Source organism: Elaeis guineensis, chromosome 4 (assembly GCF_000442705.2).
Source record: "Elaeis guineensis isolate ETL-2024a chromosome 4, EG11, whole genome shotgun sequence".
NCBI lineage: Eukaryota > Viridiplantae > Streptophyta > Magnoliopsida > Arecales > Arecaceae > Elaeis > Elaeis guineensis.
Window position 1 is genome coordinate 59,261,994 of NC_025996.2, and position 144,179 is coordinate 59,406,172.

Here is a 144,179-nt window from a genome sequence, read left to right on the forward strand (position 1 = left end):
TTCCTATACTTGAGTCTGAGATCGGCCGAGGTAAGGATCCCTTTACAAAATTACCTATATGTATGTATATGTTTTTGTTTCATGTAAAGGGATCCTAGAAAAAAAAAAGATTTTAGAGAATGAAGGTGTTGGAATAGGTATGCTAGATGTTTGTATTTGGTAGAAGGGTGGTTGTATATTTATAGAAGAGAGACAAGAGAGATGTAGAGAAGTTTATGAAGAGAAAGCTTGTATTACAAGTCATGCCTTTGGCTATACCTTCAAATGAATGGGAGGAGGCATATTTATTAGCTCTAAAAGAGAATTTTAGATGCAAGATATTCTAGCATATTTCAAGCATATTCTAGAGAAAGTTCTAGATACCGAATATTTTAAGCATATTCTAGAGACATTTTTTAAAAATGAATCTTCTAGAATTTATGCTTTTATTAGCCTAATTAAAGATTAATTAAGCTTAATTTTTTTACGGCTTTTGTGATCCAAAATCAAATTTATTTTCCAACACCCCCTTTAAACTTGATTTTGTGATGCCAAGCAAACTTCTCAACATCACAAGCACTTCCTGCTTGAGTGGCTTTGTGAGAACATCGACAACTTGATCTTGATGTCGTATATACTTCACTTGAACCTCCTTTCATTCAATACTTTCTCGAATGAAATGATGGCATGTGTCAATATAGTTGCTTTGATCATGAAAAACTGGATTCTTTGCAAGAGCAATAGCAAACTTGTTCTCTACAAAACATGACCTGACTTAATATCAAGGCACCGATACCCCATATGATAGGCACCATAGCTAAGGAAAATACAATAAGAGGACTTAAATTCCCACTTATAAGATCCGTAAGGGCAAAGACAAGGATAGCATAGATATCTAAAATGCTTTAAAATGGGTGTAGTCTGGTGACTTTTTAAATAAAATTTCATAAAGTAATATGTAAGGTATAGAAAAAATGGGAAGCCCATTAATAAGATATGTAGCAATTAAAAAAACTTTGAGCCAATAGTTTAAGGATAAATTGGAGTGGGCCAATAAGCTTAGGCTAATTTCAGTAATATGATGATATTTTTATTTAGAAACACCATTTTGTTCAAACATATATGATAGGTCAACTGAGGATAATACCATGAGGTTTAAGAAAATCAGTGAATACATGTCTCATGAATCTTTCCCACCATCTAAAAATAAAATTTTGATTTTTGTTTCATAAAGATTTTTAACTTGTTATTTAAAGTGAACAAATATGGTAAACACATCAAACTTGTGTTTAAGTAGAAATAACCATGTATAACGACTATAATCATCAATAAAATAAGATAATAGTTGAAATCTAAAATCTAAGCAATAAGACTAGGGCCCCACACATCATAATATATTAGTTTCAAAGGTTTAGAACACAAGAAACTAGAAAAAGAAAAAGGAGTACTTTTATGACTTTTTCTAAGTTGACAAGATGGGCAAATGCTATGGGAAGACTTTAGTGAAGGAGAAACTTTAGACAAAGCTAAATATGTAGAAAAAAAGATAGATACCTGATGGTGTCATATCTTATCTGAGACCCGATGCTTAATGAATAATGTTGGAGAGATCTCCTTATTTAATGGTTGGAGTGGATGAAAGATGTAAACTCCATTCTCAAGTAACTATTAGTGGATGTATTCTCTATGGTCTTGTCTTGTACTATAGAATCAATAGTATTAAATGTGAAGGAACAATTATTATCAAAGCAAATTTGTTAAGTGAAAGTCGATTGGTTGATGCATTTGGATAATGGATGATATCATTTAATATAAATGACTAGGATGAAATGATGACATGAGAAGATCCGATGTTTTTTTTTTTTTTTTTGTAAAGAGAAGATCCAATGTGTTTGATGACTAAACCTTCACCATTTTCAACTTGCACATCATTTGAGCCTTGATAAGGAGAGTTGATAGTTAGGTTTTCAAGATGGGTAGTAATATGATGAATAGCTCTGGTATTCATATACTATGTAGTGTCATTCATGGGATGTGGTGTAGTAATCATTGTAGCTAGGCATTGAGAAAGTTAACCTTAGAAAGTAAGATCAAGATGATGATAGCAATCCAAAATTATACATCTAGCTTTGTTACATATTTGATAGATAGGTTGTACAGCATTTTGTTAGACTAGTGATGCATAATTGTTAGCCTAATTGTTAGGTCATTTATGATATTGTTGAGATCTGAATGCCAAATGTGTGTTGTTGCCATTAATAGTTGTTGGAGCATTGCTATTGCTAGTTGTTAAATAGACAATGATCACTATTCTATTTGTTGGATCCATTATAGTTTGCAGAAAATGCAGTAGCATTGAGTTGTGTGGGATTGGACAGCTCGCCAAGACTTAACTATTTTAAAAAAAGATTGAGTTATTCTACATTGACTAGTGCATATATATTTTGCACATATTCTAATAGCAGTTTGGAATGGTTTATAAGATTTTGGAAGATCTTTTAGGATGTATATAAGAATATCCATATCACTTACAGGTTCTCTTGCAGCAGCTAGTTAGTCCTTAGTTTGTTTAATTGTATATAAATACTCATACATTGAGAGTGGATCTTTCTTGATTTTATCCAATTGTTGCTTCAGATGAATGACATGAGACTGAATAATGGTCTCAAAGTATCTCTCAAATATTTTTCATGCCTTTCTAGTAGATTTGATATCGACGGTGTATAAATGGTTGTTTGAAAAATGATAACATTAATCTAGTATAGCACTATTTGATCTTTTTCATATAACTTATCAAAGGCAATATTCACTATTTTTTTATCATCTTCTAAGATGATTTTTAGAGGAGCAGGAGTGCTCCCATTATGATACTCATTAGTTTATGAACTCTTAGGATTAGGAGAAAAAGAGAACTCTGCATAAGATAATTGTTGGAATCAAGCTTAATAGGAATTGACTGGTGATGCTAGCAATTTATCAGAGGAGTTGATGAAGTTTCTGACATGATGGCTAAAGATGATCCTTCCATGACCTTCATACATTTAATCCCAAGCATAGGTGACGATGAGTCCTATATGGCTCTAATACCAAGAAAGAAGAGAATATTTTGGAGAATGAAAGTAGTGGTCACATATTGCCACTACTGTATTGTATTGTATTTATAGATTCATGATTATATAAGAATATAAATGAAAAGTTTGGCCCAATTGATTTGGATTTCAATTATAATTTTTAATTGAAATTTAAATTATAGCAAAAATATTCATCATATTGATATATCTCGTGATTGCATGAAATAAGGCTGCTATCAATGACCAATGTTTGAAATCCAAATTCAAATTTAAAATGCACCGAAAATGATCATCATATTAGCATATTTTATGATTACATTAATCAAACCTATTATCAATGACTGATGTTTGAAATTAAAATAAAAATTTAAAATATATTAGAAATGACAATCATATTGGCATGTCTTCTGATTGAGATTGATATGAATCAAGTATGCTATCAATCCTACATTTATCTTCTTTATCAGTGGAATCGAAAACAAAAACACTCATGCGCCAAAACTCAATATCTCCCAAAAGAAAATAACGAATTTAGTTTCCTTTAGATTCAAAATCTTGGACTTCTTCAAGTGGAGAGGGATGAAAACCAAATGAGAAAAAGCTACTTGGCATTGCTTGGTTTATTTGAAATCCAACATCCAGCACTTTCTTGCTGAATCCCTTGTATCAAATATGATGATTTTACAATAAACTTGAACAATCAATAGAAAGTCATCGAGAACAAGTGGAAAAAGAACTAGATTAAACATGAGATTCCTCCACCCAACTCTCAATAAATAAATAACATCTTATTTAGTAGGATGTGATCTACAAACATAGGAAATTGTAACTGCTTATGTATGTATATTGCATTTGCAAACTAAGTTAAAATCTTAAATATAGCATTATATATCTAAATTCCCATGTTTACACTGAAACTACCTTTTATGATTTTTTTTTTTGAGGGAAAGCTTCTATGACCATGTAATAATAGACTTAAAATAAATCAAACTATTGTTGCTCCTCCTCGAGGTCGGCCAATGTGGCAGGACAGCTCAGACTCTCCGTGCGGCACTGGAGCGATCAAGTACTGGCCAAGGCCTTTGGGATCTACAAAAGAAATCCTCACATGCCAGAGAAGAAGGTAGGAGGTTCTCCGATGGGGCATCCTCCGATGGCTGAGTTAGCAGAATCTTGAGGAGGAGAGAACAGAGGAGGAAGAGGATAGTGAGAGTTGGAATCAAAAATGGGTTTATCTAAAGGGGGATCCCTTATGGCATCGATCTGGGCCCCCTTTATGAGGAGAGGCCCGTGAGCTGATTGATCATCACCTGTCAGAGAGGTGGCCGTCAGAGGGGCCAGAGTAGTGGGTGTCAGCCAATTTTGACGGGACTAACTTTTTATGAGTGGGAGAAAGTTACCAACACCATCGGCTGTCAGATCGAAATATCTTGTGTGCCAGAGGCTTTCCAGAGCCTCGATGTGGCCCGTGGAGGACTGGAGTGAAGACCAAGTGAGATCGGTGGTTGCCCCGACAATGTGGAGCTCACCGAGCTGCCGACCTCCCTTGAGTGGTCGGATGAGAGTCGAGGTCCATTGAGATTTTTGAGATTCCTCATGACATTGTTTAGGTCACATAGTCTGGGTTGCTAGGTCACGATGCCCCATACTCATTGCATCTCCGTATGTCAGACACATCATCAGGCGAATAAAAGACGGTCCAACACTTGCCTCCCACTTTTTAGTTCGAAGTATTTCGTAATGAAAAGTAGATCATTGAAAGGATCTTAAGGACTTATGCCGAAGCAAGCTTCTTTGCCATCGTGAGACTTCATCGACAAGCTACGTCGGATGGTTGCTGAGAGGGCTCTATGGCCGACAATCATAGTTGTTGGACTCTCACGAGTTTAAAAGCTCGTCAGAGCTAAGCTTGCAATGGTGCAAACTTTTGATGTTGAGTTGTCGCTTGTCATGCCTCATTCGCCGATATCGCCATCCAACGAGCTTTGGCTCTCTTATCTTCGGGATGAGGCTTCAAGGTCGATAGGCGCCCTTCTGAACTTCGAGATGTTGGCCCCTGGAGGTCCTTTGATGTAGGTTACTACTGCTTCAACTAGTATCCGCTCGATCCAAAGACTTCAATTGGATGAACCTAAGGTCTTTTTTAGATATTCTGAGGAGTTTAAGTGGTAGGCGTTGTCTTGGTTAGTGTGTCTGTTTGTTGGGATCCTAATCGTTCATCCATGAGGCATCTCATAACCTTATCCGCTATAATGGCGAGTGGGATTTTTCGAGGGAATAAACTAGGGATTTGTCCCAAGCCAATCCCGAGTTGCCATGTGATGAATTGAGGTGGGTCACGAAGCATTTTGCTGGTTGCTCCTTGATAATGAAAGGGCACAATTAATCGCTTCTGATGATTGGTGCTTCTGAATTAGACACATGGCATGATTCGATTGCTGGTGGGTTGGGTGTGCATTGTTTGAAACCTATATAAATAGGTCATTCCCCCCAGCATTGGATGCATTCATTGGGAAAATCTTCCTTGCTCTCTTTCCCCTTGTTACGATGGAGCCAATGCCATAATTGGTGAAGGAAGCAGCAAAGAAAAAGGTGGCCCTCCTAAGGGGTAAGCCCCGGCCCAAGAGGGCAAGGACTGCATCTCTGGGGCCCTCCATCATCGGCCAGGTACTATCTCCTCTTAAGGCATTGAGCGAGTCTGGGTGAGCTAAGGAGGGTTCCATCTGCCCCAATGGGGCGATCAGCCAAGGGACCTCCACGGAGGCCTTCATCGAGGTCAAACTCCATTGCATAGTGGAGTATAAGGTTTTGGAGGCCTTTAAAGAGGAGCTCCTCGATGCCTCCACCATCGACTTCATTTAGGGCTTTGAGAACTGCAAGACCCATGATGTTGCAGTTGGACCGGCACCGCCTCCATCCCGAGAACAGTGATGAGGAGGTAGGAGTCTTCTCTTCGGATGAGGATTAGATTTTTGTCCGATTATCCTCCTTTCTTCTTCTTCTTCCCTCTTTTTTTTTGTTCGGTGCCTTTCTGGCACCATCTTTTGTAAATATGTAAGGAATGAAAAGGGAACTTTTGTCATGCATACCCTTTTCATGGTTGTATTCTGACTCTTTTTCATTTCATTGCCACATTGTAGGATATGCACTGTTATTTTGCAGGTTTTGGTAGACGTCCGATCTCTATCACCAAATAGACCTTTAAGGTAATTAGGTCTTCCTTAGAAAATCATAGATTTAGGACTTCAGTGCGAATCTGATCTCTGTCTTTGGACAAACCTTTTAAGAATTAGGCTCCTCTAGAAAATCATAGATTTGGGCTTCGGTGCATGTCTAATCCCTATTTTCAGATGAATCTTTTAAGAATTAGGCTCCCTTAAAAAATCATAGATTTGGGCTTCGGTGCATGTCTAATCCGCACCTTCGACACTCTGCCAACCTATGTCCAGAGGTTGTGGTACTTAAACTTGGGTGGCTTCGAGGAGTTAGTCCATCGATCCAGCTGTTGGTGTTCATGTGAGTGTCCGAGTACTCTGTTTTATTTGAAGTTGCATCGAACATCTTCCTTCCACTCTCTTTTTACCTTTTCTTTCTTATCCTTTTTCTATTGGAACCAGATTTGTATGCTGACAGGCTGTGCCCCCCAGACATTTAATATTGGGTGCCTTTATGATGGCAATGATGCATCAAAAAAGGAATGTCTGGTACCTTGACCTTTAATGGCACGATCTTTGGGGTATCCCCCCGATGACACATGTTCCATGGCTAGTGAGATAGTTAGAGATGTAGGGCATAACTCCTCTATAAGTGGAGTCCTTTGTCGCTTGAAGCCAAAACCATCCAATCGCTTTCTCAAGATGTCGCTCTCATGGTTGCCAGAGCACTGTTGTCGCTTGCCTCTGCTTGGTGTGACTTTTTGCATCCTTGCATAGCCAGGATCTATCCAAAGGAAGTGTGCCAGAGGGAAATGCATCGGGTCACTCCCTCGTCTGGTATGGGGATGTTGGAAATCTTTGCCACCATATCTATCGGGCCGCAGTGGCGGTCGTCAAGGTTGGCTTAAGATACCACTCTGTGGGAGGGTCTTGGACCTTTCCAAAAGCTGTTTAGGCTTCTCCAATGGTCACGCTATCTTTCATCCCTCCGAAAAGTGCATCATGAAGGCGAGCAATCCCAATGGGTCATGAGGCTGACATGGTCGAGTCCAACAATTTTTGTGACTCTAACTTGATGGAAGGCCTCGACGACGGTAGAGCTCATGCTTTTTTTTCTTTCATTATAATAGACTCCGTTCGGTCGAAGTCATCTAATAATGAGACTCTTTCTCCTTAATAAAATGCTTATTTCATTGTTTGTACCTTGTGTGTTTGTTCCTGTATCGTCATGAAGGTCTATTTTAGGGTGTCATCCGAATCCATCTTCAACCTCCATCCAATCTGCTAATGGTGGATGGTCACGTGAGGCTCATGGTCTTCAATATCGTTTCGATAACTGCATGGTCTGACTAGATCTATGGTCGAATTTCCTACTAGGAGGAATGATCTCACCATGTGAGTGTACAGGGTCCGTATCGCCCACTTATGATGTACTCAAGGTCTTTCGATGTGTCGGGCCTGTGGGAACTAGATGTCATCAAGGATTGTAAATGTGCAAGCTCTAAGTCCATCCACTTCCATCTACTGACTCGATATCCCTTGGCTTGGGGTTCGCTCATTGTGTTTGATGGACTTTGGTGCTTTGGTTCATGCGAGTATAAGATTTTTAGGTTGAGAGATGCCAGGGACATTGGCCCTCAATGCGAGCTCTATAGTGATCGATTGTTCGTGGCCGGTGTGATGCCGTTTTATCCTGAGCTCTCATCTTAACGGTCTATGGCAGGAGCTGGATCCCAATTCATTCAGACAGCCATAGTTGGGAGTGCCCTTTGTCCGATCATTGTCAGGGATGTCTGTGCTCAGTGAATGGAGCTTTTCGCACTCTTCCATACTGAACAAAAGGTGGCTTTGGAAGCTCGCTACTCGGCCTTCCACTCTCTCAGTTTTACTTCATGCTGGTGGGTCTCAAGGTTGCGCTCACAGTATCTGAATGCATAAGCCAAAGAGAAGGATGCAGCAATGGAAACATTAAGAGAAATTCTTTGTTCCCCACTCTTTTCACAGTTGTTTGAGGCGATTCTCTCCTTCTTATCTTGAAACTCTGCGGTAATCACTGTGGGATTTTCTTTTGTCGCCATTCTTCCTCCCTTCTTCTTTCTGAAGTTGGATTTCATCATCCTCAACCCAATCATCTCTCTGCACTCAAGTTATGAGGTCTGCATTATCCTTTGAGAAGTTTTCATTGAGGAAGAAAACTAGGCACTCACCCCTGAGTCCTTGCTTCATTGCCCACATGGTGGCAGATTCGTTGAGGGCATAGATTTTTGGGGTGGTAGTGTCAAAGCATGCTGGATATTCTTCTCAGTGACATTTTTTCTCTCTTGACGATGGGGGAGGTACTATTGTTGTTCTTTGTTTGTCGCCTCGGGCTGGCGAGGAACATCACTAGCCGACTTTTCGATCATTTGAGAGAGCAGATCAACCCCTGTGGGAGGCCACGGGATTGGATTTTTGTATTCTTCTTGAGGGTCGTCAGGGAGAATATGCGAAAGGGGGTGTCATGAAAATCTCTTGGCCCTTCAAAGGAGAACCAATGAGTCTGCCTTGCCATTGTCAGTGAGTTCGATCTGCCTGGCACTCGAAGGGTCCCTTTCATAAAATTCCAAGGGCATCATGCATTCGGTATGGCACGCTCTAGGCAATGATGGTGCTGCTGGGGTAGGTGGCCTGGATCTCTGACCGTCGATTTGGACAATTTTCGAGATCACTCATTCGATGACACCTATCTCCTAGCCAGTGGGAGTAGTTAGGAGAGTCCAACCTTGACCTCCCTTATAAAGGACTCCCCCTCGCCCTTAAGCCAAGGTTCTCGGGAGATGGTGGGTGTCTCTTTCACGATAGGAGAAGTCTGTATCTCCAATCGGATAGCCATTAGGTGCTCGGGTGAGAGTCCTTATAGAGGAAGCTCTGGCTTGGCATGGGATGTATTGAAATTCTTCCGTCACTCCGACGAGGGAGTCGGCATGATGGTCATTAGGGTTCCTTCCGAGTAGCACCCAACTAAGAGGTCTTCAACCTCTCCATGGGGCTACTCCTCTCTCCTTACTGAGATGGCTTCTTCCATAGTCTCTAGTGGGGCATCTGGGAGGTGGACATATCTATGATAAGGGCGCCCATTGTGCTACCTAAGTGCCCTTCGAGGAGGCTATGACCTTCGCTAACGTAGCACCTCATGCAAATATCTCCGGTAACCTTGGGGTGTAGCTTGAGCCTGATCTTATAGCGGGCGGCTAATGTAACTCCTATTTTGTAGTTCTCCTTTGTTATTGTTGTCTTTATAATGATGATGTAGCTTTCAAGGAATGAATGTTCTCTTTTTCTTTCTCTTTAGTGCTCTGGATGGTTGTCATTGTAACATTTTGTATGGCGTCAGGGGATCTCTGCCTCACCCCCTGTGGGTCCATAATATTTGTGCGGTGCAGGGATGAGGATTCTCCCCATTCTTTCTTGTGGGTGTGGAGGTCAATGATGCACTCACTATCTTTGCCCGTGGGCAAGGAGAGATATCAGACCGAAGCTGGCGGTGATCTTTCCAATTCTTTCTACAGGTGGAGGTCGATGATGTGCTCACTATCATTGCTCGTAGGCATGGAGGGGCATCAGACTGAAGCTGATGGTGATCTTTTGGATCCTTCTCATGGGTGGAGGTCGACGATACGCTCATTATTCTTGCTCGTAAGTGAGGAGGGCAATCAGACGGAAGCTATCGGTAATCTTTTTGATCCTTCCTGTTGGTGGAGGTCGAAGATACGCTCACTATCTTTACTCGTGGGCAAGGAGGGGCATTGGACAAAAGCTAGTAGTGATTTTTTTGATCCTTTCCGCTGGTGGAGGTCGACGATGCATTCACTATCCTTGCTCATGAATGAGGAGGAGCATCGGATCCAAGTTGACGGTGATCTTTTCAATCCTTTTTGTAGGTGGAGGTCGACAATGCATTCACTATCCTTACTCGTGGGCAAGGAGGGGCATTGGACCGAAGCTGGTGATGATCTTCTCGATCCTTCCCGCTGGTAGAGGTCAATGATGCACTCACTATCCTTGCTCATGGATAAAGAGAGGCATCGGCCTTGGAATATTGCTGCCATAACGAAACTATTAGGGTGTTGACATGGGCTTCGAGTCTCGAGTGCCTCCATGGTCAGGAGGAATTCATTCCAATAGGGGCCACACGTGCATGTTCTCGTGCACTCCCGTATCCACCAAAGAGGCCCAACCCTTTTCCATCGGCATGCCATTCTACCTGCTTCGATCCTCCTAATCGTCTAAGAGGTCAATTGGCATGTCGAACGGCTCGCTCAATGGGATCTTGAATTAGTATAGAGCTTATCCACTCTAAATCTCTCCGAAGGATAGTGGTAGAGTTCTGGGGCTATGGCCATCATCCTGCTGATGGCTAGCCCCATCCAGAGTCCATTGATTCAATGTTTCGATTCTTGAACTCTACCCTTGAGTCCTCCATTCACTGGGAGTGGCGTCGGCACCGATCCATGATGGAGCCGACGGTTGTTGCAGTCGACCGTCTCTTCTCGAGCTCCGGATGGAGGCTGAGACAGAATGTGTAAAGCTTTTTCCACCACTCATGACCGTAGATAGAAGGCTCGAGTCACGTTCAAATGTCAATACCTCCACTTCGTCCCGTCTGCACGAACCCGCTTTGTCCTTGTTCCCTTAAGGAAGGCTGATCCTTACCACCTCATACATAAAGTGCACTACGCCGAAGGGACCGCCAGTGTGATGTGGTGGGACGATTCTACCACTAGGCTCTCATTGCCTTCTCCCAAAAAATGGGGCACATGCTCCCTTCTTCTAGCGCGAAATCTATTGCTGCTCCTCCTCGAGGTTGGCCGATGTGGCGAGATAGCTCTGACTCTCTGCACCATGCTAGAGCAATCGGGTGCTGGCAAAGGCCTCTGGGACTTGCAAAAGAAGTCCTCACATATCGGAGAAGAAGGTAGGGGGTTCTCAGAATCTCGAAGAGGAGAGAACAGAGGAGGAAGAGGGTAGTGAGAGTTTGAATCAAAACCAAGATTATCCAGAGGGGAACACCCTATGGCGTCGATCCAGGCCTCCTTATTGAGGGGAGGCTCGTCAGCTAATTGGTCGTTGCCCGTCGGAGAGGTGGCCGTTAGAGGGGCCAGAGTAGTGGGTGTCAGCTGGTTTTGATGGGACCAGCCTCCCACGAGTAGGAGAAAGCTACCAACGCCGTCGATTATTAGATCGGAACGTCCCGTGTACTAGAGACCTTCTGGAGCCTCAATGTGGCCCATGGAGGACTGGAGCGAAGACCAAGTGAAATCGATGGTTGCCCGATGATGTGAAGCTCACCGAGCTGCTGACCTCCCTTGAGTGGTCGGATGAGACCCGAGGTCTATGAAACTTTCTGAGATTCCGTGTGACATCGTTTAGGTCATATGATCTGGGTTGCCAGGTCATATGATCTGGGTTGCCAGGTCACGATGCCACATGCTCGCTACATCTCCATATGCCAGATACATCATCAAGTGGATAAAAAATAGTCCAACACAAACCAATGTCATCAACAAAAGGAAAAGGAAGAACCAAAGAAGTGCTAAATAACATGATGTGATTTTCTTCAACAATGACAGGGTATGATCCACAAATAGGACAAGAAAATTAGAATCACATTCTAACATAAAGTTTTGGAAAGTAAAGAGGAAATGTAAAGAAAAGATTAGTATCGAGAAATCATGAATGTACTAAGAGTTGCAAGAGAATCCTCCAAGACTAAGAAAGAATAACAAAATAGGATAGACGCCTTAACATCATCTGGGAGGCGGAGTTCAGAGAGACGCCTCAAGGGAATGGCAGATGGAGGAAAAGAGAAGCGAAGAGGACTAATTCGTTCCTTTCTGTCTTCCGCGAGGAAGCTGCAGGCTCCATGATTCTTTGTATTTATTTGTGGAGGAAATATAACTGGACAATTCCATTTGGAAACCAGAATTCCTCCGGACCAATGTAGACACGTTTCTGACCATTACGAAGGAATATTTGAAACGGGTGCAGCTTTAAAGTTCGTGTACTCCCACAGACATGGATTATCGGGCTAGACGTTAAAATCTTGATGTTTCAAGGAGCATCAAATCCTGTATGAAAACGAGCATTAAATCTTAAAGCCCCGAAGTGTCTAGATCAAGCGACTTTTGTTTTGACTTGAGTGGAGGCTTCCTTTTTTTTTTTTTTGCCTTTGGGGTTCAAAGTTGCGGATATCGTGCAAAAGAATGAATCACCTTCTTTTACGATATGAATCATTAAATCATGCAATAGCCGATATGCAATCACCTTCTTTTCTGTGCGAAGGATGAAATCTGAACTTTTTTCATTTGCTTAACATAGAAGTATCATTTAAAAAGTCACTTAGCTAGAATATTGCGGTTCTGTGGTTTCTTTAGAATTGTCTTCTATAAAAAATATGCCATACATTGAACCAAGCTGAAAGATCCAAGTCAGCTGAGTGAGACTTTTGAGTGAGATTGCTGAGATATTGGGTTGGAACCTTTTGGACATAGAGACTATGATAATATTAACCAACACAACTCCGGATGCTGCATGGCATCGACTTAGGCCGTGTACAGTAAAATTTTTAGAGTGCAGATCAGAAAGTATTTTAAGATGGTACAATGATATTTAATAAAAAATAAAAAAAAATATTTTGATTTTATTAGAAAACTAAAAAAATTTATTTGAAAAAAAAATTATTTTAAATTTTTTTTCAAAAATACTTCCTGATTAATGTTGGAGAACTATTTTGATTTAAATAAATTTTTTCAATGATAGAAATATCCACTAATAAATTTCATAATTATATCATATTATATTATTATACTATCAATATAATATAATAATAAATTAATATTATGATATATTATAGATATATAATATAATCTATTATAGTATTATTATATTATTAAAATATAATTTAATATAATAATATTTATTAATAATATAATATTATTATATTATAATAATATAATATAATATGTTATATTATAATTTATTATTATAATAGATTATAATCCATTATATTATATTACATTATATATTACATCATAATTATAGTAATATTATATTATAGTATATATTATATTATATTATATTATCACTAGAATATTATTATGTTATATCATATTATTATAATATTATAATAGATTATATTATATGTGTATAACATAAATATTATTATATTTTAAAATATTATTTTCAACCCCTCCCGCATTCTTCTTGAAACAAAAAAGCTTTCTTCGTTACTCGTCTCTTTCCCGCAGGTATCGAATCAGTTCTCCACAACCAGTCACTTCAGGCCACCTTCTTCTATAAACCCAGCCTTCCCCTCACCAATCCTAAACCCAGGTGACAACGCTTCTCTTCTTCACTCTCCTCATCAGTCATCGAAGAATTCCTCGAGGGAGGAGATGGGTACAGTCTTCGGCAAGGAAGAAGCAGCGCGTGAAAGAAACGATGGAGGTAATTATCCTACCAGGCCACTGAACCAGCGTTTCTCACCGGCGACTGAAGCTTATCCATCGCGCGAAGCTTCTGCTCCAAGTCGTCTTCCATCTTCTAGCTCTGTGGTTCATACACAATTATCTTCTCTTTCAGAGAAGAACCCGCCGATCTCGGCAGAACGAAGGACGAGATCACCGGAAAAGCCTCAGGAAAGTTTGTCGTCGTTTAGAGTTTCTCCAGCTTCTCCTGCTCCGTCTTCCTGCTCTGCTGCTGCTGATTCCGGATATCGTATGAAATCATCCTCCACAATTACTTCTCCTTCCGTGAAAAAGTTGTCGATCTCGACAGAATCCAGCAAAAGATTTCTCGAAGAGTTTGGTGAAACTTCTCCACCGCCGATCTTTTCTTCATCCCCTTCTCTTCCCTCGCCACAGACTTCGTCCCCGTCTTCTCCTCTGCCATCAAAGTTTTCTCGATCACATCTGCCGTCAAAAATTGTAAACGTTGTTCGATTGGAGGCTTCTTCGGGTCTTTATCCATTATCAAAGGCTTCTCCACGTCCTTCCCCATTCAAGTTTCCGGAACCTGACGAAGAATTAGCAGAACCAGTAAAGATTGAGCAGAGGAGCAGATATGAGATCCCGAAGCATCTGAAGGAGCTGATCGAGAAGGATATGGTGCCGCCAGTGCTCAGAAAGCCATTGTCTCCGTCAACTTACGCAGACTTTTTTGCTACTTTACTCTATTCCGAGGACTTTTACCTTGAGGTAACATGATTATATTTGTCTCTCTGTTTTTTTCTCCTCTTGTTTTGGCACTACTTGTCGCACCCCCGACCTAAAATCAGACGCCGAGGGATGTGGCAACTCGCCGCACACACATACAGCTGGTCCCCACGAGCATGACAGCCGATCACCTGCCAAAGAAAAACAAATAAAATCAATCTAATAAAAATCCAACCACACACAGAATCATAAATTGCTCAGTGAATGCATTTACATAAGAAACTTTGGTTTTGGTAGTAAGTTGTAAAATTTTTCCTTGGAATAATATATGGAATACTAATTGGAAAATTCCTTGCATACAAGTTCTTGAGATTTTATGTGCATATGTATTATGTCAATCTATCTTTTTCTAAATAAGGTATCTTGTATCATGCACCCAAAAATTGTTCAAAGTTCATTTTGTTATACTTGCTTGATCCTTTTGGCTATAATTGTTGGTTATGGACTCGGCTTTTGGCTTACCCTTCTTCATTCTCTCTTTTTCAAGGCCTGCAGTATAGAAGGTAAGGTATAGAGGTTGAAAAATGAGCTTGGAGCAAGGTCCTAGACAAGTTAGATGTATCTTGTCTTCATAGTTTGGTTCAAAACCCTGTTTGATATTATGATTTTTTAGAACTAGTTGCGTCTTTCAAAAATTTTGAGAAGTGGTTATGTTGAGTAAATTGTGGTTCTACCTTGATTTTAACGTGTGGTTGATTTGGGATTTTGGCATGTGGTGAATTTAATTTTGAAAACATAGTTATTCAGAAAATTGCTATCTTATCTATGTTGTTGGATTTTTGTTAGGTTGGTTTTATTAGTTCTTTTGGGGCTGCTTTTAAAGAGGGCTATGCAGCCAGTGATCAGACTCAAATTTCATTATTTGGACTTTCAAACCGACGAGTCAAACCAAAAATTTTATTTTTAGGAAAGACTTTAATTAGATATGTCTTCAAATCCAAAAAGAATCAGGCAAAGCATGTTGGGGATGTCTGGCTAAGACACCACCACCACAGGATCTTCTCGATACTACTCGCATTGTACTTGATCAGTAAGAGAAAGAAAAAAAAGAAAAAAATAAATATAAGACAAGAGAAAAAAATCAAGTATATGGATCAGTCCAAGGTTTACCTCCACGGGCCAAACAAAGCTTCACGATGAAAAAGAATAAGTACAAGAGGAGATCTTTACACTCTCAACCCTTATACACAATCTCTCTCAACTAAAAGCTACCTTTACAAAGCTCTTACTAGAACCCAAAAAGATCCCTAAACCTCTAGAACGACCACTTTGTGACAATCTGCCCGAGGTATCCTATACCTCTGCTCTCTACCGGACCACCACACGGTCTGCAGCTGCTGCCTGCTACCGCCTCTCTCAGATTTCTATCGAACACCAAAGCCACGCCGCAGCTCTCTGCTATGGCCATAGGGTTTTAAAGGCTTAAGACCGAGTTCCACATGGAAACAAAGTTGAATCAAGACTCAAATCAGCCCCTAAACCATTCGATCAAGACTGTGTGTGCCGCCAGCCATTCGATTGCACTCCCGCACCAAAACTGCACCTGTAGACCGCCCGTAGACCACAAGAAATGCGGGAAAATGCTGCCCAATCCATCGTGGACCATAAGAAACCAGCGGTAAACGGCCTGCCGGTCCATGCGACGCCCCTATGGACCGCCGGTCTACGCATCGCTCGTGGACCGTATGAGAACTCCGTGCGGGCCGCGCCTGTGCGCATGCCTGCCTAGGCACAGGCCGCGCTCATGCGTCCACGCTGTCGGGCCTCGCTGCTGGGTCTGACTGCGTCGCTGCCAGCCTCCACCGCTTCGTGGATCGTGCCATCTTCTTTTGCGCGTATCTCCTTTATTTGGACTCCGTTTGGGTTGTTCTTGGGCTCGTTAGATTTCGTTCGTCATCTTGGATCTCGTTCTGGACTTATTATGAACTGAATCTCAAGGTATCAAATCCTAACAATCTTCACCTTTACTCAACATTTGGCCTCCACAATAACTCTGAGAGCTCATCTCTCGCCTCCATATCCTGGGATAATCGTCTGCTGCTCATGGATGAGCAAATATGGGAGTCGAGCAAGGCTGCTCGATCCCATCTCCGTCATGTGTTATGTCCTTTCTAACCTGAGATTTGCTCAGGATAGTCTCCTGCGATAATAAAAACTTCTCCTTGCGATGTCGCCTTTTGTCCTCTCAAGTCTCCCGTCTTGTGTCCGATCCATCTGCTCTTGGAGTTCCACCTCGCACTGGGCTCTCTGCCAAGAGGTAGTGTGCTCCATACTCCTTTTCCTTCATCACGATCCTATTGGCGCACATGACCTTTAGAATTCCTCCATCAGTTCTCCATTTGTAGCTGCTTGAATCTAGTTTGCTGAGAAAAATTAGATTTCTTTTGAAGCTGGTTATGTATTAAACCTCACCCAACTTCTTCACTGCTCTATTATGTGTCTCCACGCTGACCATCCCAATATCTTTGATTGCATAGCTCGATCCATCCGATAAGTAAATAATGTCCTCATTACTCTCTAGAAACTCAAATAGCTCCTCTCTGTAACAGATATAATGGGAACAAGTAGAATTTAAAATCTACTACTAGAAAAGAGTAAATACCTCATCTGAGACCATAAGCACATCAATGATCTCAGTGTCGCTACTAGTCACCACCATAGTAGCTATCATCTGATTCTTGAGTTGAGGGTCATCTCTGACATGATATCCTAATTCGTTACATTGGTGGCATCTGATCTTGTTATAGTCCCTCGTCCTGGACTTGGACCACCCACATTGCGATCCTTTGTCGCTTCATCTTCGGCCACCACATCCTCCAGTCACCGCCATAGCTGAGTCACCGTCTAAACTCAAAGTCTGATTCTCCTGTCTGAGAATCTTGTTCTGGAGGAATATAGAAGTCACCTCTTCCATCTTGATAGTGCATTTCTCCACTAAAAAAGTAGTCACTAAAGACTCGAAAGAGAGATAAAGGGATGATAGCAAGACCAACGTCCTAGTCTTCTCCTCAACTTTCTCACCAACGTTGAGGAGGTCAGTGAGGATATTCTGAAAATTGCTTAGATGCTCCTGCATGCTCTGTCCTTCGATCATCCATAGCTGGTAGAACTACCTCTAAAGAAAAAGAGTGTTGGTGAGGGACTTCGTCATATACAACTCTTCGAGCTTTAACCATATTACCATTGGAAAAGTCTCATCAAGCACATGAATCACCACATCATCCGCTAGGCACAAGCGGATCGTACTCATCGCTTGTATCTGGAGCTGCTTCCAAACCATCACCTCCATGATAGTTGGTTTCTCCTCGCACAAGAGAGCATCGATCAACCCCTACTGGATGAGCACATCCTTTACCCTCGACTACGAGAGGAAGAAATTGCTCTTTCCATCAAACCTGCTGATCTCCACCTTGATTGAACTTATCTTCTTCATCTTCTTCAATCTCGATCAACACCGTCACAATCTGGGCAACCATTCACTGATACCGTCTGAACTCTGATATCAGTTATTGGAGATATCTGGCCAGAACACCACCACTATAAGATCTTCTCGATACCACTCGTGTTGCACTCGATCAGCAAGAGAAAGAAAGAAGAAAAAAATAAATACAAGATAAGAGAAAAAAATTGAGTACATGGATCAGCCCAAGGCATACCTCCACAGGGCATGCAAAGCTTCACTATAAAAAAAATAAGTACAAGAGGAGATCCTCACACTCTCAATCCATATACACAATCTCTCTCAACTATAAGCTATCCTTATAAAGCTCTCATTAGAACCCAAGAAGATCCCTGAACTTCTGGAATGACCGCTGTGTGATAGTCTGCCCGAGGTACCCTATACCCTTACTCTCTGCCGAACCACCAGACGGTCTGCAGCTACTGTCGCCTCTCTCAGGTTTCTGCCAAACACCAAAGCCATGCCACAGCTTTCTATTACGGCCACAGGGTTTTAAAGTCCTAAGACCGACTCCCACATGGAAATAGAGTTGAATCAGGACTCAAATCAACCCCTAAACCATTTAATTAAGACCGCGTGCACCGCCAGACGTTCGATCACGCTCCCGCACCAAAACTACACCCATAGACTGCAAGAAACGTGGGGAAATGCCGCCCGATCCATCGTGGACCATGAGACCGATGGAAAATGGCCTGCCAGTCCATGCGACGCCCCCATGGACCACCGGTCCATGCACCGCATGTGGACCACATGAGAACTCCAAGCGGGCCGTGCCTGCGTGAGCATCCGCCTAGGCTCGGGCTGGGCTCGCGCATCTGTGCACTGGGCTACATTGCCGGGCCTGGCTGCACCGCCATCGGCCTCCGTCGCTCCGTGGGTCGTGCCACCTTCTTTTGCGCATATCTCCGCTGTCTGGACTTCGTTTGGACTGTTCTTGGACTCGTTGGACTCCATTCATCTCCTGGATCTGTTGTGGGCTTATTGAGGACCGAATCTCGAAGCGTCAAATCCTAACAGAGTGACATTAAGCAAAATTGATGGAGTCGACATTTATTTTGAATGGATTTTTAGCTTTTTTTGTTTATTTTTACTAGTCATATTTATTTTTTAAAAGCATGTACTTTTCGAACTAGGAGAACAATATAACCCAAATTGTGCAAGGGCGAATCTCACTATTATAAATAGGAGCTATATACCTCGATTTTTGAATCATCAGTAAAAGAAAAGGAGATCAAATCCTACTTTTATCAAATTTTTTATCTTTTTCTAAATTTCTTTTAAGAGATTCAAGTTGAGTAGGTTAAGAAAACTCTTTATTTCGCTCAATTATATTAAGATTGTATTAGAGCTTTGATCTTCTACATCTGTAAAGGGCTTCATTTATGGTCCAGATGTACAAGTAGTACAAGCAGTTAGGAGAAAAGTAATTAGGAGAAGAGCTATTGGTACTTTTAAGTATATCAAAAGGCAAAAATGAGTATACTACTAGTTATATCTTGATGGATAATGAGATGAAGGGACATCTTACATAACTGGAGAAGAAGATTGCCAAGTCAGCGAGTTCATATCTTGATAAGTAATGCCTTCAGTATAAGCACCAGCAACTCCTATACCAGAGCTGTCTCCCACATTTTCATATGAGGATCATTTTCTAGCAAGGATGATGATAAACCTATAGGAACTCAAAATTTTCCTCTTTAGCCTTTCAAAGTTGAAGCTCGAATCGAGGTCTCTATATATGATGAAGCTATTGATGCAGATAAGCTAGATAACAAGCTAGAGCAGTTAGAGACCTACTTCGTCATCTATGGATATACAAGTGTCCGAAATATAGCTTTTGTCCATCTCAAGCTTTACAGCCATATCCTTACCTGGTGGAATTAGTACATGAGCAACAACAACATATGTAGTCTGATGTGGAGTAAATTCAAGGGCCTACTTGTTGCAGCCAATCCCTGAGTGCACCTGTCGTCGGTGAAAAGCTACCTGCAAAAGGAAGTCTACTGGCCGGAGTTGGTGGAGACCCTTTGATGCTTAAGTTAGTGGGGAGTAGTCGAACAGAAAGTTGAATGTAAAGTGTGGCAAAGTATCAGCTCAGAAGTGTCTTACCATCGCTGTTCCTTTACCTCTCTTTTATAGACAAATTATTGGTAACCGTCTATAACGGTTAAGCACGTGGAGTTCTACTTATTGTGGCATGAATGGATATTTAACCCCCATTATCGGGCCATTATGATCGAGTTAGTGGGTAGTTTATGCTCACTAACGGGCGTGGCATGTATTTATTATCCACGATTATAGTATCATGATTGTAGATTAGGCAGTCGGCCATGTCAGTCGGCAGTTGACCATGGCAATCAGTAGTTGGTCATGTTAGTCGGCAGTCGGCCATGACAGTCGGTAGTCGGGCATGGCAGTCGGTCACGATGACTCTGCTTCGGCTTGAAACCATAAAGGAGCTCCAGTGCGAAGAAATATATAAAGATCCATAGGGCCCGCACTGGCACTTCATTTTGGGACATTACTGCAACAACACGATATCTGAGGGAGATTTGTATGCCTTGGATAAAATATCCCACATGGTGACATAGAAGTTGTTGTAGCTAACTTGTTCCTCTTCTCTCCCATTTATTTGTTGCATGTTACCGCTTCATTTTGAAGAAAAGTCCCAAATTGCTAAGAGGGATCAATAGCCGAAGTAAGGTATGCTAAAGTCCAATGTGGGGTCGGCAAGTGATAGGAGAGATCAATGGGCAAGAGAGACCATCCTTTTTTATGTCAACTAGAGTTTGCTTGATGGTTTATGTGGGGTTAGCAACTTACAGGAGATGCTAATAGTTGACAAGACATCAGTGGTTATCAGTGAAGGCTGAAACTGACAGCAGGGTGGCAAATACCAATGAAGGGTGGGGAATTGTTCGAAGGTGTTGGCGATGAATCAATGCAGTACTGTTAGACCATCAGTCCGCAAGGAAAATAGTTATTCATGGAAAGATCAGATGACATCAAAAAAGGGTCGGTTGTCGATGGCAAGTCGGCAACGGATATTTTAAATGTCACAACAGCTTTCGGGTGAGATTCGTTACATCTGAAGTCTTGGGGTCTTGGACAAGAACGATTTTATCCTCAACACCTTCCCTATTTAACTGCTTTGCTTCTTTTCTTGGGTTATGTAGAATCTGACATCTATTGCCATCGTGGAGTTGGGAGAGCCGACCTTGAATCGGGCAGCCGACATAAAATTGGGGGGAGCAGATCCAATTGTTCCAATAGTTGCCCCCCACTCCCAAGTCTAAGATGACTTGACGCATCGGACGATGGGAGTTAGTATATCCTCTGCCATGATTTCGAGCTCCGATTCTGTGATCATTTTGCTTGCAGACATTAATGATTCTCCTGAACTTGGTTTGCGGAGTAGCTGAATAGCTTTTTGTAGTTTTGTTGTGTGAAGGCCAATTATCAACTGACAAATATCAACTGACTAGTCGGCATGGAAGGTTGGGTGTCGTCCTTCAGGCAAGTGGCCAGAGTCCTTTCAAATATGATCATCATTCATCCTAGATGACTGTTGCTAATTTAGTTGAATAGCAATCGAATAATCTTTGAGTCCAGTTGGCATGTCGCTCCGTCCAATCGAAGTCGAGTCGACATATTGTTCCGCCCGACCGTAGCCGAATCGACATGTTGTTCCATCCGATCGTAGTCGAGTCGGCATATTGTTCCGTCCGATCGTAGTCGAGTCGACATATTTTTTATCCGACCGTAGTCGAGTCGGCATATTCTTCCATCTAATCGTAGTCAAGTCGGCATTTTGGTCCATCCGACCATAGTCGAGTCGGTATTTTCTTCTGTCCGACCATAGTCGAGTCGGTATTTTGGTCCTTTGGGATTCATCTCAATCCGAAGATCAAAATTTTTCTGCTTTTGCCCCTTGGGGCTTGAGTCGGAGCTTGTAATTATCGTCGAATTGCATAATCGTCGAATGAGCTGTTGACTCATTATTTTTTTTCGGGATAGGGATCTTTTAGTCAATCGAATAAGAGCTGACTAAATAATTAAAAATATTTATAGATTGTCGACATTCCATGTCCGAGGGACAATCATTCCGTCATAGAAGAATATTGTCGTACATTGCGCCATTCAATCGGAACATTGTCGTAGGTCGTTCCATTATAGAGGAACATAGTCGGTATTTGGAAAGAGCTTTCCGAATCATAGATCATAATCGATTCATCGTTTGGAGAAGCTTTTCGAATCGTAGATTATGATCGATTTGTCATTTGGAGAAGCTTTTCGAATCATAGATCATGATCGATTCGTTGTTTAGAGAAGCTTTCTGAATCGTCTGCCCCTCAAAGTTTTATCATTAGTCATTTTGTAGCCATTTAATTTGGTAATCTAGCTCCTGGAGCTTCTGCTCGTAGTTGTCCATATGCTGGGAATCCTCTCGAAGAGAGCACCCAAGAGTAGAATTTTTGTTGGATGAGAGGAAAAAGAACATCGTCGTTTCCCCTTATTAGCTTTATGGAGGGAAAATAGGTGGCGATCGGTGCATTGAGAGTGATGGACTGAGTGACGTGGCCCATCCCATCGATAAGACTGTTGTCGAGGTTGCGCTACCATCGATTGTTGGCTATATTTGCTGGAGGCTATAAACTACCTCCGTCAATGTTCCTACTGCACTAAGGCAGCGAATCGCTGAGCGTCCGTGATGATGACCGGATGTGAGGATCTGGATTCTGCTGGTGGAGGTGGAAGATCTTTCCGACAGGAAGATTGCCGGACGAAGCCGATGGAAACATTCTAGGCTCTCATTTTTGCCATGATGATTGGATTTTCTCCCTCTACCTGATGTGTCAATTTGTTGCGGTCAATCCCCAAGTGCGCCTGTCGTCGGTGAAAAGCTACCTACAAAAGAAAGTCCACTGGTCAGAGTTTTATCCAGCGGGATCCTCCGATGCTTAAGTTAGTGGGGAGTAGTCAAACAGGAAGTTGAATGTAAAGTGTGACAGAGTATCAGCTCAGAAGTATCTTACCATCACTATTTCTTTACCTCTCTTTTATAGACAAACTGTTGGTAACCGTCTATAACGGTTAAACACATGGAGTCCCACTTATTGTGGCACGAATGGATAGTTAACCCTCATTATCGGGCCATTATCATGGAGTTAATGGGTAGTTTATGCCCACTAACAGTTGTGGCATGTAGTTATTATCTACGATTGTAGTATCGTGATTGTAGATTAGGCAATCGGCTATATCAGTCGGCCATGTTAGTCGGCAGTCGGCCATGTTAGTATGCAGTCGGCCATGTCAGTCGACAATCGGCCATGGCAGTCGGCAGTCGGCCATGGCAGTTGGCAGTCGGTCATGGCAGTCGATAGTCGGCCATGGCAATCAGTCACGACGACTCTACTTCGGCCTAAAACCGTAAAGGAGCTCCAGTGCGAAGAAATATATAAAGATCCATAAAGCCCGCACTGGCACTTTATTTTGGGACATTACTGCAACGACATGACATCTGAGGGAGATTCGTATGCCTTGGATAAAATGTCCCACATGGTGACATAAAAGTTGTTGTAGCTGACTTGATCCTCTTCTCTCCCATTTATTTGTTGCATGTTACCGCTTCGTTTTGAAGAAGATTCCCGAATTGCTAAGAGAGATCAATAGCCGAAGCAAGGTCAGCTAAAAGTCCAATATGGGGTCGGCAATTGACAGGAGAGATCAATGGGCAAGAGAGACCATCCTTTTTTATGTCAGCTAAAGTTTGCTTGATGGCTTATGTGGGGTCAATAACTTACAAGAGATGCTAATAGCTGACCAGATGTCAGTGGTTATTAGTGAAGGCTGAAACTGACAGCAGGACGGCATATACCGATGAAGGGTGGGGAATTGTCCAAAGGTGTTGGCGATGAATCAATGTAGTGCTATCAAACCATTGGTCCACAAGGGAAATAGTTATTCGTGGAAAGATCGGATGACATCGAAAAAGGGTCGATCGTCGATGTCAGGTTGGCAACAGATATTTCAGATGTCATAACAGCTTTCGGATGTTACATCTGAAGTCTTGGGGTCTTGGACAAGGATGATTTTATCCTCAACACCTTCCCTATTTAACAGCTTTGCTTCCTTTCTTAGGTTCTGTAGAATCCGACATCTGTTGCCGTCGTGGAGTTGGAAGAGCCGACCTTGAATCGGGCAGCCAACATAGAATCGGGGGGAGTAGATCCAATTGTTCCAACACTACTCATAAGCAATTTTACTTAATCAGTTATGAGGGGGATTAATGGATCAAGTAGCATTGCCTATGGCAAAAGTATGATTATTCTGTCCAAGATTATATCATCGAGTTTCACGAGCCATCTCAGCCAAGATCTTCATATCGATAATCATGAAGTGATCATCAAGTAGTTGGAGGTCCACATTAGTGCATCTAGAAAGAGCTAAAGCTCTTCAAAGTTAAAGACATTGGCAAATCTAGCATGAAAGTCATGGAGATTGAGGAGAAGAATCAGCCTGAGAAAGACAACAATGGTGGTAAGTTTAAGCAAAGTAGTGGAAAACCTAAACAAAAGGGGGAGCATAGTAAAAAGTAGGTCAACATAACTTAGAAAAATTATTGTGATCAATGAAACATCAATAGACACATTAAGAAGAAGTGTTAGAAGCTTCAACCTAAGTTGCAGCTGAAGAGGAAGAAGTAGAAGGAGTGGGATCCTAAGAAAAAAAGAAAGATGGTCCTCAATTTGACTGAGGTTGAGAAGCTGCTTGAGCTTGAACAAATAAATGTAAAATTGAGGCTACTGGCAAGAAAACCGAAGAGAACTGAGACAAAACTAGAGATGTGAGAGAAACTCTTTTACTTGACGATCCAGGTGAAGCAGAGTATCATTGGGGCTATTGTAGATCTTGGAAGTCGAAAGAACCTCATATATATAAGTCTAGTTCAAAAGCTAAGGCTATAGACCAAGCCTCACCTATGTTTCTACTTCTTGGGTGCATTAAGAAAAATATTGTGGAAAATCACTACATAATGTATCTTCAAATTTGCAATAACTAAGAGGTACATGGATGAGGTAACATGTGAAGTCATTTCTCTGGATGTCTACCATGTCCTACTTTGAAGTCTATACTTTTGGGATTGAGATGCTATTTTCTATAGATGACAGAGAGGAAGTATCTTCTTATAAAGGGTAGGAAGGAGTTCATGATTAATTCTTCAAGAATACAGAAAAATGTACATTCTGCAGCTGCTATCCAAATGAAGCGACTTATTAATGTCTGCAGCAAGGTCATGTCAATGGTCATACAAGAAGCCAATATCCTCACGAGAGGCCAAGTTCTTACCCTTTGATTCGATAAGTCGATCGAGACCAAGATAGAGGAAAAGTCTCCATCATTGTCATTAACGAGAAAGGATGGCAAGGAGCGGTCCTACCATGGAGTCCAAATGCAGAAGTGATGTGACTGGTTTGCTGAGGTCAGAGAGCAAAGAAGACTAAGATTAGGAAATTTCATTGGATGAGGACTGCATCATCGAGAGGAAGATCATAGAAGCCAGGCACAAAATGATTGAATCTTTTCAGATCGGTCGAAAAGGTCAACTTCTAAGCAAAGTCAAGTGGTTTAGCTATGAGATGGGGAAGTAAGTGTTTCCTCGCTTACAGTTCTTGATTTAATAGGAGCCAAATCTCTTAAACAAGGAGAGTTCTGATGTAAAAGGATCATTAGACTCGATGTGGACTATTTCACCATAATATGTACAGATGGATAGGGTCCATGAGCGAAATTTGCCCATGTTGGAAGCCCAATCATGCACTAAACTTCCGAAGACTATTATAATTTGGTCATAAGATGCCCCTTTAAGATGATCTTTTTTAATCGGATAACTTTTTAAGACCTACAATATGACGTTGCTCCCTAAAAGAGGCTACTACTCGAGCAGGATCAGAGATCTATTGCAATAGATCGAATGGCATTCGATCTGTATTAAGCAGGATCAGAGTATCTGTACCTGCCTGATTAACCTTTATACAGATCGAATTATTTGAATACCAGACCTGCTTGATCAATTCAAATATCATATAAATTAGAATCTAAAAGCAATGTGATACACTACATCACAAAGTTATTAAATTATCAACCAATTTAAATATAAATGTGAACTATGGCTTAGTGGTTGAGGTAATGGTTAGGCCTTCTAAAGGTATGGAGTTCAAATATTCTCACCCTCAAATCCTATAGGGCATTACTAAATGGGTCCTATTAGGAATAGAGATAGGTCGGGTCTTTGAAAAAATCCACCCAACTGCCATACTTAGATGGCAATAGGATGGGAGGTGCTGGTAGATGGCTATATGGTGGTAGTGACACTCCATGAGAAGGTAAGTAGTAGTAGAAGAAATAGGATGGGAGGTGCCAGTAGATGGCTATATATAGTGGTACTGTGCTCGGTGAGAAGGGAAGTAATAATAGAAGAAGGAGGAAAGAAGAAAAGAGGAGGCGATAGTGCATGGGATGCATACGTTGGGAGGAAAGAAAAGGGGCATGGGGAGCTGGGTTACTTGGGCCTAGGGCCCCAAATTTGTTTGGGCCAGGTTCATGGACCTAAGGTGGTGTAGGACATTGCAATCTCTAATTAGTGGAATTCCATTATATCTTCTAGAAGTATTACAATGCGAAACCATCTAAAAATGGAAGTTTTCTAGTGGAAAATTCTATGTTATTGCTCTGGAAGCTAGTCCATTCACTATAAAACAAGAACATGTAAGGAGTTTTTGACTACACATGGTGCGCAAGTCTTCCCTTTATTTTGCATGTCATAATCATGGGCACATATATAGGCCATGATATTATGCTGTATCTGATGTTCCATGGTAAGCCATATGGCCTAACAGCTACTCTATAGCAATTGTATTTTGAGCTAAGTATGCTTCATGCATGAATCTCACAATGATGCATATAAGGGATGTGATCCTTCTAGTAACTATCACCAGCACACTGGAAATCATCTTTATGAATTGATGTAGAAAAGCAACTTCATGTTTTGTGGTGGAGCTAAAATTGTCACCGTAGATCATTTTAAATTTCTATTCATTAATTCATAGGAAACTTCTTTGCAGTTCACATTCAGAGGCAAATCCAACATTTGTCCTAGTAGAAATCTTGTAGTGGTTGGCTCTAAATAGGATGAGAATGTAATAAATTGGAGATATGTCACTGGGATTTGGACAACTAGAAGATTAGTTTGGGTGCAATGGACTTTGTATATAAGCTTTGGATAGTTGAAATCTGTCTATTATTTTGAACTGACATTCCTCTTAGAAATTTTTGAGTTGTTCAAATTCTTTACCACTTAAAACTTTGTTAATTTCTTTTGTTCCCACACAGGAGGCCTTCTCTGCCTCCCTCTCAATCATTGAAGTCCAAACAGTGCCCAAACCGTGCTAAACCAAGCAAAACTAGGTCAGAACCAACCGGTTCAAGCACTATTCCAAGCTGATCAGCCATACCATCCCAGTATGGGTGATACTAATCAGTCATACCGTCCCAATACAAGGGTGATGCAGTTCTATATGCATCGAACCGGGTGGCTCAGGATAGTACCACAAACTTTGCTTGCGAATCTTTTGTTTTTTATTTTTTATTTTTGCTTTTCCTTATTTAACTACAGTCATGTGTAATTTATGATCAGTAAGCTCCATTCTCATCATTAACAAAATTTTTGTAAGCTTTCCAAATAATTACATGTCATACATTTCAAACCAAAAAACATTTTTATCTTGCTTCTTAAGATAAAAATAAATACTACAGGATTTTAAAGGGTTTAATGATTGCTATGAGTAAATATGCTTCATAAGCAGTAGCTTGACAAATTTTGGTTCCTTGGAAAGAGTCTTGATGGACTGCATGTATTCATTTAAACATACTGGTGTTCAACAACATGCTTAATTGGCCCCGTAGGGATACCATAGGATGTGTGAGTACGATACACCAGAACGGCTACTACTTTTTAATGCCAACATATTGATTTTTCCATCTCCACTCTTTGTTTCAAATACTTGTTATTCCATCTACTTTGGTTTGTCTAATAGTTACACTTTGCCATTTTTTATAAAAAGTCATTCCCTTCTTTCTATTATTGGTTTTATATTTCATTCATTTTGATACATAAATATTTATATGATTTTTTCAATCAGAAATGGAGTAATTATTTATTGTCAGAAGTCACACTAGAGTTGCGGCATGATGTGGCCTTTCAGACTCAAAATTCACGAGAGGGCAAGAAAATCAACGTGAATACTCATGTAGAAAGAAAAGATTTTGTAGCTTTTGAGATCGATTCGGTTCCTGAAAAACGACCGTATCTTTTATCAAGAGATTTTGTCTATGTAAAACCTTCAGGAACGGAAGCCGGACCTTTCAAGGTAAATCTCCTCTCCTCTATTAGATAAGTGTCATTTAAGTCATTTTATCAATGTCAATATGATGCATGTTACATGGATCTGGCCAACACATATTTGCTCCAATGCTTGTCAAAGATTGTCTAAAGGATTAATCATGGGACATTTTCTTTGGACTGAGATTGGTTTTAGAAGGCTGCTGTAGATTAGGAAAATAATATCATGCCCCAAGACTCTAACTTCTTCAAATGTGAAGATGTGACTACCATAGCCCATCAAAATATCACTAATATCTATCATCCTTGGGAAAAAATACATAAGATCAAATATACCTGCTAAAACTATATTGTTGTCCAATTTCTTAAGTAAAAAATCCAATTACGAACTTAAACATAGCTTAACATACCTGATACTATATTTTCAAAAATAGTGATAACTGAACAAAACTGAAAATTTGTCAATGCCACATCCATGACCACTAAGTCAAATATGGCAACCTCAAAATATTGAGTCTTCTATTAAGTCTACCATATCTCTCATAATCACTCTAAAATATTTTGTAATAAATGGAGTGGGCTATAAAGTTCATTAAGTGAATTCCTGCCATGATCAAACTTGCGCTTGGACAAGAAAACAAATGGTTTTAAAATGAATGATATGATCAAATTATCAATGAAAAGCTTGACTAGAGTTTCAGTAAAATTATTTTGTATCAAATTTCAAAGGCAAAGTTTTAAATAAGAAATAAGATGTCACTAAAGGTTCCAGCTAGAGTTTATAAAAAGGACCAAATAATTTATATTAGATTACAATTCAAATCAAAGGGCATCCTAGCAGACAAGGCTGCCACCACTATGGGTTTGGGAAGGTTAAGATGTGCGGCATTGCATCCAAATGTAGAGAGGTTATTTTTATGTTTTGAAATTGTGACACCAAGGTCACAATAGGGCAACCTTACCATTACCTTAAGGCCCAGTCTCATATAAAATCGCAAGTCAAATTCTTATCCAAACTAAAATGGCTAAAATGCAATTTCTATTTCAAAAACTTATATTTTACATGGTGTCATATTTTCTTATAAAGTTTCACTTATCCTTGAGGCAACATAAATCTTCTCAATAGGCGAGGCCATATAAAATCCCCACCAGTAAATTGGATGAGGCTACATAAATCTCACCTATGGATTGGTAGCCAGACAAGGCCATGTAAATCCACCCTGCTAATACAAATGAGGCCATATTAAATTCCCAAGATCCACATATATTACTTGGCCAAGGGTCCACATAGATCCTCATCAATAATTTGAATGAAGCCAATATGTCGCCAGGGGTCTGTGTAAATCTTTCACTTTTATTATATTTTCAGTTTATAAGCTTCATAAACCCTTATATAGCACCTAGGATATGTTCCGGTGGTTATAGATTGTTATTGGTGTTCAAAACCAGCTAAAGTTTCATTCATGATGCAATGAACATTTCAAAATATAAATTTGAAAACTGATACAGATTCATAATTTCCATACTAAAACCCAAAACAACTTTAAATTAAAATGACATTGAATTTTCAAAGAAGAAATAAGTCATAAATCTTTACGAAAACTCATAGTTTCCAAAGTTCTGAAACAAATTCAAAGAGGAAGCTAACTACAGAATCCAAAATATTAAAAGAAGGAGTTAGTATTGAAAACCTTGATATAACATACAGGCTTCAAATGGTACAGAATTCAGAAACACAAATTAAACCTCATGCTTTGAAAAGTGACTAGGGTTTTGTAGTTTTATAACATTATGTAGGTTGAAATTAACTTATTCAAAAAATAATCTTGTATTTCAAATGATGAAACTGAGTTTGGAATCAAAGGATAATAAGGTTACTTACAAGTCACAGATTTTGGAGAAGATCATGTACCTTGTGAACCTTCCTTTCCTTCGGCTCCCTTAGTTGGTCCTTCTTGACTCTATTATAGGCAAGGTAGGTCAGTCACAAGTGGAGCCCACTGTTTAGTTCGCCTAGCTAGTTCAATTGCCTAAGTAGATAGGCACCACTTTGGTTGGTTGCAAGTGGGCCAAGTTGATTGAGTAAGGAGGTTCAATGAGTTGTGACTCAACATGCAAATAAACATAGGAATAGACAATCAAAGTTTTATTTAGATGTAATATCATTTAAATAAATGTCACTCAAGATTAAATGAAATTAAGGATGCACCACATCTTTGGATCCAATAAAAATACTTAAACTTCAATTGTTTAAGAATAAAATGTTGATTTCCCAAATTTAGTTTAAAATCTCAGTTTTCGGCTTCATATCAAAATTTCAACTTGCAAATGCAGAGATCTAACTATAATCTTGAGGTTTTATAAATCCAATTCTACCTAAAGATTGTGAAAATCTAAAAGTTATGTTGGAAAAATTTTATAAATTAGTCTCCAAAGCAAGGTTGGCGGAACCGATACCGGTGGCCGGATCGGCCGGCCGGCCGGCGGTACGGTACGGCACGCCTCTGTTCCGTTCCGAACTGAGGCGAACCGACAAAGGAAAACACGGACGAATCGGGGAAGAAAAAGAGAGAAAGAGAGAGAAATAGAGAAAGAGAGAGGGAGGAAGAAAAGAGGGAGAAAAATTCACCGGAGGGCAGCCGTGGCCGTCGGGCGGCGGAAAGCGCTCCCACGACTCCGCGCGGGGAACAGGGGCGATCCACCCCTGTTTCTCGGAGTTTTTTTTAAAAAAATCCTTTTCAAAGTGAAGTCGGCAAAACCCATGCCGGCTTCACTTAAGTGAAGCCGGCAAAATCCTTGCCGACTTCACTTTAAAAAGGCTTTTTTAAAAAAAAGCCCCGAGAAACAAGGGCGGATTGCCCCTGTTCCCCGTGCGGAGCCGCGGGAGCACTTTCTGCCGCCCGACGACCACGGCTGCCCTCCGGCGGCCCTCCGACGGTCCCTCCGGCGGATTCCCCTTCCTCTTTTTCTTCCTCCCTCCCTCTCTCTATTTTTCTCTCTTTTTCTCTTTTTCTCCGGCACCGGCATGTGCCGTTTTGCATGCCGGAACCGTCTCGGTTCTCTGCCAGGATGGTTCGGCACGCCCCATACCGGGCGGTTCAACCCGGTACGGCAATCCTTGCTCCAAAGCATATCATCTAAATCATTGCTTGACAGCACTTAGTTCACTTTTAAGGGTTACACACACATATAGATGTAAATGGATATTTATTGATTCTGTTGTTACAAATAATCCTAAAGATTTGACTAAACATGATTGATACCAAATCTAGGCAAATTTGGTTCAATCAAAGATATTATCAAATCCTATCCAATCACTTGGAGATTATTTTTAATTTCTACAACTACTTTTCACATCTGTATCAATTCAATCATAGCAGATTGCGAGAATTATTCTTTTCTTGGTTATTTTCCTTATTTGTGAAAATCTCGTATCTTGTTAGCAGGAAATGAATGTGAACACATTCATGGGTAGGTTCAAAGAGTTCTGAAACTTCAAGTAAGGGTGCTTGGCCATTGTAAAAGTAATCTTTAGTTGAACTAATTCTACTTCTCTTTTCCATTGTTTTTGAGTTTGAGAGTTATTTTATTGTTGCTTTTTCCTCCTATCTTGTTACTTCATTATTAGGTAGATATTCTTGCTTTAAGGAGAAAGATTACCGTGTGCACTTATATAACATAATGAATTATATGTACAAAGTGCAGATTATGAAATGCATGAAGTTTCATATTTTTTTATTACATGGTCAGGGTGCACAAGTACATGAAACAGGTTTTCAAAGCACTCTAGTTTATATTTTGGATACAAATCATGAGGCAGTTTTTCTCAATGAGTTAATTGACATCTAATATGTGGTTGGATTTGCATCTTAGATGATTCACAAATGACCGAGGGTTATAGATAGATGGAAACATTCCTAGGAGTTAAGCAATTCATCTAAAATATAACATATGATAAATGATTGCAGGCGCAATATTTTATTCCATAGCCTTTTGCATAACTATTATGTTTCATTTTTATAAATTTGAAAAGAAAACTTTATGTTTTGGTTGAAAACAATAATGTTTAGCCAACCCCAAATAGTCAGGAAAAGGCTAGATGATTATGGTTATAGCACAAAAGCAATATTGTTTTGGCCAAAACGAACGCATTGTGGCTAAGACTAAGATATATCATATCATACCAAATCGGGTGGTTTGGGGCATACTATAATATACCAGTTCATATACCAATATGGTATTTCTTTTTCTTTTTTTTATTTGGGGGGGGGGGGTGGGTGTATCGATGTTTGGTACATCAAACCGGTCTCTACACCGAACGTACCAACATAGTAATAGAGTGGCACTCATGTAGGTTTTGGTAGTGAGATGGCATTTGATTGAGACCAATCCAAAGCTGACCCTAAGCATCTACTTTCAACCAGAACTCACCAAATCAAATCCAATATCAGTGGTTTTAGCTATTTTTGGCTAAAACTAACTAGAACAAGACATTCATACTATTTGAAGTTTTATTTTGCTGTGTTGTTGGGGTTATTTCCGTAGCTCCATAAGCACACGGGCTATATGGTGTCAATTTGCAGTAGGTGACTTTTTAGTGGATTTAAAAGAGGGGATAGATGATAAACATCCCTTGATGGCCCAAGACATTCAAGAAGGCCGCTGTTACAGTACTTTATGGAGACTAATGGTCACAATTAAGTAGGACACTGTATTGCATTGTAATGATATGTTTTTGTACAAAATAAAGGTAACATTCTAAAATACATATTTAATTAGCTAGTCATTTAACCTTAAGAATGGAGAAAGAAATGTCCAGTGATGATAAAAGGAATATTCAACTCCATTAGGCACCAAAAAGCTTCATAGTTTTTAAATAAGATAAATTTTCTCACGGCTAAATTTTGAGAAGTAAATAACATATATTTTCACCATACAAAGTACCAGTTAATTTTATGAAATTTTCTTCTGCAAGTATTGACTTCAGTCTATGGCTGTTGCAACAATGTAAGCAAAGAGCCTATGTATTACAAACATTCCACGATGTTGTGTAATTACTTTTTTTAGATCCTTTTTATTTTGCTTCTATATTCTCTAATTTTTCTGATTTTTATAACGGAAACTCCAAAACTTAGCGTGAAACTATTGTAACTGCTGAAATTGTCAAAACCGAAATTCCGCAAGCCCCACCAAAACCGAAACTAAAGTTGAGTTTTCAAATATTCAAAAAAAACTGAAAAAAAAAGAAAAAGAAATGGAGTTTTAAACATTGCTTCTGTCAGCTGACAGTTTAGAAGGAAGGTTTAGAATGAGGAAATCAAACAACTTTTCCCCATTACATAGTGGAGACAAATATGACTAATCCTAGGCTCTGAACTTGTATGCTGCTAGTGGAATAATATCTATCTAAGGGCTTCAGGGTCTGTTTGATTTACTGTATTGGATCTAGAAGCTCAGCTTGCAGAAATGATATACGATTGTCAATGGCAACCAAATGGCTTTACCTAATAGACATTTTTAAAGGACTGTGTTTCATTTCGTTATTTGGCTTATTTGTGCCTTAAGGGCAGCTCCTCTATTTCAAGTTACCATCCTTCTCCTTCATCTACTCTTTCCTAATCTATGGGAATTCCAGAGGTGGTTCTTTAGTCATATGAGCTTAAGTTATGACTGATAATGTAGATCTTCGGACCTGCCAACTGGGCTTACTTATTTCATGGCAAGCCCCTCTCTTGCTTAAATTTGCCTTGACCAGAAGCTCAACGCAATTTATGGATGGTGATTTCAGCACCTAGTTGCTACAGTAGCTTTTTCCTCTGAGAAATGTTGCTACTATAGCTTATACCTGAATTTGGAGTTGGGCTCTGTGCATTTACTTCATCAGACTGTATTTTGATTGAGGGGCGCTGCATACTCATGGAAAACTTTGGGTGCAAGTTTTCTTTAAATTCAGTATCCTCTCTCTCTCTCTCTCATCCATCTTACCTTGTGCGAGTTTTTCCCTCACTTCATTCATAATATTGTTAAATGTTATTAACCTTTATCATCTTGGCGTCATGATGAGAAAACTCATGCAGTTTTTAATGCACATTACAGACAAGTTTATTTTTTAATGAGCCAGGGGATCCTCTTCCGGGTGGTAAAGAGCACAACTGTTTTAGTAGAATTTGGAGATGATTTCCACAAACAGCATTCACCAACAGAGAAGTATGATGTTAGCTTCTCCTTCAACAGAGTTTGCCTTAAGCGATTTCACCAAGCAGTCTCTGCTGCGATGGATCCTATATTGCGTCAAATCCTCTTCCCTGATCCAAGCTCCAGAAGCAGTTCCTTGAACTTGCCATCTTCCGAAGTTCCAGCCTGCAGAAGCTCAAGTCATCATCAACTACATGTAGCAAATCAAATTCTAAGTCTCAAGGGTCCTCTGCCTTATCTCCTTGAAGGGCCACTGTCAGAAACCCGAGAAGGAACCCTCTCTAGTACTGGGGCTATCATTCGGGAAGCAGTTCTCCAACTTTATAAAACTTGTGCCCAATGCCGAATCCTTGTGTGTGCTCCTAGGAACAGGACATGCGATGCACTTATGGAAAAGTGGATGTTGGAGATTCCAAAGTCAAAGCTATTTCGTGCCAATGCTGCCTTTCGCGAGTATCATCTTGTGCCAGATGACATTATTCCAGCTTGCTTTTACGAAGGAGAGTGTTTCACTTGCCCCCCACTTTCCGAGCTCCAGCAGTTCAAGGTCATAACATCTACTTTTGTGAGTAGCTTTAGGCTTCATGCTGCTGGAATTGAAGCTAACCATTTTACTCACATCTTCTTGGTTGATGCTTCTTCTGCTACGGAGCCCGAAACAATAGTGGCTCTCGCTAATCTGGTAAGCAACAAGACAGTCATTGTGATCACAGGTTCATCAAATGATATGCCAGCTTGGGTACGATCAGATATAGCAAGGTGGAAGGGACTGAAGAAATCACTTTTTCATAGGCTTCTTCAGATGGAACCATACTCGAAGAAGGACCCTATGTTCATGACACATTGTTGAAAGAATTTGAACCAGATGACAGGGTGTACCTTTGGTGTTGTGAAAACTACCGAAGTGGACGCTACAGTTCTGTTTCAGACTCAAGACTGTGTTGGACACATCAAGTTCATGCTCAGCATTAACGAACGTCGAAACGTACGGTGACAAGACATGATCCATTAGGTTGTGTTGGTCCAAGAGTTTTGGACCAGAATCTGAATCAGACAACCTAGATGATATGCCCGGTTGTCCCTATCACAATCACATGAAGACTCTTGATGATCTATTTTGTTATCTAGTTTACTGTTTGGCCGTTTCCTGAATGTTTTAGATCTGGATCATTGTTAAATGTTATTGCAACTAGTCAGATTGTTCATCATGTTAAAATTTGTAGAGCCTTGTGGTTGCTTTGTTGATTAAGGCCTCTGTCATAATGCTTCCCATATTTCTGAGTTCTTATATGGTTTTTGAAGAAAATATTCTGGAGACAAGAGGAGGGGAGATCCTCTCTCTCTCTCTCTCTCTCTCTTGCTGTACTTATAAGAATGGCTTAGTCTACGAGACAAGCATATAGTTACTGGAGGAGTCAACAAGATAACCGTCAAATGAACTATATCTGGACTGATGAATAATTTGCATATTACTGTTTGAATTCTGTTGTACTTACATGCACTCGTTAGGAAAGATCTTTTTATCAATTGATGAAGGATTTTGTCCACATAATCTTGCAGTTTAAGTCTACAATGCTGTGGTGTTTATAACAGGCATGCTAAAGCTAGATCAAGCTTGAATCTGGTCGACATTGGTTTGAAATCAAAATCCGACATCAAAATTTTATTTGTTTACATTATCTTGGCTTAGTTTTGAAGCAAGTTGTATTCTAGCCTAACAATCGGTTTGATAATTCTAAATTAAGTTAAAATCAGTTGGAATTTGAGTCAAGTTCAAATCAAGCTTGAATTACTATGTAATTGAGTTTCCTTTTTTGATAAGAATATTTAATCGATTCAATGAACAAAAAAATACAAAGCCTGTTCTTAGATCCATTATCTATAATTTGTAAAATATGTGATATGCGTAACTAAATATATTTGAGCCTTGCTGGGCAGAGCTTGATCAAGCATAGTCAAATTTTCTCTTGGCTTGGAATTAGTTTCAAGCAAGATTTGCTGGTTCAAGATTTAGTCCATTCGGCTTCAAACCAAGCTTGACTTGAGTTGTTTCAGGCTCCACTCAATAAAAGGTAAGCACACGTGCACCTCTACATCCGTTTGGATTCTGGAAGATTTGATCGATCTTTTCACCGTAGATTATATTGTTGACAACAATCGTCACAACAAAACTTGTGACAACTTTTCAAAGAATGCATGAGGGTTTGAACGCTTGTCATGCCCTCGATCCAAAACCATGAGTCAAATACATGGCAATTACAGTATTCTTATAGAGCATTAACCCACAAGCATTTAGGCATCCAACATGATTTCATAACAGAGAAAATAAGACGGCGAAATAAATTGGAGCAACTAAAATTTCAATTTAACAATTAACAATCCAGAAAAAAAAAAAAAAACTAATAAGTGACTTCAAAAATTTTGTTCACAGAAATCTAATCTTAATTGCTCTCCAAATATTAAATCAAAGAAAGAAACCTATAAAAATATTTTCAATATTTTTATTGAGAAAAAAAATATAAATTCCAGGCTACGCTGAAGATTTTACTCTAGCATTTAATAATATTAGTATAAGTATTCTATTAGCAATTAATTCTCTGGATCTGTAAAGAAAGAAGAGACATAAGCTCAATGAACTAGTAAGGAATCAATATCTTTTTAATTCAAATAATAAATTAAATAATTTTTCTTGCTAATGCTAAGCATATAAGAAAAATTATTATATTTTCATAAATCAATTTATGGAATTGAGAATTCATGTTTGTTTAAGTATTCATATTTGTACTCAAAAAAATAATTTAAAATGTCATATCTCAACCAATGATAAGGTCAGATAATAGCACTTATACCCTACGAAGTTGATTGATTATTGTAGTTAAGCTTGGCAAAATATGATCTGACCCGTGTTTAACTTGTCATAAGTAAGTTTAAGTTTAGACTAAATTAGTTTGGATCATAAATAGATTAACCCATTTAACCTATTGAATATTTGGATCAGATTTAGGTTTCAGACATTCAATATATTTAATCCATTTAACCGATTTAATATTCAAATCAGATTGAGCCAAGTAATCATTTTATCCCATTTAATCTATTTAAAATTTATTTAACCTATTTAAAACTGCTTAACATATTTCTGATCTATTTAACACGATCTGTTTAACTTGTTTAACTCTTTTAACCCATTTAACATATTTATCCTAACTAGATCTATTTAATAAATGGGTTAAATAGGTTGGATCGAATGTCAGATGTATGTCTAGAAGCTAATCAGACTGACACATTAATTCTTTGTAGGATATAATTCATACTTGATCAAATTATTTAGGATAGTTAATTACCATTCGTGTAGTGTATATGTCCATGAATCATCCAATAAATTAACAAGATGATGACATATTCTTAAAAATTAAAAATTTGAGGTATGTGTCATTGGTGGTTAATTCATAAACTGCTTTCGACCGTAGTATCATCATGGAGACGATAATTGATCCAGATAGATTGGTGCACAGATCGCTTTCTTATGGATAGACAAGTCTCGAGTCTACAGTGTGGGGATATTGGAGTGAGAGTGCAGATGTTTATTAAAGAATAAAAGTACCGAGTATGACCAACATGAAAAGTCACTTGAATGTCTATTCACTCGTCAGTGACATTCTCGATGCTATAGTAATGTGAATGGTTCTTTGACTTATGGTGCTTCGGTTGTTCACAATAAGATTGCTGTAGTTTGACTATACTATAAATCGATCTCTTAGCTATATAGAGCCTTGAGACATATGTTGACTGCAGTAGGTTCATTGTAGAAATATGGTGTGCATCTAGATGAGATCTATCGATCTTAGTAGAAAAAAAATCCTATGCGATTCGTGAGATCGAGTTCAGAAAGTCTTGGATCAAAGTAAGTGTGAATACTAAAAAAGAGTTTTCACTGAAATTACAAGTGAACTCGAGTCGAGCCAATCTTGCATATGATCGATGATAAGATTTGATGAATTTTTTATAACCTTCGTCTAGTCGAAACTTACGATAGAAGAATTAAATCACACAACAACTACACCTACATATTCATTACTTTCATTTTGTTAGATTGTCACTACATATTGCTAGATATCACTAGTGGATCATGAAACTCGTCGAGCGTAGTCTTGATGATCGATGATCCTTGATGGACAGAGTTGAAATTGTTCCAATCCATTGAAAGGAGTTTCAATGATAGTTTGATGGAGATTAAAATATATCCACTATCAGATAGAATAGAACCAACGAGGTCATATATAAAAGAGATCTTGACTGATCGAAATATCGAATAGCGATTTTGAATTGCAATAAGATTTAATTATCAATTTGATTGATGATTGGACTAATATATAAAAGATACATGAAGAACTTACTAAGAGTTAGTAAGTTATAGGAGGACTAATTTATAAATATTAATAATTATTTGATTTGATCAAATATAGATTGAATTAAATCAGATCTAATCTGATTGGATTTGGTTTAATTTAGATTTTCTAGTCCAAATAGGATTTGAACTTAATTTTTAATTGAGTTTGACTCAACTTAGATTCAAATCGGATTCGAATCGAATTAAAATTTTGTTAGAAAACTAGAGTCACACCAGACTGGGACTCTCTCTCTTTATCCACACTTCCATGGGATGCCCAACTAGGTTTGTATCTAGAGAAAGAAGTGGCGCAAGAGAAAGTGGGGTGCAAAATAAGATGGGGTGATGGAAAGAGAAGTCCTCTTTTAAGGACTCTAACCAACTCCATCTAAACCCTAACTAATCTCTATTTAAATCTTAATTGTTCTCCAAATATTAAATCAAAGAAAGAAACCTATAAAAATATTTTCAATATTTTTATTGAGAAAAGAAATATAAATTCTAGGCTATGTTGAAGATTTTACTCTAGCATTTAATAATATTAGTATAAGTATTCTATTAGCAATTGATTCTCTAGATTGCGAAGAAAGAAGAGACAAAATAATAAGCTCAACAAACTAGTAAGGAATCAATATCTTTTTAATTCAAGTAATAAATTAAATAATTTTTCTTGCTAATGCTAAGCATATAAAAAAATTATTATATTTTATAAAATAATTTATAGAATTGAGAATTCATGTTTGTTTAAGTATTCATATTCGTACTCAAAAGAAAAATTTAAAATGTCATATCTCAACCAATGATCAGGTCAGATAATTGCACTTATACCCTACGAAGTTGATTGATTATTGTAGTTAAGGTTGGCAAAATATGATCCGATCCGTGTTCAACCTACCATAAATAAGTTTAGGTTTAGACTAAATCGGTTTGGATCATAAACAGATTAACTCATTTAATCTATTTAATATTTGGATCAGATTTAGGTTTCAGACATCTAACCAATTTAATCTATTTAATATTCAAATCAAGTTGAGTCAAATAATCTGTTTATCCCATTTAATCTATTTAAGATATATTTAACCTATTTAAAACTTGCTTAATATGTTTCTGATCTATTTAACGTGATCCGTTTAACCTATTGAACTCTTTTAACCCATTTAACATGTTTATCCTAACTAGATCTATTTAATAAACGGGTTAAATGGGTTGGATCGAATGTTAGATGTATGTCCTAGAAGTCGATTGGACTGACATATTAATTCTTTCTAAGACATAATTTCGTACTTCATCTAATTATTTAGAACAGTTAATTACCATTTATGTAGTGTATATGTCCATGAATTATCCAATGACTTAACAAGATGATGATATATATTCTCAAGAGTTAAGAATTTGAGGATGTGTCATATATGGTTAATTCATAAACTGCTTCTGACCGTAAGATCATCACTGAGATGGTGATCGATCCAGATAGATTGGTGCACGGATCACTTCTTTATGAATAGATGAGTCTTGAGTCTATAGTGTGGAGACACTGGAGTGAGAATACAGGTGTTTGTTAGAAAATAATGATACCGAACATGACCAACACGAGAAGTCACTTGGATGTCTACTCACTCATCAGTGATATTCTCGATGCTTTAGTAATGTGAATAATTTCTTGACCTGCGGTGCCTCGGCTATTCACAACGAGATTACTATAGTTTGACTATACCATAACTCGATCTCCTAGTCATACGGAGCCTTGAGATATATATTAGCTGTAGTAGATTCATTGTAGGAATATGATGTACACCTAGATGGGATCTATCAATCTTAATAGAAAAAGAAAAGTCCTATATGATTCACGAGATCGAGTTCAGAAAATTTTGGCCAAAGCAAGTGTGAATATTGAAAAAAATTTATATCGAAATTCATAAGTGAACTCAAATCGAGCCAATCTTGTATATGATAGAAGATGGGGTTTGATGAGTTTTTCATAACCTCCGTCTAGTCAGAACTCATGATAGAAGAACTAAATCATATGACAACTATATCTAGAGATTTATTACTTTTATTCTACTGGATTATCACTACATATTGCTAGGTGTCACTGATAGATTGTGAGACTCGTCGAGCATCGTCTTGATGATTGACGATCCTAGATGGACAGAGTTGGAACTATTTCAATCGTTTGAAAGGAGTTTCAATAATAGTTTGATGGAGATCAAAATATATCTCACTATCAGATAGAATAGAATTTATGGGATCATATATAAAAGAAATTCTGACTGATCAAAATGTCGAATAGTGATTTTGAATCATAATAGAATTTAATTATTAATTTGATTGATGATTAGATTAATATGTAAAAGTTACATGAAGGACTTATTAAGAGTTAGTAAGTTATAGAAGCACTAATTTATAAATATTACTAATTATTTGATTTAATCAAATATGGATCGAATTAAATAAGATCTAATCTGATTGGATTTGATTTAATTTAGATTTTTTAGTCTAAATAGAATTTGGACTTAATTTTTAATTGAGTTTGACTCAATTTATATTCGAATCATATTCGAATTGAATTGAAATGTTGTTAGAAAATTAGAATCCCATTAGATTGGAACTCTCTCTTCTTATCCATGCTTCCATGGGACACCCAACCAGGTTTATGCATGGAGAAAAAAGTGGTGCAAGAGAAAGGAGGGTGCAAAATAAGATGGGGTGGTGGAAAGAGAAGAGTCCTCTTTTAAGGACTCTAACCAACTCCATCAAAACCCTAACTAATCCCTATTTAAAAGGGGATAAAGGGGGTGCCTACACATGAGATTATATGGTGAATTAGAAAGCTTTGGGGCATGTAAGAAAGAAGAAAAAGAGGGATGGTGTGCTGGTTTGGTGAGGTGCACAAAAAGAAAAAGAAAAAGGAGAGGCACTCCATGTGATGGATATCTCACCCTCTCCCTCTTCCTACGTCTATGAGATGGATATAGTTCTTCTCTTTTTCTCTCTTCTTATGTCCATGAGATGGATGGCTTCCTCTCTATCATCTGGTCCAAGAGTTGGACACAGTAATCTCTCTTCTTCTCCTCCATGATCAGTCTAAGAGTTGAACGAGAAGAAAAGAAAAGAGATTAGATCTCTTGTTCTTCTTCTTCAGATCTTCTTCTTTCTCTTGAGAAGAGAAAGAAAAAAAAAGTTAGATTAGATATGATTTTTTGATCCTCCTATGGATCTCTTTGATTTTCTTGAGAAAAGAATTAAAAGATATCAAAGATTCGATAATCCAAAGAGCGATCTTTGCAAGAAAACTAGCACCTCGATAAGATCGAAATTTCTTGATCAGATCAGTCTTATGTGGATATTTGTAGAGGTTGGATATTTATGCGACTTCAAAAGGATCTTAAAAATATCTACAGATTATCAGATCATGGATTCAACGGACTATGAAGATTATCATTGGATTGCGGTGAAGATCTATCCGTACAAAGATAAAAATCAGATTTTTATTCTTGTATAAATCTTAATCTTATACATATAATGATTCCTAGCTTATATTGAGATATGATCTCTATATGCATGCTTGATTAGATTAGATCTAATTAGAGATTTATTTTAATATCGTTCTGACATAAAATTATCCTGGTATAACGTTGATATGTTATATTGTATGGTTGTCCTAGAATGATATTGAAAAAAATTTTAAATTCTCTTATGCTACATATTTAAAATTTTTTAAAATTTTTGCATGCATATCGAATTACCATGTGATGGTATTTTTTGACAGTAGTATCAGAGCCATCTTATTATTGCAAGATTAAGATTAGATTTCAGATCTGAAAATTATTGTCAAATCTAAAAATAAATGATTATGGAAAGGAGATGGAGTTTAAGATCTAAAAATTATTTTTAAAATTTAAAAGTTTGAATAATTGAAATTCATATGATGGATTTTATAATCTAAAAATTTATTTTTAGATCTGAAATTTAGATTATTTTATGTTCATGCATTGATTTCAAGATCTAAAAATTATTTTTAAGATTTAAAAATTTGATTTCTTATGTTCATACATCCATAAATTCGGTATCTAATTTTTATGCGTTGTGAATCCTATTAGATCTAAATTTATCTTTATTATATACTCATGCATGACATGATGTTCATAGATAGAGATTCATCTTAATGTGATCTTTCATGATATGGATATTTTTCAAGTTAGAGTAATTTCATTGAACATAGATTTTATAAATCAATCTTAGATTATCCTGATATAAGGTTGTCTTGGTATAAAGAGAGTCATTATATAGTATAGTTATCCTAAGATGAAAAGAGATTGATACATAAAATATCATAAGAAATTAGCATGAATATAAGGACTATGTGATAGTCACCTATGTGTTTTTCTTGGATACATGCGACGATCTCCATGAATCACTGCAAATCTTAGGAGTATGATTGTATCATGAATATACTTTAGATGGATGCAATCTCAATTTATGGTGAGAAACCAAAAGTTAAGTTCAATTTGGAATAGGTTGATCTATTGGTGTCTAAGGAATGAGACTTACTAAGAGTTAGTAAGTTATAGGAGGATGAAAAAGAGTTCTACTGGACTGGAACTCTGTCAAATAGTAATTATTGCCATGTTTATTTAATTTGATCAAATAATTGAGGTTCTAATCCTAATCAGATTAAATCTGATTTAATTTGATTGGAGTTAGTTTAATTTGAGTTAAATTGGGTTTGTTCTGATTCGAATCGAATAGGATTCAAAATCGGATTAGGATTTAGACTCATTTTAATTTAGGATTGGATCCTAATCAAATTAAATCAGATTTAATTTGATTAGATTTGGTTTGAGTTTGACTCAAATTGAATTTAATAAATCTAATAGGATTAGATTTAATAAATGCTTGACCTAAATCTATTTAGATTGGGTTTGACATAATCTTATCCAATTATTTGACTTGGACTAAGATGGGATCCAAGTCCAATGAGTCCACGCCCCATATGGTTTTTACATCTATATTTTCACGTAGAAAAGAGAGAGGGTGTGGGATTTGTTTGGCATGGAGAAATTAAGGGATGAGAGAGAGATGGGCTGCAATAAGGAGATAGACTCCAAGTATATCTCCAATAAATCCAACTAACCCTAACTCTTTAGTTTAAATAGGGATAAAGGGGTGCCTCCCATGAGATAAGATCTATCTTTGATGCCCCCCATGAGAGAAAAATTCATGAAAGAGGAGAGATGCCCAAGGTTGTTTGGCATGAGAAAATTAAGGGTCTTCAAGGTGGTTGACATCCTCTTCTCTTAATCCTTTCTTTCTTACAACCAATAGTTGATTGTTGAAGGTAACTGCTCTCCCACTTTCTTTATCCAAAAGTTGGACATACCTCCTTCTTCTTCTCCTCCAAAGATGTCTAAGAGTTAGACATGATTAAAAATTAGATTAAATTTGATCTTTTCTCTCCCTCTTAGTCCATGAGATGGACACAAAGGTCTCCTCTCCCTTTTCTAGATCTAGTCCAAGGGTTGAACAAGAAAGAAAAAAGAAAGAGATTAGATCTCTTATCTTTTTTAGTAGATCTTTGATTTTTTTTTGAGAAGAGAAAAGTGAAAAAGAAATCAAATCATTTTCCTATAGATTTATTTGATTTTCTTGAGAAGAGAATTAAAAGATCAAACCGATTCAACAATCCAGGAAGCGATCTTTGCAAGGAAGCTAGCACCCTAATGAGATCGAAATCTCTTGATCAGATCAGCCTCGGTGGATATCTGTAGAGGTTGAATACTTATGCGGCTACGACAGGACCTCGAAGACATCCATGGACTATCTGATCGTGGTGAAGATCTACCCACGCAAAGGTATGAAATTTAGATTCTTTTTTAGATCTTTAATCTTATATTTATTTTGATGCCTGGTGTTTTATTTGATCTCTTTATACATGCTAGTTAGATTAGATCTAATTATTGATCTGAATTTTTAAATCATTCTGATATAAGGTTACTTTGGTATAATGGTTAATAGTTATACTGAATGGTTGTCCTAGAACGATATTGAGAATTCAGATATAAAATTTTTATTCCACTACGTTCTTTGTTAGATTAAATTTTTGAAATTTCTACATGCATACCTATCATCATGTGATATCGATATCCAACATTTCAACCATTAATCAATCCACCAACTGTTGTATTTGTATTTACAGTATTGCATTTATCAAGCCAAGGGTCGCATGTCAATGATATCACTCTATTGTTTGCATTATCCAAGTTGGTTTCTTGTAGGCAAATTATTTCACATTTCGATTGAGAAAGCAAATTGTAGATGAGCTGATATTTCTTTTTTCTATTAATGCCTCTATATTCCAAGATAATATTCTCATTGTTGGGTAAAGCAAGATAACTCCAAAGTCCAAAATGAACAAAGGTGAAGATATATTATTCTCAAAATAATTTCAAGGTGTTCCATTACTACTAGATCAAAAAATGGATACAGCACAACTTCAACACAAAGGTAAAAATGATGAGTTTGCACCTGCTATAGTGCAATGGATAAAATGATAAAGATAATAGTTATCAATCGACAATTTAGCTTTGAGCTTCTTTATGTTCATCTTGGACAAAATTCTTTGGCGCATTAGTGTTTCTACCACTCTTTTTAGTCAACACTCGAGGGTACTAACTTTCCATAGTGATGATATTCTATTCTTTTACGTTATACCGTAGCATGATCTTCCTCACCTATATAGATAAGGCTACACTTATTTCTAAGTTTTTTGATTTTCCTAGGAATAAGGGAGTTTAAGTAAAGAATATCTTCTTGCTTCCACTTAGATTCTTCGAGTCCCAATATCTTAAGCTTTCTTGCACACTATTGTGTGATTCTCTTTGTGCTTGTGGTAAGTGGATGATCTTTGGAGCTGATTTCATTAAAGTGACTCCCAAAATTTGAGTCTGTGTTATCTTTTAGTGGGAGTGCTAAAAGATAGTCTAAAAAAATCTACTTAATTGTTATTGTAGATAAGTAGGTTGGGGTGTTATTGAGCTGCACAAGAGGCTTAGGGTTTGAACTAGTCAACTCCAAAGAGGAAGTGAAAGGGAGTTCAAATTTAAATTCAAATTTGATTTTGAAAGAAAGGTTGTGAGGACCAAACTAAGAGTGTCAATGATCAATGTTGGCACAGTGATTGTGAGCAATGAGTCAAGTGGGTTTTTGGTCAGGACAAGATGGTCGAAACAAATTTTCAGAGAGTGGTCTAGCTCGATCGACTTGATTGAATAGAAAAGTTATAAATTTGCATATTATTTTTCTCCTTTACTAAGGTTTCTCCTAGTAGAGGAGGTCTTGTTCTCATTATGCCAAGTTGGACACACCAAGAGTTATTGGAGGGAGATTTGCTTGGCATTCCATTCCAAAATTTCTATTCATTAGACCTCCCCCATCATTTGATCATCTTGAGAATCTGAAGAGGAATCATCGAATTGACGAGCCTATTCCCTAACAAAGTAAATAACTTGAGTAGTATATGTAAATGGCCCAACTGTAATGTTGACTTGCTCAGGGATGCTTTCTAGGCGTTTGGAGAAGAAAACAATGCTGAAATTGTATGGTTCTTCCTATTGAAAGCTTGATCTACTTTAATAGGGACACCAAAAATTAGCACTATCATTGTGATTGGATCCATTGCCCAACAAATAAGAGGAAGGTTATGGATGGATACACCTAGACTAATTCCAGTGGTGAAGGGTGAAACTATCACCTCTAATATAGCCCCTCAACATTAACTTATGGATAATTTGATTGTCAGAAAAGGATATGAAGAACTCTCTTGAAGTAGTTTATCTAGTTGTTTATGATCCATATTTTTTGGCTTTATGGGGAAGGGTTGTGCAGACATCATCAATTTTAATGGGTTGTTCAAAAGATTTGACATGCACCACTCCATCCAAAAAGGCAAAGATTTCAGCCATTTTACTGGAGAAAGGGAGAAACGCTTTAGTGGAGGGATGGCGATTAGGGATGTGGGGTGGGTGTTTGGCGATATTAGGGCTTTGCAGGTTTCTTTACAACTTTTGCTGGTGTGCCTGAACTAAAAGAGTAGAAGAATCGGATAGACTTTTTTGCAATTGGCCTTCCAATGCTCAGTGCTTCTGCAACAGAAGCAAGCACCAGATCTTTTCTGTATTTGATTGCATTAGCATGAGTTATAGTTTTAAGAAGAGTGGTCATCTTTTTATCGCTATCCATATCGGATCACTTCAACTTCTGAAGTGGGACACCACCACCAACTTTTAGGAATGATTCTTCTTTCTTGTTAGAGCAACATGTAGAACTCAGTATGGGGTGATAATGACAAATGTGGGTCCAAGCTCTGTTAGCTACTGGCCGAGGTGATTTGTAGGAGCAAACTTTTCTCTAGCTTGAGATAAGAAGTGAAGGATGGGATGTGGGAAGGTTCAAAGGAGTAGCTTGTTGGAAAGAAGGATGAGAGGGTGTTGATCTCATTGATGGTTGGGAAGGTGGTTAGGAAGGTGATTAAAATAGAGTGCTTGATGTTCCACTAAGCCTCTCCTTCACTTAAGGACGGCTACACACTAACCAATGAAGAAATCAACGTTGGACTCCTCCAAAGCTCATAGCAATGCCCACCAATGTTGATTAGGGTCCAAACTAGGGTGGAGTGGAAGAAAATGGCAATGGCGGATAAAAGAATTAAGTCAGAATTGCTATATTTTAATCTCTAAAATTATAAAGAGAATCATAGCCCCTTTGAAGGATTATGGAAAATCTAATTGGCACACAAAATAAATTTTGAGGGTTAATTAAAACTTTTTAAGGCTTATTTTGATAGTTGGGCCCAAAATCCAATAGGATTTGTGGACTGGGAGGATGTTTTTTCTCCCTATGAAATTCAGATTAGCCCACTTCGGAGGCATTCTGGATTTCTATAAATAGCCTAGTCTAGTCTGATTTAGATAGTTGTATTGGTCTAGTCCATAATCCTATAGGATTTTTGATCCCACAATCCAAACGGGCCTTTAAAATTTTGGGTTCAATGTGTTTGTCACCCAAACTTAAAGTGGTGTTGTTATATATTTTTTCATCCCCAAAGGATTGAGGGTGTTGTAGTTTGTTTAGCTAGTCCATTAATGGTATTAAGGGCTGGATAGATGGTGAGGCCAAATTGATACAAAAAATAATCTTTTGATGTTAATTAAAACTTTTGAAACTTTTGGATGCTTGTGTTTTTGCTCAAAATTGAAGGAGTGTCATTATATTTTTCCCTCTATTTGGCATATTGACCTTATATCTAAATCTTGTAAGGGCTTTAACAAAACCAGTGCACTTGTCGAATGAACACCTGATGGTATTTCGGAGGTAGCGTAACTTTGGAATATCAAGTAATGTCAGCATATTGATCGAAACCATCCATTTGCCCTGGGACAACCAAATTAAGAGTCTAAACCATCCAAGACTAATCACCATAATAAACGAAGAACACCCGAAAAACTATTGGGCAAATCTCTGGCCTGAGATATCCGGCATATATTACATCTTCATGAGACTCTCAAGAGGAGAACCGACAAGTAGATCATCCAACAGCGGAAACTAGAGCTTAGCTAAGGATCTAGGAGCATATCCTAGCTAGCAATAGAAGTACAAATGGGTCCAAGAATACATCCCAAAAAGCTACCCCCAATTCTTTGCTCTCTATCTTCACACCGTGCCTTTCATCTAAATTGTTTCATTGCCGAGGGTCCGGACTTTGGAATCAAAACAGTGAGACTTGTCGGTAGAATCACCGTCACCTTAAAGTGAAAACCAAGCCGATTGCGCATCGGTCGAGACATCGGTCATCGTATGGCGGTGTGCTGACCAACATGTAACCCTTAACCCCGGGATCGGGCTGTGTCTTTCATTATTACGTGAAAGAATGATGGACCTTTTTAACATCAGCCACTCGATCACTCCATGCAAAAGCTCTACGAACTCAAATCTGTGCAGCTCTCGAAGCGATCCTTGCGCGATCCAACGGTGAGTTGCGTGGAAGACACGGCGGTCCGTCCTTTCCGTCGCAGCAGGAGGGCGGGAAATCACTGTGGCGTCAATAAATTCCTTCCACTGGAAGAAAAGCGACCGCTCGAGGAGTCTCTCAATCGAAATTAAAAGGCGTCCTCCGTTGCTCGCGTCTTTCCCCCGGGAATCAGCCACCTACGTATCGAATCAGTCAACTCCAAGCCGATCGGCGTCTTCCTCTTCTCTTCTCTTCTTCGCTCTCAGTCATCGGAATATTCGCCAAGGGAGGAGATGTGTGTTCTCAAGTGCCTCTGGGAGATCTTCTTCGGCAGAGAAGAAGAAAGCCATGGAAGAAACGATGGAGATTATTATCTGACGAGGCCACTGAACCAGCGTTTCTCACCGGCGACTGAAGCTTCTGCTTCAATTCCTCTTCCATCTTCTAGCTCTGTAGTCCATACAAAGTTATCTTCTCTTTCGGAGAAGAAACCGCCGATCTCGGCAGAACCAAGCACGAGATCACCGGCAAAGCCTCATGAAAGTTGTTCGTCGTTTAGAGTTTCTCCAGATCCTTCTATTCCCTTGTCGAAGGCTTCCCCATCTCCTCCTGCTCCACCGATGAAGACTTCTCCGTCCCCTTTTCCGTCTTCTTGCTCTGCTGCTGCTTTCGGATATCGTGTGAAATCATCCTTTACAATTACTTCTCCTTCGGAGAAAAAGCCGCCGATCTCGACAGAATCCAGCAAAAGATCTCTGGAAAAGCCTGGTGAAACTTCTCCACCATCGATCTTTTCTCCATCTCCTTCTCTTCCCTCGCCGCAGGTTTCTTCCCCGTCTCCTCCTCTGCCATTAAAGGCTTCTCGATCACCGCTGCCACCTAAGAAGGGATATGTTGCTCGGTTCGAAGCGCCTTCGTCAAAGATAGGAAATGTTGCCCAATGGAAGGTTTCTTCGGGTTCAAAGACGCTAAATGTTGCTCAATTGAAGGATTCAAGGATGGTAAATGTTTCTCAATCGTTGGATTCCTCGGGTCTTTCTCCATTATCAAAGGCTTCTCCACCTCCTCCCCCACTCAAGCTTCCTGAATCTGACGAAGGATTACCGGAACCACCAAAGATTGAGCAGAGGAGCAGATATGAGATCCCGAAGCATCTGAAGGAGCTGATCGAGAAGGACATGGTGCCGCCAGTGCTCAGAAGGCCATTGTCTCCATCAAGTTATGCTGACTATTTTGGTACTTTACTTTATTCCGAGGACTTTTACTTAGAGGTAACATGATTATATTTCTCTCTTATCTCTTGTTTCAGCACTGCTTGTCACACTCCTGAATTAAAAGCATATGCCGAGAGATGTGCATGCACATAGAGCTGGGCCCTACGAGCATGGGAGCCAATAACCTGCCAGAAAAACGAATATAACCGATCTAACAAAAATTCAACGACAAAGATACGATTACAAAAATTTTGAGACTTGAATTTGCCACATGCCAAAACCCCAAATCAACCATAAGTTTAGCAGCAAGGTAGGACTACAATTTAGTCAACATAACCTCTTCTCAAAATTTTTAAAAGGTGCAACTAGTTCTGTAAAACAATGATTACAAAGAGGGTTTTAAACAAAACTATGAATAAATGATCCATCTAACCAGTCTAGGACTTTGTTCCAAGCTCAATTTTCAACCTCTCTCCCTCACCTTCTATGCTTTGGGCTTTGAAAAAGAGTGAATGAAGAAAGATGAGCTAAAAGCCAAGCAAATAACCAACAATCATAAACAAAGGATCAAGTAAGTATAACAAAATGAACTTTGAAAAATTTTTCGATGCATGATACAAAAATTACTTATTTAAAAATGATAGGATAGCCATAATACATTCGCACATATATCTTCAAGGAGTTATATTTAAAGCATTTTCCAACAAGTATTCCATACATTATTCCAAGTTGTATTTTCTAATTTATTACCACAATTAGAGTTTCTTGTGTACATGCTTTCAATGAACAATTTATGATTATTTTCTAGAGGAGTTTCTCAACCATCCTTGTGAGAGGGTCCAAAGTATTGCATTTAATCCATGTAGAGTAGGGCCAAGTACTGCATTCTTATACAGTAGGCCCAAAGTACTGTATGTACCCCTACAAAGTAGGTCTAAAGTATCGCATTGAACTCCTGTAGAGCTGGTGCAAAGTGATCAAGTTCCAGAACAATCAGAATACCAGTACATAACCTTTATTGGCAAAATGCAATCAAATTTAGTGTCCGAAGCAAACACACAAGATTCAATTATTTCACCAATACCATTTCATCCTATTTTCTAATTTACAAAAATAGATTAAGCAGTTTATGAAATCCTTAATCATACATGGGTATCCGAAAAGTTTCAAACATTTGGTATGTAATTATATGCATGGTTTTCATAGAAGTATTCAAATACTTTCAAAAATACAAGATTCGTAGTATCAAGCAAATCTTTCTAATGATTTTAATATTTTCCTGCAAACATGACAATAGTCCATAATTATAAATTCACATGAATGTCAAAAGTATCCAAGAGTTTCAATGTTATGATAGCCTCATTTTGATCCAATTTATATCATACAATAAATATTAGGCAAGAACGAAGATTGACATTTTGGTTTTAATGTAATGCGATGGCTAATATTACCATGTCATATGATATTGAGCATGACACATGCCAATAATAGTGTGATGACATGGATGTGTGCCAGTGGTGGAACACATCTTGTGCCAACTTGCAACGGACACTCCACTTCATTATCCATTCACGTGTTAAGGTAACTCAATAAGGTAGTTAAAAGAATAAAGAAGATGAAAACCTTGCTTGGATAAATGCAACAACCATTCCATTCCGTTCTATTGCCCACGCTTACTTACGCTTAGCTACTGTGACTCGGGGATCAAGGCAGGCAGCTAAGGGACTACTTGACCATAGTTCCAAACTAGGAGCTAAAACTCAAGGAGATATTCTCTATAGAACTCAGTTCCCTGGTTACTTGCTCTCCAAACCCCCTGAACAATAGGTCCCACCCGCGCTGCTTGCCTGCTTGTTTTGCCCTCGCTTCTTTCAATGCGTTGCACCGACATTGTATCATCTTGGCACAATATTGACCAATATAGTCCAAATTTCTAATCATTTAATAGAGAAACATGCAATCTATTTCAAAAAAGTATCTTACAAAGTGGATTATACAAGTTTCCAGGCATTTATAATAATTATCATAACTATTTTAGAGATATGTAGTTAAAAATACTCTAGTTAGGTTGAGGTTACTTACAAAGCATGCTGAATCCAACAAGAGAGCCATTGTACTCAAACACAATCTTCTTTAAAACCTAACAAATATAAATAATCTAGACATCAACATATAGCCCCAACAGCCCTTTAGTAGGTCTAAGTATCATATCAAAATCTATATTATTCTCTTAATCCAACTAATCTACAAAATTTTATGCAAGACATAAATATAACAATTATTGAAATAAAGCTCCAAAAATTATGAATTTAGTAAAAAATATTTTAAATAAATAGGAGAGCCAATTTTATGCTTACGTTGGCCAAATTGAGCAGTCCTAATGGATCCCTTCAATTTTAGGCCTAGACTTTCTGTTAAATAAGATCGATCCATATTAACAAATTTTAAAACTAAAAAGCATAGTATTATTACCATTGGAGTCCATAGAGCATGGTGGTTCTATACAAGGTTCGTTGAACTAGTAGCGTGACCTGTATTGATCAACTATTGGCGCGGCATAGTATGGATCCATACCATGCCAGAGGGTAACAAAAAAGGGTGAGGGAGGGAGGGGGGAGAGAGAGAGGGAGGGACAAGAAAGGGAGAGAGAATCGTAACCCTAATCTTATAGGGGGTTAAAGAGATAAAGAAGGGGAGAAAGAGGGGCAAGGAGAGAGGGGAGAGAGAGATTGAGAGTCGTTCCTCGATATCTTCACTGAAAAATCATGGCCACAGTTGGAGATAAAGGAGGTGGCCGAGAAGGCCAGCATGGGGAGATCGAGCATGGGGACTATATAAGGGGCTCGAGATCATCAACGAAGGCTTCCATTGCCCTCATCTTGAGATCTATTGCCATTTGAGTAGGAAGAGAGAGCACTGGAACGAGAGAATGAGGGAGAGAAATGACACGGGGGAGAGATGGACCATGGGATCTTGAGACATAGATCATGTGAGATCAATCAAGGAGACCGTGGGGAGGGGAGGTGCGCTTAAGATTTTATTAGGCATCGAACCATCCTAATTTTCTAAACCATTCTGGTTCTTGACCGGTTTGATTTGATACATCCCAAACTGCCCGATTTGAGAAGGTTTGTCTAACCTTGGTTCTATAAGTATAGGCTATATCACTGGACTCTTGCCATAGGTGACTGGAAACATAAAACTAGAGTTAGATTTTTCTTTAAATCTACTACCAAACAATAATATTTATCCATTTATGAGCAATAAAGTTTTCTCGATTAGGCCTCTAGCTAAAAGCCGGGGCCTTGAATCTAACTTCCTTTATCCAAAGTGGTGGTCTCTTCTCCCTACACCAAAAAACCCACATTAGATTCTGTTGGGTATAAAATACCCCCCAGCCGAAGTTCGTACCAGGAGTGATCCTCCCGGGACTCTACCGACGTCCAACCTTGGGCGACATCTTTCCGAACCTCTCCAGCGGCCGAGCTTCCGCAATATTCTCAAGTTCTGCCGACGGATAAACTCCCACAGCTTCTTCCACAAGTGTCGACCGGGTTCCTCCGACGGATGAACTCCTGCCGCATCTCTCGGGCTTCTCCAGCGATAAGCTTCTTCGGTTGTCCATCAGGCTGCTCCAAGTGCTCTCTGGATTCTACTATCGGCCGATCTCCTACAAGGGTCAACCGTTCTCCGGACCCCTTCCAGATCTTTTCTGACAGGATTCGATCGACTCCAATCCGAATTTCTTCCAGAACTACGTCAGTTCGTCAGTGGTCGAACTTTTCCAACAGCAGATCTCCACGACGGACGGACTCCATCCAAGTTTCTACGGCGGTCGACCGCCTTCTGGGTTTCATCCGGGCTCCTATGGGAGCCGGATTTCTTCCCCGAACTCCTACTGCAGGTAGACTTTGTCCGAGCTCCTACGGGAGCCGGACTTCAGCCCTGAGCTCCCATTGCAGGTAGACCTCATCCGAATTCTTACAAGGACCGGACTCCGAGCCTTCACCGCAAGCGATCTACTCCGAGCTTCTGCTACAAGCGATCTACTCCGAGCTACTACTACAAGCGGACTACTTCAAATCTCTACTACGAGCGGTCCGCGTCGGATTTCTACTGTGAGCCCCCACCCGAGCTTCCATTGTGAACGAATTCCTTCCGGACTTCTATTGCAGGCAGGCTTCGGCCGAGCTTCCTCAACAAATGATCCCCATCCGGACTTCTACGGGAACCAGAATCCGACCGAACTTCTGTAGCGGACAGATTCCGGACGAACTCCTACGATGCACGGGCTCCAGCAGCCGAACCCCTCCAGCGGGTGAACCTCTCCAGCGCCATCCGACATCCACTGCCGGTCGACCTTCTGCTGGATTCTGCGTGAAACTGAACTTCGTCCGCAGAAAGCCCTTGACCGAGGTTCGGCTGACAGGCCTGGACTCCCTGGCAAGCCACAGTAATGGCCGCGACTCTGCTCCACTTCCTATAACGGATCTCACGTGGCTCCATCATGCTCTGGCAAGTCACGACAACGGACATCACTCTACTCTCCACAACAGGCTCCACGTGGCAGGCCACGACGATGGCCACGACTCCACTCCACTACTCTCCGTAATAAACTCTTCATGGCCCCGAACGGCCCACTACCAGACGGTTACAGACGTCGCTGTCAATCTGTTACGCCCTCCGCCTATAAAAAGGGGGATCCCCAGATATGTTATTCTCTAAGCTCTAATCTCTATCTAAAAACTCTGCTAAAATTTTCGTTTGAGCACTCCATTCTTGTTGAGGCAGAGAACTGACTTGAGCATCGGAGGGTCTTGCCGGAGCACCCCCAACTCCGGTTTAGACTTCCTTTGCAGGTCCCGGCGGCGACCACGACTCCCTCGACTCCAACTTCTTCGACGCCGGCAGATTTCTGCATCAACAGGATTGGCGTTAGAGGAAGGGCACTGTGTCTTCGCAGTACCCTTGTTCTTAAAGGAGCGCTCAACGGGACCACCTCCGGTCATCTTCTCCGACATCTCCTCCTCCGGTTGCCTGCCTGATCTCCACCTGATGCCTCCCCGAAGGGCATCCACCAGGCGGTCAACGGCCTCCGCGGCCAGATGTCAGTGAGCTCCGCAAGCCCCGGTCTCATCTTCGATTTTCCAGGCTCCTTCGACGACGACGGCAGTCGGCATGGAGCAGTTTGACCTGCTGGTTCAACAGGTCAGAGGCCTCACCGAAGCAGTGCAGGCCATGCAGCAGCAGCCGCAGGCATCGGTGCGGCTGGAAAGAGCGTCGTCGGAGTTCCAAAATCTGACGACCGGGCGGGCCATATGGGCCAGCCGCCCTGTCTTTCCCAGAAAAGAAAAATAGAAGGCGGAGAGTCCTCCGTCCGATCATGATTCAACCCCCGGAGAGTCCCTGCCTCCGCTCCACCAGAAGACCCTCGAGGCCCGTAATCGAGAGGATCTCCTGGATCAGAGATTTCAGGAGATGAACTGACGGATCGAAGAGCTCCGCCGCGCTCCCACTGCTTACGGTGAGGACATCTACACTGACCCTCCTTTCTCTCAAATGATCATGCAGGAACCAATCCCGTCGAACTTCAAGCTCTCCCAATTCGAGAGCTACGACGGGACCTCAGATCCGGTCGATCACCTGGAGGCCTTCCGGACCATGATGCTGCTCCATGGCGCGCCAGACGCCATCTTGTGTCGAGCTTTTCCGTCTACCTTAAAGGGAACAGCAAGGAATTGATATTCGGCACTGAAGTCGGGTACAATCTTCTCCTTTGACCAGATGAGTCACCAGTTCGTGGCTCATTTCGTCAGCAGCCGGCGTCCCCGACGAGGTTTGGAGTCCCTCATCAACATCAAGCAAAAGGAGGGAGAATCCATCCGAGCTTACGTCAACCACTTCAACGCCGCCGCCCTGGAGGTCCGGAACCTGGACCAATCGGTTGCAATGGCCGCCTTAAAGAGTGACCTTCAAAAGAATGACCTCCTCTTCTCCCTGGAAAAGAAGTATCTCAGAGACTTTGCCGATCTGCTGGCTCGGGCCGAAGGATATGCCCGAGCGGAGGAAGCCTTCAAGCTGAAGGACGAGGAAGCCTCGAAGGAGCGGCAGGCGGGCGACTCCAGCAAGCCCGCAGTTGAAAGAGGGCCGAGTGAAGCTCGGCCACGTTCTCGGACTCCTCTCGGGCACAAGCGCGCCCAGACTCCTCCCCGAGCACGCAGGCAGAGAAGCCCGGACCGCAGGGTTCGGCGGGGCTCTCCCCCAGGAAAATTCCGCAGCTATGCCCCTCTCAACGCATCGAAAATCCAGGTGCTGATGGAGGTCAGGGAGCAGCTTCCAAGGCCAGAAAGGATGTGCACACACCCCGGAAAGCGCAATCCTAACAAGTTCTGCCTCTACCATCGTGACCACGGCCACGACACAGAGGAATGCATTCAACTCCGAGACGAGATCAAGGAGCTCATCAGACGAGGTTGGCTCGACAGGTTCATTCGACACCGGCCTGAGGGTAGAGAGGATCGGCCAAGGGTCCTGCCACAACCTGAGCCGCCGAGAAGGGAAGAGCAGTCCGGAGATCGGCCTCCAATTGGGATCATCAACTCCATCTCTGGAGGACCTCGACGGGGAGCAGGCCTTCTACGACCACGGGATTTGAAAAACCTGTAAATGTATTACTAACGATTTTGCTTTAAATCAAGATTCCTTTCAGATTTGCATATCTTTTCCTTTTGGCATGGACTCGTAACGACAGGGGATAACCCCTTCAGACAACGAAAACAAAGCCATGTTAGGAACAGGAGGAGAACCTTGTCCTAACATGGGCAAAGTTGAAAGTCCGGTTATTTTAAGATCGGACGGGGGGAGAGGCCCATATAACGGCCCTTATGTGCCCTTATGGCCATGTTAAGAACAGGAGGAGAACCTTGTCCTAACATGGGCAAAGTTGAAAGTCCGGTTATTTTAAGATCGGACGGGGGGAGAGGCCCATATAACGGCCCTTATGTGCCCCCACAGCCCTGCTAGAGACAGGAGGAGAACCTCGCCCTAACATGAGCAAAGTCGAAGGTCCGGTTACTTTTAGACCGGATGGGGGGAGAGGCTCTACAACGCCCTTATGTGCCCCCACAGTCCTGTTAGGGACAGGAGGAGAACCTCGCCCTAACATGAGCAAAGTCGAAGGCCCGGTTACTTTTAGACCGGATGGAGGGAGAGGCCCTACAACGTCCTTATGTGCCCCCACAGTCCTGTTAGGGACAGGAGGAGAACTTCGCCCTAACATGAGCAAAGTCGAAGGCCCGGTTACTTTTAGACCGGATGGGGGGAGAGGTCCTACAACGCCCTTATGTGCCCCCACAGTCCTGTTAGGGACAGGAGGAGAACCTCGCCCTAACATGAGTAAAGTCGAAGGCTCGGTTCTTCTTAGACCGGATGGGGGGAGAGGCCCTGCAACACCCATATGTGCCCCCACAGCCTTGTTAGGGACAGGAGGAGAACCTCGCCCTAACATGAGCAAAGTCGAAGGCCCGGTTACTTTTAGACCGGATGGGGGGAGAGGTCCTGCAATGCCCATATGTGCCCCCACAGCTCTGTTAGGAACAGGAGGAGAACCTCGTCCTAACCTAAGCTGAAATCGACTACATCAGGGATAGGAGGAGAACCTCGTCCTGACGCCAACTAAGATCCGATTATTCAAGATCTGATAAGAAAAAAGAGAACCTTCTCGACGGCCCCTCTACGCTCCCGCGATCCCGTAAAAAGTTGGGGAGAATCCTTCTTAAAAAGAGAAGAAGGAGAAAGAGAAAGAGAGATCTATGGTCATGAACGAAAAGGCAAATCAACACGACAACGGCTGGGAACCTTCAAACGATGTCGACGTCGAACAAATCAAAAGACAAAAGAAATTCGATAACGACGACCTAATACAAAAATGAACAAAGAACCTTCGGACAACATCGACATCGAACGAGACAAAAAATGAAAGAAGTCTGGCGGACGACAATTCAACACAACACGCGGACAAGGTAACAAAAAATATCCTTTTCATTTCGTTAACAAGGTATACGTTACAGAGCCCAGAAGGCCCAAAAAAAGAAAAACGACAAGAACAGAAAAAGAGGACACATAGAAGGACGGAAGGCAAAAAGAGCCCTAAGGGGGCCCGGCTTCTTCCGACTTCGAACTTTCGGCTTCGACCCTCATCAGAGAGTGCCTTAAGCTTTCGACTTCTTTCAATTCTTTCTCCCTTATTAGTATCTCCAGATACATCCGATGAAACCGTTGGCTTTCGTTCTTCGCCTCTCGGAGCCTTTTTCTCAGGACCTCGGACTCCGCCTCCGCGTCCTTGACCACCTGCTGCTCGTATATCAGCTGGATCTTCAACTGCTGCAGCTCGGTCCTTCCCTCTCCAAGGGCGACGGATAGCTCTTCTATGGTTCCTCTAGGGATTGGAGTTCGTCGGGGTCCCGAACAGGGACGAACTGGGCTCCTTCAGATAACTGCCTTTGAAGGCGGGCAACCTCGTCGGTCGCCATCCTGAGCTTCCTCCTGTAGTCATCCACCTGCTTGCACCAACCGGCCCGGTATGCATTGTAGTTCGCCTCGACGTCCTGGAGCTGTTGCTGAAGGTCGTAGAACTTCTTCGACCATTCTCGATCGTGGTCGGCCCGAGTCGAAAGCCAGGATGAGCTTCCTTCCAGCTGGCCGATCTTCTCCCATGCAGCCGACAGCTCCGCTCCAAGAGAGCTGATCTTGGAAGCCTGAGTCCAAGATCGGTCGCTGGCACGCCTTTTATGTTCCTCGAGCTCCTTCTCGAAGTTCGCCTTCCTCTGGCTGTAATCCATGATCCCTTTCACGTGGATGTTCCGGAAGTAGGTGGCCTCCGTAGTGGCCTCTGAGTGGCTCTCCCTCAGCCTGCGAAGTTCGTCCTCCATCTCCCTCGACTTTTTTGTTAAATAACGGACTTTCTTCTCAGATGTCGGATCGTGGACCTCAGCGGAACTTCCTATGGCAAGGAAGCGCTTCGGCATGACACTACCATCGGGAGACAAAAGCGTCAAGGCGCGGCTCATTACAGAAAGAAAAAAGAAAAATAAGAGAAGTTTTCCACAAGGAGGAGCCCAATTTTATTGATTGAATGTCTCTTAAAGACAAAAGGAAAAAGAAAAATTGCAGTGAAAGAAAAATACAAAGTCGAGGTCTCAGACCTCCGAAGCAGGAGTTGGAGAGCCCGGTGTTCTTGGAAGGGGGGCTGCGGTGGCAGCGGGGCAGCGACAGTAGGAGAGGGTCCGGCTTCATCTTCAGATGCCTCATCCAAGAAGCTGAAGTCGAGCTCGGGAAATTTCTTGATCATCTTCTCTTGACAGAGTTCGAATCCTTTGATGAATGCATCTTGGCCGAACTTGACGTTCAGGTCCCTCATTTCAGTGGAGGCCTTGAACTCCCACCGCTTGGCCCCTGGCCTCCGAGATCAGAACCGGAATCTGCTCCGTCAAATTTGCGACCTCGGCCTCCGTCTTCCTCACCATCTCCTCCGAGGCCTGCTTTTCTTTTCAAGTACCTCTTGGAGGTTGGCTACCTCGGCAGCTTTTTCCTTGAGGCGGCGGCCTCGGCCCGGCGATCTTCCTCTGCCTGGATAGCGTCCCCCTCGCCTTGTTCATCGCCTCGATGCTGGCGAGGAGCTGGTGCCCGATCTGCAAGGGCGGCCAGAAGGTCAGAATGAAAGCTGAGAAGTTAATTGAATGAAGGAGCGAGGGGAAGGAGGAAAGTGAATCTGCTTACCTCGAGAAAGGACCCCAGAGAGTCCCAAACCCGCTGTTCGGGATCGGCGCGAACGATCCTCTGGATGACTTCGGGCAGGACGCACCCATCGACCAGTCACTTTATCAGGTCTCTGTCATTAAAGGGATTCTCCACCGGCTTTTCTCGAAGCCGTGGGATTCTTCGATGGCAGCTCGGCGGCCGCTGACCCTGCGGGCCACCGTCTTCTTTCTCCTCCCCCTCTCAACCCCTGGCACCTCCTCGGAGCGGGCCCCCGAAGCGGGAACCTCGGCGGGTGAACTCCTCGAAGAGGCTCGGGGAACTGGGGGCTCGGTGTCTGAAGGAACATCGACAGTGAGGGCCGCTTGGGCTGGCGTGGCCGAGCTCGTCTCCTCCATTCTGGCCTTCTTTGCCGACCCGGAGGGCGCCTTTTCTTTTGTGAACCTTGAGGCCCCTGGCAAGCATCCGCGCTGCTTCGGTGTCCATTCCTAAAAAAAAAAAAAAGAAAAAAAAAGATAAAAAAAGAGATCAGCAACGGAGTGAAAAAAGGAAGAGGTGACGCATGGTTAAAAAAAAAAAGGGAGAGAGAAGAAGAAAAGAAGAAGAAAAGGAAAGATGGAATACTCGCAGGATCCAGGGGACTCAAGCCGATGTTGAACAGAAATTGCTCCTTCAGAAGGTTGGAAAGGGAAGGAGTTGGATAACTAAGAAGTTTTCGGACGGCTTGAAGGTCGTCCTCCTCCAGGCTAGGAGCCCGACGGACGGAGTCCCTTAGGGAGCCCCAAGAGGGCAATCCCAGCTTTAAGGTCGGACATTGGACGTAGAGGTACTTCCCCTTCCAGTTATGGATAGAAGAGGGAGCACCTTTCAGCAACCCCTTCTTGCCGAACTGAGAGGAGAAGTACCATCAGTCCTTTGCCGAGGGGTGGCGCTTGAAGGTGTAAAAATACCTAAACAAAGGAAGAGATGGCTGAACTTCGACTATGTGGCAAAGGGAGAGGAACCCTATCAAAAATCTAAAGGAGTTCGGCGCGACTGAAGCTAAAGAAATGTCTAGAAAATGGAAAAGAGCGACGACGAAGGACGGAAGCGGAAGCCGGAGCCCAGTACGGAAGGCCTCTTGGTACAGACAGAAACGGCCAGGTGAGGGGGTGCTAGCCCGGTCGGCGGGACCAAGAAGCTCCAGATCGTACTCCGGAGGAACTCCATACTGAACCCTTATCAGTAGAAGTTCGTCCGGAGCCAGAGAACAGGGAATGGCATCCGGCACAAAAATCGGACGAGGTCCAGCCCTAGATATGGGTTCATCTACAGTATGAAGGTTCTGAGTGACTGAGGCAGACGAACTCCTGGAACCGCTAGAGGCGGAGGTGCCAGAAGATATTTCAAGCAAAAATCCTAAAAATCCCAGAAAAATCGGGAGAAATAAGAGACGAAAGGTCCGTGGGGAACCAGACAGGTGGAATGTGGTAGAAGAAAAATGAAGAAGAAGGAACACCTAAATGACGAGAGAAGAAACAAAAGTTTTGGAACTAACCTAAGCTGCTCTGAAGGATGCAGAGATGCAGGGATAGGGATGACTCGAAGAACACCTAGGGCCAAAACGGACGTCGAGGAAGGTCAGAGCTCTCAGAAAGAAGACAGGCACCAACAGGACTTTTAGGTAGAATGAAACTCCCGGAGGAAGAAGAGCGGGTTTAAATAGACCCTGGGATCCGGCGTTATAATGATTGCAGATCTCCTCAGGCCGACCCATGTTCGCCACGTGTCCCACTCACCACAGCAGGCGGCTAAAAGCGGCTGACAGCTGGCAAGGCCATTATTGCGCCGTATCTACAGCAACGCTCCAGCGGGAATTTCGAAAAGTCTCTTCGGATCGCCCCGATTTGAAAAGACTCCGGCATGCGCGCATTAAATACCAGGATATCTGAGGGCGGTCGCGCGCAAAATTCAAGGGGGCAACTTCGGCTGTAAAAATTTCTCTATACTTCATTCGAAACTCGAACTCGGAAGTAGGGAGACTGGTGTTGGGTATAAAATACTCCCCCAGCCGAAGTTCGTACCAGGAGTGACCCTCCCGGGACTCTGCCGACGTCCAACCTTGGGCAACATCTTTCCGAACCTCTCTGGCGGCCGAGCTTCCGCAATATTTTCAAGTTCTGCCGACGGATAAACTCCCATAGCTTCTTCCACAAGTGTCGATCGGATTCCCCCGACGGACGAACTCCTGCCGCATCTCCTGAGCTTTTCAGCGATAAGCTTCTTCGGTTGTCTATCAGGCTGCTCCAAGTGCTCTCTGGATTCTACTATCGGCCGATCTCCTACAAGGGTCAACCGTTCTCCGGACCCCTTCCAGATCTTTTCCGATAGGATTCGATCGACTCCAATCCGAATTTCTTCCAGAACTACGTCAGTTCGTCAGTGGCCGAACTTTTCCAACAGCAGATCTCCACGACAGACGGACTCCATCCAAGTTTCTACGGCGGTCGACCGCCTTCTGGGTTTCATCCGGGCTCCTACGAGAGCCGGACTTCTTCCCCGAACTTCTACTACAGGTAGACTTCGTCCGAGCTCCTACGGGAGCTGGACTTCAGCCCTGAGCTCCCATTGCAGGTAGACCTCATCCGAATTCTTACAAGGGCCGGACTCCGAGCCTTCACCGCAAGCGATCTACTCCGAGCTTCTGCTACAAGCGATCTACTCCGAGCTACTACTACAAGCGGACTACTTCAAATCTCTACTACGAGCGGTCCGCGTCGGATTTCTACTGTGAGCCCCCACCCGAGCTTCCATTGTGAACGAATTCCTTCCGGACTTCTATTGCAGGCAGGCTTCGGCCGAGCTTCCTCAACAAATGATCCCCATCCGGACTTCTACGGGAACCAGAATCCGACCGAACTTCTGTAGCGGACAGATTTCGGACGAACTCCTACGACGCACGGGCTCCAGCAGCCGAACCCCTCCAGCGGGTGAACCTCTCCAGCGCCATCCGACATCCACTGCCGGTCGACCTTCTGCTGGATTCTGCGTGAAACTGAACTTCGTCCGCAGAAAGCCCTTGACCGAGCTTCGGCCGACAGGCCTGGACTCCCTGGCAAGCCACAGTAATGGCCGCGACTCTGCTCCACTTCCTATAACGGATCCCACGTGGCTCCATCATGCTCTGGCAAGTCACGACAACGGACATCACTCCACTCTCCACAACAGGCTCCACGTGGCAGGCCACGGCGATGGCCACGACTCCACTCCACTACTCTCCGTAACAAACTCCTCATGGCCCCGAACGACCCACTACCAGGCAGTTACAGATGTCGCTGTCAATCTGTTACGCCCTCCGCCTATAAAAAGGGAGACCCCCAGATATGTTATTCTCTAAGCTCTAATCTCTATCTAAAAACTCTACTAAAATTTTCGTTTGAGTACTCTATTTTTGTTGAGGTAGAGAACTGACTTGAGCGTCGGAGGATCTTGCCGGAGCACCCCCAACTCCGGTTTAGACTTTTTTGTAGGTCCCGGCGGCGACCGTGACTCTCTCGACTCCAGCTTCTCTGACGTCGGTGGATTTCTGCATCAACAGATTCAAATTAGAGAGAGGAAAACCATAATAAAAAGGGAAAGCAAGTTGGGAGAGGGATTAAGCTTATCAAATAGGACAAGAATAGAAGGAATAAGAGAAGAGATGGGAGAAAGAGGATGATTTGGGAGAGATAGCTAGAGATGGAAGAAGGTGATTATGGGTGGTAATCAAGATAGAAAATATGAGGGAGTGACAAAGATGAAGAGGAGAATGGATAGGCTAGTGAGGTGGTTGCTGAATAGTGATAGGATGGGAGGCGCACCAGTAGCTAGCCGTATGGTGGCAGTGGTGATGAGGATCAAGGATTACGCACTTATTTTAGGTAGAGGCGTCGTAATTTAGGAATTGTAGGATTTTAAATATTTGAGAGATTTTATCTTGTTTCCATATCGAGAGAAAATTTTGTTTCTATCTTGACAGATTTTATGTTGTCTATCTTAGGAATTGTAGGATTTTGAATATTTGAGAGATTTTATCTCATTTCCATATCGAGAGAAAATCTTGTTTCCATCTTAGAGAGATTTTATCTTGTTTCCATTTTATTTGAGAGATTTTATCTCATTTTCATATTGAAAGAAAATCTTGTTTCTATCATAGAGAGATAGTATCTTATTTTTATTTTATTTGAGAGATTTTATCTTGTTTTCATATTGAGAGATATGATTTTTACTTTTATTAAGATATGATTTCATTTCCATCTTATTTGAGGGTCTATTTAAAGACTCCTATTGTATTGAAGAAAGTTTAGAATAACAAATCGAAAATTCTAAAGAGGGCTGTTTTTCTTTCTCTTGATTTCTTTATTTTCCTTTGGCTGTTTTTCTTCCTCTTGATTTTTTTGTTTTCTTTTCATTTTATTTCCCTTTCTTATTGGCTATCTTGATTTTTCTTGGTGCCGCATCAAGTGGCTTTTAGTGAGAAGGGAATTTTAGTGGTAGTAGAAGAAGAAGAAGGCAGAAAGAAGAGAAGGAGGTGATAGTGCATGGGATGTGCATGTTGGTAGGAAAGAAAGGGAGCATGGGGGAGCTAGGTCACCTAGGCCCACGGCCCAAATCGGTTTGGGCCTGGTTCATGGGCTTAAGGTGGCACTGGACATTTCAATCTCTAATTAGCAGAATTCCATTTTATCGTCTAGTAGGTATTACAATACGAAGCCATCTGAAAATGGAGGCTTTCTAGAACTAAAATATATGGGAAATTCTATACTATTGCTCTAGAAGCTAATCCATCTACATACAAGAGCACAACAATTATAAAACAAGTACATAGTAAGGAGTTTTTGACTACACATGGCTTGCAAGTCTTCCTTTCATTTTAGATGCCATAATCATGGGCATGCATATAAGAAATGATAATATGCTTTATCTGATGTTCCATAATAAACCATATGGCTTACTTGCTGCTCCATAGCAATTGAATTTTTAGCTAAGTATGCTTCATGCATGAATGTGACAAATGATGTATATAAGGGATGTGATCCTTTTAGTAATTATCACAAGCATACTGCAAAACATCTTTACGAATTGATGTAGAAAAGCAACTTCATGTTTTGTATTGGAGATAAAATTTTGTCACCTTTGATCATTTCCAATATCCATTCGTTAATTCATTGGAAACTTCTTTGCAGTTCATGTTAGGAGGCAAATCCAACATCTGTCCTAGTAGAAATCTTATAGTGGTTGGCTCTAAATAGGATGAGAATGTAATAATTAGAGATATGTCTTGTCTTCTAGCAATGGGGTTCTGCTAACTAGAAGATAGTTTGGGTCCAATGGACTTTGTTTATAAGCTATGGATTGTTAAAATTTGCACTATTATTTTGATTTTTTCATTTCTTTTAGAGGTTTTTGAGTTGTTCAAATTCTTTATAACTTCAAACTATGTTAACTTCTTTTATTCCCATAGTGGAAAACAAATAACTTTTCCATGTCTATATGTGTGTGTGTGTGTGTGTATACATATGCCCACGTGCTCCTTGATGAACATGTGTGAATTTGGGCCAGAAGGCATATGTTGGAACCTGCTTAGATCACCTCAGCTTAATTGTGTGTGCTGTGCATGTTCGTAGGAGAAACCATTCTTTTGTAAGGTTCTAATTTTGTTTCATAATTTTTTAGGGCTTATTGTGATGGAAGCCCATATTAATGTTGTTGAACATAACAGGCTGGTTGAGATATTTATCCATTAGGCCCAACCTACATTACGTGGACATTCCATTTTTTAGGTTTCTTGAAGTGTCAGCACTTTTGCACACTTAGAGCATGTCCTGCTGACATTAAAAAAAAGAGTGCTGACATTTGGTACCCTTTTTTGGGTGTCATGCAAGGAATTACCTAAACACTATATATTTTAAGTCCATGGTCATCATATTTTTAATATCAAGTTATCATGGTTATGAGGATATTTTAAGCAAAGAGTTATTATATGTTTAGGAAAAATTATCATGATTAATTATCAATTTAAATATCCCGATGCATCTTCAATAACCTTAGTTAGATGAATAACTTAAACAACTTGCAAACTCATGGCTATTACATTGTTTTTTTTAAGATGACATATATCTCTCTGTAATCTTTTTTAATTTCTGCTATTTAGATAAGCATCAAAACAATGGCTTGTATTGGTGGTACCATAGTGTACCCATAAGGCATTGGTACATCCCTCGGTATAGTATTCTATTGATATTGCGAGGATCCATGCAGTATATTTAGTCCCACATTAGTTATTCGCCGAGGAGATCTTGGGTACTTTTATAGGCTAAAGAACTCGAATAACACCTTTTGACTGGTTTTGTTGGGTGAGGTCCTGAGTTAATATAAAATGATATCAGAGCGGATCCAGTCCATGGCTCATGTGTACTTAGAGAAATCGCAAGACTAGCCCATTGTCGCTGACCACTAGCTGATTATGGTATTTGTGATTCGATTTGACTAGATTTGAACCGTTGAGCTATCGAGGATAGTTGGGGCATAAAAAAAGAGAGGGGGAGTATGAGAGGACCTATATAGTATACATTTAGTTCCATATTGTTAATTCGCTAGGGAGATCTTGAGTATTTATACAGTACCAAAGAACTCAAATAAGATCTTTCGGCTAGCCTTTTTGGTGAGGTCTTTGGTCATTACAAAATGGTATCAAAGTAGACGTGGCCTATAGCTTATATGGACTATGGGACACTAGAGCAAAGGCCCATTAATGTTAACAATAGGCTGATTATGATGTTTATGATTAGATTTGACTGGATTTGGACCCTTAACCTAGTGAGGATGCCAAGACTTGAAAGCGGAGGATATGCAAGGACCCATGCAACCTGTGTTTGTCTCATCCCTGTTATTCACCAAGGAGATCTTGGGTATTAATATAGCCCTAAGGTATCCAAATTACACCTTTCAACTAGCCATGGGTAAGGTCTTGAATCATTATAGATATATCATATGTGATAACACCAATAGTTTATTTGTATCAAAATGGAACATTATGGTGATAGATTTTATCATACTCATAAGGTACCAATTATGGTACTTCAACCATTGTACATACACTGATACAAATGAACATGCAAAATAAATATAATCAACAATAGTAATTGATCATGACTTAAATGTTAAATCTTATCAAAGTTAGATTATTAAATTACTTCAAACAGCCTTGCCACAACTTGGTATTATAGAAATTCATGAAACTAATAATAAAAAGTAAGATTAATTTTTAAAGCTATATTTAGAAGCACAATATGAAGCAGTAAAAGTCATTTGACCTGCTTATTCCACCTTTTTAGCCAAATACTCATTGGAGCACATAGGTTAAATTGCTTTTTCGAAAGGGAAAAATGGATATTTTTGAAATGTTGGTACAAAATTTTTGCCTTTGAAACCCATTTAGCTTGCTTGATCTAGGAATAGATTAGTCCACCATACAGCAAGAAGAGTTGGAGCAAGTTAATGGTTAACTTATCTACTCTGGGTTAACTTATTATCCTTCCAAACTCAGCTTAATATTCATGACACAAACAAATAATAATTTTTTACAATTTATATTTTAGCAAAGTTATACATTAGTTTTAGTTATATGGTTGAAGATTTAAATGTACATCTTTGATCAAATAAATCAATTAAGAGCCAAAATTAAATCTAATTACAAAATTAAATCAAGTCTGATCATGCTATGAATTGACAGAAATCTAAAGTGGTTGGATATCTTAAGAACATAATTTCTTTTAGGTTCACCAAGCTAGGAGATTGAGGTTCTTTATATTGTAAATTATTAACTCATAGAAATCTGAGCATGCAGCATTTAAATGTATTGTTTTAAGATTACCACCTTAAACTTGATCTTCATCAATAGATATTTGAACTTGTCAGCCCTTCCACTAGCTCAAAAACTTGTATCCAGCAGCAAAGCCAGTATTATTGGTTAGAGGGGGGCAACAAGTAAAAATCAATAATTCATTAAGATATGTAGGTCTTAATCTAGTAGAAGAATCACACATGAAGAGTTAAAGAACCTTCCAGGGGGCTTTTCATGAGAGGTTGAAAGCCTTCCATGAAGAAGTGAGAGAGAGAGAGAGAGGGAGAGAGAGATTTCACAAGTCCAACAACTTTGGAGATTGAGAAAAAGAGAGCATCCTCTATAGTTCTGGATATATTTAACGAGATTTATAGTGTTGATTTTATAGTTTATTGGCCTATGGAAATGTGGGATTTGGGTAGGTCTTCAAAAATTTGATTATCTATATAAGGTAAATATATACATATATACGTAAATACATACACATATAAATATATATCATCACATGAAAGATTTTAAATCGCGTGGGATGGGGCCATCCCAATTTTCACCTAGAGTGGAATGCGCGCATCTTGTCTTGTCCTGACCTTCTGATAAGGGATGTCCTAAGATGTGCCAATTGGGATATTAGGACGATGGTAGGACAGTCTTGTCCCAACATATGGGATGGTACCCTATTGCAATGTCTCGTGGGATATCCTAGTGGGATTTGTATCCTTGATCACATGGAAAGAATTTTAAGGGTAATATATTTGCAATGAGTTATAAGAAGTGGGCACACTTCTTAATGGTCAAAACTTAGAGCAGCATGATCTTGGCTTGTTAGAAGTTTGGACTTGTTCTCCCTCTCTTCCCGAAGCTATCCTAAATGAACAAAGCTTCAACCATCAATTTAGGCTCAAAAAATTAATTTTAAGCTAAGCCAAAAATAAAGCTGGCTTAAACAAGCTCAGCTAGATTAGGCTCAAAAATATCTGCACACACATACAAACATATATAAATTTAGATAGTGGCCGTTGGATCTTAGATCGAATGTCCACAATATTAAGATCATTTCATAATTGAATTTTAACTTTTTTTTTTTGAATCCATTAAATGTTAATCATATTTGCATAAAGCTTGAGTCAAGCTTTAATTCAAGCTTGAACCTAGCTCGGTTCAAGGTTGAATTGATTTCATGCTCAATTTAGGATTTTCAAGTTGAGTAATTAGGCTTGTATTCTTCTACCAAACAATTATGGTTGTGACCAAGGATCACTATGCCAGTATTGTGGCCCATATTGGTTGCCTAATGGCATGGTTCGGTACGCCCTTTTGTCATTTCATGCTAGACCCATATCGACATAGTAGAGGGGGTAAGGAGAGGGAGAATGGGAGATAGGAAGAGAGAGAGGGGGGAAGGAAGGAAGAGGGAGAGGGAGAAATAAAGGAGAGACAGGGAGAGTGGTGAACGGTTGGAGAAGGCTGGTGGAGGGCTGCAAGGGGTGAAGGAAGGCTTTGCCCTCAGGTTCCCCTATTTCATTTGAAGTAGGGCCCCCTAGGACTCCAGTTTCAAATGAGATAGAGGAACCTGAGGGCGGATTCCTTCCTCCACCTCTCCATGCCAATCCCCGACCCCCCCGCCTCCTCGGTCTTCTCTCTCTCTCTCTCTCTCTTCCTCTCTTTCCCTCCCCCTCTCCCCCTTGCTTGCTGGTCTCTCAATGTGAAGGTTGGAACCATCCCAGTCCACCTCTAGTATGACTTGGTATGCCCTGAATTGGATGGTTCGGGATGGTTCCACCGACTTTGGTTGTGACAATTCAAAATTAAGCTTGAAGTGAGCTCGAAATAGTGGTAAATGGATAGGTTTGATCTAAACTCTCAATATCAAAATTAATTTCAAACCAAGCTTGACATGACCTATGCTTGATCAAGCTTACCTTGCTAACACCTCTAGATACATATCATCTCATGAAATAAATTATTAAATGAAATACAGTTGTAATGATTATAGGAAGCTGGTTGGAATGGGAGATGGTGATAGCTGAAATTTAGGCACCATAAAAATAAAATTTGAAACATATAGCTATGGGTATTTGGGTGAAGAAGCTTTTATGCAAGCTGTATGGGATTTAGAAAAACATGCATATTAATGAACTTTCTTGAGCCCATAAATCCATAAATTGGCCATGCTTGTGGCCTTCTCTAGCTTAAGTTGGTAATGTTTGACAGATTTTTGCCATTAAGAAAGGAATCTATGTGCTAGTAGTGGTCAGGTTCAGGATTTTAGAAGCATGGGAAAAGGAGAACAAGTGAGATAAAGGCCCAAGGTGGGCTAGAAAAGTTACCATGGAAGATAGGGAAGTCCATGGGGGGTTGTCAAAGAAGGTAGGGGAAATGTGAATTAAAGTCACCTCAAACTTTATTTTTCCTCTGGCTATTCTTTGATATTTTTCTTTGAAGTGTCACAGGAGGTATGGAATCTCAAATCTCAGAGCTTTTGGTGGTTTGTTGCAAGGCTCCAATTTAAGCAAGAAGATGTGTAACAACTCATGTATTGTGCATCCAAGATTAGTATGGATGTGCATTTGAGATATATCTAGATTCGTGATGGACTCTTTACATCTTTGATTGGAATCTGGGATTTCTAGCTAGTGAAGTTTAGAGATTAGAGGAAAATGTTTGGATGGTTGAAATGAACTTAATTATATCTGGAGGTCAATGAGGCTCTTCGGCAGAACTTATTCCATGTGTACGCTAGGTTAGCTGGTTGGACTAAGGACATATTGAAAATTAAGATAAACTAAATAATTATAGATATATTTACAACAAATCTATTTTATCATTACTACTTTGCATAATGGCGAGTTACCTTCATGATTAAAGGACTTTCTCGGTCATAAGAGGTCAATGATTTGATTCAACATTCAGCCTCATTTTATTCTAAGAATTTTTCAAAGAGGAAGGTAGATCTTGGATCATTGGACCTACTAGGTTCGGCCAAGTTTAAAGAAACCTGTCTAAGTCTGGTAGTTTTTAGCAGGTCTAGCAAATTCAATCCAATTAAAGAACTAGATTAAAGAAAAGCTTGGATTATTGTGTTTTTTGTCCAACTAATAATCATGTATATGTTTGTGCATGTATGTGTATATCAATTCTATTAGACTGGTACTGATGCTTGCACTGGTTGGCTATGAAGCATCGATACTCTATTTCAGGCGTGTACGAGCATCGGATACATTTTCGGTGCGAGTACGTTTTCGATGCGGCATCGATACTCCTATCTTTGCATTCTTGAGATTGTAAGTTTGTCCCTTGATGAATCAGATGTGGTGGAGAAGAAGCTTTTTGCTGATGATGCAAAGAATGAAGCAGCTGAAACTATTATCACTTGATTATCAAGACTTACTATTTTGATTTTTCTACTTATTTAGACTGCTAGTTTTTTTTCTTTTTGTTAGTTGCAAATGTTTGTTTGTTTTTTATGATGATACTTATAAATTTAGTGGAGATTTGAGAACTTAATTTTATTAATATTTGAATATTATATATATGATTCAGTTTTTTCATATATTTTTATTAATATTGAAATATTATATATATTCAAATATTAATAAAAATATAAAATATCTAGCCATACCAATATCGTGGTTTTTTTAATTTTTACCGTATCGACGTACTTGTACCATAAAGTACCTGTATCGTGTACTGGTATCTATGTTTCCTAGCTGATTGGCAATTGGTTTAGCATGGTGTGATTTTGTATTATACCATGCCAGAGAATACCGAAAGAGGGAGAGGGATGGGAGAGGGAGAAGGAGAGGGCAGAAGAGAATGGTAGGGAGCGAGGGGGGAGAGGAAGAAGGAAAGGGAGCTTCGAGGGAGGGGAAGCATTGACGGGGAGAAAGGGTGATAGGGACCATTATAGGAAGCTTTAAGCTATCGATGGTGATCGAGAGAGAGAGAGAGAGGGGGGAGAGAGAGAGGTTGGAGGAGGAGGCTTACCAAGGTTTCGCCTTGCCATAAGAGCAGGGGGGGATGCAAAGCAGCCTGTTCCAAGCCATAATTGATGGGATTAAGGAGGCTTATATCCCGATTTGACATCTTGAAGCATATAGGTAACCGACTTGTCCTATTTGATATACCCCGAACTGACTGCTTTGGCATGGTTCGTTGGACCTTGGTTGCATGCATGGATTTCCCCCATGCCTAGGTTTTTGGAGGTTGTAATGTTTAAGATGAGTAATGTGGAACTTGTGCCAAAGTGTCCATACAAATCTGGGCCCAACTTTCAGATAAGAGTGTATTAATTGAGGAATTCCAGTAAAAGCTCACGGTATCAAAAAAGTCAAAGCTTCTCCTATTAGCTTGTTTTTTCCTTTAAAGCATTGTAAGCTTTATTTGTCTCCTTTCTTTTTCTCTCTCTTGTTTTTCTTGAGGAACCTAAACCAGGATTTGAAAACTTAGTTTTGGTTTGGCCAGCTCCAAGAAGCTTCAATTTCATCAGTTTTATAGTTTCAAAAGTTTCATGCCAATTTTATGTTTTGGTCAAAAAATAAGAAAAATTAAGAAAAGGATGAAGAAAGTAAAAAATGAATAAAATTTACATAGGTTCTTTATTTGCATAGTTTTGACAGATTTAAGTTGAAACTAATGTTGTACATCGGTGAAATTCAATTCTACCGATGTTTTATATTATGCAAACAAATACATATACATATCAAGTTTACTTCTTGAACTTTATTGTTTGAAACCTCATCTTACTCTGCAGTATCCAATGCCTCAAAATATTTTCCTCCATTTTTCAGGAGCATTCACAGATTAATTTAATTTGGGCAGTTCCTTATCATTTTTTTAAGATAAGTGGCTATTTAGTCAAATGGATGTAGTTATAGAATGCCATGTATATCTTACACAAACAAGTATCATTCATATGAATTTTCTTGTAAACTTGGCCTTTATAAGGTTCTATATAATGATCATTTTGGAGTTCTTGGCCTATCAAATGTCACATTTATTATCAATTCCCACTTTTAACTCAAGAAAAAGAAAGAAAAACCATTGCAAATGGATATTTTATAGGATGATCAAAACCAACTGGTTCGAGCCTTGTTCCAAGCTGATCAACCATATCGTCACAATACGATGGTGGTGCAGTTCTGCATGCCTCTAAGTGGGCAATGTAGGATAGTACCACAACCCTGCTTACAAGCTTTTTACTTTCTTTTATTTTTTTAACTATTGTCATGTGTAATTATGTTCAGTAAACTCCATTCTCATCATTAACAAAAATATTTGCAGGTTTTCTATATAATTACATGTCATACACTTCAAACCAAAAAGCATTTTTATCTTGCTACTACTACAGGATTAAATGTGCTTGCTGATTGCTATGAGTAAACATGCTAAGCAGTAGCTCGACAAATTTTGATTCCTCAGAAAGAGTTTCCATGGGTGCATTGTTCTTTAGACATACTGCTTTGGCTTAAAAACTTTGTGGTGTTCAACAACATGCTTGTGGCCCATACGGATACCGTGGGATGTTTGAGTACAATACACCTGAACTGCTACTACATTTTCAATGCTGACATATTCATTTTCCATCTCCAGTTTTTGTTTCAAATACTTGTTAGTCCATCTACATTGGTTTGTGTAATAGTTGCAGTTGTCATTTTTTATAAAAAGCCATTTCCTTCTTTCTGTTAGTAGTTTTATATTTCATTCATTTTCTGATACATAAATATTTATATGATTTTTTTTTCAATCAGAAATGGAGCAATTATTTATTGTCTGAAATCACCCTAGAGTTGCATCATGATGTAGTCTTTCAGATTCAAAATTCAAGAGAGGGCAAGAAAATCAAAGATTTTGTAGCTTTTGAGATTGATTCAGTTCCTGAAAGACGACCATATCTTTTATCAGGAGATTTTGTCTATGTACAACCTTCAAGAGAGATAGCAGGACCTTTCAAGGTAAATCTCTTGTATTAGATAAGTGCCATTTAAGTCAGTTTATCAATGCCAATATGATGCATATTACATGAACCTGGCCATCACATTTGATCCAATGCTTGTCAAAGATTGGGTATAGTAGAGCATCAGACATTGGGTTTGGACTGAAATTAGTTTTAGAAGGCTGCAGTAGATTAGTAAAATAATATCATGGCCTGAGACTAACTTTTTCAGATCTGACGATGTGCATAGCTGATCAAAATATCACTAATATCTAACATCCTTGAAAAAAACTATAAGATCAAATATACCAACTAAAACTGTATTAATTGTTATCCAAATTTCTTAAATAAAAATCTAATTACAATCTTAAACCTAACTTAACACACCTGATACAACTTCAAAAATACAGATAACTAAACAAAAGCTGAAACATTGTCGATGCCACATCCATGACTACAAAGTCAAAAACACAACTACAAATTATTGAGTCCACTTCTAGTAAGTCTACCAGATCACTCCCTAATCAAGAAATATTTTGTAATAAATAAAGTGAGCTATGAAGTTCAGAAAGTGAATTCCTACTATGATCAAAGAACTTGGGGTACGACAAGAAAACCAATGGTTTTAAAATGAAAGACAGGATGAAATTATCAATAAAAAGCTCGAGTACAAGTTCACTAAATTTTTTTTGTATGAAATTCTAAAAGCAGAGTTTTCAATGGGAAATTAAATGTCAAGAATGGTTTAAACTCCAGTTTATAAAAAATACCAAATAATCCTCCCTGCTAATAAAAATGAGGCCATATAAAATTCTCAAGATCCACATATATCAGTTGGCCGAGGGTCCACAGAGATCCTCATCAATAATTTGAATGTGACCGATATACTACCTGGCTAGAGGTCTGCATAAGTCCTTCACTTCTATTACATGTCCCATTTACAAGCTTCATAAACCCTTATATGGTGCTTATGATATGTTCTGGTGGTAACAAATTGGTGTTGATGTTCAAAATAGGCTAAAATGTCATTCATGACACAATGAGCATTTGAAAATACCAATTTGAGATCTGATACAGATTCATAATTTCCATATTAAAACCAAAAAACAACTTTAAATTAAAATGATATTAAATTTTCAAAGAAGAAATAAGTTAGAAATATTTACAATGACTCAATAGTTCCCAAAATTCTGAAACCACTTCAAGGATGAAGCTAACTAAAGAATCCAAAATATTAAAAGACAGAAACATTATTGAAGTTTAAAACCTTGAAACCACATACAGGCTTGAAATGGTACAGAATTCAGAAACAAAAAATAAACCTTAAGCTTTGAAAAGTGACTAGGGTTTTGTAGTTTAAAAACATTGTTTAGGTTGAAATTAAGTTATTTAAAAGATAACCTTGGATTTCAAATCATGAAGCCAAGCTTGAAATCAAAGGATAAAAAAGTTACCTATAACTATAAGTCATGGATTTTGGAGATCATGTACCTTGTGACCCTTATGTTCCTTCCCCTCCCTTAGTCAATCCTCCTTGACTCTATTATGGCAAGGTAGGTCAGTCACAGGTGGCGCCCAGTAGTTTAATTCACCTACCTAGGTCAATTGCCTAAGTAGATAGGCACCATTTTGGTTGGTTGCAGGTGGGTCAAGTTGATTGAAAAAGGAGGTTCAATAAGTAGTGACTGAACATGCAATTAAAGATGGAGATAATCAATCAAAGGCTTTTTTACATGTAATATCATTTAAGTAAATGTCACTCAAGAGATTACATGTAATTAAGGATGCACCACATATTTGGATCCAATAAAAATACTTAAAGATCAATTTTTTTGAGAATAAAATGTTGATTTCCCAAATTTAGTTCAAAATCTCAATTTTCGGCTTCTAGTCAAAATTTAAAATTGCAAATGCAGAGGTATTTCTCAAATCTTAAGGTTTTGTAAATCCAATTCTAACTAAAGATTCTGAAAATCGAAAAGTCATGTTATAAAAGTTTTATAAATTAGTCTCCAAAGGGTATCACCTAAATCATTGCTTGATAGTACTTAGTTCACTTTTATGGGTTACACACACATATCTATGTAAATGGATATTTATAGATTCTGTTGTTACAAATAATCCTAAGATTTGACTAAACAAGGTTGATATCAAGTTTAGGCAAATTTGGAAGGACCCAGGATCAAATTCAATCAAAGGTATTATCAAATTCTATCCAATCACGTGGAGATTATTTTTAATTTCTACAACTACATTTCACATTTGTATCAACCCTAGCAGATTATGGGGAATATTCTTTTCTATGGTTATTTCCTTATCTGTAAAAATATCCTATCCTTTTAGTAGGAAATGAATGTGGACTCATTCATGGATAGGTCATAGAGTTCTATAACTATAATAAAGGTGCCTGGCCATTGTAAAAGCCATATTGAGTTGAACTAATTCTGCTTCTCTTTTCCTTTGTTTTGCGAGTTTGAGAGTTATTTCATTGTTGCTTTTTCCTCCTATATTGTTACTCCATTATTTGGTAGATCTTCTTCCTTTAAGGAGAAAGATTACCATGTGCATTTATATAACATAATGAATTATATGTACAAAGTGCAGATTATGAAATGCATAAAGTTTCATGTTTTTATTACATGTTTAGGGTGCATAAGTACATAAAACAGGTTTTTGTAGTACTTCGAGTTTATATTTTGGACACAAACCATAAGGCAATTTTTTTTTCAATGAGTTAATTGACATTTAATATGCGGTTGGATTTGCATCTTGGATGATTCACAAAGGACCAAAGAAAAAGGACCAAGGGTTCTAGATAGATAGTAACATTCCTAGAAGTTAGAAATATATCTAAGATATAAAATATGAAAAATGATTGCAGGAGCAATGATTTTATTCCATAACCTTTTGCATAACTACTATTTGTTCATCTTTATAAATTTGAAAAGTAAACTTTATGTTGAAAGCAATACTGTTTAGCCAACCCCAAATAGTTGGGAAAAGGCTAAATGCGTATGGTTGTGTTACGAAAGCAATATTGTTTGGACCAAAAGGAATGAATTTTAGCTGAGACCAATCCGAAGCTGACCCTAAGCATCTACTTTCAACTAAAACTCACCAAATCAAATCCAATGTCAGTGGTTTTAGTTATTTTTGACTAAAACTAACTAGAACAACACATTGATACTTTTTAAAGTTTTATTTTGCTGTGCAGTTAGGGTTATCTCCGTAACTCTAAGTACACAGGTTATATGGTGTCAACTTGGAATAGGTAACTTTTAATGGATTTAAAAGAGGGGGTAGATGATAAACATCCCTTGATGGCCCAAGACCTTCAGGAAGTCACCTGTTACAGTACTTTATGGAGACTAATGCTAACAATTAAATAGGACACCTTAATACATCGTAATGACATTTTTTTTTATATAAACTAAATATAACATTCTAAAACTACATATTTAATTAGCAGTCATTTAACCTTGAGAATAGAGAAAGAAATGCTCAGTGATAATAACAAGAATATTTAACTTCACTAGGCACCAAAAAGCTTCATAGTTTTTAAATACAATGAGTTTTCTAACAACTAAATTTCAAGAGTAAATAACATATATTTTGACCATATAAAATGCCAGTTAATTTTATGAAATTTGCTTCTATGCAAATAATGACTTCAGTCCATGGTTGTTGCAACTATGTAAGCAAAGAGCCTATGTAATTACAAATACTCCAAAATGTTGTGTAATTACTTGTCTTAGATCCTTTTTATTTTGCTTTTATTTTCTTTAATTTTTCTGATATTTATAAATGAAACTCCAAAACTTAGCGTGAAACTTTGTAACTGCTGAAATTATCAAAATTGAAATTCTGCAAGCCCCACCAAAACCAAAACTAAAATTTAGTTTTCGAATATTCAAAAAAAAAAAAAGAAAAAGAAAGCAATTGAGCTTTGACATTGATGCTGTCCGCTGACAATTTAAAAGGAAGGTTTAGAATGAGGAAATCAAACAACTTTTCTAGTACTTAGTAAAGACAAATATGAGGAGTCCTGGACTCTGAACTTGTATGCTGTTTGTGGAATAATATCTCAAGGAGAAAACTGAATGGCTCAGGGTCTGTTTGATATGCTATGTTGGATCTAGAAGCTCAACTTGTAGAAATGATATACAATTGTCGATGGCAACCCAATGGCCTTACCTCATGGACATTTTAAAAGGAATGTGTTTCATTTGGTTATTTGGCTTATTTGTGCCTTAAAGGCAGCTCCAGTACCCCAAGTTACTATCCTTTCCCTTCATCTACTCTTTCCTAATCTATGGGAATTCTAAGGCTGTTCTTTACTTGCATGAGCTTAAGCTATGACCAATAATGTAGATTTTCCAACCCTCCTACCATTCTTACTGAACCTTTTTCTCTGAGAAAAGTTGCTACTATAGTTCATACCTGACTTTGGAGTAGGCACTGTGCATTTACTTCATCAGACTGTATTTTGGTTGAGGGCGTTGCATACTCATGGAAAATAGAGGGTGTAAGTTTTCTTTAAACTCTCTCTCTCTGTCATGCAACTTACCTTGTGCTAGTTTTCTTCTCATTTCATTCATAATATTGTTAATGTCACTAATCTTTATCATCTGGGCATCATGATGAGAAAACTCATGCAGTTTTAATACACATTACGGTCACAAAGTTCATTTTTCAATGAGCCAGGGGATCCTCTTTCGGGTGGTAAAGAGCACGACTGTGTTAGTAGAATTTGGAGATGATTTCTACAAACAGCATTCACCAACAAAGAAGTATGATGTTAGCTTCTCCTTCAAGAAAGTTTGCCTTGAGCAGTTTCACCAGGCAGTCTCAACTGCAATGGATCCTTTATTGCATAAAATCATCTTCCCTGATCCAAGCTCCAGAAGCAGTTTCTTGAATTTACCATCCTCCAAAGTTCCAGCCTACAGAAGCTCAAGTCATGGTCAGCTACATGTAGTAAATCGAATTCTAAATCTCAAGGGTCCTCTGCCTTATCTCATTGAAGGGCCAGTGTCAGAAACCCGAGAAGGAACCCTCTCTGGTACTGGGACTTTTATTCGGGAAGCAGTTCTCCAAATTTATAGAACTTGTGCTCACTGCCGAATCCTTGTATGTGCTCCAAGGAACAGGACATGTGATGCACTAATGGAAAAGTGGATGTTGGATATTCCAAAGTCAAAGCTATTTTGTGCCAATGCTGCCTTTCGTGAGTATCATCTTGTGCCAGATGACATTATTCCAGCATGCTTGCATGAAGGAGAGCTTTTCACTTGCCCCCCACTCTCTGAGCTCCAGCGGTTCAAGGTCATAACATCTACCTTTTTAAGTAGCTTTAGGCTTCATGCTGCTGGAATTGAGGCTAACCATTTTACTCACATCTTCTTGGTTGATGCTTCTTCTGCTACGGAGCCTGAAACATTGGTGGCTCTTGCTAATCTGGTAAGCAACAAGACGGTCATCGTGATCACAGGTTCATCAATTGATATTCCAGCTTGGGTACGATCAGATATAGCAAGGTGGAAGGGACTGAAGAAATCACTTTTTCATAGGCTTCTTCAGATGGAACCATACTCCACGAAGGATCCTATGTTCATGACACATATTGTATAAATAATTTGAACCAGATGACTCACTGCACTATTGGTGGTGCAAAAAATAATGAAGTAGATGCTGCAGTTCTGTTTCAGACTGAAGACTGTGCTTTAACACATCAAGTTCATGCTCAGCATTAACAAATGTTGAAACATATGGTGACAACCTAGATAATATGCCCAGTGGTCTCTATCACAATCACATGAAGACTCTGGATGATCAATTTATAATCTAGGTTAATGTTTGGCCATTTCCTGAACTTACAAAAATGTATGGTTTTTGAATAAAGTGTATGGAGACAAAAGGGGGAGAAAGGACCTCTCCTCTCTCTTCTCCCTGAACTTACAAAAATGGCTTAATCTTCGGGACAAGCATATATACTTATTGGTGGAGTCACCAAGATATCAAATGAACTATATCTGGATTGATGAGTCATTTGCATATTACAGTTTGAATTCTGTTCATGCTTGCATGCACTCATTAGTAAAGAGAAGATCGCTTTATCAATTAATGAAGGATTTTGTCCACATAATCTTGCAATTTAAGTCTACAATGGCATGATGTTTACCACAGGCTTGCTACTTTTGAAGCCGAGGTCCAAGAAGGGGTGTAAACAAACCCAGCTTAATCAAGCTTAAATCTGATCAACATTGGTTTGAAATCAAAATCTGACGTCAAAATTTATTTGTTTCTTATCTTGAGCTTAGTTTTGAACCAAGTTGTATTCTAGCCTAATGATCAGCTTGATAATTCTAAATTATGCTAAATCAGTTTGAACTTGAATCAAGTTCAATTCAAGCTGGAATAACTATATAATTGATTTTCTTTTTTTGCTACAAATATTTAATTGATTCAATGAACAAAAAATACAAAGCCTTTTTCCTACGGTTCATCATCTATAATGTATGAAATATGTAATGTGTATAGCTAAATATATCTGAAACTTGTCAAGCAGAGGTTGATCGAGCAAAGTCAATTTTTCTCTTGGCCTGGAATTAATTTCATGCTTGTTTTGCTGGTTCAGGCTTGGTTTATTTGGCTTCAAGCCAAGCTTACTTGGAGTTGTTTCAAGCTGAGCTCAAGTTGCATGGTTTGTTTGACAACCATCGATCCAAGAATCAGCTAATGAAGTGCATGCTTCCACCTTGCACATATGTGACAAAAGCTTTTTTTGATCTCCACTCAATTAAACGTAAGCACAACTGCACTTCTACGTCTGCTTGGATTCTTGAAGATTCGATCTTTTCATCATAGATTATACCAGTGACAATAATTGTCTGCAAGGTTTAAAACTCGTGACAGCTTCTCCAAGAATGCATGAGGCTTTGTACACTTGTCAAGCCCATGACTCACAATCATGGGTTAGAGATGTGACAACCGCTGCATACTCGTAGGGCATCCCCCACAAGAATTCAAGGCATCCAACGTGATTTCATAATAGAGTAAATAAGATAGAGAAATAAAATAGAGGCAACTAAAATTTCAAATTTAATAATCAACAATCTAAGAGACTTCAAAAATTTTGTTTACAAAGATCTAACTTTAACTGTTGCCCAAATATTAAATCAAAGAAAGAAACCTATATATAAAAATATTTCCAATATTTACACTAAAAAATCAAACACCAATTTTAGGCTATGCTGAAGATTTTGTTTTTGAAAAGTAACAGAACAATATGATTTTGGCTCTCTAACTTAAGATAAGTTTAAAAGGGATTGTATTGATATATTTATAGAGATTGTACATAAACAAAACAATTACAATATTTTTATGATTGTGGGATTTGTTTCCGTTTAAAATTCAAAAAGATGAAGAAAAAAGGAATCTGTACAATACAATAAAATTCCATAGAAAAACCGTATCATATGGGAGAATCTATAGAGTCAACTTCTGAATATATCTTTCTTTATGTAAGTTTCATCATGTGAGAGAATCATCTTAACTCAATTGGTGAATATCTTTTCCTTCATGTAAATTTCATCATATGAGGGAATCATCCGTAGTCAACTGCTGAATATTTTTTCTTGTATAAAGTCTATCATATGATTGTTTCTCTTATCATGCATATTGCTATTACTTCCCTTCAAACTTGAGCATGGCCACGGAGGCCTAGTTTAACTAGAAGATCATGAAATTGAACTCATGATGGTGGCTTAGTCATTCTATTATCCACTTATTAATTTGAAGCTACATAGGAAGTAGAGCACCTCTAGCCACTTTCTCCCGAACATAATTGTAATAAATTAAAATGTGCTTAGATTGGACATAAAAAACTAGACTAACAATCATGTATAGAGCACTAAGATTGTTACAAAAAAGTATGGAAGACTATGGTAAAGCTATCCCAATATCACATAAAATAAATTAGAGCCATGTTAATTAGTTGCTACTGATGGCATGGCTTGATATTCTACCTCAGCACTAGGCCTTGCAATAGAAGGTTATTTTTTCACACTCCACAATAAACAATTACTTCCTAAAAACATGCAAAAGCCCATAGTTGATTGATGAGTAAAAGGAAAACTCACCCAATTGGAGTCCAAAAAAGCATATATATATATATATATATATCCATTGAGCTATTCTTTAATACTCACATTCCATGATGTGACATATCCTAACATGCCTAAGTATGCATTTAACAATTTTGTAAAGACCCATTGTTGGTGCATATGTGAATTGACAAACAAAATTGATGTTGTAAGATAAATCAAGCCTTATGAAAGTAGGATATGGTGAGGTGCCATTTATGCTTCGATAATGAATAGGATCCTGACATGGGTTGTTATCTGACAAAGTTTTCGGGTCTTTTGTGGCAATTGACATTAAAATAGGCTTGCAATGCAACATATGTAATCTACTCAAAAGATCCCGAACATATTTACATTGATTCAAAAATAAGGCACTAGCAAAGGAATATACCTTGATACTAAGAAAGTAGTGAAGTCGACCAAGATCTTTGATTGCAAAGGTATGGCTCAAGATGGGCTGGATTGTCTCCTATTAAGATCATATGATCTATATATAAGTAATAAAAAAGTGCAGTGAGATAAGTGCCAAACAAATAATAATAATGGATCAGCGGTGCTGCAATAGAAACACATAGCGAGGAGAAAATCACTTAGATGGTCAAACTAAGCTCTAAGAACTTGCTTAAGTATCTAGATAGCCTTTTTCAATCTACATAAATGTGATGGAAATTTGAGTCAATGAACCTTGGTGACTGCTTCATGTAAACTGTTTCTTATAAATATCTATAAAAAAAAATACATTTTTCACATCTAGTTGGCAAATATGCCATCCTTTTATCATTGCAATAGTGAGTATTGTATGAATACTTCTTAGTTTAACCATAGGTCAAAAAGTTTCAGAGAAATCCATTCCTTCAACTTGGTTTAACCCTTTCACCACCAAACAAGTATTGAGTTGATCAACATTGCCCTCAGGCTTAAGTTTAGTTTGGTAAAGCCTCTTATAGCCAACAATATTTATATTAGAAGAGGGTGGGACAAGATCCTAAGTTTGGTTAGATTCTAGTGCATCAATTTCTTCTTGTACGGATTTCAACCAACTTGGGTGAGTGAGAGTAGATTTGACTGTTTTGAGTTCTTTTTGGGGTCAGAGTAACATCAGATAATTCATAGAGTGTTGTATAATGAGGATTAGGCTTAACAATATCTCAGCATGGTTCTTATAGTCATGTGGTGTTGTTGAGTGGAAGTAGAAGTTAAAAGGCCCAAATGGTTAGTGTTGGTTGACATGAAGAAATAATGCACCCAAAGTGCTTTGCAAAGTACTTTCTTATGATTCATTGATTTATACATCAAAAGATGGTCCTTCAGATTGATGTGTAACCATGGATTTTTCATGTATACGATTAACAGTACATGGTGATGGATCATGCTCACAACCCATTGCGTCCAATCCTATAGATTTGGAATTATCTAAATCCGGAAGTGGATCACTTGAGACGGCTTATTGTATAATATTTAAAGGTGCTGAAATTTAGTCCACTATATTGGAAAGAACTACTACAACCAAAGCGCAAAAAGAAGCATTAGTAATAGTTTTGCTAGATAAATCTTATTTATCAATTTGACCAATCCATTCTCGAAAGATGGATAACTTGTCACATCTCAAATCCAACATTTAGGTCGGTTATGTAACATGGCCGCACGAACTCCAGAGCAATACTCTAGAGATCATGCAAGGCCTAAAATAAATTTTAAATTTAAATAGTTTCAAAATAATCAAATAAATACCAATCATATCAACCAAATCAATCCATCAAAATAAATAGCCAACTTGTTCAATTACAAATATTCAAATATCCAATGGTATCAGAAAATTTACCTAGCTAAGCATTAAGAGTTTCAATACTTGACTTCTCGTCCAACCCATCCAAACTAAGCTTTTGGAGTCTCTGAAAAAAAATAATATAAGGATATGAGCTTTTCCAGCTTAGTAAAAATCACTGCACATCTACACCAGAATAATAAATATATTGAAAATATAACAATAAGCATATCAATATGAAATCATGAAATTTCATAACATATATCTGAAATAATTCAAATACTGACATAAATATGCATCGAACACATAATCAAGAAATAGACCATCACATGCCATTAGGTAAGGTCTTTTATTTTAACATAAGTCCAGCTGATCTTAACATCAATTTCCTCTCTCCTTTCTATAATTTCAGTTTGATAACCTCTAACTTTCCAGCTTTGGACTAACTAAGATTATACGATAATCTTTTATTCAGATCAATTTTTCATGATCATCTTCGGATTAAATTCTCATGATCTTTCTCGGATCAAATTCTCATGATCTTTCTCGGATCACATTTTTCATGATTTTTCTCAGATCACATTCTCATGTGTAAGCCCGTGAAGGCTGTCTTAGGTATAAACTCCTGGCCGGCTATTCCTCGATCTTTATTGGATAGAATTTTCATACATAAGCCTATAGAGACTATTCCACATAACAAGGTTAGTCCAAACCATATCATTTTCATCAAATTATAATATGTTGACTTCATTAATCAATTTCAATTTATAGTGTGATCAAAATAAATATATCATATCCATATAATCGTACCATTAATCATTAATACTCATACACAATCAATACACAATGTACTCATACTGAAAATTATACAAAAAATAATAATATCTCAAACATAATAAATCCATCAATATAAATCTATCTATGCAGAACCAATGATATAAATCCAATGGTAAAAATAATATATATATAATGGTGATCATGTATAGGGATTCTTATCTCGATAAACGATAAACTGGACTCACTAGATTATGATCTGGATGTCAAAATCCTTACTCGATATCTTTTTGTCTGATGGATTGCTCTGCTATATATTTAATTTAATATTATAAAATAAATCAAATAAATCAATTTAATTTTTTAGAACCCTCTATCAGAATTCAATAGGATCCACCCCCTTTCGATCTTAAAATTTTCTATTTTAAAATTTTTTGCCCTTTTTTTAAATTTCCCATAATCCATCTAAAGAGAAATAAATAAATAATTAATTAAATAAGTTATTAATTATTAGAAATTAGGAAAGAGAGAGAGAGAAGAACCTTCTTCTCTTCTTCTTCCAAAATAGGGGTTCGTCCCCCCACTCTCCTCCCTCTTCTTTACACGACCATGGAAGACCAGGGCCGGCTACCATGGCGGCTCCCGATGACGGGCGAAGCTGCAGCTCTGGCGACGGCTCCAACGGCAACTGTTGTCGACAGCATGCGGGGAACACACACAAAAATAGGGACTGCTCTGTTTGAACCCAAAATCGATGGCTTTCCTTCGCACATCGGTGATGAGAGATGAACCACAATAAAGAAAAACAAAGAGGAAAAGAAGTTTACCTTGCTTCGGTAGTCAAAGAAAAACTCCGACGACCTTTCTCTCAGTGGCAACCCTCCAAAAATCTTAAGAAAAACCCTAGAAAAATATCGATTATTGGGGTAGATCCTCGTCACCCAACTGACTACATTGCTTCTCGGTGTCAGCCGACTAAGGGAGCCACACCGACCAAGCAACCATGATTCAACTTGACTCAGATTAGCAAGTCCCACCCAATCGGCTCTCCACCGACTTCTATGGATGGCACCTGGCCGACTAAGGTCAGCGGGCTTAATCGAGTCAGTACCAAGCCGACTAGGTTGGAGATGCCACCTACGGTGAACGACACTCAGTATTTAGCCGACTGCTTACTCAGTTCTCAACTGACTACGTCAATCAACAATCGATGATGGGATGCCACCCCTCAACGGGCTCATTCTACCGACTCCTATAGCACAGGCCTTAGCCGACTAGCTGAGCACCTAATGTGGCCGCCATGTTATCCAGGCAGGCCATATCAGATCACGTCACTTAGATGCCATATTTTGGTTGGCTGGTTGCGCACCATGATGGGATGCTGCGAATTCATTAATTGCATCCATGAGGTCATTTATTATACCCCATGCACGGTAGCATCCGTTGTCGTGGTGATATGCGGGCCGAACAGAAGGCACATCCACCGTCAGAGCCATTTAAGGATGACTATCTAGCCGACAGGATATGATTAAAATGATCACTTGTCCTTTCACCATCTACTTTGCTTCCTCTATAAATAGAGGTAATCGGGGACCCCTCCAGGTATGTATGTGAGACCTAGATACTGATGCTCTACTGCTGCTTACTCTCTCTCTTTTCTCTCAAGCTGTCTTGTTGACTTGAACGTTGGAGGGTCCCGTCGGAGCCACCTTCAGTGGGACTTCTTTTGTAGGTCATTATCTTCTCTGACATCAGGTGAAGGTCGTCGTCGGCACTTATCGTAACCCTCACTTTTGTTCTCGACCTTTTTAACTGTGCACCTCCTTTGGCCATCAACCATCCTTTGCTGGCATTCCATCGCTCCACACTCAGGCTCAGTTATTCGGCTCCCGACCGACTACCCTATCAAAGGGAGGTCACAACAGTTTGGCACGCTAGGAAGGGGGGAGTGGAATCAAAAGAGAAGAAATTTTTTTTTTCTAAGAACCTCCATGGTCAAGATGAGAGCACAAAATGCTTCCACGGGCTCTGCTCGATGCTTAGCACGGCGTGACGCACCTCCGACGACTCTCGCATCATCGAGCGCTTCATGACTGGTGGTAATGGTGGACCACCAGCAACTCACTGCCCTCATGCAACAAGTGAAAATGCTGATGGAGGCTGTCCACGATCTCCAGCGATAGCAGTAGCAACAGCAGTCGGAGGAGATGGTGCCGCATGACTTGCCTTCCAGTACAGTCGTCGGTCTCGATCTCTAACCCACCACTCAACTCGATGCTCCCATCGGACAAGTTCTTGACCCATTCGACGGTCGCCACATCACGACTCTCAATGCACTTTACGTGCCGACTCTGGTGATCACCAGTCTCCTTCCTCTCGATGAGCTTCTCACAAGGGGAAGAGGCCACAGTCTCTATCAAATTCCTCTAAGATGCTTGATGAGCCAATTTTTAGTCAGTTTAAGATGCCACAGATGGAGCCATATGATGGCTCTACTAACCCACTCGACCATCTCGAGAGCTACAAAACTCTTATGCTTTTGTAGGGGCATCCGACATCCTCCTCTACATCACATTTTCGGTTACTCTTCAAAAAACTACATGAGTGTGATACTTCGGACTTCAATTGGGGAGCATCAACTCGTTCGAGTAATTCGAGCAACTTTTTATAGCATACTTCGGCACCAACTGGAGAGTACCACAAATCACTGATAGTCTTTTCTCCGTCAGGTAGCAAGATGGAGAATCTCTACGGAACTTTGTGGCACGTTTTAATATCACCTCTCTGGAGGTCAAGGATCTCGATGAATCGATGGCCATCGTGGTCATAAAATAGAGACCGCGTAGCTCTAGGTTCACTTATTCCCTAGACAAAACACTTCTCCGATCCCACACCGAACTCCTCAAGTACGCATAGAAATACATCTGTATCAAGGAGGGTGCTACTGACCGTCATCAATTTAAGGATAAAATCCAAAGAAGAAATCCTATAAGGCTGACAAAGCCGAGGAGGAAATCTGAAGAAGTCCACCTCATCGGAAAGCTCCTCCAAATGATGAATCGACCATGATCTATGATTTAGAGAGCTCTTCTAAATGACGAATCGACCATGATCTACGATTCAGAAAGTTTCTTCAAATGACGACATCATTCTTTTCGAGGAAAACTTCAATAAGGTTGACAAAGTCAAAGAGAAAATCTAAGAAAAAACTCCGACAAAGCTGACAAAGCCAAGAAAAAAATTTGAGAAAGAAATCCGACAAGACTGACAAAGTTGAGGATAAAATTCGAGAAAGTCCAGAAGGCCCCTACAAAATGACGAATTGACCATGGTCTTAATAGGACTGAGACTATAGGGGGCAGACAACTCAGAATGCTCCTCTGACTCGAAAAACTCCTCCAAACATCAGCAACTTGGTTGCTTGATATCTGGCCAAACTACTTTCTCATCGGTTAGTACCCAACGAAATATTATTCAGCTGATACCCATTGAATGGAGCCAAAAAGATCTGACAACTACAAGCATATCAGTTATGGCCCAAGGGCCGTAGGCATATAAGCTATGGTTCGCATGCTGACCCAGGCAAAAAAGTTGTGGTTAGTCAGTTTGTCTCCGATTGATCAAGGATCAATTAATCCGAAATAAAATGGATCTATGACCATGCTCCGATTTGATGACTATCCTTCAAATTCGATGTGATGTTCTACAAATCTATAAAATGACAAATAGCTGATTGTCGAAGAAGCAACTTGGATCCACATGTAGACTAACTCTCTTTGCCTGATTAAAATTACACAATTAGACTCGAAAGTTGGGGGGTAGGTGTTGGGATAGATTCTCATCACCCAACCAACTACACTACTTTTCAGCTCTCAATCGACTAAGGGAGCCACACCGACCGAGCAATCATGATTCAACCTGACTCAGATTAGCGAGTCCCACCCAATCGGCTCTCCACCGACTTCTATTGACAACATCTGACCAATTAAGATCAACGGGCTTAATCGAGTCGGTACTAAGTCGATTGGGTTGGAGACATCGCCTACGATGAATGACACTCAGCATTTAGCCAACTACTTACTCGGTTCTCAATCGATTGTGCCAATCAACAATTGATGACGGGATGCTACCCCTCAATAAGCTCATTCTACTGACTCTCATGGCACGGGCCTCAACTGACTAGTCAAGTACCTAACATAGCCACCACGCCATCCTGACAGGCCACATCAGATCACGTCACTTGGATGCCATACCCTGGCCAGCTGGCTGCGCACCAAGATGAGATACTGCGAATTCATTAATTATATCCACAAGGTCATTTATTACGCCCCTGCATGGCAGTGTCCGCTATCGCGACGAGATGCACACCGAACAGAAGGCATGCCCACCGTTAGAGCCATTTAAGGATGCTTATGCGGCATCATGCTACTTTTCAGCTCTCAATCGACTAAGGGAGCCACACCGACCAAGCAATCATGATTCAACCTGACTCAGATTAGCGAGTCCCACCCAATCGGCTCTCCACCGACTTCTATTGACAACATTTGACCAATTAAGATCAACGGGCTTAATCGAGTCGGTACTAAGTCGATTGGGTTGGAGACATCGCCTACGATGAATGACACTCAGCATTTAGCCAACTACTTACTCGGTTTGAAGGAACCAGATCTAGGGTTTCAAGGTTAGATCTTGAAACTTTTTCAAGATCATACAGCGGAAGACTAAAATAAATCAAAATTTATTTTCTAAGATCAGAAAATCCCTAGATCTAAGATCCTATTACATGATTATTACATAGCATTAAATCAAAAATTAAAATATATATAAATATAGTATGAACTACATGTTGATCATATCAACATGTTTCTATACTAGCTACATCTAATGTATGTATTAAATAATAGATCAGATCTATTACCTTGCAAGTTAGATGCTCTAACCTCGCTGATCCGGGCTTAAGGATGATGTTGCAAGCCGCACACGCGTCCGGCCTCTAGGAGTCGTCCACACGAGCTCACGAATCTCGATCAGAAGTCCTGCTTCAGGAAATCAGCACAGTATGCTAGTACTGCGCTGATCCTTCTTTGATGGTTGATCTGGTGCCTCCTTGTTCTTGATTTGGACTCTTCCAAAGATGCAAAGTAGAAGGAGGAGTTTCAGATCTGAGACGCTCTCAGGAAACTCAAGATGGAAGGAGGAAAGATATGAAAATAAAAACCCTAGAAGAAGACCCTCTTCTTCTTCACATTTTTCTCTCTAGACACCCAAACTTGCGTCTTTTATATCTCCACGACCCAAAGGTATTTCTCTCTAATTTTTGGATGGCAGAAAGGTCTCTCAAATATCTATCTCCCCTTAAAATTTCATGAAGAAACTCTTCTTATATAGAGAGATATGATAGAGTCCTTGTCTAGGTCAAACACCTAGTCAAGGCTTATCCAAACATGGCAAGTTAAGGGACGCCCAACTCTTGAGCACCTCCTCCATATTTTCGTGCATGGATCACCAGAAAAGGGTGTACAATGTAAACCCTAAAAGCCATGAAAATTTCAAAAAAAATTTGGATAAATTCGGTGCAAAATTGAAAGAGTTTTGGATTTCTAAAACTCTATCTCATAGAATTCGAAATCCAAACTTATTCCTTTTAGATTTGATCCAAATCACCTTCCATGTAAGAAAGAAGAGAGGAGACCTTTTGTGAACGTGGGAGAGATCTGGGAGAGGGTTTTTATCGCATAAAATAAGTGGAGATTGGCGTTGAATAAGAGAGAGGGCGTGGAGAAGGTTTATGTGGCGCAAGGTGGAATCCTAGTCCTACTAGGATTCTGTCTCATAACTTGTTTTAATTTAGTTTCCCAAACCAAATCAAATCAAAATTAGGTCAACCCAATTAAAATAGGTCTTAACCTAATTAAGAACCTAATTTAATCAGATTTAAATTAGATTTAAATCTGATTTAATTTTCTAATCAAATTAGAAATTAGATTGACCCAAGTCCTAGTTGAACTAGGAATAGTCTTTCCTTGCACTTGGCTTATCCAATAAACCAATTGGACTTGATCCAATCAAGCCCAAACCAAATCTAATTAAATCATATTTAATTAGACTTAATCTCAGTCCATTGGCTTAATCAAATTAAGCCAATTAGCAATCAAATTGCTAATCGATCCTCCTGCAACACTTGCACTGGGTTAAATGTCAATCGTATTGATTATTTAACCCTATAATGATTCTTAATCGTTGATCAACCATCTGATCGGATCATGAACTCTAATGTGTGTGACCTCATAGGTCCGAACCTAAGCCGGTAGCATAGAAACAAATTCCTATACCAATCAAAGTGACCATCTAGCAATGGTACCCGACGTCCGGATAGGTCGAATGTGTAGAACAACATCCTTAGAACCCATGCGGATATAGTTTTCATATAATTCATCCCCTTAACCAAAATGATCATAGGACACCCCAGAGCTCAACTGTCAACTCTGATCAGGTTGTCCACATTGTATTTCAAAATATCAAATCCATCTGATGGATTACCCTGGCCAAGGTTTTGCTAAATTGAAATACAGCGACTCATTCTTCTCCAACTCTTGGAGTGGTCAATCCCATCTCGATCATACTCTGACTTCGCAAGTACTTGACTGTGCCCAGAAGCCTTCCGTCTCTGAATTAAAAATTCAGTTATTCCAGTACCAAAGCACAGTGAGTTGCTTGCAAGTTACTGAGGTGATCTCAAGTCTAAGGGACACTTATACCTATATCCCATCAGAGACATTCTCGACAGCAGAATGCTCTGGAGTTGGTCACGTTCAATGATGATGTACCCTTACATCTCACCTGTATGCCATACCAGTGTCTCCACACTCTTTGGTTAAGAGGACAACCAACCCATATGGCCTACAGCGACCTATGCTCGATAGAAGCTGTCGTCCTTATTAACAGCCTATCATTTGGTCGTGAACAGTTTTAAGGACTAATCGATAAATCCTCTCTTTATCGAATCTAAATAGTCCTAAGGACTTCATCATAACAACGGAGTTCATTAGAAGATGAAAGCTTATGATGAAGATGCCAAATATATTTTATTTATTAACAAATCAATTACAATACTTGGTTGCTCAACCGTCAACAGCTTGACGATTGGCTTTTTGGGACACATTTCCCAACAACTCTCACTTGTCCTAAAGCCACTCGGCACAGTATCTAATACCCATCTTCGACTTGTGGTTGTCGAACTCCTTTATCGCCAGGGCTTTAGTGAAGGGGTCGGCTAGGTTCTCCTTTCCGTCGATCTTCTGAAGATCGACATCACCTCGATCCACGATCTCTCGGACCAGGTGGAAGCGGTGCAAGATGTGCTTCGTCCGCTGATGTGCTTTGGGTTCCTTCACCTGAGCTATGGCACCAGTGCTGTCGCCGTAGAGCAGGACTGGACCATCGAAGGAGGATGCTACTCCAAGCTCATTGATGAATTTCCTCAGCCACACAGCTTCCTTTGCGGCATCCGATGCTGCGATGTACTCCGCTTCACAAACAGAGTCCGCCACAGTATGCTGCTTGGAACTCTTCCAGCAGATGGCTCCACCATTCAGAGTAAAGATATAACCCGACACACTCCTGCTATCATCATGGTCAGATTGAAAGCTGGAGTCTGTGAACCCCACAAGTTTCAGATCTGACTCGCCATAAACCAACCATTGGTCCTTAGTATTTCTCAAATACTTAAGGATGGCTTTAACCACTTTCCAGTGGTTTTCTCCAGGATCAGATTGGTATCTACTCACTACTCCTAGTGAGTATGCCACATCTGGTCTTGTACATGTCATGGCGTACATGATAGATCCTACGGCTGAAGCATATGGGACTCTACTCATACGCTCTCTCTCTTCAGGAGTTATCGGACAATCCTTCTTAGAGAGAAAAATTTCTTGGCCTATCGGTAGATAGCCCTTCTTGGAATTCTCCATGCTGAACCTCTTCAGCACAGTGTCTATGTACATGGACTGGGATAACCCAAGCATCCTTTTAGATCTATCCCTATAGATCTTCTTCCCTAGGATGTAGGATGCTTCACCCAAGTCCTTCATGGAGAACTGTGATGACAACCAAACTTTTATTCCCTGTAGTGCGGGGATGTCATTCTCGATTAAGAGAATGTCATCCACGTACAAGACAAGGAATACCACAACTGGATCATTTGCCCATTTATAGATGCAGGGATCTTCTCCATTCTTAATGAAGCCATACGTTTTGATCACCTTATCAAAATGCATGTTCCAACTCCGAGAAGCTTGCTTCAGTCCATAAATGGATCTCTGAAGCTTGCACACCTTGGACTCATCTGTGGATGTAAACCCTTCAGGTTGTATCATATACACCTCTTCAGTCAGCTCTCCATTCAAAAAAGCTGTCTTTACATCCATCTGCCAGATCTCATAATCCAGATGGGCAGCTATTGCAAGCATTATCCGAATAGATTTGAGCATTGCCATAGGGGAAAATATCTCGTCATAGTCAATACCATAACGTTGACGATACCCCTTGGCAACCAGACGGGCTTTATAGGTCTCCACCTTTTCGTCTGCGCCCCTCTTCCTTTTGAAGACCCATTTACACCCAATGGGTTTAACCCCTTCAGGTGGGTCAACCAATGTCCATACATCGTTGACCTTCATGGACTCTATTTCGGATTTCATGGCTTCAAGCCATTTCTCGGAATCAGGTCTCTGCATAGCATTTATATAGGTGATCGGATCCTCATTATTCTCATCAAGTTCGATGGGATCACCGTCCCGGACCAAGAAACCGTAGTATCTGTCCGGCTGACGCGGTACTCTACCGGATCGCCTTAATGGTGCAGGTATATTGGGCTCCAGATCTGATCTAATCATATCCGACCCAGGTTCAGCTATTGGTGTCGGTCCTTCTACCTGTTGAACTTCATCAAGTTCAACCTTAGAGGCAACGGTTCCTTCACCAAGGAACTCCTTTTCTAAAAAGATTGCCTTAAGGCTGACGAACACCTTTTGTTCATCAGCATGGTAGAAAAAAATATCTTTTTATCTCTTTGGGGTACCCTATGAATGAGCATTTGTCAGACCTAGGTCCAAGTTTGTCTGTGACTAATCGTTTGACATAGGCCGGGCACCCCCAGACCCTAAGGTGTGAAAGTGCTGGCTTACGTCCCGTCCATATCTCATATGGAGTCTTAATTACAGACTTACTTGGAACCCTATTTAATAGATAACAGGCTGATTCGAGTGCATATCCCCAGAAGGATATCGACAAGCTAGCAAAACCCATCATGGATCGGACCATGTCTAACAGAGTCCGATTCCTCCTTTCAGACACACCATTATGCTGTGGTGTTCCTGGAGGAGTCCATTGGGAGAGAATCCCATTCTCTCCTAGATATGTGAGAAATTCACTAGAAAGGTATTCTCCTCCTCGATCAGATCGAAGAGTTTTAATACTCTTCTCAGTTTATTTTTCTACTTCACTTCAGAATCGTTTGAACATTTCAAATGAATCCGACTTATGTTTCATCAGATAGACATATCCATATCGGGATAGGTCATCCGTGAAAGTTATGAAGTAGAAATATCCACCTCTAGCACTGGTGCTCATGGGCCCGCATACATCAGTATGTACTAGGCCCAAGAGCTCAGTAGCTCTCTCACCTTTTTCAGTAAAAGATGACTTGGTCATTTTACCAAGAAGACAGAACTCACAGGTTGGAAGTGATTCACAATCACTGACTTTGAGGATTCCCTCTTGAGTCTACCTGTTTATTCTGTTCTTGTTTATATGACCTAGCCTACAGTGCCATAAGTAGATATCTGACACACTATCTAATCTAGGGTGTTTGCCAGTTGAATAGACTCTTATCAGGCTTGATCTTTTTGGTCTGGCTCTGCACTGATGTCCCAGTCTGAACTTGCACCTTCTTCACTTTCTTCTTCTTGTTCTTCTTTCCTTTCTCAAAGGATCGAGAACCAGAAGACGAACCTCCCACTGAGTTCACCGACTCCTTATGGAGTTGGTGATCTTTCTCAAAGTTCTGAAGTAACCCCAGTAATCCGTGGTAGTTTACTTCAGGCTTTGTCATTCTATAATGAGTGAGGAATGGGAGATAAGACTTGGGCAGCGAGTTCAGTATTGCATCTTTCCCAAGCTGCTCATGCAAGGAAAAGTCGAGCTTGCTCAATCATTCCATCAGCTCGATCATGTACAATACATGATCAGTGACAGAGGCACCATCCCGCATTTTGGCGTTGAAGATGGCACAACTAGTCTTGTGCCTCTCCACGTCATCGGGTGTGCCAAAGGCATCCTCCAACACTTGAAGTTTGTCCTTTGACTGAGCCATCTTGAATCTGCGACTGAACTCATTGCTCATGATAGCCAGCATGATACAGCGCACCGTGGTCCGATCACTGAGCCACTTCTGGTAAGTGTCTCTGATTGTTCCACGTGCATTGACAGCTGGCTCCTCAGGTGCAGGATCTATTATCACATATAGGATCCGTTCATGCTCCAGGACTATCTTCAACTTTCGGTACCAGCTACCGAAGTTGGGTCCCACCAACTTATCATTGTCCAACAATGATCGGAGCGATAGGAAAGTGGCCATATTTGCACAAAGGAGAACCATAACCTAATTAGTAATTGATTCATTAAACCTAAAGATTTGGACTTTAATCAAAAGGTTTCTCCCACTATTTTATTCGAATTGGTAGCCTCTACCTCCAACTCGAGGAATTATCCTAATTCCTTAGCGGGTACTAGAATCCACTTAGACTGCACACAAGCCCAACTTTGGTTGGTCAACTCATGTACATCTAAGGGTAGGTTCATAACCAATTGTTTCTCTAAATAATTTCTAGTAATTTTAATTTTGCCCCAGAAACCTAATCAGTAGGCTTTGGCCTCCACTGTAAGGATCCAGTTAGGTCCAACCATTAACATGATCATACATGGTGTATCTAACCAACGAATGATTAAGCCCAACTTTGGTTGGCTCACCTAACCACCATTAGAGAGACACTTCCAAGTCGTCATATGATGAGTGATAATTCCATTAGTCAACAAGCACCAGGCCTTTGGGTCTGCAATGATTATTGAGTTCATAGACTCATTATCAAACACCTTAATGGGAGGCTATGACTCAGTTATCTCCATAACTTTATCATTTTAAGGACCTAATAATTTTAGAGGATTTAAATAATATAGAGGATGAGGTCAGATGAACCAACTTATCATGATCCTCCCACTGGCTTCACCAAGTCAGCTTAAGGGAGACCAGGGCTGGTCTAGGAGCACCTAAATCAGTCACACTGATTTACCTAGCTGACATGGGTCAGCTCGAATAGTCAAGTGATCCGATCAAAACATAATTTCACCAAGAGGCCAGGTAAGTTCGATCAGTGGGAGGGTCTGCCAAAGCTTGCCTTAGACACCATCAGAAATGGCCAGGTAAGCGGGCTCCCAATTAAAAACCACCGGTATGATTTACCTTAGACACCAACTGGTTTAATTAGTTTCGATTAGATCAACCTAACAGTTCGTGCTAGACCGCTTAGCCAAGAATCAAGTCCATTTGGTTCTCGTTAAAGACATGGACTTGACCAACTACAACTATTGTAATTGATCTAGAGAATCCTTGACCTAATCTAAGACAACAATTGATTAGATTTAGTCAATTCTCTAATTAAGTCCATCTTTAATCTAACCATAGGTCTAACCCAATTAATGGACCTAATTTCCACTAACCCATTAACCCAATGTGTTATGATTTGTGTCTTAGGTTCTTCAATTCACAATCCTAAAACCTAATCAAACAACTTCTTAATTCTTAATTAAGTTTTGGGCTGAGGGTTGGGTTCGGCTTTTCAAAAATCATTTTCATATTTGTAAAATAATTTTATAATATGATTCTACCAATCATATTGCATGTTTGATTCATAATCAAGATGCAAGTGAAATAAACATGAAACTACTTTAGATCTAATCTAAACAGGTTCATGTAATTGAAACAATTTCAACTTTAAATAATTTCTTTGCATAAAAATTATTAACAAAGAGATTTTATTTCAGATTTAAACATCTTTTAAATCTAATAAATCATAAATTTAATCTAGATCATATCTAACAAATTTATGATTAAAGATAGATCTACACAAACTAGGACAACCTTTGCACTGTAAGGGGTAAACCTTACAGCAGGACAACCTTGCAGTTTGTGATTGATCTAAAATTTTAATTTCAGATTTAATAATCAGATTATAAATTAGATCTAATCTAAAAAATAATCTAAGCATGTATAAATAATCATGTAATAAAGAACCTAGGCTCTGATACCAATTGAAAGAACCAGATCTAGGGTTTCAGGGTTAGATCTTGAAACTTTTTCAAGATCATACAGCGGAAGACTAAAATAAATCAAAATTTATTTTTTAAGATCAGAAAATCTCTAGATCTAAGATTCTATTACATGATTATTACATAGCATTAAATCAAAAATTAAAATATATATAAATATAGTATGAACTACATGTTGATCATATCAACATGTTTCTATACTAGCTACATCTAATGTATGTATTAAATAATAGATCAGATCTATTACCTTGCAAGTTAGACGCTCTAACCTCGCTGATCCGGGCTTAAGGATGATGTTGCAAGCCGCACACGCGTCCGGCCTCTAGGAGTCGTCCACACGAGCCCACGAATCTCGATCAGAAGTCCTGCTTCAGAAAATCAGCACAGTATGCTAGTACTGCGCTGATCCTTCTTTAATGGTTGATCAGGTGCCTCCTTCTTCTTGATTTGGACTCTTCCAAAGATGCAAAGTAGAAGGAGGAGTTTCAGATCTGAGACGCTCTCAGGAAACTCAGGATGGAAGGAGGAAAGATATGAAAATAAAAATCCTAGAAGAAGACCCTCTTCTTCTTCACGTTTTTCTCTCTAGACACCCAAACTTGCGTCTTTTATATCTCCATGACCCAAAGGTATTTCTCTCTAATTTTTGGATGACAGAAAGGTCTCTCAAATATCTATCTCTCCTTAAAATTTCACAAAGAAACTCATCTTATATAGAGAGATATGATAGAGTCCTTGTCTAGGTCAAACACCTAGTCAAGGCTTATCCAAACATGGCAAGTTAAGGGACGCCCAACTCTTGAGCACCTCCTCCATATTTTTGTGCATGGATCACCAGAAAAGGGTGTACAATGTAAACCCTAAAAGTCACAAAAATTCCAAAAAAAATTTGGATAAATTCAGTGCAAAATTGAAAGAGTTTTGGATTTCTAAAACTCTATCTCATAGAATTCGAAATCCAAACTTATTCCTTTTAGATTTGATCCAAATCACCTTCCATGTAAGAAAGAAGAGAGGAGACCTTTTGTGAACGTGGGAGAGATCTGGGAGAGGGCTTTTGTCGCACAAAATAAGTGGAGATTGGCATTGAATAAGAGAGAGGGCGTGGAGAAGGTTTATGTGGCGCAAGGTGGAATCCTAGTCCTACTAGGATTCTGTCTCATAACTTGTTTTAATTTGGTTTCCCAAACCAAATCAAATCAAAATTAGATCAACCCAATTAAAATAGGTCTTAACCCAATTAAGAACCTAATTTAATCAGATTTAAATTAGATTTAAATCTGATTTAATTTTCTAATCAAATTAGAAATTAGATTGATCCAAGTCCTAGTTGAACTAGGAATAGTCTTTCCTTGCACTTGGCTTATCCAATAAACCAATTGGACTTGATCCAATCAAGCCCAAACCAAATCTAATTAAATCATATTTAATTAGACTTAATCTCAGCCCATTGGCTTAATCAAATTAAGCCAATTAGCAATCAAATTGCTAATCGATCCTCCTGCAACACTTGCACTGGGTTAAATGTCAATCGTATTGATTATTTAACCCTATAATGATTCTTAATCGTTGATCAACCATCTGATCGGATCATGAACTCTAATGTGTGTGACCTCATAGGTCCGAACCTAAGCCGGTAGCATAGAAATAAATTTCTATACCAATCGAAGTGACCATCTAGCAATGGTACCCGACGTCCGGATAGGTCGAATGTGTAGAACAACATCCTTAGAACCCATGCGGATATAGTTTTCATATAATTCATCCGCTTGACCAAAATGATCATAGGACACCCCAGAGCTCAACTGTCAACTCTGATCAGGTTGTCCACATTGTATTTCAAAATATCAAATCCATCTGATGGATTACCCTGGCCAAGATTTTGCTAAATTGAAATACAGCGACTCATTCTTCTCCAACTCTTGGAGTGGTCAATCCCATCTCGATCATACTCTGACTTCGCAAGTACTTGACTGTGCCCAGAAGCCTTCCGTCCCTGAATTAGAAATTCAGTTAGTCCAGTATCAAAGCACAGTGAGTTGCTTGCAAGTCACTGAGGTGATCTCAAGTCTAAGGGACACTTATACCTATATCCCATCAGAGACATTCTCGACAGCAGAATGCTCTGGAGTTGGTCACGTTCAATGACGATGTACCCTTACATCTCACCTGTATGCCATACCAGTGTCTCCACACTCTTTGGTTAAGAGGACAACCAACCCATATGGCCTACAGTGACCTATGCTCGATAGAAGCTGTCGTCCTTATTAACAGCCTATCATTTGGTCGTGAACAGTTTTAAGGACTAATCGATAAATCCTCTCTTTATCGAATCTAAATAGTCCTAAGGACTTCATCATAACAACGGAGTTCATTAGAAGATGAAAGCTTATGATGAAGATGCCAAATATATTTTATTTATTAACAAATCAATTACAATACTTGGTTGCTCAACCGTCAACAGCTTGACGATTGGCTTTTTGGGACACATTTCCCAACACGATTCTCAATCAATTGTGCCAATCAACAATTGATAACGGGATGCTACCCCTCAATAAGCTCATTCTACTGACTCTCATGGCACAGGCCTCAACTGACTAGTCAAGTACCTAACATAGCCACCACGCCATCCTGGCAGGCCACATCAGATCACGTCACTTGGATGCCATACCCTGGCCAACTGTCTGCGCACCAAGATGAGATACTGCGAATTCATTAATTATATCCATAAGGTCATTTATTACGCCCCTGCATGGCAGTGTCCGCCGTCGCGACGAGATGCACACCGAACAGAAGGCATGCCCACCGTTAGAGCCATTTAAGGATGCTTATGCGGCATCATGCGGCTAATAGGATATGATTGACATGATCATCAATCCTTTCACCATCTACTTTGCTTCCTCTATAAAAAAGGTAAGCGGGGACCCCTCTAGGTATGTATGTGAGACCTAGATGTTGATGCTCTGCTGCTGCTTACTCTCTCTTTCTTTTTTCTCTTAAGTTGCCTTGCTGACTTGAGTGTCGGAGGATCTCCGTTGGAGCCATCTCTGGTGGGACTTCTTTTGTAGGTCATTATCTTCTTCGGCATCGGGCGGAGGCCGTCATCGATATTTATCATAAACCTCACTCTCGCTCTTGACCTTTTTAACTATGCACCTCCTCCGGCCATCAACCATCCTCTGTCGGTGTTCAGCCGCTCCACACTCAAGCTCAGTTATTTGGCTCTCGACCGACTACCCTATCGGAGGGAGGCTGCAACACCACTATTTCCCAAACAATCCACAGTGAAGATCTAGGGGGGGGAGAGGGCTTCTTATAGAGGGGGTCTCCTATGCTAGCCAGGACTCACATGGCCCCGATCTTATCGGAAATCAAGAGGGAAGAAGACTCCTAACCGGAGTCTTCTTCCTCCTCTTATCTCACATGCCACTCACATGCTTCAAGATTTTTTTTTGTTTGGATTGCTGGGTTATTATATAACTCTCGAATAACACAAGCAGGACTATAAAATTAGTTTGGATCAATAAATGAAAGGGCTGATTCGTCAAAGACTGTACATTATGTGATGCACACTCTTCTTGTGGGAAGATAGAAACATCGACACCCCTTTTATTTGTTACTATAACCTAATAAGACACAAGGTAAAGATTTTGGATCTAGTTTCGATCTTGAATATCTATCTAAGAAAGACACAATCTCTGAGTGCGTCTGACTTCGATGAAGAGCAACCTACAAAAAAAGTCCACTGATCGGATTTTTATCCAATGGAGACCCTCCGATGCCTAAGTCAGTGGAGAGTAGTGAACAAGATATTTAAAGTAGAATCTTGATAGAGTTTAGTCCAAAAAAATTTTTTTACTATTACTGTCCCCTTACCTCCCCTTTATAGACAATTCAGGTATAACTATTGAATATGTGGAGTCTCACTTTTTATGACACTAAAGGATAGTTAACCCCTATTATCGGACCATAATCATAGAGTTAGTAGGTAGTTTATGCCTGCTAACGGTCGTAGTATATAGTCATTACCTATGATTATGGTATTGTAATTGTAGATTAGATAGTCGGCTATTAGGCAGTCGGCCATTAGTCAGTTGGCCATTATGATACTGGTTCGATCATGAAAATATTATTTTGGCCATGATGATCAATTGATCATAAAGATCAATTAGCTATGAAGATGCTGCTTCAGCCATGATGGTCAGTCGACCATGATGGTCAGTCGGGCATGAAGAGCTGCTTCGGCCATGATGGTCAGTCGGCCATGAAGATGGTGCTTTAGCCATAATGGTCAGTCGGCTATAAAGATACTGCTTCAATGATGATGGTTAGTCAGCCATGATGGTCAGTTGATCATGAAGATCAGTCGGCCATGAAAATGCTACTTTAGCCATGATGGTCTGTCAGTCATGATGGTCAGTCGGCCATGAAGTTCAGTCGGTCATGAAGATGCTGCTTTAGCCATGATGATCAGTCAGCCATGAAGGTACTGCTTCGGCCATGAAGATCAATCGATCATGAAAGTCAGTCGGCCATAATGGTTAGTCGGCCATGAAGACGCTGCTTTGACCATGATGGTCAATTAGCCATGATGATCAGTCGGCCATAAAGATGCTGCTTCAGTCGGTCATGAAGATGCTATGAAAGCTGAATCGTGAAAGTTTCTTCACTTTAGAGCTTCTCCTTTTGGGATCTCTTGGCTCTTTTTGTATGGGTGTGGAGCAAGTAGCCGATCTCGAATCAGAGAGAGCAGATCCGATTATCTCAATAGTTGCCCCCCACTCTCAAGTCCAAGGTGATCTGATATGTTCGATGATGGGAGTTAGCATATCTTCTGCCATGACTTCGAGCTTTGATTTTGTGGTCATTTCAGTTGATAATGAAAGAAATTTTTTAAAGTATTCTCTTTCTAAATGTGATTATTATTTGTTATTGATGACTGTTGCTAATTTAGTTGAATAACAATCAAATATCCTTTGACCGATGGAAGTTAGATCGGCATATCTTCTGTCTGACCATAGTCGAGTCGATATGTTATCCTGTCCGACCATAGTCGAGTTGGCATATTGTTCCATCCGATCGTAGTTGAGTCAGCATATTATTCCATCCGACTATAATCGAGTCGGCATATTATTTCGTCCGATTATAGTTGAGTTGGCATATTGTTCCATTCGAACATAATCAAATCGACATATTAAGTCGATCGATCGAAGCCGACATGTAGATTCGATCGATCAAAGTCGGCATGTAGAGTTGCTAGCCAGAGTCGATATGTAGATTCGATCGATTGGGGTCGGCCTATAGATCTTCTTGAGACTCATCTCGATCCGAAGATCGATATTTTTCTGCTTTGGCCCTTCGAGGCTTGAGTCGGAACTCGTATTTATCGTTGAATCATCTATTAATTCATCATCATTTTTCATTTAGCACGATGTTGTAGACAAAAAATCCTCTGATAGATTTGACTTTATTATGGTCATAGTCATCGGACCATTGTTGTAACTCAATAAGATGACGAAAATATCTAGATATGGAATCTTTCTCAGAAGAATTGAAGAGAGAACATGGTTGTTTCTCCTTTTTGGGTGCTTATCGAGGAGAAGGAGACCGCTATTCTTTAGATTCAACACATTGTGAATGCTAAATATGTCGAGAGTTGGCATGTCAGGAATACTGGAGGGCTAGGAGTCGACAAGCTGTAAGTGCCGAGAGTAGTGTCGATGTAGAGTGGGGCACGATAGCTATGCTTTGAAGGTACAGCCTATGACACCAGCTCATTTGGTTGCTGTTGTTGCTATTCTACAGTTTTTTGAAGACTGAACAGCTTCGATGAATGTCTTCACCTCAGCCTTGAGTCTTACCTCAGTTTGATTTTGACCTTAGATCAGATGTTTCAAGACCGTTGTCTTGCAAGAAGAAAATAAATGTTGCTGTTGCTGTATTTGCTGGAGGTTGTGCACTGTCTTCGTTAGTGTTTTCACCTGCTGCACTGAAGTAGCGAATTGCTGAGCATCCACAGTGATGACTGGATGTGAGGATCTGAGCTTTATTGGTGAAGGTGGGAGATCTTTCTGACGGAAAGATTGTCAGGTGGAGCCAGTGAAAATATTTTGGGCTCTCATTTTCATCATAATGATTGGATTTTCTCTCCCTACCTAGTGCGCCAATCTATTACGGTTAATTTTTGAATGTGCTTGACTTCGGTGAAGAGCAACCTGTAAAAGAAGTCGACTGACTGGATTTTTATCCGATAAAGGCTCTGTGATGCCTAAGTAAGTGGAGAGTGGTGAATGGGATATTTGAAGTAGAATTCTGGCAGAGTTTAGTTCAGAAAAAGCCTCTTACCATTGTTGTCCCCTTACCTCCCCTTTATAGACAATTCAGGTGTAACCATTGAACACATGGAGTCTCACTTTTTAGGGCACTAAAGGGTAGTTAACCCCTGTTATCAGGTCATAATCATAGAGTTAGTAGGTAGTTTATGCCCACTAACGATCGTGATATGCAGTCGTTATCTATGATTATGGTATTATGATTGTAGATTAGGTAGTCGACCATTAGTTAGTCGGCCATGATGGTCAGTCGGCCATGAAGATGTTACTTTGGCCATGATGATTAGTCAGTTATAAAGATGCTACTTTGGTCATGATGATCAGTCGGCCATAAAGATCAGTCAGCTATGATGGTCAGTCGACTATGTAGATCAGTCGGCCGTAAAAATACTGCTTCAGCTATGATAGTCAGTCAGCTATGAAGATGCTGCTTCAGCCATGATGGTCAGTCGGCTATAATGGTCAGTCGGTCATAAAAATACTATTTTGACTTATGATGATCAGTCGGTCATGATGGTCAGTCGGCCATCAAGATGCTGTTTCAGCCATGATAGTCAGTCAGCCATAAAGATGCTCATGAAAGTTGAATCGTGAAAGTTTCTTCCCTTCAGAGCCTCTCCTTTTAGGATTTCTTGGCTCTTCTTGTATAGATGTGGAGCAAGTGGCCGATCTCGAATCGGAGAGAGCAGATCCGATTATCCCAACATTGCCCTCCACTCCCAAGTCCAAGGTGATGTGACATGTTGGACGATGGGAGTTAGCATATCTTCTACTATGACTTTGAGCTCCGAGTCTTCGGTCATTTCAGTTAATAATGAAAGAAACTTTTCTAAGTGTTCTCTTCCTGAATGTGATTATTATTCATTATTTATGATGGTTGCTAATTTAGTTGAATAGCAATTGAATATCCTTCAATCGATCGAAATCGAATCGATATATCTTCTGTCTGATCGTAGTCAAATCAGTATATTGTTTCGTTCGATCGTAGTCAAGTCGATATATTATTTCGTTCGACCATAGTCAAGTCGATATATTATTTCGTCTGACTATAGTCGCGTCGACATATTGTTCTATTTGACCGTAGTCGAGTCGGCATATTGAGTTGATCGATTGGAGTTGGCATGTAGATTCAACAGACCAAAATCAGCTTGCAGAGTCTTCCGATCAGAGTCGGTATGTAGATTTGATTGATTGGAGTCGGCATGTAGATCTTCTTGGGATATATCTCAATCTGGAGATCGATATTTTTTTGCTTTGGCCCTTCGGAGCTTGAGTTGGAGCTCATATTTGTCATCGAATCATCTGTTGATTCATCATCATTTTTCTTCCAGCAAAACATTGTAGACAAAATGCCCTTTGATAGACTTGACTTCATTGTGGTTGTAGTCGTCGAACCACCATTGTGACTCATCAAGATGACGAAAATATCCTGATGTAGAACCTTCCTCAGAAGAATTGAAGAGAGAACGTTGTCGTTTCTCCTTTTTGGGTGCTTGTCGAGAAGGGGACCGCTATTCTTTGGATTCAACATGTTGCGGATGCTGAATATGTCAAGAGTTGGCATGTCATGAATGCTGGAGGGCTAGGAGTCGGCATGCTGTAAGTGTCGAGAGTAGTGTTGATGCAGAGTGGGGCACGATGGCTATGCCTTGGAGGTACAGCCTGTGGTGTCAGCTCTTTCGGTTGCTGTTGTCACTGTTCTACAGTCTATTGAAGACTGACAGCTTCGGTGAGTATTTGCACCTCAGTCTTGAGTTTTACCTTGATTTGATTTTGACTTCAGATCAGATGTTCTGAGACCGCTGTCTTACAAGAAGAGAATAAATGTTGCTGTTGCTGTGTTTGCTAGAGGGTGTGCATTGCCTTCGTCAGTGTTTTCACCTACTGCACTAAAGCAGCAAATTGCTGAGCATCTGTGGTGATGATCGGATGCAAGGATCTGGGCTCTGCAATGTAGGTGGGAGATCTTTCTGATAGAAAGATTGCCAGATAGAGCCGATGGAAATATTCTTGGCTCTCATTTTCATCATGATGATTGGATTTTCTCCCTCTACCTGACGCGCCAATCTATTGTGGCCAATCTCCGAGTACGTCTGACTTCGATGAAGAGCAACCTGCAAAAAAAATTCACTGATCGAATTTTTATCCGATGGAGATCCTCCGATGCCTAAGTCAATAGAGAGTGGTGAATAGGATATTTAAAGTAGAATCCTGATAGAGTTTAGTCCAGAAAAAGTTTCTTACCATTGCTATCCTCTTACCTCTTTTTTATAGACAATTCAGGTGTAACTATTGAACATGTGGAGTTTCACTTTTTATGGCACTAAAGAGTAGTTAACCCCTATTATTGGGCTATAGTCATAGAGTTAGTGGGCAGTTTATGCCCACTAATGGTCATGGTATGTAGTCGTTACCCAAGATTGTGGTATAATAATTGTAGATTTGACAGTCGGCCATTAGTCAGTCGGTCATTATGATATTAGTTTGGTCATGAAGATGCTGCTTCGGTCATAAAGATCAATCGGCCATGAAGATACTGCTTCGGCCATGATGGTCAGTCGGTCATAAAGATGCTGCTTCGGCCATGATGGTCAGTCGGCCATGAAAATGCACATGAAAACTGAATCACAAAAGTTTCTTCCCTTTATAGCCTCTCTTTTTGGGATCTCTTAGCTCTTCTTGTATAGGTGTGGAGCAAGTGACCAATCTCGAATCGGGGGAGAGCAAATCCGATTATCCTAACACACAGATATCCAAATACTCAAAGAATAGCATAATTTGACTGCTTTCCAAATAGACGAATTGGTGTCGGCAATCTATTGATTGAGAAAAACAGCAGGGAACTATCAACCAAATACATTTTCAGGATGTTTTTATAAATCATCATAGTAAGTTCATGTTCATGTATATTTTTTATGTTTTTGCTTCGCAAGATCATTTTGTTTAGGAATTGTTGGACAAGAAATCTTATGCACAATTACATGGCAACCTAAATAATCACCAAACTTATTATTTATGAATTTCTCACCACCATCAAATTGGACAATTTGAATTTTTGCATTAAACTAGCATTGCACATAGTTATGAAAGTGAATAAAATGGGAAGAAATCAAATTTCTTTCTTAAAGAATATAATCATATAAACCAAAAATAGTCATCAATAAACACAACATCATATCTAAAATTTTCAATGGAGCAAACATGAGCTGGCCCCTATAAATTTAACGTATTTTCATTAAAAAAAGAAATTAATACAATATTAGAAAATTCCACACATGAGAAAATCTACAGAGTAAAATAGTGAATATATTTCCCTTCATATAAATTTTGTCATGTGAGAGAATCCTCTAGAGTTAACTGTTGAATATTTTTCTCTTTATATAAATTCCATCGTGTGATAGAATCGTCCAGAGTCAACTGCTGAATATCTTTTTCTGTGTAAATTCCATCATGTGTTTGTTCCCCTCTCATCTGATAACACTCCCACAGGGGTACCCTATCTGCAACTAGTTTTCTAGATCTACAAGGAAAGAAGAGACCAGATGATGAGCTCAATAGGCAATAGCCTGGTAAGTAACCAATACTTTAACTATATAATTCAAGTAGTAAATTAAATAAAATTTTCTTACTAAAAATATTAGCAAAACTATTATATTTTCATAAAATAATTTATATAATTGAGAATATTCATGTTTGCTTGAGTATTCATATTCATACTCAGAAGAATAATTTAAAATATCATGATGTCTACTCAACGGCCTATAAGACCATGACCATATTTACAACCTATGCTAAGGCTAGAGAATTGCACTTATATCCTATGAAGTAGACCAGTTGCCATACTTATATCCTACGAAGTAGACTAGAAACCTTATTTATTTTGTGTGGCAAGGCCAAAATAATAAATTCTGAATTGTTCAAAGTACCAATATATCTCATATTGGCAGGTTCTGAAACATAGTCAAGCTAAATGTCAAAGATCCAAAATATATTAAATCTATTCATACATCATATATATATATATATATATATATATATATATATATATATATATATATATATATATATATATATATATATATGTCAAGTTCTAAAAAGTATGCACATTCAATAAAGTGTCCTAAACAATCATACATAAGATTTAGTAATAAAAATAACACTTTTAATTTGCAAGTTTTTCATTTAAAATATAATTTCATAAAATTTATTAATTGCATGTTGATCAATTTATAATTTATTTGATATCAATATTTATTCAAAGCAAATAAAAGAAAAATATAAGAAAGAAGAATCATTACTTAGTAGACACAATCTAACAAATTCTATAAGTTGCCTCTCAAATCTAATATTAAAGAATTATATTTATATCACCATGATAAATTTTAAAATAATGATCTATGTCTTTGTGTTCTTAGAATCTAAATAAAACCTAATAATTAACCGCCTCAACATGATCCTAATGCTATGTGGAATTGGCCGATCTAAAAATTAATTATGTCTATAATTTCTTCAAAATTGTATATCATAAAATTTATTAAATTAACCTCTAATTACTTTATCATGTTCAAAATTTTTAGATTAATATTTTGTAGAAATAAGCCCCTAAAACATATTGTACAAAATTTTAAATACCGAATGTAATATTTATATAGGAAATTTAGTAATACGAATTTTACTTGCAATACATCTTAACTTACATAATTTTCTATTAGTAGATATTAATAATGCACTATAGTATACAAATTTAACAATAGAAATCTAACTTAATTCACAGTAAATTATTTCTCAAAACTTTAAAAAAAAAATTTATTTTACAAAAATTAAGTTTTTAGAATATAAAATAAGAAAATTTAATTATAAATTTAGATTATTGTTAGAAAAAATTACAGTGACACATCTTGAACTTTGACTTATTTGTACTTAGATCCCAAAATAAAAAGTTTCAAATGGACCTAAAACTCCAAAAATATTGCAAAGAGCCCCAGCATCTATCTCCATTTTAACGGTGTTAACGGAAATGGGATAATAACCAAAATACCCTTAGTTCTTTTAACCATCAGGTGGATTGCTTTTTGGAAAAAAAAATAGTTGGAGCCCTTCTAATTCGGTCACCTTCGCTTACTCTAATTGACCACGGTCATCTAACTTCATCTTCGAGATCGTCAAGATATTCGAAGTAGTTAGAATCATCACTAGCTGTCAGTTCATTAGTACGTTTTCCTCAATTGATTCATCAATTTCAAGAGGTAGGCTTTGAAATTTCTTATATTTATGCTTGAAAGGGTTCTGTTACAATTTAAATTTATTTGTGCTTGATAATAGTATATTTTTTTTGTTTTCATGCTTCCAATTTCTTTGTATTTGATAATGTGGTGGATTTCTTGGGTTTATAGTCAGCTCCAATTTGGAGATTGTATGAATTTTTTTTTCGAAAGTTTTGAGGATTCTACTCCATTAAAATTGGAAACTTTTTTTGAGGCCACCATCCATATGCATTGGAAGGCATTTACTATCTTACTATAAGAGGATAATAGATCTAAAGAACTTGAAAGTGGTGAAGGGAGGAGACCACTACACTACCCCAAATCCTAAAACTTTGGTATGGCAGGAAGACAGCAATCTATGTCTATATGGATTGCTAGAATAGTTAAACTACAATGGTCCACCGTAGAACTCATGTGAACTACTAACCTTGTATTTAATATAGTTCACATGTATTTAATATACTTTTATTTTATTTTTAATATTTTTAATATTATAATTTATATTTATTAATTTTATATTAATCTTAAATTATTTTTTAACCTAAATGATAATTATGAATGAAAATTTAAAATTTATTATTTATTTTTTTATTGATACAAATATTGCATAATGCATATTATTTGAGACAATCATTAAATAATGAAAGTAACACTATTATTTAGGTTAAGGATTACTATAGTTATAGCCAAAAAAATTAAAGATATTATGACTTTAAATATAGAATAATATATTACATCTGTCATGCCTTCGATCTAAGATCACGAGCCAAGAGTCATGACAACCACTGCATACTCACAGAAAATTCTTCTCACAAGCAAACAAGACATCTCATCATGATATCATAAACAAGTAACAGAATAAAATTATCCAAACCTTAATTCAAATAATTGAATCAAAACTCAATATCAATAAAAAAAAAGTATTTGACAAAGTCAATATTAAACAAGGTCTTGCATCAACTATGATAAATCATAAATCAAAATAAGAAGACTAACTCCATTTCTAATTACACTCCCATATCGCAAACCCCACATCAAGCTAAATTTTCTAAATCTATAAAAAGGATAAGAAATTCATCATAGGCTAATAGCCTAGTAAGCAATGAATACCTTTAATTAAATAAATCATGCAATAATTATATATATATATATATATATATATATATCGATTAACCAAGATAACATCATAAGTATGCCAATTCCAAATTCACATATTGATGTAATGTAGTATCAAGCATTCATTCATAGGATTTCAATTCATATAACCTTTCATAAATTATAATTTCATCAAATTCTCGAGTTCTTCTTGTCAACCTTAAGCTATGATCATAGTTTTCCTGTGATAGGGTCATGACATCACGTATTCTCTTGCAGTGGGCTGTGTATTATCTAACGACGGGCCACATGTCAACTTATGATCGGCTACATATCATCTTGCAAGATGCTGCATATCATCTTGCAACATATTATATATCATCTTATAGTGTAATCTATAGGAATCATAAAACTGTTGGTAGTTTATCATGAATCTGCTAGGGATATGTCACGTATCTACTTTGCGACATAGTCCTTTACATAGCTAGGTTAACAATTCATATCATCATCTAATTTAATATCTTATTCAACATTCATATCATCATTTAGTTTCATATCTTGTTTGACAATAGTATAAGTATGAAACAACAAAATATCAAATCAATCCATCAAGTTATTTGTTATGATCACACATCACAATTATTTCAAAGAAATAAAATATTTTCAATGCCTTTCATCATATCCATATCATGAATTAACACAATTCAAAATTCATCAATTAATTTATCGATAAATTATTAAATAAATTTAATAAATATAACACACTACTTATCTTAAAAGCAAATCCAAACTATAGATCCAATTAATCTTGAAAATCCTTATGTTGCCCAAGGATGGCTATCCAAGGGGCGGGGGGTGAATTGGATATTTAAAATTTAAATGATAATTATGCAGAATAAACTACTAAGTGCTTAATGAGATAAATTAAAAGATATACAATGAATGAAAATAGTAATAGAATAAACACACAATCACAAATACTATAATTTTATAGTAGTTTGGTGCCAAATTTAGCACCTATGTCCACTTCTCAAGTAATTCACTTGAGAATTCAACTATAATTACTAAGCTTGATTACAGTACGATTTTTTTTTTGTTCACAATCCAATCTAGTTGGTTTTAACTTTGGCTCACTAATCACAACTGTACTAAAATTATTTTTCTGGACAAACAATCAATTCATATTGGTTTTAACCTTAGCTTACCAATCAAACCACTATAAGTATCCAATTCAAGGCTTGGACCAATCCAAATTTCTCACCCCAAAAAACTTGAAAGAATACAAATAAAAGTAAGTTTAAGAAAAGAAAGAAAACTCAATGAAGCCTCAAAAGAAAAAATTTTGAGTTGCTTGCTGGTTGCTTGATTTTTTCTCCTTGAAAGCTTGAGAGAGGTAGGTGGAGATCTTCAACGTTGATGGCTTGACTTCTTTCAACTTGAGGATGATGGAAGGATAAAGGATTATCTAAAAATTAGTCCTTCTCTTCACTACTTATCATAAACTTGAATGCACTAAAAAATGACTTGAATGCTCTTCAATGTAAATTTTAAAAATATTTTCAATGCTCCAAAAGTTTTTCTTTTATATTTCTGAGGTTTTCCACCACTTTAAGTCACCTGGAATGACTGTGTTTAATATTCTAATTGTTGGAAGAGAGAAACTAGCTGTTGAAAGTGATTGAGGGGCAAAAAGCTATAGTTTTGAAAAACTAGCCGTTACGGTCACTGGGTCGACTCAACCTTCTTTGAGTCGGCTCAGTTCCTCATTGAGTCAACTCATAAATCCTCTAGGTCGACTCAATATCAAGTGGCTGAAAATTAGTTTTCTGTCTTGACTTCTTCACAGCATTTTGGTCAGCTCAGGCCCTGTCTAAGTTGGCTCAATTGATCTCTAGATCGACTCAATGACCACTTAATCGGCTTAGTAGACTTGATCTAAAATTTTATGTTTCTATCTCTATCTATCTTCTGAGATTAGATCGACTCACTAATCCTCTGGTCGACTAACTTTCTATTTGGGTCGGCTCATCTGAAACTTGATCAGCTCACTGAATATTACTTGAAAATTCAGTCTTTTATCTTTTGCTGCCTTTTGAGACTAAGTCAACTCAGCTGGTGTGCCAAGCATGCCATGGGTTCTTAAACAGTCTTTCTTTTTTAATTTAGTTTTTAAACTAAACTTATCTTCTTAACATGATTTAATCTTCATTAAAATTTTTTTCAATGTTGATCTAGTCTAGAGTTTCTTTATTAAGCTCTTGAGTGGTGGTTTTTCATTTAGTTGTCGAAAATACTTAAAAATTATGAGTACTTACAATTTAAAACTACATATCCTCATAAACAACATTAGTGATTTAACAATTTATACTCAAATACTTTTGTTATCATCAAAATCAATCCAGGGGTCAATAATCTTTTTCTTTTTTATGATGACAAAACCCTTTGAGTATAATTTTTTTTTTCAAATTTCAAATTACTTTACTTTCAATCATTGCATACACATCATATATTAGATGTATGTCCTCAAAGTCAATTATTGACTGACACATTATTCATTCTATGACACAAATTTGTACTTTAAACTATTGATTTAATCAATAAAGGATAAGTTTTCTTTTTCCATTCAAGTGTTATGTGTCTTTAATTATCCTTGAAATTGATATTACGATACATATTCTCAAGTGTTAAGAATTATAGCCATGTATGATTGATTCCTAAATTACTCTCGATTATAAGATAATCATGGAGACGGTGATCGATCCAGATAGATCAATGCACCGATTTGCTTCTTTCAAGATAGATGAGCATCTAGTCTCTAGTGTAGAGACACTGAGTGGTAAGTGTGGATAGTTGTTAAAGGATAACTAGTATTGAGCATGACTATACGAGAGATCATATTAATTTCTATCCAATCATCAGTGATCATCTCGATGTTATAGTTGTGTGACTGATCTTTTGACCTACGGTGTCATAATTGCTTACAGTAAGACTGCTGTAGTTTGACTACATATAAGCATTGACTCAATTATGAGTCTTTCGTAGTAGATGTTGGCTTCAGTTGGTTAAGCTCTGTGAGCAATGTGTGCATGTAGATAGGATCTATCGACCTTGATAGAGAGGAGTAAACCTATGAGATTTGAGAAGCTGAGTCCACAAGTCTATGTTCATAGCAGTGTGATTAATAGTATAAAATTTTTATTTAAAATCACTATTAAATTTGAGTTAATTAGATCTATCATATGACTGATGATGAGATTTGATAATTTATTTATGACCTGTCATCTAGTCAGGACTCACGATAGAGGAACTGTATCATATATTAACTACACCTAGAGATTCTATTTTAGTTATACTAGGTTGCATCTACATATTGGTAGATATCACTAGTGGATTGTGAGAGCTCAATAGGATCATTTTAGATCAATGATCCTTATCGAGTTAGAATGAAACTGTTCTGATTCACTGAAAGAAGTTTCAGTGATACCTATGATAGAGATTATGGTATGTCTCACTATCAGATAAAATTAAATCTATGGGGTCATACATAAAGGAAGAAGGCCTTAATTAATTATAATTAAGCTTATGAAGTATCAATTAATATGGATTTAGAGAAATCTTATTGGATTCATGTTAATCTTGCTAGCACTTGGGTGAATCCAATTTCTCTTGTAGTTGGTTTGCTTATATAATAAGCATTAGTCATTTTCTATATTTGATTTGAATCTAATTGAATTTGATTCAATGGTCTCCAATGGTTGGATGCTTAATTTATGACTTGGATTAAATCAAAGAAGAGTTTTTTTATTTTATTTATCTTGATTTGATCAAGAATCCTTGAAGTGAATTTATAAAACCATATGGGTTGATTTATGAGTATTTAATTGGGTCCCATATGATAAGACATATAGCATTGGGTGTGAGCGTGGGTGAATTATGGGTGGCACCCTATTTACTTGGTCCAAGTATATTATGGCTAGGACTTCTAATATGATTAAGAGGAGAGATCCTAATTTGATTAGGATACCCTTATGATGTCTATTTAAAAGACCCTAACCTTAACTCTCTCATTATCTCATGATCTTCCATCCTTGCTGCCACCTATTATTGTGGCCACACCTCCTCTCCTCTCTCTCTCTCTAGCCCATGCCCTCTCTCTATAGGCATCCCCCTTTTTGGATCTTAGAGAGAAGTGGACGGCATCCTTCTTTGGTGTTAAGGGTTGGCGCCAAGTTGATCTTGGTTTCTTCCTCTTCCTCTCATGTAGTTAAGAGTTAGTTACAACCACTTCTTATTATTATTCTTCTTGATTAGTTAAGGGATCAAGAAAGATTCTTGGCTTCTTCGAGAATCAAGAAAAAAAGATCAAAATGATTCACAAGTTGATCCCTATCCAGGCTTGGTTCAAGCCTATTCAGGTTTTTGGTTCAAGCAAGCAGGATCCAAAAAATAATAATTGAGGTTGGTCCTATGGATATCCGTAAAGATAGGATACTTGTGCTATTGATTTAGAGTCTGATCAATCCCAGATCCACAGATTGATTTAGATTCAACCCCAGTTGTAGGTTTGAGGTAAAAGAAAAAGTGATTCAGGTATGTGAATTGATTACAGGCTTTCTTCATTCATCCTAAAATCAGTTTATGTTTGTTTCAGTATATGAACTAAATCCATAGGTACTTTCATACGATGAATGTATACTTAGATTAAAAATATTTTAATCTATTTTTTTACTATATTTTAGATTTAAAAAAATTTTAAAATCTACATACACTAGCACCTATAGAAAATCCAACAGTGATATTAGAGCCACATATTCATATATATGAAAGTAGCATAAAAGTTTTAAAAACTATTTTCAAAATTCTGATTTTAGTTCATATATGTGATGTATGTATTTATGTTCAGATCTGAAAAGTATTTTCATTTTAATTTTTATTCCTATATACGATATATGAAAGTATGCATAGATTAGAAATTAAATTTTTGCGATATAAATTTTTTATGTATGTGATATATAATGGTGTATTTAGATCTAAAATTAATTTTTTAAAAATCTAAAATTTTTTATATATATGATATATGATTGCATGTATGTTCTGAAAATATTTTAAAAATAAAAAACTTACTTTTTATGTAATAAATTTAAATTTGAAAATTATTTTTATGATCTAAAATTAGTGTGTGCATGAATTGTTGGACATGGATAGTTTTGCATTAAGTCATATAATTAGATTGCATCTTAAGTTATGATTAAATCATATTGGGTCGAAATCGATATAGCTATTGATTAAATCAAGTTAAGTATTGATTTGGATTAGATTAATTCAGTTTATAATTCTATAAGTATTGTAGATTGAGTCGATCAAACCCCATATATAAAATCTAATCAACCTAAGGACCTAATTCAGCTTCATGGTTCGAACCCGATTCACCTAAACTGACTAATGAAAATTAATAAATTATTTGATGTCTAAGGCAAGTTTCGATCGGTGGTTTTTAATTTGGAGATTACTCACCCAAATAATTTAGCCTATAGCGAGTTAATGACGTACCCTCCTATTGATCTCACTTACCCAACCAATTGAATGATTAGGTTTATTAGTCGCTAAGGCATTTTGGTTTAGCCTATGCCAGTTAGATCGATCATGTGATGACTGATTAGATGAGATCTGACCTAAATCTTCCTAATCAATATTAAGCCTTATGATCTTCCACTATTGTAGAAGTACAGACGTGGTACTGACATTGATTGTTCTCAACTGATTACAGTAGTTCAGTTGCATCGAAAATACGCAACCACTCTACTAACAAAGAGTTGCTCCAGGATGAAGATGGGGTTGGGCCCAGTATATGTTATCTAAGGGACTCAATGATGGTTTCACACCTGCTAGTAAATGGTGGGTCGAGCTTAACTAAGGAGTGGGGATAATATGTATTATCTGAGCTTATATGATTTAGAGATCAAGTTACTACAATATGCTTAGAGAAGCATCTGGGCAAAGAGTTGCTTATGCATCGATGTACGTATCATCAATAACTGTTAGGTGCGATGCACGGCATCGATAGAACTATAGCACCTACTAGAAACTTACATTGGTCACGTCAGATTTTTGCTTTCTACTCGGAGAGTGTCGGAATTTAAAAAAATAGTGAGAATCTATTTGCATCTAAAAGTTCTTAGATCCAATATAAATTTAAGTATAAATATCTAACTAGAATCTCTATTCTCACAGATAAATAATGTCGGCCTCTAACTCACTAGTCCGCATCCTTGAAACCAACTATCTGACTAGCATAAATTTTAAAGACTGGCTCAGAAACCTCAGGATAGTCCTGACATCTGAGAAGATTGGATATGTACTCGACTAGGATGCCCCAACCTTATTAGCCAGTCTTACGGTAGAGCAAAGAGTTGCTCTGGATAAGTGGTTAGATGATGACCTTAGGGTGAAGTGCTATGTGCTGGCTTCCATGTTAAACGAGTTGCAGAGCCAGCATAAGCACATACCCGCTGCTCGTGCCATGATTACTCATCTATAAGAGTTGTATGATAAGCAGAGTCAGACGGTACACTTTGAATTATCCAAATGATTGTTTAATATAAAGATGCATGACGGACAGTCAGTCCACGATCATTGAATAATAATGATCAAGGATCTTGAGGAGCTTGAGAAGCTCAAGCTTACTATGCAGAGGGAGTTAAAGGAGGATTTGATCATTCAATCCCTGACTAGATTCATTTAGATAGTTTATCATAAACTATCATATGAGTAAACTAGACCGCAACTTATCTAAGTTGGTCAATATACTGGTCACTACTAAGAGTACCTTAAAAAATTCAAGGAGCTCTGTTCTTGCTACTGAACAGACACCTTCTAAGAGAAAGTCTCAAAGAAAGAAAAAGAATAAGCCTACGAAGAAGCAAAAGAAGGAGAGCAAACCTAAAAAGGTTACTTCGAAGAAAGTTGTGGAGAAGGAAAAGTGTTTCCACTGTAACTTCGACAGTCATTGGAAGAGAAACTATCCATCTTACTTGGAGAGCCTGAAGATGAAAAAGAGTGAACAACCTGTTGAAGGTATGCTCATAATAGAATCTAACTTAATGGTTTCTTCTACTTTTAGTTGGGTATTAGACTCTGATTCTAGTGCTTATATATGTACTTCAATGCAGAATCTAATAAGAAGTAGGAGATTGAGGTAAGATGACATGATCTTTCGGATCGATAATGGAGCAAAAGTTATTACAGAAGCCATTGAAACCTATCCTTTTTGATTACTGTCATACTTTAGATTAGATTTAAAAAACTGTTATTTTATTCCTGTAGCTAGTCAAAATTTGATTTCAATTTTTGTATTAGTACATCATGGATTTATTTTTTAATTTAACAAAAATTATTATTCTATTTATTTATAAAATAAATTGATTGCATTTGATCTTTTGATTGACAGTTTGTATCACTTGCATATTGATGCTAATGTGAACCTAAATAAGCAAGTAGTGAGTATCGTAGGCCAAAAGTGATCCAGAGATGAGTTTAACCATAAGTACTTATGGTACCATAGACTTGATCATATTGGAGAGGACAGGATAAACAGACTGAAAAGGATGAGATCCTTGACTTGATTAAATCTGAGTTAATTTTGGCCTGTGAATCATGTCTTCGAGAAAAAATGGCTAGGTTACCATTTATGGGACAAGAAAAAAGGACCACCGAGTTACTAGCCTTGGTACATATCGATGTGTGTAGTCCATTTGATGTACAGGTCAGAGGTAGTTATAGCTACTTTATTATCTTTCCTGATGATCTGTCAGGGTATGGATATGTATTTCTCATGAAACACAAGTCTGAAGCCTTTGAAAGATTTAAAGAATTCAGGCATGAGGTTGAGAAGCAAACAGGTAAACCTATCAAAGTCTTACGATCTGATCGAGGAGAAAAATACCTAAGTACTAAATTTTTGAAATATCTTAAAAAGAACAGCATAGTTCTCAATAGATTCCTTCTGGCATGCTTCAACTCAACAAGATATCCAAAAAGAGAAATAGGATCCTATTAGATATGATCCGATTCATGATGAGTTTCACTGATTTATCTGTAATTCTTTAGAGACACACCTTACTTATCGCAATGCATATTTTAAATAGGATTCTTTCTAAATCCGTTCCTACCACACCATATGAGATATGGCATGGTAAGAAATCAAGTCTAAGTTACCTTAAGACTTGGAGTCTAGTCTATGTCAAGAGACAGAAAGCTGACAAGTTAGAGGATAGATATATCGTAGCTTGATTTATAGGATATCTCAAAAAATCCATGGGGCACTACTTTTACTATTCATATGATCATAATATGATTGTGAGTTACAATACCACATTCTTAGAAAAATAATTTATTCAAGATGGTAGCAGTGGAAGATTTGTTGAGCTTGACGAGAATGTCTCTGAAGAGCAACGAGCTATAGATCTTCAGAAATCCATCCATAATGAGCCAGTAGTTAATGTTCCACCTCCACCTCATAGATCAGATAGAATCTCCCATCCTCCTAAAAGATACATGGGTATGCTAAAAGAAGATGTAGAGGAAGCATTCCTTGTGGGAGATAGGGGTCATGGTGATGATCCTAGTACTTTTGACAAGGTGATGTCGGACATCGATTTTGAAAAATGATTAGATGTAATGAAGTTAGAAACTGACTTAATATACTCGAACTAGGTATGGACCTTAGTGGATCCACCTAAGAGAATTATTTCCATTGGATGTAAATGGATCTACAAAAAAAAAAAGATACCGATGGCAAGGTAGAGACTTATAAGACAAAACTGGTGGTGAAAGATTATATTCAGCATGAAGGTATTGACTATCATGATACTTTTTCATCTGTAGCCATACTGAAATCTATCCGTATATTGCTTGTTGTTATAGCTTATATAATTATGAAATCTAGCAGATGGATGTGAAAACTGTTTTTCTGAATGGATATCTTGAGGAAGATATCTATATGGAGTAGTCTCTGGATTTCACATCCGGTGATAATGATCATCGAGTCTGTAAGTTATAAAGATCCATCTATAGACTAAAGTAGGCTTCTCGAAGTTGGAATCTTCATTTCGATGATGTGATCAAATCATTTGATTTCATAAAAAATGAAGAAAAAATTTATGTTTATAAAAAGATTAGTGAGAGTATGCTTATCTTCCTCGTACTATATGTGGATGATATCCTCCTCATTAAAAATGATATTTTCATATTGACCTCGATCAAAGCTTGATTGTTTAAGAAATTCTCCATAAAAGAATTAGAGAAAATATCCTATATCCTTAGGATAAAGGTCTATAGAGATAGATCTAGAAGGATACTTGGCCTGTCACAAAAGTTGTACATAGAGAAAGTATCAAAGTGGCTTAGCATGAAAAACTCCTAAAGAGGTTTGCTACCCCTTAGGTATGGTATTCGACTCTCCAAGATGAGGAGATCAAACATATGAGTAGGATCCCTTATGCTTCGGTGATAGGGAGCCTCATGTATGCCATGTTGTGTACTCGACCTGATATTGTCCTTGCTGTGAGTGTTACAAATAGGTATCCATCGAATCCAAACGAGGAGTATTGGATAGCTGTGAAGAACATCCTTAAGTACTTATGAAGGACTAAGAATTTATTCTTGATCTTTGGAGGAGCACGTGAATTGCGGATTGAGGATTATATAGATTCGGACTTCATATTAGATCCCGATGATAGAAAATCTATATCGGGGTATGTATTCATTTGCAATGATGGTGCAGTCAGCTGAAAGTATTCCAAGTAAAGTATCATCGCAAATTCGATCATAGAGGCTGAGTATGTCGCTGCTTCGGATGCTGCAAAAGAAGACTTCTGGTTCAAAAAGTTTACTACAAAAATTAGTACAATGACGTCGGATGCCATACCACTATACTGCGATGATAATAGAGCCATAGCACTTGCTAAGGAGCTCCGATCTCATAAAAAATCAAAGCACATTGAATGACGGTTTTATATTATACACGACTACCTCAAAAAATAATATGTCAAGGTACGAAGAGTAGACTCTACAGATAATATGGTAGATCTGCTGACAAAGCAGTTGAGCCAGCCCAAAATGAAAGTCCATCTTGAGAAGATAGGGCTTAGATTAATGGTTAATTGACTTTAGTCTAAATAAAAGATTGTTAGATGTGTATTCTAGAAGTCAATTATTGATTGGCACATTGTTCATTCTATGATACAAATTTATACTTTAAACAATTGATTTAATCAATAAAGGATAATTTTTTTTTCCATTCAAGTATTATATGTCTTTGAATCATCTTTGAAATTAATGTTACGATATATATTCTCAAGTATTAAAAATTGGAGCCATATATGATCGATTTCTAAATTACTTTCGATCATAAGATAGTCATAGAGATGGTGATCGATCCAGATAGATCAATGCATGATTCACTTCTTTCGGGATAGATGAGTCTCTAGTCTATAGTATAGAGACTGAGTGGCAAGTATGGATAGTTGTTAGAGAATAACTAATATTGAGCATGATCATACGAGAGATCACATAGATTTCTATCCAATCGTCAGTGATCATCTCGATGCTGTAGATGTGTGACTGATCCTTTGACCTGCGGTGTCACAGTTACTCACAGTAAGACTGTTGTAGTTTGACTACACATAAGCATTGACTTAATTATGAATTTTTTATAGTAGATATTAGCTTCAATTGGTTGAGCTCTGGGAGCAACATGTACATCTAGATGGGATCTATCGACCTTGATAGAGAGGAGTAGTCCTATGAGATTTGAGAAGCTGAGTCCATAAATTTATGGCCATAGCAGTGTAATTAATGAAAAAAAAATTATTTAGAGTCACTATTAGATTTGAGCTAATCGAATCTATCATATGACTGATGACGAAGTTTGATAATTTATCCATAACCTGCCATTTAGTCAGGACTCACGATAGAGGGATTGTATCATATATTAACTACACCTAGAAGTTCTATTTTAATTTTGTTGGATTGCCACTACATATTGCTAGATGTCACTGATGGATTGTGAGAGCTTAATAGGATCATGTTGGATTAATAATCCTATCGAGTTAGAGTAAAATTATTTCGACCCACTAAAAGGGTTTCAGTGATATCTATGATAGAGATCATGGTATGTCTCACTACCAAATAGAATTGAACCTATGGGGTCACACATAAAGAGAGAAGGCCTTGATTAGTTATGATTGGGCTTATGAAGCACCAATTAATATGGATTTAGAGAATCCTATTGGGTTCATGTTAACTTTGCTAGCACCAGGATGAACCCAATTCCTTTTATAGTATGTTTGCTTATATGATAATCATTAGTCATTGCCTACACTTGATTTGAATCTAATTGAATTTAATTCAAGGATCTTCAATGGTTGGGTGCTTAATTTATGGTTTGAATTAAATCAAAAAAGAATTTTTTAATTTTATTCATCTTAATTTGATCAAGAATCTTTGAAGTGAATTTATGAAACTATATGGGCTGATTTGTGAGCATTTAATTGGTCCCATATGATGGGACATCTAGCACTAGATGTGGGCATCGGTGAATTATGGGTGGCATCCCATTTACTTGGTCCAAGTATATTATGGCCAGGACTTCTAATATGGTTAAGAGGGATCCTAATTTGATTAGGATATCCTTATGATGTCTATTTAAAGGACCATAGCCTTACCTCTCTCATTATCTCATGATCTCCCATCTTTGCCGCCACCTATTACTATGCCCATGCCTCCTCTCCTCTCTCTCTCTCTAGCCCACATCTTCTCTCTCTAGACATCCTCCTTTTTGGATCTTAGAGAGAAGTTGGCGACATCCTTCCTTGGTGTCAAGGGTTGGCGCCAAGTTGATCTTGGTTTCTTCCTCTTCCTCTCAGATAGTTGAGAGTTAGTTATAACCACTTCTTATTGTTGATCTTCTTTATTAGTTGAGGAATCAAAAAAGATTCTTGACTTCTTCAAGAATCAAGAAAGAAAGATCAAAAGGATTCACGAGTTTATCCCCATCCAGGCTTGGTTCAAGCCTATTCAGGGTTTTGATTCAAGCAAGCAGGATCTAAGAGAAAATAATTGAGATCGGCCCTATGAATATCCATAGAGGTAAGACTCTTGTGTTGCTGAATTAGAGCTTGATCAACCCCAGATCCAGGGATTGAATTGGATTCAACCCCAGTTGCAGGTTTGAGACAAAAGAAAAAATGATTCAGGTATGTGAATTGATTACAGGCTTTCTTCATTCATTCTAAAATCAATAATTATGTTAATTTCAGCATATGAACCAGATCCATAGGTGCTTTCATATGATAAATGCATGCTTAGATTAAAAGTATGTTAATCTATTTTTTCACTGTATTTTGGATTTAAAAAAATTTTGAAATCCACATGCACTAGTACCTATAGAAAATCCAACATCATATACATTCAAATTTATCAAATTATATGTACTCCTCTTGAGTATGATAGTCATTTCCAAATTAATTTGTAATTTAGTGTTACTCTCCTTTATTATGTGTCACATGTTCTTTAGGGTTTTACTTTGTTCCAAATTACTTTTTCATATTTCATCAATTTGCAATTTCAATCAATACTCATTTTTCTCTCCCTTTTTGTCATTATCAAAAAGATAGAAATTATCAAACATTCACAAAGAAGATATTGCACATATAAAGGAAAACAAACTTCAAGTTTCATTCATTCATTTAAGAAGATACAACATACAATATTCTCAAAAAGAAACCTGATCATAACATAAGACATTGACAAACAAAAAGCTCAAAATGATAATACAATGATATGCAACCTAATCTAAGCTAGAATCGAGAGGTGTGGAGGAAGCTGGATCTATGGGCACAGAAGAACAGTACTCGACAAAGACCTCTCTCATAGCATTCTTCACCAGTGAAGAAAGACAACCAGAGATTTGATCAAATACATGCTACGTGATCTCCTCTACCTAATCCTCATCAATCCAAATAGTAGACAAAGATGTAGCATGCACTGGATGCTCTGGTAGATCTAGCTGAATTGTAGGATCTGCAGGATGTGGTGCGGGCTCTGGCACACTTCTAACTTCCTCTTTCTCATCTTCTCTGACCCATTGTCCTTCAATCTTTAAGAATCCCATCCTCTTCATGGACTTCTCGTTGTACGTATCATAATGTTGAAGCATCTTGCATGACTCTCCTACCACACCAACTCCAAAGTCATGGAACACCAAAGTAAGGAATATACCATAAGGAAGAGCCGGCTTGGCTCTCATTTTAGCCTCTTGCATGATCCTCAATATAAGCATTGAAAGCTTAAACTTTTCTCTCTTCAAGATATGATACATAATCCCAATATCGATCTTCATTATAAAATCAAACCTTCCAATCCTTGGAATGAGAATCTTAGTAGTTATGTGGTAGAGAAGATGGAGTTCAATGGATAGATAATTAGCAAGAATTTCTTCAAAATCTAAAATATTGTCTCTCCCAAACAACAACCGCAACCTACTAGACCTATCATCTAGTCTCTCGGCTCCTTCAGTGGGTGCCTTCAAAAGTTCTCCCAACTTCTCCACAGATAGATTAATTTTCACATTCTTAGCTTCAGTTTCAAAGGAGTTAGCTTGGATCTTAGCATTTCCAAAGAACTCCCTTACTAGGTTAGGGTAAGTGGGCAAATTCAAGGTGCATAAATACTCCCACCCCTGAAACTTCAAACATTCACCAATCTCAAAGTGCTCTCTTTTCAAAATATCAAAATCTATTTTTCTTCCCATGGTGACAGCCCTAGAAGAGAGAGGAATCATCCTTTCTTGTGCAGGAGATGATGAAGACGGCTAAGAAGGAGGCTGAGTAGGGGCTACTGGAGGAGGAGGAGCAGGCATACTGCGAGCAGACTAAGACGGCTCAGGGAGATGGTTTTGATGAAACTTGATCTGCTGTTCTTCTCCATGAAGCCCTCTCCTTGGTGATGAGAATGTGCAGGGGTGCTTTGTCCATGGAGTAAGTCACTTCTTGGGTGCCATAGATCCAAAATCCTCCTTGATTTGCAGTGGATGTAGGGTTTTAAGAGATGGATTTAGGGTTCTAAAGGTCTAATGGTGGGATGGCTCAAAAGAAATGAGAAATCAATAATAAAGGCACCACAGGAAATTTCGTTAGAAAAATAGGATTCTTGACAACTGAGTCAACTCAGACTCATTTTGAGTTGGCTCAATGATGGGTAGACTAGGTTTTTCATTAGTCGACTCAGGAAATGGGTTAGCCGGCTTAGTCCAGCACAAATCGGAACTACCTAGGTTTCAAGGTCAAGAATGATGTAATTTAAACTTACCTTTCCTAATGAAATTAAAATATGAATAATTCAAAAAAATCCATCATATTAGAAGCAATCATTTCAATATAAAATACACATTCAATAATTCAACAAATTGGATCAAATAATCCTAACTATTTTTTTATTGCACAAAATCTTTCTTCATTTAAAAGTTTAGTAAAAATATTTGTAATTTATTTTTTAGTTGGTACAAATTTAAGAGTTATATCATTATTTTGCATATGATCTCTAATAAAATGGTGTCTAACTTCTATATATTTTATTTTTGAGTGTAATAAAAGATTATTAGTTAAGTTTATAGCACTGGTGTTATCGCATCGAATAGGAATATTATTACAAGTAATATTATAATCTTCTAGTTGTTGTTTGATCCATAATAGTTAAGCACAACAACTCTCAGCAGTAATGTATTCAGCTTCTGCTGTAGATAAAGCTACTGAGTTTTGTTTCTTGCTAAACCATGAGATCAAATTTACTTATAAAAATTGACATGTACCGCTTGTACTCTTCCTATCTAAGCAACAATCAGTAAAATCTAAATCACTATATCCAATTAAGTCAAATGAGGATTGTTTTGAATACTATAATTCTATATCTTGAGTATTTATTGAATACTTAAAGATTCTTTTAACTGCAACTACATGAGATTCTTTATGATTTGATTGATAATGTGCACACATGCATACACTAAACATTATCTCTAGCCTACTTATAGTTAAATAGAGTAAAGATTTAATGATACCTCGATATAACTTGGGATCTACTACTTTTTTCTTTGAATCTTGATCAAGCTTGTAACTCGTACTCATAAGGGTGCCACTTCCTCTGACATTCTCCATTTCAAATTTTCTTAATATTTTCTTGATGTATTTGCTTTGATTGATGAAGATCTCCTCATTTGATAACTTGATCTGGAGTCTGAGAAAAAAATTTAGCTCTCCCATCATGTTCATCTCGAACTCACCCTACATAAGTCTAGCAAAATCTCTATACAAGACTTCATTAGTAGCATCGAATACAATATCATCAACATATAATTGCACAATCAATAAATCATTTGATCTTCTTTTTATGAATAATATTTTATCTACATTGCCTCTTTTAAAGTCATTATTTAGTAAGAACTTACTTAATCTATCATATCATGCCCTAGATGCTTGTTTTAATCCATATAAAGCTTTCTTCAGTTTAAATACATGATTAGGTATTTTTTGATTTTCAAAACTTAGAGGTTGTTCTACATAAACTTTCTCCTCAATTAATCTATTCAAGAATGTACTCTTTGTTGGGAATAGTATCCCAAAGCCAATCGTCAGCCTGTTGACGGTTGTGCTCATGTACATGAATTATGAATTAATAAAAATTATTTTGATATTTTTCATCACAAAATATTTCATCTTCTAATGAACTCCTATGTTGTGGTGAAATCTTTAGGACTATTTAGACTCGACAAAGGAGGATTTGTCGTTTAGTCCTTAAATCTGTTCGTGACCAAATGATACGTTATTACCAAGGACGATAACGTTTATCAAGCATAGGTCGTTGTGTGCCATATAGATTGATTGTCCTCTTAACTAATGAGTGTGGAGACACTGGTATGGCATACAGGTGAGATGTAAGGGTACATCTGCACTGAATGTGACCAACTCTGGAGCTATTTCTGCTGTCAAGATTTGCTCTGATGGAATATGGATATAAATATCTCTCCGATCTGAGACCGCCACGGTAACTTGCAAGAAACTCACTACACTTAGGCACTGGACTACCTGAATTTTTAATTCAGTGACGGAAGGCTACTGGGTGTAGTCAAGTACTTGACTTGTCGGTGCGTGTGTCAAGATGGGATTGACCACTCCAATTTAGGAGCTGTGTACTGTCGTGTTTCAATTTAGCAAAACCTTGATCAGGGTAGTCCTTGTGAGGAGTCACAGGACTGTTTGAGTTGAGCATGATTCGGATGATCTGATCAGGATTGACAGTTTAACCCTGAGTCGTCCTAAACACAGGGGTCAAAAAGATGAATTATATAGTAACCATATTCATGTAGGTTCTGAGTGTTGCGATTGTGACTCTTCGACCTATCCGAACGTCGGGTACCATTGCTAGATGGTCACTTTGATTAGTACAGAAATTGGTTCCTGTGCTACCGGCTTAGGTTCGAACCTACGGGGTCACACACATTAGAGGTTCCTATCTGATCTGATGGCTGGTGTAGAATTCTACATATTTGAAACTTAGTGATCGAGAATCAGGATTCTCTGATTATGAGTTCCACACATTATGGGTACCGGGGTCAAGAGTCCCATTGGTTGGGACTTTTCGATCAGGGTTACATATCGATGAATTCTGATGCCCGATTGTCCATCGAATTTGCATAAAGTATTTATGAGAGGTTTTATTAGTGATTTGATCACTAATTAACTCAATTTGATTATGTAATTATTTTTGGATCAAGTCCAATTGAATTGGATTCAGTTGGATTTGACCCGATTAGGTTAAGAGTTGACCTAATCGTCGAGATGGTTTGGTCCTTGATTTGATCAGGGGTTGGGCTTAATCAATTCCTGATTTGATTAGAATTTTATTGAGCCTAATTAAACCTAATTTAGTTAAGTTTAAATTAATCTAATTGGACCTAACTTATTTGGTTCAATTAGGTTGGTTTAAATAATTAAACCACCTTGACCCAATCTCCATGCGCCACCTCACTTCCATTGCACCCATTTGAATTCATGAGAAGGAACTTCTCATAAATTTTTTCCTCACGCTAAGCCTCTCCATGCCCCACTTTAATGTGCCATTTGAATGGATAAGGATGATTGGTTGGCCATTCAAATTCAAAATAAAGTTTGAATTTGAATGGGCAATGAATCTTTGCACCTTATCCTTTTTTAACGCTCCATTTATTACATGAGAAAAATATTTCTCATAAAATCCTTCATGCATAATTTAAGCCATGCCTCACACCTTTAGTAGATAAGGGATGAGTTGGTGTCCATTTGAATTCAAAATTTGATTTGAATTCAAATGTGTAATTACTCATCTTTATCCTTTCTTTTGGATAAGACGTTTGACGTTGTTATAAAAGGAGGAGAAGAGAGTGGGGTGTGTAGGAAGAAGATTTTTGGAGAAAAATTCTAGGGCGCGAGGAAGTCTTGTGCGTGAGAAGGAAGTCCATATCCTTTCAAGAGAAAAAAAAAAAAAAAAGAAAGAAAAGTGGGTGCAAGATTTTTAGTGAGTTTCCTAGAGTTTTAGCCTGGGATTCGAAAAGTGAAAAAGTGAGCTACGAGTGTCGTGAGCCCACAAAATTTCAGAGAGATCTTCAACATCCTCTCAAGCACGTCTGTTGACGATCTGAAGCATCCAAAGAATCAACAGACATCGATCGAAAGAGTTCGATCAGCATCGATCGTCAAAAGGACTCTACAATGAGCTAGCACTCGTGAGGAGTCGATCAGATCGGAAGCTTCATGTGGATGATCCGCAGAGGCCTGACACACTGTGTGGCTGCATCGTGATGATCAGACTCTCCCGACGATGATCAGATTATGGCGATCTACTACCCGCACAAAGGTATTATGTTCTGAACACATTACAGTAAAGTGTTTACTGTTCAAATTTGAATTTCAAATTTAAATGCATGCATGCTATATATCATATTCAAATTCAAAATAAAGTTTGAATTTGAATGGGCAATGAATCTTTGCACCTTATCCTTTTTTAACGCTCCATTTATTACATGAGAAAAATGTTTCTCATAAAATCCTTCATGCACAATTTAAGCCATGCCTCACACCTTTAGTAGATAAGGGATGAGTTGGTGTCTATTTGAATTCAAAATTTGATTTGAATTCAAATGTGTAATTACTCATCTTTATCCTTTCTTTTGGATAAGACGTTTGACGTTGTTATAAAAGGAGGAGAAGAGAGTGGGGCGTGTAGGAAGAAGATTTTTGGAGAAAAATTCTAGGGCGTGAGGAAGTTTTGTGCGTGAGAAGGAAGTCCATATCATTCCAAGAGAAAAAAAAAAGAAAAAAAAGAAAAGTGGGTGCAAGATTTCTAGTGAGTTTTCTAGAGTTTTAGCCTGGGATTCGGAAAGTGAAAAAGTGAGCTACGAGTGTCGTGAGTCCACAAAATTTTAGAGAGATCTTCAACATCCTCTCAAGCACGTCTGTTGACGATCTGAAGCATCCAAAGAATCGACAGACATCGATCGAAAGAGTTCGATCAGCATCGATCGTCAAAAGGACTCTACAATGAGCTAGCACTCGTGAGGAGTCGATCAGATCGAAAGTTTCGTGTGGATGATCCACAGAGGCCTGACACACTGTGTGGCTGCATCATGATGATCAGACTCTCCCGACGGTGATCAGATTATGGCGATATACTACCTGCACAAAGATATTGTGTTCTGAACACATTACAGTAAAGTGTTTACTGTTCAAATTTGAATTTCAAATTCAAATGCATGCATGCTATATATCATATTTAGATCCTAGTGTAGGATAAATTTATGTTAATTAATTAGATTAATTAATAATTTTCTACTGTAAAATCATAATTTTAAAAAAGTTTTAAAATTATCATTTTATCCATGTACTGAATTTTCCAACAAATGGTATCAGAGCGGGTTCTTAGATATGATATATATATTTGCATGCGTAGATTAAGTTGCAATCTAAAAGTTTAAATTTAAAATTTGAAATTTAAAATTTAAAATTTAAATTTTAAAAATTATTCAAAATTCAAAAATTTGAAATTCAAAATTTAAAATTTGAATTTTGATATTTGAAATTTGAAATTCAAAATTCAAAAAAAAAATTGAAATTCAAATTTTGAAATTTGAAATTCAAATTTTAAAATTTGAAATTTGGTTGAAATTTTAAATTTGAAATTCAAAATTTAAAATTCAAAATTTGAAATTCAAAATTTAAAATTCAAAATTTGAAATTTGAAATTTATTTAAAATTTAAAATTCAAAATTTAAAATTTAAAATTTAAATTTTAAAATTGATATATTTAGATATACTTGATCCAAATAGCAAGTAATCGAATTGGGTTGGTTGCCATGGCCGTCCGATCATAGGAGAAAAGTAGGGTTTAAAGGTCCTCTCCTCTCATTCGATAGGATCTCCTATGGTGGTAGGGGTGCCGCTGTAATTATATCCCATGCAGATGAAGCAGCAAAAGAAATTAATTGTAAAGGTTCAATTGTGAAATTTATCATGAATGTGTTAGATTAGATCTAAAGAAATATTCATGATTTATTTTGATTGAGTTATTATCTATTATGTAATTAGCAATAGGATTGCTATTTATGAAATGTGCTGATCTATTTGTGAAATGAGTCAACATATTTGATGAACAGAAAATAAAACCTTTCAAATTTGAAAATTATTTTTGAAATGCCAAACCCTGACCCATCAGCCCAAATACTTAATTAAAAGAATTAAGTGTTGTCTAGTAGGTCTAGAATTGTGAATTAAGACCTAAGACAATTGCATAAACTTATGGATCAATGGGTTAGATGGATTAGGTCCATAATTGGGTTAGACCAAAGGTTAGCTTAAAGAAATAGACTAAATTAGAGTAATTGGTCAAATCTAATCAAAAATTGAATTAAATTAGATCAAGGATACTCTAGACTCAACTCCAATAGTTGTAGTTGAATGGGTCCATGTCTTTAACTAGACCAAGATGGACTTAATTCATGGCTATGCGGTGGAATCTTATTTACTAAGTTGATCAAATTAAAACTAATGAACCGGTTGTGTCTAAGGTAAGTTTGGCAGTTTGACCAGTGGTTTTTAAATGGGAGCTACTCGCAGTGATTTGATCTCTGACGAGTTAATGGCTTATCCCCACCACTGATCTCACTTACCTGACAAACCTGGTGCATTAGGTTTTGATTAGATCACTTGGTGATTAGGGCTCACCCATGTCATTAAGTAAATCAGTTTGACTGATTTAGGTGCTCCTAATGCCAGCTTTAATTAAATCTTTTTTAATCTGACTTGGTGAAGTCAGTGGAAGGATTGAAATTGGCTGGATATTTTCTTCTCATCTATCCTTTAATAAAATCTTCAAAAATTATTAGGTCCCTAAAAATGATTAAGTTATATTGATAACTAAGTCATAGCCTCCCATTAAGTGAGTGATAATGAGTCCATTAGTTTAATAATCATTGGAGGCCCAAAGGCCTGGTGCTTATTGACTAATGGAATTATCATTCATAATATGATAATTTGGTTTGAGTCTTTCTGATGGTGATCAGGTTGGCCGGCCAAAGTCGGGCCTGATCATTTATTGGTCCGATTCACCAAATCAAATCATGTTAATGGTTGGACCTAACCAGATCTTTTCAGTAGAGGCCAAAGCCTACTGATTAGGTTCTGGGACAAAATCAATTACTAGAAGTTGTTTAGAGAAACAACTGGTTATGAACCTACCCATAGATGCACATGGGTTGACCAACCAAAGTTGGGCTCGTGTGTAGTCTGTGTGGATTCTAGTACCTACTAAGGAATTAAAGTAATTCCTCGAATTGAAGGTTGAGGCTACCAGTTCGTAAAAATACTGGGAGAAACTTTAGACTAAAGTCCAAGTCTTTAGTATTTATTATTTATGTACTAATAGAGGTCTGATTTTTCTTAATGCAGCTATGGCCACTACCCTGTCCCTCCGATCATTATTAGATAATGACAAGCTCATGGGATCTAATTTTGATAGCTGGTATCGAAAATTAAAAATCATCCTTGAGCATGAGTGGATCCTTTATGTAGTAACGGATCCGACACCTGAGGAGCCAGCCCTGAACGTTAGAGGGACGGTCCGAGACACTTATTAGAAGTGGCTCAACGATCGCACCATCGTTCGGTGCATTATGCTGGCGGCAATGAATGATGAGTTCAGTCGTAGGTTCGAGAATGCCCAACCACAGGAGATGCTTCAAATATTGAATGACTCCTTTGGCACGCCTGACGACGTTGAAAGGCACAAAATTAGTTGTGCCATTTTCAATGCTCAGATGAGGGATGGAGCCTCAGTCACTGATCATGTATTCTACATGATCAAAATGATTGAGCACCTAAGTAAACTGGGCTTTCCCCTGCACGAGCAGCTCGATAAGGATGCGATCCTTAATTCATTGCCCAAGTCCTTCCTCCCCTTCCTTACTCATTTTCGGATGACAAAGCCTGCAGTGAACTACCACGGCTTGTTGGGGTTGCTGCAGAACTTTAAGAAGGATCACCAGCTCCATAAGGAGTCGGTGAATGTTGTGGGAGGGTCTTCTTCTGGTCGTCGACCCTTTGAGAAAGGGAAGAAGAAGAACAAGAAGAAGAAGAATAAGAAGGTATAGCTACATGTTGGGACGTCTGCACAGGGTCAGACCAAGAAGTGCAAGCCCGATCAGAGCCTGGCGGAGTGCTTCTTTTGCAAGAAGCAGGGGCACTGGAAGAGGAACTATCCTCTATACATTGCCTTCCTGGACCCGAATAGGCCGAAGAAGAAGCAAGGTACTTATATGATAACACCTTACAACTTTTTTATTTGTGATACTACTGCCTAGGTATTGGATACCGGAAGCCCTTATCATATTTGCAATTTGATGCAGGGTCTGCAGGTCAGTAGGAGATTTGATGAAGGCGAGAGGTTCCTGAACGTTGGAGATGGAAGCAAAGTTTCAGTTCTAGCATTAGGAATCATGAACTTTGTAATCGATTCTCGAAACATAATTCTGAGTGAATATCACTATTGTCCAAGCTTTTTATTAAATATTATTTCTGTAGGCCTTTTGGCCATGAACGGTTATCAATTTTTAATAAAAAGAAACGTTTGCAATATCATTTTGAATGGTGTTACAATGTTTGTTGGACAACTTAATAATGGAATTTACTTTCTATCACAACCTGTTAATGTGGTTCAAATCTCCGATAAACGCCCTAGAATAGATAATGTGTCAGAAGTCTACCTTTGGCACTATAGGCTTGGTCATATCAATAAGAACAGGATAAACAGGTTGGCTCAAGAAGGAATTCTTGAAGTAGGTGATTGTGAATCACTTCCAACCTGTGAGTCCTGTCTTCTTGGTAAAATGATCAAATCACCTTTTACTGGAAAAGGTGAGCGAACCAGTGAACTCTTGGGTTTGGTACATTCTGATGTATGTGGACCCATGAGCTCAAGTGCAAGAGGTGGATATTTCTACTTCATAGACGACCTATCGAGGTATGGGTATGTCTATTTAATGAAGCATAAATCAGAGTCGTTTGAAATGTTTAAACTATTTCGAAATGAGATAGAAAAATAAACTGGGAAGTGTATTAAAACTCTTCGATCTGATCGAGGAGGTGAATACCTTTCCAATGATTTTCTGACATATCTTGGGGAGAATGGGATTCTCTCTCAGTGGACTCCTCCTGGAACACCACAACATAATGGTGTATCTGAAAGGAGGAATCGGACCTTGTTGGACATGGTTCGATCCATGATGGGGTTTGCTGGTCTGCCGATCTTACTCTGGGGATATGCGCTCGAATTGACTTGTTACCTTCTAAATAGAGTTTCGAGTAAGTCTGTAACCAAAACACCATATGAGATATGGATAGGACATAAGCCAGTACTCTCGCATCTTAGGATTTGGGGGTGTCCGGCTTATGTTAAACGTTTAATTACGGACAAGCCTGGACCTAGGTCTGACAAGTGTAATTTTATAGGGTACCCAAAAGAGACAAAAGAGTATTACTTCTACCTAGCTGATGAGCAAAAAGTGTTTGTCATCCTTAAGGCAATCTTTTTTGAAAAGAAGTTCCTTGGTGAAAGGACTGTTGCCTCTAAGATTGAACTTGACGAAGTTCGACAGGTGAAAAAACTGACACAAGTTGCTGAACCTGAACCGGATTTGGTTAGATCAGATCCGGAGCCCATTGTTCAAGCACCCTTAAGGCGATCTAGTAGAGTACCACGTCAACCGGACAGATACTATGATTTCTTGGTCCGGGACGGCGATCCTATCGAACTTGATGAAAATGATGAGGATCCGATCACCTACATGGATGCAATGCAGAGATCCGACTCTGAGAAATGACTGGAGGCCATGAAATCCGAAATGGAGTCCATGAAGGTCAATGATGTGTGGACATTGGTTGACCCACCCGAAGGAGTAAAACCCATAGGGTGTAAGTGGGTCTTCAAGAGGAAGAGAGGCGCAGACGAAAAGGTGAAAACCTATAAAGCCCGTCTAGTTGCCAAGGGATATCATCAACATTATGGTATAGACTATGACGAGATATTTTCTCCTGTGGCAATGCTTAAATCCATTCGGATTTTGCTTGCGATAGCTGCCTATCTGGACTATAAAATCTGGCAGATAGATGTGAAGATAGCTTTCCTAAATGGAAAGCTGGATGAAGAGGTGTATATGATACAACCTGAAGGATTCATATCCACAGATGAGTTTAAGGTATGTAGGCTACAGAGGTCTATTTATGGACTTAAGCAGGCATCACGGAGTTGGAACATACATTTTGATAAGACGATCAAGACGTATGGCTTCGTTAAGAACGGAGAAGAGTCTTACATTTATAAGTGGGCTAATGGTCCAGTAGTAGTATTTCTTGTATTGTATGTGGATGACATTCTCTTAATCGGGAATGATGTCCCTGCATTATAGGGAATAAAGATTTGACTGTCGTCACAGTTCTCCATGAAGGATCTGGGAGAAGCTTCCTACATCCTAGGGATGAGGATCTATAGGGATAGATCTAAAAGGTTGCTTGGTTTATCTCAGTCCACGTACATTGATACTATGCTGAAGAGGCAGCATGGAGAATTTCAAGAAAAGCTATGTTCCGATAGGCCATGGAATTTCTTTCTCGAAGAGGGATTGTCCGACAACACCTCAAGAGAGAAAGCGTATGGGTAGGATTCCATATATTTTGACAGTGAGATCTATCATGTACGCCATGACATGTACACGACCAGATGTGGCATACTCACTAGGGGTAGTGAGTAGATACCAATCTAATCCAGGAGAGAATCACTGGAAGGTTGTTAAAACCATCCTAATGTATTTAAGAAATACTAAGGACCAGTGGCTTGTTTATGGTGAATCGGACTTGAGACTTATAGGGTTTACAGACTCTAGTTTCCAGTCTGATCACGATGACAGCAAAAGTATGTCGGGATTTATTTTTACCCTTAATGGTGGGACTATCTGCTGGAAAAGTTTCAAGCAGCACACAGTGGCTGATTTAGTTTGCGAGGTGGAGTATGTCGTCGCATCAGATGCTGCCAAAGAAGCGATGTGGCTGAGAAAATTCATCACCGAGCTCAGAGTAGCACCCTCTCTTGTTGGTCCAGTTCTGCTCTACTGTGACAGCTCTGGAGCCATTGCTCAGGCGAAGGAACCAAAGGCACACCAGCGGACGAAGCATATTCTGCGCCGCTACCATCTCATCCGAAAAATTATGGATCGAGGTGATGTCGATCTTCAGAAGATCAACGGGAAGAAAAACCTGGCTGACCCATTCACTAAAGCCATTGCGGTGAAGGAGTTCGACGACTACAAGTCGAAGATGGGTATTAGATACTGCACCGATTGGCTTTAGGCCAAGTAGGAGATTGTTGGAAATAGTGTCCCAAAGCCAATCGTCAGTCTGTTGACGGTTGTGCTCATGTACATGAATTATGAATTAATAAAAATTATTTTGATATTTTTCATCTCAAAATATTTCATCTTCTAATGAACTCCTATGTTGTGGTGAAGTCCTTAGGACTATTTAGACTCGACAAAGGAGGATTTATCGTTTAGTCTTTAAATCTGTTTGTGACCAAATGATATGTTGTTACCAAGGATGACAACGTTTATCAAGCATAAATCATTGTGTGTCATATAGGTTGGTTGTCCTCTTAACCAATGAGTGTGGAGACACTGGTATGGCATACAGGTGAGATGTAAGGGTACATCTATACTGAACGTGACCAACTCCGGAGCTATTTCTGCTGTCAAGATTTGCTCCGATGGAATATGGGTATAAATATCCCTCCGATCTGAGACCGTCACGGTGACTTGCAAGCAACTCACTGCACTTAGGCACTGGACTATCTAAATTTTTAATTCAGTGATGGAAGGCTGCTGGGTGTAGTCAAGTACTTGACTTGTCGGTGCGTGTGTCAAGATGGGATTGACCACTCCAGTTTAGGAGCTGTGTACTGTCGTGTTTCAATTTAGCAAAATCTTGGCTAGGGTAGTCCTTGTGAGGAGTCACAGGACTGTTTGAGTTGAGCACGATTCAGATGATCTAATCAGGATTGACAGTTTAACCCTAAGTCATCCTAAACACAAGAGTCAAAAGGATGAATTATATAGTAACCATATTCATGTAGGTTCTGAGTGTTGCGATTGCGACTCTTCGACCTATTCGGACGTCGGGTACCATTGCTAGATGGTCACTTCGATTAGTACAGAAATTGGTTCCTGTGCTACCGGCTTAGGTTCGAACCTGCGGGGTCACACACATTAGAAGTTCCTATCTGATCTGATGGCTGGTGTAGAATCCTACATGTTTGGGACTCAATGATCGAGAATCAGGATTCTCTGATCACGAGTTCCACATATTATGGATACCAGGGTCAAGAGCCCCACTGGTTGGGACTTTTCGATCAGGATTACATATCGATGAATTCTGATGCCCAATTGCCTATTGGATTTGCATAAAGTATTTATGAGAGGTTTTATTAGTGATTTGATCACTAATTAACTCAATTTGATTGAGTAATTATTTTTGGATCAAGTCCAATTGAACTAGATTTAGTTGGGTTTGACCCGATTAGGTTAAGAGTTGACCTAATCGTCGAGATGGTTTGGTCCCTGATTTGATCAGGGGTTGGACTTAATCAATTCCTGATTTGATTAGAATTTTATTGAGCCTAATTAAGCCTAATTTAGTTGGGTTTAAATTAGTCTAATTGGACCTAACTTATTTGGTTCAATTAGGTTGGTTTAAATAATTAAACCACCTTGACCTAATCTCCATGCGCCACCTCACTTCCATTGCACCCATTTGAATTCATGAGAAGGAACTTCTCATGATTTTTTTCCTCACGCCAAGCCCTCTCCATGCCCCACTTTAATGTGCCATTTGAATAGATAAGGATGATTGGTTGGCCATTCAAATTCAAAATAAAGTTTGAATTTGAATGGGCAATCAATCTTTGCACCTTATCCCTTTTTTAACACCCCATTTATTACATGAGAAAAATATTTCTCATAAAATTCTCCATGCACAATTTAAGCCACGCCTCATGCCTTTAGTGGATAAGGGATGAGTTGATATCCATTTGAATTCAAAATTTGATTTGAATTCAAATATGTAATTACTCATCTTTATCCTTTCTTTTGGATAAGACGTTTGACGTTGTTATAAGAGGAGAAGAGAGTGGGGCATGTAGGAAGAAGATTTTTGGAGAAAAATTTTGGGGCGTGAGGAAGTCTTGTGTGTGAGAAGGAAGTCCATATCCTTCCAAGAGAAAAAGAAAGAAAAGAAAGAAAAGTGGGTGCAAGGTTTCTGATGAGTTCCCTAGAGTTTTAGCCTGGGGTTCAGGAAGTGAGAAAGTGAGCTACGAGTGTCGTGAGCCCACAAAATCTCAGAAAGATCTTCAACATCCTCTCAAGCATGTCTGTTGACGATCTGGAGTATCCGAAGAATCGACAGACATCGATCGAAGGAGTTCGATCAGCATCGACCGTCAAAAGGGCTCTACAACGAGCTAGCACTCGTGAGGAGTCGATCAGATCGGAAGCTTCATGTGGACGATCCACAGAGGTCAGACATGCTGTGTGACTGCGTCACGATGATCAGACTCTCTCGACGGTGATCAAATTACGGCGATCTACTACCCGCACAAAGGTATTGTGTTCTGAACACATTACAGTAAAGTGTTTACTGTTCGAATTTGAATTTCAAATTTAAATACATGAATGCTATATATCATATTTAGATCCTAGTGTAAGATAAATTTATGTTAATTAATTAAATTAATTAATAATTTTTCACTGTAAAATCATAATTTTGAAAAAATTTTAAAATTACCATTTTACCCCTGCACTGAATTTTTCAAAACTCTTTACATCCATTTTAAAAAGTTTAAAATTCATAAAACAAGCAAATACTAAAAGTAATCTAATAGCTTCAAGTCTGGCTACGGATGGAAAGAATTCATAAAAATCAATTTTTTTTTTGATTGTATCTTTGAGCAACCAACCTAGCCTTATTTCTAATTATATTATCCTTCTCATCAAGTTTATTCCTAAAGACGCATTTAGTTCCAATTACTAAAAAATTTTTAGGTCTTTCAACTAATTTTCAAACTTTATTTCTTTCGAATTGGTTTAATTCTTCTTACATTGCTAATATCCAATTAAGATCTTTTTCAGCTTCTATTATATTTTTAGGTTCTAAATGTGATATAAAAGCAAAGTGATTCATAGCTTTCCTAAGTGATGCTCTAGTTTTAACACCATGAGATAGATCACCTATTATTAATTTCTTAGGATGATTGTGATCATACCTCCATTTTTTTGATAACTTAGATATACCTTGCTCATCTTGGGATTGTGGCATATCTTCTTCAGCATCTTGCTCCACATCTTCTTTTTCTTGAGAAGTGTCTTCAATAGTCGTGTCTTTCAACTTCTTTTCAATATTTTCTGCATCCACATCAAGCTCTTCTTCTCTTATTTTGAAAAAGTTAGTTTTATCAAAAATGACATACACTGATTCTTCTACAATCAATATTTTTTTATTAAATACTCTATATGCTCTACTACTAGATGAATAACCTAAGAAAATACTTTTATCTGATTTTACATCAAATTTTTTTGATTTATCTTTACCATTTATTAAAATAAAATATTTACACCCAAAAACTTTAAAATATGAAACATTAAGTTTTTTTTCTTTATAGAGTTCATATGGAGTTTTCTTTAAAATTGGTCTAATTAATATCTTATTTAGCATATAGCATGCAGTATTAATAGCTTCTATCCAAAAATATTTTAAAAGATTACTTTTACAAAGCATGGTCCATGCTATTTCAATTAATGTCCTATTCTTTCTTTTTATCATCCCATTTTGTTGAGATATCTTAGGTACAGAAAAATTATGATTAATTCATGATTAATTTTATTTTTAGAATAAAAATTTTTAAATCTATGATTTTCAAATTCAGTACTATAATTACTTCTTATTTTCAAAACATTACATTCTTTTTCACTAGTTATTTTGTTAAATAAATTAACAAACATATTAAAGGCTTTATTTTTATGTGCTAAGAATAACATCCAAGTGAATCTAGAATAGTTATCAATTATAACAAATTCAAATCTTTTTTCCTCAAGACTAGTGGTTGAGATAGGTTCAAATCAGTCTATATAAAGCAATTCTAATGGCCTACTTGTTGAGACAATATTCTTGGATTTGAAAGAAGATTTAGTTTATTTGCCAAATTGACATGCTTTGCAAATTTTATTCTTTTCAAAATTTATCTTAAATAAATCTTTTACTAAATCAAATTTAATTAATCTTACTAATGAATCCATACTTGCATGATCTAGTTTATTATACCAAATCCAACTAGATTCATTTACTTTAACATTCATAGCAATAAGATATTCAATGTTTTCTTTTTAAGTTCATCAAGATCAATAATATAAATATTGTCATGTCTCTTTTCTATAAATTTAATGCTATTATTAAATGAACTAGTTACAATGCAATGAGAAAATTTGAAGGAAATATTAAAGCTTTTATCACAAATTTGACTTATGCTAAGTAAGTTATGCATCAAACCTTCAACTAACAAAATATTTTCTATACTAGTGGAGGGTGTTATCAAGATATTATCAAGATCAATAATTTTTTTTTACCATTATCTCCAAAAGTCACCACACCTCCATCTTTAGCTTCAAGAGAGATAAATTATAATTTATCTCCAGTCATGTGCCTCGAGCATCCACTATCAAAGTACCACCTTTTTTTAGCTCTCATGGATGCCAAGCACACCTACACAAGCAATCAAGTATATTTAGATAACCAAGCTAATTGGGTCCTTTGGGGTTAGCATAAATAGTTCCTTTTGAAACCCAAATTTGCTTTATCTTTAGTTTGTTTGAATTAAAGATTTTACTTGCATTAATAGTTTGTATTCTATAAATGTATGTTCAATCTTATTACGTCTATAATAAGTAATGTTCCTATTATGATTTTGAAATTTTGTAAATACATTTTAAAAAATTTTTGCTTAATGGATTATATCCTATACCGACTTTATCAAAAATTATCTTTTATTTTTCAATCAATATTTATAAATTTTGAGAACTTAATGTAAATTTATCTACTATAGATTTTAATTTATTCACCTCTTTTAGTAAGGATTCATTCTTTTTATTTGATTCATCTAGCTTACTTTGTAATTCCTTCATATCTTCAACTACTTTAGCTTTATCTTTACTTAAAGATTAATTTTCTTTCTTAAGTTCTTTGTTCTTATGAGATAGCTTCTTAAAATTATAAAGTAAATCATTGAAAGTATCATACAACTCCTTAAATATAAATTTAGAAATTGAGTCATCACCGTTTACTTCATGATCTAGAGCCATAAGGCAAAGATTTGCTTTTTCTTTTCTTTGAAACTCTTCCTCACTTGAAGAGGAATCCTCATCATGTTGCTTTTAGTACTTTCTTCCTTGGCTTCTTGGAGCTTTTCTTCAACAATGGGTAATACATCCAAAAATGCCCAAGCTTTTTACACTCATAGCAAAGAGGTTGCTCTTTCTCTCTTTCTTTCTCTCTCCTTGCTACCTTCTCTCTTGTTATATTTTCTTTTTGGTTCAAACTTCTTTCTTTTCCTCATGAATTTTGTGAACCTTTTAGCTATCATTGCCATTTCTTCATCATCTTCTGAATCTTCTTCGGAGTCACTATCTTCTTCATGGATGGCAGCAGCTTTTAAGGTGATGTTCTTCTTTTTCTTTACTTCTTCTTCTTTCTCTTGGTTCATGTTCAACTCATGAGTCATGAGCGAACCGATGAGCTCTTTGAATGCAAGCTTATTTAGGTCCTTCACCTTTTGAATGACAGTCACCTTTGAATCCTATTTTTTGGTAAAGATTTAAGAATTTTTCAAACATATCACTATTAATATAGTCTCTTTCGAGACTCTTTAAATCATTTAAAATATCAATGAATCGTGTAAATATTTCAACGATAGTTTCTTATGATTTTATTTTAAATAGCTCATATTTATGTACCAACATATTTATTTTTGATTCTTTGACTTGACTAGTTCTCTCATGGGTGACTTCAAGTTTATTCCAAATCTCTTTGACAGCTAAATATATTGATATCCTATTAAATTCATTAGCATTCAAAGCATAATATAGAATATTCATTGCTTTGGCATTAAGTTGAGCTTGCTTCTTGTCATGTTTATCCCAATCTTTTTCAGGCTTGAAGATGGACACGCCATCAACTATGATTATGGATGTGTATGGGCCTATTATTATAACATTCTACATGTCATAATCTTGTACTTGGATGGATATTCTCATTCTTACTTTCTAATAGGGATAGTTGGTCTCATTGAAGAGTGAGGGTCTATTGGTTGATTGCCTCTCAACCAATGAAGTCCTAATTGGGGTTGCCATAGAATCTTTAGCTCAAAAAGATGAGTAACAAGTGAGCACCTACTCTGATATCACTTGTCATCCAAGGATGGCTATCCAAGAAGGAGGTGAATTGGGTATTTAAAATTTAAATGATAATTATACAGAATAAACTACTAAGTGCTTAATGAAACAAATTAAAAGATATGCAATGAATGAGAATAGTAAAAGAATAAGCACACAATCAAAAATACTATAATGTTATAGTAGTTCGGTGTCAAACTCAGCACCTATGTCCACTCTTCAAGTAAACTACTAGAAAATTCAACTATAATCACTAAGCTTGATTATAGTTCAATTATTTTTTTTGGATTTACAACCCAATTCAGTTAGCTTTAACCTTGGCTCACCAACTACAACCGTACAAAGATTATTTTTTTAGGCTAACAATCAATTCTGATTGATTTTAACCTTAGTTTACCAATCAAACTACTACAAGCATCCAATTCAAGGCTTGGCCCAACCCAAATTTTTCATCCTAAGAAACTTGAAAGAATATAAATGAAAGTAAGTTTAAGGAAAGAAAGAAAACTTAATGAAGTCGTAAAAGAAAAGATTTTGAGTTACTTGCTGGTTGCTTTATTTCTTCTTCTTGAATGCTTGAGAGAGGTAGGTGGAGATATTTAATGTTGATGGTCTGACTTCTCTTAACTTGAGGATGATGGAAGGATAAAAGATTATCTAAAAGTTAGTCTTTCTTTTCACTATTTGGCTCACAAACTTGAATGCACTGAAAAATGATATGAATGCTTTTCAATGTAAATTTCAAAAGTATCTTCAATGCTCCAAAAGTTTTTCTTTTATACTCCTAAGGTTTTCTACCACTTTAAGTCACCTAGAATGGATGCATTTAATATTCTAACTGTTGGAAGAGAGAAACTAACCATTGAGAGTGATTGGGGGGCAAAAAGCTGCAATTCTGAAAAATTAGCCATTACAGTCATCGGATCGACTCAATCTTCTCTGAGTCGGCTCAGTTCCTCATTAGGTCGACTCACAAATCCTCTAGGTTGACTCAGTATCAGTGGCTGAACACTGACTTTCTGTCTTGACTTTTTTACTGCATCTTGATTGGCTCAGGCTCTGTCTGGGTCGGTCCAATTGATTTCTGAGTCGACTCAGTGACCACTTGATTGGCTCAGTAGATTTGATCTAAAATTTTATATTTCTATCTCTGTCTGTCTTCTAAGATTGGATCGGTTCACTAATCCTCTAGATCGACTAACTCCCTGTCTGGGTCGGCTCATCTGAAACTTGATCGGCTCACTGAATACTGCTTGAAAATTCAACCTTCTATCTTTTACTATCTTCTAAGACAGGATTGGCTCAGACTTCTACTAGATTGACTCAATTGATGTGTCAAGCATGTCATGGGTTCTTAAACAGTCTTTCTTTTCTAATTTAATTTTTAGACTAGTCTTATCTTCTTAACTTGATTTAATCCTCATTAAATTTTTTTTTTAAAGATGCATCTAGTCTAGAGTTTCTTTACTAAGCTCTTGAGTGATGGTTCTTTATTTAGTTATCAAAAAATACTTAAAAATTATGAGCATTTGAAATTTGAAACTGCACATCCTCATAAATAATATTAGTAATTTAACAATTTATACTCAAATACTTTTGTTATCATCAAAATTAATCCAGGGGTCAACACCTGATATAAACATAGCATACTTTAATTCAAAATTCTATCATAATTATTTTAAAATAAAATTTTTAAATTCCAGTATCCCCACAAGATTGGCTAAGTGACCACGCCAAGATTTTTGATTAATCAATCTAGGCGATTAGAGAAAAACTTCCCATTTTTTCTTTTTCTTTTCATGCTTTAAAATTCATGCTCTTCTTACTTGGGCTTCTATTTTAATTTGTGCTGGGTTTTAGATTGGGTTGGAATATTACATTCTCCCCCCTAAAAGAATTTCATCCTCAAAATTTTTGAACCTATGGTCTTAAAGCATTCGAGATATTTCTGCTTCATTTCTTCCTCTAATTTTCAAGTGGCTTCTCTTTCTGAATGAGGACTCCACTGTACTTTGACATAGGACATGACACGATGTCTCTGCACTTATTTTTTATGGTCCACTATCTGTATAGGATATTCTTCATATAATAGATCCTTCCTAACTTGTAAGGGCTTAAGTTTTATGATGTGATTTGGATCTGGCATATATTTCTTTAATATGAAAACATAGAAAATATTATGTACTCCAGCAAAGGAAGGTGGTAAGGCAAGTTTATAAGCTACCTCACCAATTATTTTCAAAATCTCAAATGGACCTATATATCTAGGATCCAATCTATCATGAATGCCAAATCTTGAAATTCCTTTTGAAAGAGATACTTTAAGAAATACATGATCACTAATTTGAAATTCTAGTTCCCATCTTCCGTTATTTATCTAATTTTTCTATCTACTTTGTATAGCTTGAAGTTGCTCTTTGATTAATTGAATCTCCTCAAATGCTTGCTGAACAAGTTTGGGACCCAATATTCTCCATTCGCCAACATCATCCTAGTGAATCGGTGATGGGTGCCTCCTACCATATAATGCTTCATAAGGTGCCATTTGCATGCTAGCCTGATAGTTACTATTGCATGCAAACTCAATCAAAAGTAGATGCTCATCCCATAAACCCTTTGAAGGGAAGTGTGGTGGTTTTGTGCATGCATTTTTAAAATTTTACAGTAAAATATATATAAATTAAATAATTTAATCTATAACGCATGTATAAATTCAATCTAAAACTATCATACAGAAATCATGACATGAACTAATATACATGTATGTAAATTTGAAATCTAAAATTCAATAAGTATAGATCATATCTATATGTAATAGATCATATCTAAATTATATTTAGATCATATCTAAATATGAATTAATTTTAAAACTCCATACCTGAATGTGGGTAGCAGATCACCGTATCTAAAATCTATGATAGTTGGTTCTTCATGATGCTCGACAGTCGCACATGCGTCCGACCTCTACAAATATCCACACGAAGTCCATGTGCTGATCGATCTCTCCGGGAGTGCTAGCTCACGAAGACACCATGCTTTGACTGATCTAAGAGGAATATGAAGAAGATGAAGAACAAGAAGACCCTCTCTTTTTCTTTCTGGATCTATGCAATAGATCTCTATGATAGAGATCAAGAGAAGAACTTTTTCTTCTCAATTTTTCCACGCATAAGAGAGAACCTTTCTCTCTTCTTTTTACACTTTTAAGAGGTAATTTTTTTCTCTAATTTTTCATAATAAAAATCAAATCTAATCTGATTTTTTATGTTGAAAATCATATAAAATTCTAAGCTCTAGAAGAACCCAAAAGAGAGACCCAAGAGAAGAACCATTCTTCTCTCTTCTTCTCCCTTTTTCTTCTTGATCTAAAACTCTAGGAAGCCCCAAACACCCAACCAAATTTTTGTGATATTTTTTCTTTAAATATTCATATTAAAAATTAGATCTAATCTAATTTTAATTCTAAAAAAATAGAAAAAAAAATTGAGAAAAGAACTTCTTCAAGGCTGCGTATTAGAAAGAAGATCCTTCTTCTTTCTTCTTTTTCTCTCGTTGGAAAAAATTTTTCTTCTCTCATTTTCTGCTATAGAACCAGTAAGAGAAGCCCTCTTTGATGCCTAAGAACCAG

General features: G+C 38.3%; 2 protein-coding genes across 3 annotated transcripts; both read left to right on the forward strand.

Annotated features, from left to right (window-relative positions):
* The first annotated feature begins 13,433 nt into the window (after window positions 1-13,433).
* LOC105042788 (probable RNA helicase SDE3) lies at window positions 13,434-35,804 on the forward strand. 2 transcript variants are annotated; one of them, XM_073256593.1, is made up of 4 exons: window positions 13,434-13,690; window positions 13,826-14,439; window positions 28,120-28,347; window positions 34,441-35,804. In XM_073256593.1, exons 1-4 carry the CDS (start codon window positions 13,639-13,641, stop codon window positions 35,362-35,364), a joined length of 1,818 nt encoding a protein of 605 aa, XP_073112694.1. In that variant the 5' UTR covers window positions 13,434-13,638; the 3' UTR covers window positions 35,365-35,804. The 2 variants fall into 2 exon arrangements, with proteins under 2 accessions (XP_073112694.1, XP_010918410.2); XM_010920108.4 differs by having other exon boundaries at window positions 13,434-14,439.
* A 13,075-nt stretch (window positions 35,805-48,879) lies between these two features.
* Window positions 48,880-79,380, forward strand: LOC105042787 (probable RNA helicase SDE3). The gene is made up of 3 exons (XM_073256594.1): window positions 48,880-50,178; window positions 73,489-73,692; window positions 78,378-79,380. The coding sequence occupies exons 1-3, from the start codon at window positions 49,201-49,203 to the stop codon at window positions 79,302-79,304; spliced, it is 2,109 nt and encodes a 702-aa protein (XP_073112695.1). The 5' UTR covers window positions 48,880-49,200; the 3' UTR covers window positions 79,305-79,380.
* The last annotated feature ends 64,799 nt before the right edge of the window (window positions 79,381-144,179 follow it).

Coding starts and splice junctions, on each gene's coding strand:
- LOC105042787 (XM_073256594.1), top strand. CDS start 49,201: ATGTGTGTTCTCAAGTGCCTCTGGGAGATCTTCTTCGGCAGAGAAGAA. Junction 50,179..73,488: donor CCGAGGACTTTTACTTAGAG/GTAACATGATTA, acceptor TTTTTCAATCAG/AAATGGAGCAATTATTTATT. Junction 73,693..78,377: donor AGATAGCAGGACCTTTCAAG/GTAAATCTCTTG, acceptor TCAATGAGCCAG/GGGATCCTCTTTCGGGTGGT.
- LOC105042788 (XM_010920108.4), top strand. CDS start 13,639: ATGGGTACAGTCTTCGGCAAGGAAGAAGCAGCGCGTGAAAGAAACGAT. Junction 14,440..28,119: donor CCGAGGACTTTTACCTTGAG/GTAACATGATTA, acceptor TTTTTCAATCAG/AAATGGAGTAATTATTTATT. Junction 28,348..34,440: donor CGGAAGCCGGACCTTTCAAG/GTAAATCTCCTC, acceptor TTAATGAGCCAG/GGGATCCTCTTCCGGGTGGT.